Here is a 140,152-nt window from a genome sequence, read left to right as displayed (position 1 = left end):
TATCATTTCTCTTCTCTTGTTCTCTCAAAATCTTCTCTAGTTCTGCAACTCCTGGCCCTCTTTTTGGTACTCTTTGTCTCTTGGGTTTCTTTGAATATATACTATCAACACCATTATCACCACCAACACCTCCGCCGCTGCTACTATGGCTTGAATTGCTGCACATTCTTGAAGTTAAGTTTTATATTTTCTTTTCTTTCTTTCTTTTTGGGTCCGATTCTTTGCTTTCCTGTGACAATCATTAAAAAGCTCAAAAATCTAAATTTAAATAGCAAGAGATCATGTGAAGCAAAAGTTTTCATTAGAGAGAATTCAGAGAAAGTTTAACAAGAATCCGCATATTTACAAGATGGATCCACAAATCTAAAACAAGTAACGAAAAAACAATTCAAAAAACCGAGATATAAGGTAAGGAAATCTCAAAGGATGTGGAGTTGAAAGCGGCTACCTATACGTTGATCATCAAGTGGAAACCAAAGAAAGTCTACCCATGTTTTAAGCACAAAAAGATCTTACTCTCCCAAAGAAAAGAGAAATAAAAGAAGGAAAGTGTGAGTTTGTGTAAATATTGTGTTTGTCGGACAGGAAAATCACAAAATAGGATGTTTTCAAAGCACGGAAATCCAAGCATTCATCAAAATCTTCTCATTTACTCGATTTTCTCGCTCCATACTTTCTCACTTCCTTTTTCTTTTCTTTTGAATCCTCTCTCGTACAGATTTATGGCCACTTCCTTTTATTATATACAACCTATTTCTGAACTGTATTTCCATGACTTATCTCATACATCATGTAATGTGTCTCAGGATCTCTGAAAATCCTTGCCATATTCATAACAAGCTTTTTTGTACTTTTCCTATGCCAATTTGCAAGCCCAGTCTACCTCACTGCATGGAAACTTAATGTGGACCCTAGTATATGGAAAGATATTGGTATTTTTTGCTAAATTTGAATTCAATACTGTCCAATTTATTATGATTATTTATTTTCTTCCTTTTGTTGGGTCACGTTGTGCTGTAAAAAGAATAAATTAATGAATTGTCAGGAAAATCATACAATTTTAAATTGATTATTAGAAAGCAAAGCCCAAAATTGTTATTAGAAATATTTCAAAAGAATTTGGTATGTTTAATCTATTGACAAATTTAAAGAAACACATCTAAGATTGAGTCATTAAAAAATAAATTTTTTATCAGATTCTCTCTTTTGTTAAGCCTTAATCACATTTTGTTTCATTTTCTTTTCTTTTATGTAAGACCTGCTAATTGTTCAGCATTATGTGGATACTGGTTGGCACTTAATTACCACATAAGAATCATATTTAGTAACTTTAAGCACTGTATCTAACTTAATATTCTGTACACCTTAAAAATACTACATTAGTTGGTACAAATTAATGTATTAGGTTATTATCGGAGGGAATAGTCTTAGTACACTGATAAGCAGCAACTTAAAAGGTTTACTACTGGCCCATTTGATAAAATCAAATATACTCTCCAGGCTGGCAAACCTTAATAATATGCATCTTTTTCTAATAATCTCTGCTATACACAGTACATTTAGGTAAATAATCCATAAATTCCAATCTAATTGATATGGAAATACGCTGAGAGATTTCAAATAAATTTGAAGTTTATATTATTACCGGTTCAGAATGAATATTTGCATTACATTTTTAGTATAAGATTTATGGGATTTACCTTTCTTTTTTTTCAGGGGTAGTAATACTAATCGAGTAACTAAGGTAAGTTAGTAGGCCAAATATCACATGGGTTTTTAGAAGATTACGATTTTGTCTCCGTCATCATGAACAGGATCCTAACACCATCATGAAGCCCTTTAATTGTTCTTAGCTGCAGACAGACCGAATTATCAGTTAAGGATTAGAATACCTAAAAATAGTTCATAAATGATGTTACCTTTTTAATAGAAAATGGCGCACTGTGTTGTTGGGTCTATGAACGTCATGATCAAGTTTCTTCTAGTAGCTAAAATTATGAAAAGGGGTCACTTTCATGTTCTAAGAATATATGAGAACTTGTTTATTTTCTTCAGATCAATCCTCAAATTGATTAAAATCATAAATTTGAATTCCAGCTAATTCAAATTGATTAATGTCGGACAAGATATACGCAGGACCACTGATTTTTCAGCTTCTTTGTTTCCTTTGCTTAAATCAAGATAAAAATAGGCCTAAGATACTGCAGCAAAATCAACAGTTATCTGATATTATTTAATGCGTTAATCTTAGTAGTAAGGTGAGACTATTTTCAAAGTGAAGCTGGAGATTAGTTTTACTTCTAAGTTCTTATATAATTTCACCCCTAAATTTCTTTTCATGTTTAAATTTTCATACCCTCTAATTTCATACACAATTTTTGGTATCATTTATTTTCTGCCATATAATCAACTTTAGCTTCATTTTCTCTATTTATATTATAAAATTGAAGAAGACAAAGTCTCACACCATATAACAAAGAATTTAGTAATGGGTTTTCAAGATTTGGTGACAGTATAATTAATTAATTTTGTTCGTATATATAATCCAACTGTCACATTTAATGTTAAATTCATAAACTGTGCAAGTTAATTCGAAATAGATTGAATGCATAAATATTCCATACAGATCATTAATTAATTAGTAACTATATATATGTAACTCTCTGTCCCTCTAAATCCGTAAACATTTCTATAGTCATGTATTTAATTTAATTTAATTTGGATCCTCTCCTCTATATAATCTCCCCCCAATCCACTAATAATTGTAGAAATTTTTTTATAAAGAGACGCCACTAGTTCAACACATATTCCTAGACTCCGCCAGTGCCTGACTGGCCCAAAGCCCAGTCCATGGTTTTCTTAAAAGATGTATCTATGAATTGGTTCAATTATAGACGGTCCAAATTATAATCAAGGATTGAAAGGATTCAAGCCAGTTTATGGTTCTAGTTTATTATAAATATATAGACGGTTATGTCAAATTAAACTTTAATTTAAAAACTAAAAGAAGAGATATTTAAATCTATTTCACCCTTTAATTTATTCAGTTTATAATTCTATTATAACAACTTTTTCTCAATGAAGGTGAAAATTCAACGCACACGCACATATATATAAATATATATATATAATATATATATATATATATAATGAATGGTTTAAGGTTGAAGTGGTCTAAACATTGTTTCATAAATCGAAATCGTCATCGGAGATTGGCTATAAATTTGACTGGGCCCATTTTATTTTAGCTTACTAAGCAAACCTGATTTTGGTGGGAAGTACCCGTACATGTTAGGCATTTTAATTGAAAAATTAAAAAGAAAAATAGACAACCTCATATGTAATACAAACTTTGTGCTCAGACCAGCCTGGTAACTGCAGCCTCTTTGTTGTTGGGGGTCAAAAAGGAAGGCAAGAAACATAGGAAGAATAAACTTGTTTCAGAAAACCAACACCTGCATCTGCTACTCCATTATACAACAATATTGAACTGAATTATGTATAGATTGTGAAGTGTAATTAAACAATGACCCACCTTATAATAACTTTATTACATTATATAACGAAAAATCATTTTAAAATTAAAATTATGTGTACTAATTATGATACAGGCTAATTGTTCTTTAACAAACTCATAATCCAATACAAGGAAAAAAAATCAAGTTCTCATAGCAATCTCAGTTACAATAAAAAAAAAAGTATATATTTATCAAGAAGATTCATTTGTCAATGACTCACTGCCTTTCCAAATCTTGTACAGAAATTTCCTCACCACAACTTCGAGCCCTTGACGATCTATCTCTACTAACCATCCATCGAAACGAGCCAAATCGCGAGCCTGATGATGCACTGCCCTTCTCCATCTCAGGAACACTAGGTAACGTATTTCCCTCCTGTAGGGGCGGAGCCGATGGTTGGATCATAGGTTCAGCCACGGCGCGACATATAGGACAAGTAGTATGTGACCCTAGCCACATATCAATACACTCTACATGGAACATGTGCTTACAGTTCGGTAATAGTCTAACCATAGCATCTTCTACTACCGTACTCAAACAAACCGAGCACTCCAAAGCTTCATCATGACCAAGCTGGTCGGTTTGATTATATTTGAATGCTGGAATTGAGGCTATGACAATAGAGTCAAGGCCTACCTTAGGTTGTTCGACGGAGAAATTAGCTATTTCTGGTGCTATCTGCCTTCTCAATCGATGAATTGCTGCACGGCGTCTTCTTTCTTGGAGTCTTTGGAGATATCTAGAGTAAAGATGTAGAAGAATTATAAGCATCACCACTGCAAATAATGAGAAGATGGCGGCGACCATTATCTTTCGGCTAACGCCGAATTCTTTATCATCTTCATCCGATTCTCCCATGGTGGTTTAATTTGTACGTGTGTGTGTTAATACAAATATATATATATGTATGTCAAGAAGGTGTGTTCTTGATCATTTATCAAATGTTGAAATGATAGTAGTTGGCATTTCTGATAAAGTTATGAGTTTGTTTTAGTACAATATAATGTGAATTTGTGGAAATTGTGTGTATGATGCGGCTTTGAAATTTTTGGCTGGAGTAGGAATTTCTTGCACCTACATATCTTTTTCAGCTTTGACTTTTATAAAATAGTTGCGTACTTGCCTTCCTGGTTATTTCCATGGGCTCGGTATTATTAATATATCTTGAATAGTGTTAGATTTCAAGCATTTTATAGTAAGATCCTATTGTCATTATTTAATTTTATATGTCACCACCAATGTCCATGACTTGACTTTAGTTTGTCCCTTTTAATTATATTTTTTAAATAATGACCTCCTCATGATAATATACATGGTCTCAATCTTCTGATTTATATTGGTTTTTTAAAAGGTTTTAATTCAGCTTCAATGAGATTTAAAACCAATTTAAAATGTTATTTCTTTTTTGAGGTGCCATTTAATTAATTTGATGTCTATATAGTTCAGCGAATAACAATATTTTTGGAAAAGATGGATGCATGTCTGATTGTTGGAGGAATCAAGCAGTAGCGCTTGCTTTGTAGCAGCATGCAATTGTTAGTGAAGCAATAACAATTCATTGTGGCAATGTACAAGGATGAATATGAGACGTTCTGGAAGGAAGGCAAAAGCAAATAATTACAGGGAACGGAAAATGACAAGAGGGTGATGGTAACTTTTGCAAGGCTAAACCATTGGTTAATATGGTCCATGATTTTGGTCTAGAATATTCAAAACTGCCACCACTTTCACGTAATTAATTTCTTGCCATATATTTATAGATAGAGATTTATGCCTTTACTATAATTTCCAATTGCCAATAGCTATCGAGTCTATTTAATTAATTAGAGTCATTAGTCAACAAAATGAACCATATTTCCATATGGAGGACCGCGATATTGCATTTGGCGAAGACTAGATTATATATTTACTTTTCCACCATGTTGAACTTTTTGATTTACATTTAACTATAGATACACATATTAAAAGATCCCTCTCCAGATTTCATTACTATTACTGCTTTCATTAAATATTTTCAACCTAAGACAACCAAGGTCCCGTAGCTCAGTTGGTTAGAGCGTTGGTCTTATGAGCCGAAGGTCGCGGGTTCGAGCCCCGCCGGGACCATTTGTTACTTCTTTTTCTTTTTCCGTCATGTAATTTATTTTTCAATTTCTAACTAATCAACGGCTCATAGTCGGTAATCCATATCATAATAATCCACCTAATCGGCGGCCCGCATGCATGACCCACCGCAACCTACATGAATTTAAAACAGTAGGGGTTAAGAACCAACTCCGCCAGAGTCCAAAAGAATAATCATATCAATAATTTTTATTTGTTTATTTATTTATTCATCATCTTCTTGTTCCATTTCATCACTACAGGTTACAGCCAACAACTCCTTTCGATATCGATCAAAGACCAAAAGAAAATAAAATATGCCAATTTAAGTATTTTATTTTCCCTGTTACTTTAAGGATTATGCCGACGTAAGTTGGTTCACATTTTTTTTCCTTTTTTGACAATAAGTTGATATGCATATGCTCTTAATTAATATTTTAGCTTTCTGAATTACAAGGTATTAAAAAGAAAACCGTTCTGAATTATAAACTGAATATATATACATATATTTCTTAAGAAAAAATCTTGAAAATGGAAGAGGAAAAATAAGAGAGGGAAAAGAAAAGAAAACAACCACCCGTATCTATCAACCCTTGTCATGGCTTATCTGTTTGTTCTCCTGTCACTATTATTGAGCATGCTATTTGAATATTTCAAACCCAAAAGAGAAAGATAAAAATAAATATATTAATAAAACAACACACACCAGCTACGAGCTAACTCTGCACTGCAGCTCACACATGTCTCGATCACTTTACCAGTTGTTAGAGCCCTTGATTGAAGGACAATTATTATTATTATTATTATTATTATTATTATTATTATTATATAATTCATTTCATATAAAATATGCATATCCGAATTTTAATTTCTGTGATATTTGTTCTTGAGACGGTATATTTTCGATGGGCCATGACAATCCATATCTCCACACCCACCTTTTATTCTTTTTCATTTTGTTTATGTTATTTGTCATTTCAGGCTTTTCTTCTTGTTCACTACAACTACTGGTGTCGCCACCTTTTCTTGCTCTGCACCACTTTTTATTACTCTCTCTCTATCTGCTACGTCTTACTTACCCTGCTTTTCTTTTTCCTATAACTAATGTAAGACTTTGATTGGGTTTTACTTCAATTCTTGTTCACTTCACCTCTTTATTGGCCAATGTGATTTTGAGTCGGAGGGATGGGAAAGATCTGAAAGTTTTCAAAGTTAGTCATTTTAGTTTCAATCAATCAGATTTCTGGTCTGCATTCTTGTTCTTTTCTGCTTATTGAATCAAGAATTGAGATGTAATTTCTTGTTTGATATGCTAAGTTTTGACTTGTGGTTATTGCAGTTCACTTCTTTATTTTTCATTTTGGATAAAGCAAGTTGCTTGGGATTATTATCTATTTATTGACTGAGGGAGAGAGCTGGCTTCTTAAGATTGTATTTTAAAGAATGAGATGAAGAAAGATTGAATTTCTCAGATAGTTGCAGTTAGTTCTCATTGTGAATTCTTTAATGGGTAATTACATGAAATTATTAATCACTTTAGGATTCTCAGCTTCCAATTCGTTTAAGTTCTCTATCTTAATTACTTCTAATTGAACTTTACCTCTGCTTCTATCATCATTGTTTTTTGTCAATTATTTATAATCATGTAATATGCTATTCTCAATTTGGTAAAAGAATGATTATTCATGATCATTGTTGCTGAAAAATTAAAAGAAAATTACTAAGTGCTACAATTCATGAGCATTTCTGCTTGTAGAAAAGGATTTAACTTTTAGAAGATGTGCAGAATGCTGATATTGCTTGTATTAAATTTAATCTGCTGTCAGGTTTATGTTAAGTCGGGTAACAGCACCTGAAGTCAGAAATGGGTTCTGGTGATTGGTTTAAAACAATAATTAGCTTGAAGAAGGTGAAAGATGATAGTTCTAAACGAGTGAAGGTATTAAATTATCCAAATTTTATACTTTGTATTAGCTATTCCTTTTTTTTTTTTTTTTGTTGTTGCTGCGTCTATCCCATTTTCTAATGACGAGCTTGTAATGATTTCACCAATGGCCATAAATTTTATTTAAGAATAACTTCTCAGTCATGATCTGCTTGAAGTTATTGGTATTTATTGTTGTTCTCATGTTAATGGCTATGGAAATTCTGATCTAGTTGACATCAGCTCATCATATACTCCTACAAATTGGGACAGGATTCTTCTGCTGCTGCAAAATCAAATGGCTTCAAGTGGAAGAATCAGCCACGCAAAAAGTCTGCTACCAGTTGCAATCCAAGAGTTCTTGACATGCCAGTTGAGGACTTTGCCGCCACCAGGATTCAAACTGCCTTCAGGGCCTATATGGTATGCCTAGCACTCAAGCTCCGTTACATGGCCTTCTTTTGTGACAATAATTGAGTTTCATTTCATCAGGTGTAATTCAGTTACATGGTTATTACATCTATCTACTTTATATAATTATGAATTGACTTGCATCTTCAAATTGGAGTTGATGCAGAACCTATTTACGCACAAACATGCATCTATGTATAGAATGCTAAATTTTGGATCTCATTATGCAAAAGGACGCATTTAAGTTAAAAATATAACCTAGACATGAGAGCTGAGATTTTTATGTCTCATGCTAAATATAGATTCATCTAATTTTCATGCTATTCAGACAGGCATAAATTGGTTAATTAGTTATGAATCTTTAACACTTGGAGATTGAGCGAATCTGACTTCTTTTGTGAGATGTCAACCAAGTAATTTAACATCTTATATGTGGACAAGCATAAAGTGAATAGTAGAGGACAAGATTCCCTAGAATAGATTCTTGGTTTTGCTTGATTACCTTTTAATGTTTAGAGCTCTGAGCTGTATATGTGGCCAAAACTTTCAATGCGGCTTCTCGCTACAGAACCTTAACTTATTAGGTTCAGTAAGAAGCCACCACATTGGAGGTGTATAAGTGAAGCTTGCTTGTTGAACAGGATCCAGATGATTACCTGATTAACTTCTCCACATCTATGTGCAGTATTCTTTCTAGTGGAGGAAGATAGTTATTTGGCGACAATTGATGTCCCGAACCAGGATCTGGCTTGTTTCAAACTAGTCTGATTCCACTATTTTATAAATTAGAAATGAAATTGATTCTGTGGTTCCAATGACATTTTTTTAATTTTTCTTGGAGGCATACTAACTCACAGTCCATACACATAAATACATGTGTGCATAGTAATGCTAAAATGTCTCCTAATGATAACAGGCTAGGAAAAGTTTACACCGTCTGAAGGGAGCTGTGAGATTACAGAATCTGACCCAGAATTACTCCATTAAAAAACAAGCTGCAACTACATTGAACCATCTTCATTCATGGAGCAAAATACAGGGACAAATTAGAGATCGTCGACATTGTATGGTAAGAGAAGGCCGGTTAAGACAGAAGCGATTAGAGAATCAACTAAAACTTGAGGCAGAGCTGCATCATTTAGAGGTTAGATTAAGTCTTATGTTGGAACATCCCATTAAATGGAATATATCTGTTTAAAGCCTCAATAAATCTTGGTCAACAAGGTCCCAGATTTTTTTGGTGTCTGTTGTCCAGTAGCTCTAGATTACATCCAGAAAACTTTTGGTTTTCTTGGAACTTCCTTTCTCTAGCATAGCAGTCATCCTATTGTTTGTTTGTTCAACACCTTACTTGCAAGTTATATATTTTACATGAAGAGGGAGAAAAATAATAATGATAACAATAATAAAACGAAGCTATTTACTCATCTCCCTTGCATTAGAAATTGGATGATCAGGAATCAATTTGATGTCCTTAAGTTATTCCAATTTCCAATCACCAAAGGAGCCTTTGTTCCATCTAATCAGCTCCTCTGACTAAATTTTTTTCAACTGGACGACAGGTAGAATGGTCTGATGGCTCCGAAACAATGGAAGAAACTCTTGCAAGGATACATCAGAGGGAAGAAGCAGCTGTTAAGCGAGAGCGAGCAATGGCATATGCCTTTTCTCATCAGGTAGGTACCTTTTACTTTCCTCATTAGATTACTCTGTAGCTGTAGTTTTCATGACCTTGATTCACTTGAATTCAGAGAAAACAAAAGAAAATGACCATAGAAATCCCCTGAATTACAGTGGAGAGCAAACTCTAGTCAGTACCTTGGGCTGGTCAACTATGAACTTGGCAAAGCAAATTGGGGTTGGAGCTGGACAGAACGCTGGATTGCTGCTCGTCCATGGGAAAGCAGAGTCCCTGCTCACTCCATTAGTCCAAAGAAAGTGCAGAACAAGCAGGCAAACAAAGGTGGTAAAAACACAAAGTCACCAACTATTACTAAAACACCACTTTCATCTAAACAATCTTTGTCTAGCTTGAGAGAAAGTACAAAGGCCCGAAGATTGTCATATCCAGCTGCTGAAAAGAGACCTATTCTTGAAGGGAGCATTAAAACTAAAGAAGCAAATCCCAAAGGGGAACAGATATTAGTGTCTCAGCCTTAGCCGATACATAGAGTGGAAAGCCTAATTTTCAATCGAATGCGTTCAAAGATAAGAAAGTTATTTTATACATATGCTCGTTTTGTTTTATTGTGTACGAGGGGAGTGGTCTTGTCTTGTGATGATATACTTAGCATGCAGTTGAGGACAATAGAACAGGCCCCTGAATTTGCTTTCTTCTTTCCCCTAAAAGGTTTTCCCGTTTTGTAATTTTCGTTTTGAAAAATCATTTGTATTTATAAACAAATAATTTGTATTTATACTGTAAATAGACAGGATTTTAATTGGAGTGAAGTCATGGCATTTTCTGGATGGGTGTGTAACTCCTTGAAGTAATTGCTCTTTTGCAAGCTTCACTATGGCAACTCTGGTTTCATTTGATATAACACTCATTATCCTGATATACATACAAGGACCATCATTAGCAAGAAGTAGTTTTAATTGCAATTTTTTTCTCGAATTTTGAGTGAAAAAGTTGATGGAAACTTCTTTGTACTTTGATTTCAAAGGGTGGTTTTAAAGCCACAGACAGCATTTATAATTTACACACCAAACAATATAAGTAAATTCTTATTTTGAAATAGAAAAGAAAAAGAGGGGCATGTCTTAGGATCAGGGCCACTAACTTGTACGTGTCGTAATCCTAAATTGGTTCCTACATCACTATTAGCCGTTTGTAATTATGATTCTGTTCGGAGAAGAAGAAAGTACAGTTGTTCAAGTCAATTAAATTGTAATCAGTGATCACACCTAAGTTTGAGTTAGAAAGATAGAAGTGCCTAGTAAATGATGGTTAAAACCCAACTGTTCAAGGTTGGAGTCCTGGATGGACCCTCGATTGCTGTGACTTTGTGATTAGTGATTAGAGGCGCACGTTTGTTCTGTTGTCCACAAGCAAAATGAGAAGTTAAGATGAGATTAATTGTTCTGTTCTCTTTGTATTTTGTTTTCTCCTCTAATGTTCATCAATTATCCTGCCAAAACATAATGAGAATATATAGCCTCTATATTAACGAAAATACTTTAATCAACAGTCTGTAAACAAGAACAAAATTTCAAAGAAAAAAGAAAAAAGCTTCTCCATATACTGTAATTTACTAATGATTTTGCTTAAAGACTTCCATTTTTTATCTATCTGATGGGTTGTGCATAGGATAGTTGGCAGTAGAAGTAAGGATAATCAAAATGATCTATCAGTATCCAAATATGAAATTGAAAAGTGAATTCAATCATTATTTAACGAGCAAAAAGCAAATCTAAATTAAATTATTACTAATTCTTTAAAAAGTACATATAATATTACTTAAAAAATAAAAAGTAAAATAAAAATTATTACCAATAATAGTAGTAATTAATAATGGAAAACTGGCAGAGAATATCCAAAGCATTAAATTAAGCAAAACTGCAAAAGAACTCTTAAGCCCTCCCTCCTATATAAAATCAGTCTCATCGTCCCTGCCAAAAATCATCACCTAATGCTCTCCTTTTTAAGAACAAATCTACCGTTATCACTGTCACCGCTCTATCAAAAAGCATCATTTTTTTCACTCATGGAATGTTCTGGATCAAACAGATTGATGGCTTTAGCCCATCAGCTTCGCTTCTACAAGCCACCCTCTGCATCTCCAGATGAAATTGAAGAGCAAACTATTGAAGTGGGTTTTCAAGAATCTGTAACCCCAATTCCTAAAGATCCTCAAAGGTTTAGACCCAAAAGAGCTGCTGTCTTGGTCTGTATCTTTGCTGGTGATGATGGTGATTTTCGTGTCATTTTGACTAAGAGGTCTTCTAGGTTATCTACTCACTCAGGTTAGTGGTGTTCTAAATACCTTTGTTTGTTCTCCTACCAATGGAGGTATAATATCAGTTCACTTCCAACATAATTTTGGATCGCTTTTGTTTAAAATTTGAAAGTTTGAGTCTTTTGAGTTGTATATTGGCCTTTTCCCCCCTAATTGCAATAACAAATTGTTTAAGATTAATTAGTCTGGTTTACTATATGCTTGCACAAAGGCTTGATTATGTAGATATATTTGTTTGATACTGAGCAAGGTTTCGAAAATTAAACTATTTGGTCGTTTTTTTGTATTATTGGAGGAATCAAATACGAAAGGTTGACCTATTTGATGCCATAACTCAAAACGTTTCAGAAAACTAAGATTTCAGGAAACTAAATGAGGAAATAAAAGTAGGAGACTTTGGTCTATAAGCGAAAAGGATGATTTCATTGAATAGGGAGGCTTTCAATTAGTAATAGGTTCAATTAAGTGCAGTTCAATGATATAAAATATTAAACATTTTATTTTCTCTGTTTGTTGCTAACCAAGTAGAATGTATATGATCACGGTAGAATTTAGGTGAGGGAGGTTGTTAGAGTCAGATTGTTATTGAACTAAGTGGGTGGTCCTGGTTGCAGGTGAAGTTTCATTGCCTGGTGGGAAAGCAGAGGAGGGTGACAAGGATGATGGTGAGACAGCCACAAGAGAGGCAAAAGAGGAGATTGGGTTGGATCCTACACTTGTCCATGTGGTTACCGTTCTTGAACCATTTTTGTCTAAGGTATGAAAGTCTGTTAGCTTTTAGTTATATGTTAATGGGGAACTTTGAGATCAGTTGATAGAGACTGAGTAATGCCTGCTTAGGAGAAGGGCTATAATCTTTAAATCTACACTCTTCATTTCATTTTCTGTTAGAGTTTGGAATAACTCGTCTCTGTCTGATGGTGCAAGTTTGTCTAACTGAATTTATGCTATGTTTGGTTGAAATACATTAAAGGAATATTTTATTTGAGAAAAATATATGAGAGTAAGTAAAATGGAAATGATAAAGTTGACAAAAATATTGTGGTGCTATGGAATACATTGACAAACTATTGTTAAATTCATTTGAAATTCTACCTATTTCGTTAGAATTTAGTTTAGTTATAACCAATTCTACACAAATTTGAATATGTAGAATTCTAAATTAATTTTCACTTTATTCAAAGCCCATAAACTTTGGATTTGCAAATGAATTCCATAAATTTCATGAATTTCAACTAAACACAATGTCAGTTTCAATTTAATTTCTTTTGCTTAATGGAAAATGATTTACATATATGAGACTTTTCTGGTTTCCCTTATAGGGAATCTTCCAAAAATCTTTAGCTAAACAATTCTCACAATTTATGTTCCTTATCAGTACTATCTCAACAAGAGTGTAAGCATGAGATGTAAATTGCTTAGATTTAGGTTAGATAGTTATATAGGACCATTTTTCACATGAAGTATTTGACTGATATGTTTGTTAGACATAGTAAAAACTTAGGAAGTATCTATTTTACTTTTGGATTTTTAGCAATTGTTGCTTTTCTTTGCAGCACCTCCTGAGAGTAATTCCAGTTATAGGCATACTGCGTGACAAGAAAGCATTCAAGGCCATGCCAAATCCTGCTGAAGTTGAAGCAGTGTTTGATGCTCCGTTGGAAATGTTCATTAAGGTTTGCCCTTTTTTCACTTGAACTAAAATATTGGTTTTCTTCACAAAGAATTATGTACAAACTGTTTGGTTCAGGATGAAAATCGAAGAGTAGAGGAGAGAGAATGGATGGGAGAGAAGTATCTGGTCCATTTCTTTGATTATGAAACGGAAAAGAAGAAATACTTGATATGGGGTTTAACTGCTGGAATTTTGATTAGAGCTGCATCAGTAGTCTTTCAGCGGCCACCAGCTTTTGTGGAGCAGAATCCTAAGTTCAGATTTCCGAAGGTAGTAAACAGTGATACTGTGATGCATTGAAGAATTAGGGGGAGAATTATATTGGGGTGCACTCGAAATAAACAACCTGGCGTAATAAAATCCACAACCTGGACCTGTTGAACTAGTGTGATTAGTTTAAAATAACCGTTCATGGATACTGAAACAGAATGGTCAGACAGTTGGTACGTAGACAGAGTATGTCCAAACTTGTGAGTACTGTAAGCTGAGGGAAAAAATTAATTTCAGATACAGAGGGGTAACTCAAATCTGGTGTCATCAACTTCTTGATGGGGTATGTTGGTGATGGAGCCGTCTGCTTCAACGGGTCAGGATGCTTTCCCATCTTTTATCTAGATTTAACTCTCAATTGGTTTGCTGTTGAAAAGAATTAATCAGCAGCACTGATAAGAACAGCTATACTCGCAAGAATTTTCCTTGTGAAGTATGAGAATGAAGACTACCTAATGCCTTCTTTCATCTCTAAGCTGCTCTTTTGCCATGGAATTAAATAGTTTTTATGCATATTGCAAGAATCGGAAACTACTTACCTATTCAAGTAAGAATTGGTTTCTAAGGGAGCTAGTTCGGTAAAATGTTTGATGTCCCTTGTAATTCCTCATCAGGGAAATTCATCTTTAATTTAGTGATTATTTATTGTTGTATTAGATTTATGATTATTTATGCTAATTGTATAAAGAGATGTTTCTAATCCATGAATCACCACTTGTTATACCAGTCTTGCTTATAATGGAATAATTATATAAATAGTGTCGTAACTTTTCAATTTTTGTAATTTTAATTTTTGATATTTCTTTTTATTCAATTTGATATGTAAATCTTAAAAGTAGAACACATTTTTGCCTGATTTAGGCTCATCAAAAAGTGCTAATTAAGCACACTCAGGTTCATTAGCTGAATAAGTTAATCTCATCATGATGGGAAAACAAAAATAATCTCACATTTATCTCTTTTTTCTCTTACTTTCTTCTTTTTCTCCATATCCATATCCATAATTTATAAGAAACTTTTAAGAAATCTTTTAAAATTAATAAAATTTTTTTTTTTATTGTATAATTTTTTTTTTAAATCCTGTTTTTTTAGTTTTCTTTTAAAAATATGATATGGTTATTTTTAGTTGCCTTTCAATTTTTCTTTGATAATTTTTTGTTGTTTTATCAAAGAATAATCATAAAAAATTTAAAAGGAAATATTATAAAATTAATAAAAAATATTATTTTTATTGTATATTTTTTTTTAAAATACTGTTTTTTTATGGTTATTTTTTTATTGTTTTGTAAAGAAAAAAAAATGAATAGCATATTTTAATATTTTTACACAGTAAAAAAAAAAGTTACATTGTATTTTTAATTAAGAAAAACATAGATAGTTTGTTATTTTCCTTTATCTATATTCCATATAAGTAATCTATTTTCAAATTTAAAATTAATTGAAATAGAAAAAAAAATTTATGCCAGTGTCTTTTTGATGAGTCAACATTAGTGTTGAAGGATTAATACTATTGAAATAAATTTGTAAGTTATTTGATTTGGAGATGGATTGCATTTGTGGAGATGAGGAAAAACAAAAGAAAAAAGAAAACAACGATGATGAGATTAATTTTATTTTGTTTTATACTTTTCAGTTTCATATGATATAATTAATTTAGTATGGTGTACCTAAATTTTGTTCAATCACTCTTTTAAGTCTAAATTAGCTGAAAACACTTAAATACATTACATTTTTAAAGTTGAGAGATTTAATTAAACAAAAATTCAGATGTTGAAATAAAAGGTAAAAATTGAGACATCATTTATTTAATTATTCCTTATAATCATTTGTTGCGCATAAAGACTCGACGTAAAAAAATAAAAAGAGTGAGAAAATATTAATGGGAAAAAGATCATTTTTATTAATTATATTGGGTGCTATACATACAAGCATCTGTATATTCAATATAGGAAGAAAACTAAGCTTGCTCCTAAAAAATAGGAAGCAAATAGGAAGCAAGAAAGATAGGAAATAAAACTAAAACAAGCAACATTTAAAATAGGAACATCTATGGTACAGGAAAATCTCTACAAAGGGTTTCTACTTTGATCTGAAAAATGAGATTTTAGCTGCCATATTCCAATTCTCAGGTCCATTATGGAGCAAATGTGCGTGCGTGGATGGATCAGAAGAGCACATTGTCCTGTCTGCAAGTACTGTAGCTTCTTCCATTTCCTCGGATTTGGTCAGAGAAAGAGATATCAGATCGTGGAAGTTGCATTAAGAAAGACTTCAACTTCTTTTAACATCATTAAATTGCATACTGAAGCAGACAGAGCGAAGGGCAGCCAGCCCAAATTGGTTGGGATCTAACCCTTCCATTTCCTAACCATTTTTGTAAACATTTATGAACACATAGGGAGAGGCCTACGGATTCAAGTGGGGGTAAATTCTAGGTCTCACCATTGCTAAAAGGAATCAAGAAATCTGCCAATCACGCTAGGTTTGGTTACTCTTGTTGTACCCTTTAATTATTGTTGAATACTTACTGAAATTCAATTAAATTAAATTAGACCCGTTATGAAAATACACATGAAACACGCTTGCACCAATTTAGAATCAACAATTATGTTATATTGACTTTACAGTTTGCAACTTAAAGGAGATTTAGTTTAGTTTGGCATACTGGAGAAGAAGCTAAGCATCAACATGGGGGAGAAATCGCAGAATCTCATCTCCTTGGCCCAACAGCTACGCCTCTATAACCATTCTCTTCCTCTAAATAACTCAATAGAGCAGCATCAAAAAGAAGTCTCTGATAATGCAAGAACTTCAGTTACTCAAGAATCGGATTCTGCCAGACCTAACAGCAGAGCTGCAGTTTTAATTTGCATATTTGAAGGAGATGATGGCGATCTGCGTGTAATCCTCACAAAACGCTCCTCAACCCTGTCCTCTCATTCTGGTAATACAAAAATTGTTATCTTGATAAAGATTTTAATTGTATAGATGTTTTGCGAAATAATGGTGTTAGAAAGACCAAATGGGATTTGTTCGAATGTAGGTGAGGTTGCTTTGCCTGGTGGGAAAAGAGAGGATGCTGATGCTGATGACGTAGAGACTGCCTTGAGGGAGGCTGAGGAGGAGATTGGCTTAGACCCTTCTCTTGTTGATGTTGTTACTGTTCTTGAACCTTTTGTGACGTTGGTATGTTTTGCAAATCCCATTTGTAACTTTCTGCCTTTTTAGCAAATTTGTGGTATGTAGGTGACACAGAGATGGATCGCTTAATATCTGATTTTGTCATTAAATTTATAAGAAGCCTGACCGTTTCTTGTTGATGTTTACAGTGGTGTATGAACCTGGCAGATATGTTTTATTATACATTATCTGGTTAAAGCTGTAACCACAGCTTTTTGTTGTTCACTTCAATATCGTCAGATTATCAGATCAAGTTACAAGCTGAAAGTAGATATGGGTTCTGTTTGTAGCGTGGCATCGCAGTAGTTCCTGTGGTTGGTATACTATTGAACAAGGAGGGTTTCAATCCATCTCCAAACTCCAGTGAAGTAGAATCAATGTTTGACGTTCCACTAGAAATGTTTCTTAAGGTTCTGTTCTAGTCATAGTTATCAATTATTACATTCCAGATATTAATCTTAAAAACTTTTCTTACTGACTCATAGTTTGGATGGTGAAATACAGGATGAGAACCGCAGAGCAGAAGAGAAACAACGGATGGGACACAAGTATCTACTCCATTTCTTTGACTACCAGTCAGGGAGCGAAACCTATGTGATTTGGGCTTTGACTGCTGGAATCATGATCAGGGTTGCATCAATTGTCTACCAAAGACCGCCTGCATTCTCAGAGCAGAGGCCCCCATTTTGGGGGGCAATTTCGCAAAGCAATAACCCTAACCTATAGATTTACTTGGCACTTCTCACGTGTCTTATGTAAAGAATTCCTTCCTCGTAAGTTTAAACATTGAACCTCCTTGACCAGATAGTGTAACAAATTAGACATGTTCCCTATCAAACATTATCGAATAATTAATAAAGATGTGTAGTGAATTTGAATAGAATTTATCTTTTCCAAGTTCTCCCCACTCTGTCTATTGAAATTTGAGCCAACTCTTCGAAACTTTTTTCCTGCTTCTTTCCTCTCTTTTTTTCTTTTTTAATGTATAGGTTCTTTTCTTTTCCCCTAATCAATTAGTAAAGGTGTCAAGCGTGGTTATGGCTTTTGGCTGGATCAGCCCGAAGAAAACTTGCTGAAGTGATGGAGCCCTTTTTGTTTGTTTTTTATGGACCATTTCTTTTCCTTAATCTGTTACTCTCCAGTTAGATGAAGGGAGATATTTGTATAAAAGGATTTTCAAATCCATGGAAGTATGAAAAGTTGTCGTTTCACTTTGCAGTAAAATGTGCGTATATTGAATAGCAGGAAGATGCAAAAATGAACAAACTTTGATAAAAATAGAAGAGGGAACTCAACATTCATGTTCTTCAATATACTACAATTTACTTAACAAAAACAGGAATAACCTGTCTATATTCGCAGAATGTAAGAGAGATAACGAAAAAGGAAAATATAAAGAAAACAGTTGAAAGACAATTATGATTTAACAAAAATGTAGTAAGGCACATCTTCAGCTAAAAACTTCGTAAAATTTCTCAATGACAAGCAAACCCGAGTCAACAGATTCCAATGGATCCTTCCGCAGCCGGTGTCTTAAACAGTTGGGAATTACAGTAGCAATATCCTCTGCACTTACTTTATCTCTACCCTTTAAAGCAGCAAGAGCTTTTGCAGCTCTGTTAGTCACAATGTCTCCTCTCAATCCATCAACATTCAGCTCTGCACAAACCTTGGAAATCTTTACCTTCAGATCACGATCTATCTGCACTTGAGAAAGAGCAGTCCTAGCTGATGAAATTTGTTGTTGCAGCTTCTCTTGCTCTGCCTTGTAAGAATCACGGAATTCCTTGGGATTTTTGTCAAACCGAGATCTTTCTTCCACTATCTTCACTCTGAGCTCAGCATCCTTTACAGTTCCCACCTGTGCATGCATCCCAAATCTATCAAGCAGCTGGGGCCGGAGCTCCCCTTCTTCAGGATTACCAGAGCCAATCAAAATAAAGCGTGCAGGATGTGAAATTGAAATACCCTCTCTCTCCACTGTGTTCCATCCTGAGGCAGCAGAATCTAAAAGAACATCCACTAAGTGGTCATCCAAAAGGTTAACTTCATCCACATAAAGAATCCCTCTGTTAGCTTTAGCAAGAAGGCCAGGCTCAAATGCCTTGACACCCTCAGTGAGAGCCTTTTCAATATCAATTGTTCCGCAGACCCTATCCTCAGTAGCTCCTAATGGCAAATCAACCATATTAATTTTGGTCAGCACAACCGAAAGCTCCTCCCCTTTCATGATGCTTTCTCTAACTTCAACACCCATGGATTCTGGATCCTCTGGATCTGAGTTATACGGGTCACCGAAAACTACGCTAATTTCTGGAAGTAAATCCACCAGGGACCTAACAGTAGTAGACTTCCCTGTCCCTCTATCACCCATAATCATGACCCCTCCAATCTTGGGATCAATCACATTTAACAAAAGGCACAATTTCATCTCATCCTGTCCTACTATAGCAGCAAATGGAAAAACTGGCCTCTGGCTTTCTTTAGCAGCAACATTCTGAGCCTATAAAATCAAAGTTCACGCATTTTATTCTCATTATTGGACAACTTTTTCATTAATTTCTTTTGCCATGCACATCTTGGTTATACTAATTCAAATTTCAAACTGGTCTTTCAACAAAAACCAAGAATGGACCCAATATTGTCCAAAATTGTTCAAACGCGAATGTAATACTAGAGCAATTAAACGAAAATAAATGAAATCCGAAAAATATACATCAGCATAAGCATATTAGAAGGATCATAAAGTAAAGATAAAGCTGTTACCTGCTCAACCGAGCTAACATCAGTTGCAACATTGGTAACAGTAAGATGGAACTGAGACCTTCCCTTCTTGCTCTGAATTCCAATTCCTCTACAATACTTCCTTCCAATAGTCAGCCCTGCAAATAAACATAAAAGCAATATCATCACTAACACTCCACTGAAAAACTTCAAAGCCCACTTCTTAATTAATAAAAAGCACGCAGAAAACAATAAAATGAGAACTGGGTCTATTTCAAGTGCACTCAAAATTGGGTTTTGGAAAGAAAAAGTAAAGTGAGTATTAGCTTAATGAGTGGAGAAATGCACCTGGAGGGGTATTAGATTATTGAGTGGAGAAATGTACCTGGAGTTAAGGAGAGAGAAGGAAAGGAAGGTTTGGTTACGGAAGAGGAGGAGAAAGGCCTAGATGATAAAAATGCAGTAGAAGAAGAAGTTCCCAGTAAAGACGCCATATGTAATTCTTTGATGCGATTATTGTTTCTTCTTGTCTTCACATTTGGTTCTTGTACTGGGCTCTGTTAGGTTGAGGATAAGAGGATAGATTTCAGTGGTATCTTCTATGCTAAGCTGGAGGCTGCCTCTGCTTTTGCCCTGCTTTTTAAATCTCAAGTCTTTGGGGGAAAATGTAAAAATTAAAATAAAAGGATTAATCTCATTTTCGTACTTTAATTTTCAATTATATACAGTTTCGCCTCCTATGTAATCACCAGTGAACCGATGACTCCCCTTTCATTCAATTCTAAATCTCACATTTTTTCAGTTTCTTTAAATTAATAAGCCTTCAGTTCTCTTTGAATCTTGGAACCAACTATTACTAAATGAAATATTCAATGAGCCTTGTAAGTAATTCTCACCGACTCTTTTGAGAAAGGATAAATCCTGGTAAACTTTCTAATTGAATTAGAACAAAACATTTAACTTTACATATTTCGATCTTCATTCCTAATAAAGTTTAATAGTTACTAAAAATATTTCAAATAAATTCTAACATATTAAATTAAATAATTCTAATTATATTAAGTTATTAAGATCTAATAGTGAACAATTAAGCCATCAATTGAATCACTGACCCATTATTTTAGTATTGGATAGACTGAAAAAATGCAAAGTCTACTTTTTATATAATTTTAAAAGTTGAAATAATTTCAAATGAATAAGATGACCTTCTCATTTTTTTTTTCATATTGAAAAAGTACCTTTTTTCTTTTTAATTTCAATAAAAAGAAACAAAAAGAAAAAATCTGCGATAATATTCCTATTTGATAATATTTCTATTTGAAGAGGGAATAGAAATATTGTTGATATTTGTTATAAAAAAGTAAGAAACTCTAGAATTTAAATTAATTTTAAAATAGAAATTAGAAATTTTTGAAAATTAACATTATACATTATAATATACCTCGGCGATTCCTGCTTGTTAATACATAGAGCCCAATAAGCATATCTTGAGTTGGTACGGAAATGGGATCTCCAATAGTTGGAGATAAGAGATTCATATGAGAAAACATAAGTAAACGAGCCTCCGCTTGAGCCTCCACTTCAATCGTATTATATGAACTCGATTAAAAAAAAGATATAAAAACCCTTTCTTCTATGTAAATTTTTTTGAACTAAACAATGAAAGGTTGACAAAGGAGTTCAAGTTAGCCAATCCCGCTACAGGATCTGCTTACCCGCTTTCTGTTGAGCTAGTTGCTTCGTCTTCTACTCGGCTTAGCCCCGAAATAGGCAAGGTTGTAAGCGGAACCAGACCCGCTACTCCCTGCCAACCTAGTCTCGGCGCACAAAGAAAGGAGCTCATCGTCCTCTCCCGTTGGTCGAGCATCTTCAAATCCCTCGGCCAAAGAAAGTAGGCCAGAACCAATTCCCTACCCTCTTTCAGCAACTGAGTAACCTATTGTTAATAACCTCCAAGGATTAAAACCACAAACCCTAATAATTATGAACCTGTGAATTACTATCTTAGAAACCCAAGAACAAATTGATTTTCAAAACCCAAGAACCGCTTAAATCAGATTGCAAGGTATGGTTGATCAAGATCAGAACCTAAAGAAAACTAAGTTCTTTAAACCCTAACCCTTAACACGCCACAAGGATAGATCAATTCTTTGATAAGTGGTTTATGTATTCAACAAGAATTCAAGAATTCAAGCAAATATGCAAAGGAAACAACTACTATAATTTAATCAAAATTCGAATCGCCTAAAACACACCTTAAGGGGCGTTTTTATAGCCACCTAACATAAGAAACCCTAGTAAAACTATTAAACCTAGCCGCCATATAAGAAAAATAGGAAATAACATTGTTTTGAACTTAAATAAGAGATTTCAGCCCAAATATTAGCCCACATTAGTCTTCATGTACTTGGACTTGCAAAACATTAAATAAAGCCAATTCAGTTGTGTCTTTACTTGGGCCTATCCTAGCATGACCAATTGAGCTTCCTTGACTAGCCTAATCTTGCATATAGCCAATTAAGGCTTCTTGTAGCTTCTTGGACCTTGACCTTGTAATTGGACCTTGTAGCATGCTCAATGGATCCTTAGCTTTATCTTTAGTTTTCTTGTTGTCTTCTCCATCAAGTCCATCTTTAAGCTTGGCCATGTCTATATCATTCCCTCATTCTTTAGGATGATTCGTCCTCAAATCAAGTTTATCATCTATATCAAAAGGACTCAAATCAGCAACATTAAATGTACCACTCACATTATACTCACCTTTCAAATCAATCTTGTAGGCATTGTCATTGATCCTCTCAAGGACTTGAAATGGACCATCACCCCTCGGACTTATTTTAGACTTTCTTTGATTTGGGAACCTTTCCTTGCGAAAATGCACCCAAACCCAATCTCCAGGTTGGAATACCATTGGAATTCGTCCTTTATTAACCTTTTCGGCCACTTTTGCATTTTGCTTCTCAATTCTCTCTTTAACTTGTTTGTGTAGCTTTTTAACCAAATCTGCCTTAGAAGAACCTTCAACACTAACAAGCTTGTTAAGAGGCAAAGGAATCAAATCAATAGGAGTTAAAGGATTAAAGCCATATACAATTTTAAATGGTGAAGTGTGTGTAGTGCTATGAACAACTCTATTATATGCAAATTCAACATATGGCAACAAATCCTCCCAAGATTTTAAATTCCTAGAAATCAAAGCACGAAGCAATTGAACCAAGGTCCTATTCACAACTTTAGTTTGTCCATCTGTTTGTGGATGGCAAGTAGTAGAAAAAAGCAATTTAGTTCCTAACTTACCCCATAGCACATGCCAAAAGTGACTTAGAAATTTAACATCTCTATCACTAACAATGGTCCTAGGTACTCCATGCAAATGCACAACTTCCCTAAGAAACAAATCAGCAATATGGACAGCATCATCACTTTTATGGCAAGGGATAAAGTGAACCATTTTACTAAACCTATCCACAACAACAAATATACTATCTCTACCTTTCCTAGATCTCGGCAAACCAAGTACAAAGTCCATAGACAAATCTGTTCAAGGAACATCAGGAATAGGTAAAGGTGTATATAACCCATGGGGTTGCAATTTGGACTTAGCTTTCAAACACACAATGCATTGACCACAAATTTTATGCACATCACATTTCATGCATGGCCAATAAAAATGCTCAATCAGAATATCATAAGTCTTTTGCACCCCAAAATGACCCATTAAACCGCCCCCATGTGCTTCCCTGACCAATACAGCCCGCAAAGAACAATTAGAAATAGAAAGGCGATTTTTCTTTAAGGAAAACCCCTTAAACACATAAAAATCAGCAAAAACAGCCCCATTAGCACAAGTTGTAAACATGCCGCTGAAATCATTATCACTCACATACAACTCTTTTATGAACTCAAAGCCCAACAATTTAGAATCAAGAGTAGTAAGTAAAGCATACCTGCGAGATAGTGCATCAGCAACCACATTCTCCTTACCTTTCTTGTATTTGATCACATATGGGAATGTCTCAATGAACTCCATCCACTTAGCATGTCTTCGGTTCAGTTTGTCTTGCCCCTTGAGATGCTTCAAACTCTCATGATCTATGTGGATGACAAATTCTTTGGGCCATAAATAGTGTTGCCATGTTTGCAAGGCCCGAACCAAAGCATAGAGTTCTTTGTTATAGGTTGGGTACCAAAAGGCTGCTCCATTTAGTTTTTCACTAAAATAGCATATAGGTCTGCCCTCTTGCATCAAAACAGCCCCAATCCCAATGCCACTAGCATCACACTCAATCTCAAAGGTTTTGTCAAAGTTAGGTAAAACCAACAAAGGAGCAGCACACAACTTATCTTTAAGCATATTAAAAGCATGTTCTTGTGCATCACCCCAAGTAAACCCAACATTTTTCTTGACAATTTCATTCAAAGGTGCAGCTATACTACTAAAGTCCTTAATAAACCTCCTATAGAAACTAGCCAAGTTGTGAAAACTCCTAACTTGGCTAATGTTTTTAGGTGTTGGCCACTCCCTAATTGCTTCCACTTTCTCCACATCAACCTCGAGCCCCTTTGAACTAACAACAAAACCAAGGAAATTAACTTTATCCATGCAAAAAGCACACTTTTTCAAATTGGCATACAATTTTTCTACCCTAAGAATGTCTAGAACCCTACGCACATGCATGACATGATCATCAATGGACTTGGAATAAACTAAAATATCATCAAAATACACAACCACAAATTTACCAAGACACTCACGCAAGACATGGTTCATCAACCTCATAAAAGTACTAGGTGCATTTGTAAGCCCAAACGGTATAACTGACCACTCATAAGACCATACTTAGTCTTAAAAGCCATTTTCCACTCATCACCAGTTTTCATGCGAATTTGATAATAACCAGAACGCAAATCAATCTTAGTAAACAAACATGCACCATGCAACTCATCAAGCATATCATCTAACTTAGGAATGAGATGACGATACTTTACCGTTATTTTATTGATTGCACGGCAGTCCACACACATTATCAATGTGCCATCCTTCTTTGGAACCAAAATCACTGGAACCGCACAAGGACTTAAGCTCTCATGCACATACCCCTTTGACATCAGTTCTTCCACTTGCCTTTGAAGCTCCTTTGTCTCCTCTGGATTACTTCTATAGGCTGGTCTATTTGGTATGGAAGCCCCGGGTATAAAGTCTATTTGATGTTTTATCCCTCTTTGAGGAAGTAATCCACTTGGCATTTCCTCGGGAAAGACATCAGCAAATTTCTGCAAAAGAGTAGCAAACACACTCGGCAAGGAAAGATCAAGTTCAGTAGTGTTCAAATATACATCTTTATAAGTAACAAGAAATAACATCCGACTTGAATGAAATGTATGCCTAACTTCACTTTCCCTAGCCAAAAAACTACCATTTGCGTTTGTTTTCTCTTTAGGCTGAATCTCACCCTTTGGGTTTTCATGCTCATTTTTGTTATTTTCAGCCTCACGCCTCTCTCTTTCCAACTTACATTGGTCATCATACACTTCCTTAGGAGAAAGAGGTGTCAAAGTAACTTTTCTCCCATCCTTCACAAATGAGTACCTATTTAGAAAGCCATCATGGAAAGCTCTTTGTATCAAATTTCCATGGCCTACCTAACAAGATATGGCCAGCATGCATTGGCACTACATCACATAGCGCCTCATCTGAATATCTACCAATTGTGAAAGGTACAACAACTTGCTTATTCACTTTGATCTCACCACAATTATTTAACCATAATAATTTATAAGGTTTAGGATGTGGAATTAGATTTAAACCTAATTTTTCAACCATTAAAGTGCTAGCAACATTTGTACAACTACCACTATCAATAATAACAAGACAAGTCTTACCTTGTACATGGCATCTTGTGTGGAAAATGTTGTCTCTTTGTTGCTCCAAGGTATCATCTTCCTTCATTTGAACGCTTAGTGTGCGCCTAGCCACCAAGAGCTCACCTCTCATAGGATCCTCAATGCAATCATCGCTGCCGCCTTCCAATTATGGTATCTCATCATCATTATCACTCTCTTCACTTGCTGTTTCAATCTCCCCATGGTCTCTAGCCACCATTGCCCGCTTGTTTGGACATTGTGAAGTAATATGGCCATGCCCCAAGCATTTGAAACACTTGATGTCTCTATTCTTTTCTTTGTTAATTTCTGGTTTAGATGTGTCTTTGTTGCCTGAAATGCTTTTCCCTTTGTTGTCATTGGGAATAACCTTATCATCACCTTTCTTACCTCCTTTCCAAGAATTAGACCAATGTGGCCTCCCACTCGAAGTGCCCTTATATTCAAATCTTTTTGTCCCTCTAGGTTTTAGTTGCTTTTCTACCTTAATTGCAAGGTGAACTAACTCCTCAAGCTCCACATAATATTGCAACTCTATCCTATCAGCAATCTCCTTATTAAGCCCACTAATGAATCGTGCCATGGTAGCTTCTCTATCCTCATCCAAATCAGCCCTAGTCATGAGCATTTTCATCTCCTTATAATAATCTTCAACACTCTTTGTACCTTGCCTCAAAGATTGGAGTCTTTGATGTAACTCTCTATGGTAATGTTTAGGTACAAAACGCCTTCTCATGATAGTTTTGAGTGCAATCCAACTACCAATAGGCTCTTCTATGTTCCTCCTTCTACTAACCACTAACTGATCCCACCAAACTATAGCATAGTCACTAAATTAGGTAACCACCAATTTCACCTTTTTCTCCTCTGAAAAGTTATGGCAATTAAAGATAAGGTCAACTCGCTTTTCCCACTCCAAATATGCCTCCGGATCAGTTTTCTCCAAGAAGGTAGGAATCCTAAGTTTGATACTACCCAAGTTCCTATCAACATCATCATAGTTCCCATAACCACCAAACTCACCACCAAAGTATCCTCTACCTCTACCAAGATTTTGGTATCTCCTAGCTCCTCTACCCATGCCTCTACCAACCCCACCATAGGATGCATTATCATACTCCTCAAAACCCTCATCAAAGTCATCCTCATTCACCCCAATTGGCTGCCCATGATTACCTTGCACATTCCCCCCTTCATTAAGCCTATTTCCCAAACCTCGGGCAAGTGCATTATATTGGTTCATAATGGCTTGTTGATTGGTTACCATTTCCCTTCGTTGGGCTACCATGTCAAGTTGTAACCTCTCCATTTGCTCATTCATATTTCTTATGCTTCGTTGCACCCTCTCATTTTCATGTATTTGTGCCGCGGGTATGCCGGTAGTTGGTACATTATTACCTCCACTAGAACCACTTGACATGCTGCAATAAGAGTTAGTATGCAATAAAAATAATAATAAATAAATCGAAGGAAATTAAGGACCTCACCAACACTCCCTCACGTGTTTACTCTCAATTAATGGGGATGGTCACTCGTGTTTCGCACAATCAAGAATGATCACACAAGGCTGAAAACTCACACCACTCAGCTTGTTTTCAAGGATTCTTATGTGAATCAATAACCACACATCAAGTTATTTCACTATGCTTGCAATGCACCAAGAATTATGATCTAAAAAGCTTAGTTGAGGCAAAACGCAAAAGTCAAGAAAATTAAACAAATAGTCACGCTTTCAATAAAATTAGAACTACAAATAAGCAAAAACTTCAAACGGATGCAAATCACATATAAAGAAACAATCTAGATGTAAGAAACAAGAAAGATGCAATTCAGCTTGAAATAGGAAAAAAAGGAACAGTAACAAAAACAAGTGTTTAATGAATCAAGAACAATGAAAAACTCAAAAAGAAGCAATGGGAATGTAAAAGGAACAAAAATAAGGTGAAAGAAACAAGAAATTAAGTTCAAGAACCAAGCAATCAAGTTTCAACCCGAATGGAAATTTCTAACCAAACAACATTGGAAACAAGATTTTAAAGCTCAAGAATGAATTAAAACTTCAATTTGATGTATAAAACATGTAAGGAACAGATTTAGGAAGCAAAAATCACAAGGAAGGTTGATCAAGAAAGAAGGTTACCTCTTTATGCTTTAAATATGTCAAATCTGCCCAAACTCAAAAGACACATAAAGAAGAGAATAAATGAAGGACAAAAACGAATTTAGAGCTGAATTAATTCAAATAAGATAGTATGTATAGGGCTCAGGTTATTGGAATTTAATGTCCCTTTGAATCTTCCCAAACAACCACCTAATCCTTATTTGTGTAGGATTATGAAAATCTCTCTAATTTCCTCTTAATTTTAGGAAAATTTTAAGACCAGCTGTAATAGGAATCTTTTAACAACCCTAATATCTATATAAACACACCAAGAATAATAATTTCAACACCAAACACGTTTTTCCACTAACGAAGACAATCAAACCAATCAGACCTTTTTTTTTGAATCAGAATCAAAATTACAAGAATCAAGAACTAAACAATGTAGATTTCAAGAATACCAAGAATACTTCAAGAACAATATCAAGAATTCAAGGAAAACAAACAATAACTTAAAGAAAAAGGGATAAATAACCTAATTTAAGAGCCAAAGCTCTGATACCAAATGTTAAGAACCTCCAAGGATTAGAACCACGAACCCTAATGATTATGAACCCGTGAATTACTATCTTAGAAACCCAAGAACAAATTGAGTTTCAAAACCCAAGAACCGCTTAAATCAGATTACAATGTATGGTTGATCAAGATTAGAACCTAAAGAAAACTAAGTTCTTTAAACCCTAACCCTTAACACGCCACAAGGATAGATCAATTCCTTGATAAGTGGTTTATGTATTCAACATGAATTCAAGAATTCAAGCAAATATGCAAAGGAAACAACTACTATAATTTAATCAAGATTTGAATCGCCTAAAACACACCTTAAGGGGCGTTTTTATAGCCACCTAACATAAGAAACCCTAGTAAAACTATTAAACCTAGCCGCCACATAAGAAAAATAGGAAATAACATTGTTCTGAACTTAAATAAGAGATTTCAGCCCAAATATTAGCCCACATTAGTTTTCATGTACTTGGACTTGCAAAACATTAAATAAAGCCCATTCAGTCATGTCTTTACTTGGGCCTATCCTAGCATGACCAATTGAGCTTCCTTGACTAGCCCAATCTTGCATATAGCCAATTAAGGCTTCTTGTAGCTTCTTGGACCTTGACCTTGTAATTGGACCTTGTAGCATGCTCAATGGATCCTTATCTTTATCTTTGGTTTTCTTGTTGTCCTCTTCATCAAGTCCATCTTTAAGCTTGGCCATGTCCATATCACCTACCCTAAAAACTAGCTCAGAAAGAGCTTTAACAGCACTAAGAACCAACCCAACTCTGAAGATTCTTTTTGTACCCCGACCTGCTACGAAACAAAGATTGAGTTCTTTTTATCGGGCGAGGAATCTAAATAGAATTCCTAACTTCCTAACCTCGCTGCTAAGTCGAGTACTGGATTAGCCTACCTTCCCTCAACAAGGAAAGTAGCACGGATGAATCTGTTTCGGCTTCAACTCCTTAGTCAGAGTAGGAACCAAACCTGCGCTCTAGCAAAGAAAACTACAGGGCGATTGGTTGATGGTTGGCTCTTTATTCAGGTGCTCTTCTGTCTTCAGGTGGCTACTGCTTAGTTAGTTCTGTAGTTCTGTCTTGCTTGAGTTGCCTACCCCATCTATGCCTATACAACAGAGAAGAGAACAGTAACTACTGTATTGTGGCCCTGCTGCAACGGCACTGGATCGCGAGGAGAAGAACTTATAAGTCTAAGACTATAATTATGGCTGGAAAGAGAACGACAACTCTTTATCCTATTCCATTTCGTGCTTTCATCCCTATTTGTAGCAGCTAACAAATCAGCTGGGAGCCCTCTAACAAAGATGATGGACTATACACCAGGATCTCTTTTGACTTAGAATTTCAACCAGATAGCGCCTACTAGAAGATTTCGTCAAAGCCATTAAGAATCTCTAGTCGTGTTAGGTTAAGAGGAAAAATCTTCGCCGGAATTTTCTTTGGCAGGTGGACACGCCTAAAGACTGTTCTTGGGGGTATATTATCCGAGTCAGAGAGAGGTTCTCTCCTCCAATGTGGGGTAGGTTCCATAGTCCCAAGACTTCAATAGTGTTCAGGTCCATTATTGACGAATCCAATTTTCTAGGGAAGGTTTTGTGTGAAATAGCGATGCATGCTCATCTCCTTTGTTTATACTCTGCTGAACTGTGTATACCTTGTATAGTGAGACACCCTTAAGGTAAGGAGGAACGGGAGGGCAGCTTTTATAGATTCCTTCTCACATTTGATAGGGAAGAGCGATTCTCCTCATTTATCAGGGAAGGCTGGAAGTGAAAACTAAGGCTTGCATGTCTGAAAGAAGGAATTAGGGTCTCTAAAAACCTCAAATGCATGTGTTAAGCATATAACTAGCGAGCGAACCATACTTCGGATATCGCTCGGAGCAAGGCCAGTCGCTGGATTAAGACTAACAAACCGACCATTCCTTATCAAACAAAGGCCCAAAGTAAGAGAGGTCACTACGTGCACTTCGGCCTCGGGATGAACTCCGGGCACGAAGACTGAAAATTCAACCCAACCTAAGCTAATAACAAAGTAGATTTTCAACCTACTAAAAGGAATAATAACAAAAAAAGATGTTTTAAAATGAAATAATAAGACAAAGGAGAACAGAATGCCAGACGAGTAGAAAAGCCAGAGAAAGCCTAAGCCAAAATGTGGAATAGTAAGAGACGATACGATTACGGTTACCTTTCCTTTGCATTTTTTAATTAGAATTTAAAATTATGTTACATTAGTTTTACTCTAATTTAATAAAAATTAATTTTTATATAACTTTTAGTATGAGATTTAAAAATAAAATTAATATTTTTTTTATGAATTAAATATTTTAATTGGGATGAATTGATATTTTTTACAAGTTGCCCAGAAAAGTTAAGAATTTGATCTATTACACATCATCTTCAATATTAAAGAGTAAATGATCCTTAGAAGATGAAAAATGAAAGAAAATTTGTTAAATAATTTTAATTTTATGTTTGGTTAAAATTTATAGAAAATCTTATTTTATTTAAAAAAAAACATGAGAAGAAAAATAAAATAACAATGAGAGAATTAAAAGAGATATTTTATGTTATGAAATATATTGACTTACTAATGTAAAATTTATTTAAGAATTCTACATACTTTGTTAAAATTTAGTTTAGTTATTATAAATTTCATACAAATTTAATAATTTAGAATACTAAATTAACTTAAGTATATAAATTTTAGATTCATAAATAAATTTTATAAATTAAATTATAAATTATCCACTATTTGCTTATTTTTATCTCATTCTTTATTTAGATGCCCATCATTTTGTCTAATTCCACGCAAAAGTCAAAACCCAATAAAAAAGAAATCAATTCAATCTTCTTATGGCAAGAAAAAAAAATCACCATGGAGCCTTTCATAAATGTCGGTCCAAATTTAATTTTTACAGTTTCAACGACATCAGGAACTCAGATGGTAAAGCAGAGGCCCGCTAGTGCTATTTAGTCCTCAGCCCACTTTCTCTTTATTTTTGCCTGTGAATTTCACAGATTCAGCAAACCATGAGGTGGTGAAGCGGCAAGTGTTTGCTTAAATTACAAAAAGGAATAACAGTAAAGAGGCTATTTGCATGTCTATTCAAAGTCTTGGTTGTTAAACTTCTCCATCTCTTTCTTGAAAGCAGGCACAGCAAATTCTTGCAAAGTGACTAGCACCTTGAACCCATCTTTCTTGCCTGCATTTGCCGATGAGTAAGGCAAGAAAAAGCAAGGCTCCACACTTCCAACTAAATGTCTTGAAAGAGGCAAGACAGTAACTGGACCTCCCCACCCAAAATCCACAGTTGAATGGCCCAAGTGTCTCCAATCTGTGAATCCACTCACTCTATTTCCTGCTGTAATGCCATCCGCATAATGTACTGCTTGGAAGTCGATAAAAGAATGCACATAATCATCGGTGGCATTGATTTTACTCTTCTTAATCACCTCAGCTGTTTTCCAAATGGGTTGCTCTAGTAGCTCTTTGGCAAGAAGCTGTGCATACATTGGAACACAGCCATTTCCCCAGTAGCCAAGCGGCAACGGTGGTTTTACCAGTCTCCTTATGTTCATTGCATATGTGAACTTCACTATCTCATCACGAGGAACTCCTGTGGCTTTAACTCTGTTATTTCAATGAAATTTTGCAGTTAGAAGACAGCAATTTACAGATACAAAGATTTTTTCTATTTTAGCTTTTATATATCTAGTGCTTACATAAATAAAACAGCATCATCACTAATTATGCTGCAACTCCTTCTAAAAATTGTGGCATGCCCTTCATGTAGGGAGGATTATTCTCAAATGGGTATGTCTATTGGAATATTAAAATTATAGCAAGTCTTGAATTCTATTACTTTATCCAGGTAATACCAATTAATCCTCAATCAAAAACAAATTTAGTTATCAAAAGAAAATAAAATAAAGTAACTTACTTCGCTCGCCATAGGAATGCACCCAAAGCCTCAAACGTGGTAAAATTATAGCCACTCTTTTGAAGCAGCAAATTCTTGAATCCATCCAGCCACTCATCCTTCACATTAAAACATTCCCTAACTACCTTACCAACCGTCTGGCCATACGGCTCATACCCTTTCTCCAAACCCAGAAACTCACTCACCGGTCCATCAAACCGGGGCGGGTCTCTCGGACTCAACAAATTCACCCTATCCCAGACCGGCTCAACCGAAATCCGATCCGCGCCGCGAGCCAACTCTGCCATAGCATTGAAAAACTGCGTAGCCCCAAGCCCGTCACACACCACATGACGAATTGCAGCACCTAAAGTAAACCCACCACACTCGAACAGCGTAACTTGAAGCACACATGGATTAATCATCCCTTCATCCAAACTCGGGTCGGGTACCAACCGCTCCACGAAATCATAATCCGGGTCATCAAAGTAGTTGAGTGTTTCTAACGTGCAGTTAACCGTTGCATTAATAAGAGGCACACCTTGGTCTCTGGAGCAAAACACCTCAAGACGGTTATCTTTATCGCTACGGCGGAGAGTGCCGGCGAGAGGGTAGTAGTGGACTAGAGCGGAGGAAAGGGCGGTGGCGATGACATTGAAAGGGTGGGTAGTGTTGGTGGCAGTGCTGTTATTGTTCACATAAACGCGAAGGTAACGGAAAGTAACATTCATGTTACGATCGGTATCGAGGTGAGAGAGAGGGAGAGTATGGTCTTCAGAGAAGGGGGTAGCAGAAGGATGGATTATAGTAGTTTCTCTGATGTTAACTGCCATTGTAGTTCTTGACAGGTTTTCTTGATCTATCTTGTTGATGACTGGGGTTAGTGGTCGATGGATATGTAATCTGTATATATGGATTTTGGAAATGGAGTTGTTCTTGCCCACCAACCCTGGGTTACCTTTGAGCTACCAACCCTCGAGCCTGTCTTTGTTAAGAGAGAGCATCTTGTTGAAATTAATAATTGGTGGATCAGTCAAAGGTGGCAACCGCGAAGGTGTGGAACATTTGAGAATATAATACTATTTTTTTTCTTATTGTATAGGAGAGGTTATATAATTCAGTGGCGTTCACCTACCAACTAAACCTTTTTTTGTTTTTGTCGGACATCTAAACCTAAAGTTTCGTGCGCCAGTTGGAAAAAGAAAAAAAGAAAATACTCGGCCAAAATAATAGTTTTCTGGGTCGTTTTAAATCATAATTTATTTTTAACTATTAATTTATAACTATTAAAATATTTTTAGTAATTAATATATTTATTATTATTAATTAATACTGACATTAATTGTAATTTTAACATTTAATGAAATTAATAATTTAAAATAATAACATAAATTAATTTTATAAATGATATTGATAAGATATTTAGTATTTAAAATATTTATGTAACATTAATTTAAATAATTACAAATTTCTTTCTTGAATCTCTTAATATTCTAAAAATATATTAGTTTAAAAAAAAAAATTAATATTGCAATAATATAAAAATTGTTTTAGAAATATATATCAATTGGTTTTTATATTACATAAAATAAAATAGTACTATAAATATAAATATATGCATTTTTAGAATTAAAACAATCGTAAAATTGTATAATTAATTTTTTAAGCTAATAGAAATATAAAAATATAGCTTAAAATATAAAATTAAATTATTAATTAAAAATATAATTAAAATATAATTTTTATAATTAGAGTATGACTTAATTAGAAATATAAATTATTAATTATAAATAATAAATTTACACATAAATTTAAATTTTATGCATTAAAATATCAAAATATAATAATACATATTTAAGTTATTTATTTTTTAAAAATTTATATATATATATATATATATATATATATATATATATAATTAGCTAAATTTACTGATATAAGTAAACTCTGATAATAAAATATTAAAATGATTGAGTTAATCTATTATTAAAAATTGTTATTTAAGTATATAAAGTTAATATGCAGTTTTTTAAAATTTTATTAATTTTATGTATTTAAATGATAATTTTAATAATGTGATTGCTGAATTAATTCTTTTTTTACTATTAAAGTTCATATTATATCAGTAAATTTGACTGATAATTTTATCAAATATTTAAAATTATAATTATAATTCAAATATAATATTAAAATTAAGGATTAAAAAAATATGAGTTAGATTTGATAAATTAAATATCTAAAATTAAATATTACTATTAAAATATAATGTCAAAATTAAAAATTTTAAAAAGAATAAGTTAGATTTGATAAATTGAATATGTTAACTAAAATTAGTATTAAAGTATAATGTTAAAAGAAAAGCTAGCTTTGAAATATAAAGTATAATATTTTTAATAATTAAAACATTATAAATTAATATTTATAAAATTACAAACGCTATTGCAAGTAATTTTATATTGCATTAATGATTAAAATATTCTCTTGATTTGAACTTTCAAATGCCATAGAAAAACTAAAAGAAATAGTTAAACTTTTTTTCTTTATTTATTCATATTGAAATAAAGTTTTAAGTTAATTTATTTCCCTTGAAATGTAATTTTAAAAAATAACTTTTGATTTTTTTTTTTATTTGGAGTTTGGATAAGAGTAGAGTTTTATTTAATACATAATTTAAAAAAAAAACAAAAATAATTTTCATGTCCCTGAATGTCTTAAAAAAATATGTTTACACTCCACCCCAAAAAAAATAATATTTTCAGGGTTCATACTCGTACCTGAATGAGCTGCCTTAGCAATCCAAAGCTATAAATATAGAGGACATTCAAAAAGGAACCCTCCACTTCCTGCATACTGCATTTCCCTTCTCGATCTCAAGAGCCTGCTCATTTTTCTCTCAGTCCAAACATCCGCCGAGTGCATCCATTTCAAAGGCAAATCTCTCTGTTTCTCTCTTTCAAACTCAGAAATGTATAATTTAGCGTAATAGAGACAGAAAATAAGTTTTGGAAACCATGTGGTTTTGCTTTCAACCGTGTATAACTTTTTTCTTTTTGTAAGCAATCTCGAAATAGTTATGTTCAATCAATTCAAAATTAGGTTTTGCGGGAGTTTTGATTACATATTATATCTTTCCAGTAGTCTTTGTGCGCTTGCGTCAGTAAATCAAGTGTACTTTTTGTTTCATATTTTTGTTTGTAAATCTGTTCTCTCCGGTGAAATTAGATCACGCAATCATTTACAGTAGCTTTGGCTTGAAAAGATTGTATGAAATTGAGCTCAACTTTTTGTCTAGTTTCGCTTTTGGTTGACTTATTTGTTTTACCACAATCACTACCTCCTTTTTCAATTTTAGGGTCAATTCGACTAGTTAGGTCATGCTTCTACCGTATGATGCCTCCATAACTAATTTTTTGGCAATATAATCAGTGTTTTTCTTTTCCGATTTTTTTAAATGTTTTTTTTTTTTTCTGGTTTTTGAAAGGATTTAAAACCTGATATATTGGTGCAGGAGGTTTATTAATTGACCTTATTACAGCTTTGCCTTATTTCTTGTCGTTCTGTAAGAGCTCTTTTCAATGCAGCTTTAGTTTATGCTGTTTTCTTTTTAAAATATGTGAATAAAAGCTAAAATCAGCCTACTCGACTTATGTTGATATTATGTCACCACAGACGAGGATGCTTAAACTCCACCATGGTTAGATAATGTAATTTAATTTTTGTCATACTTAATTTTAATTGAGAGTTGTCTTCTGGTTGTTTGCAGGGCTTAACCACAACTAGGCAGATGGCAGAATCACAGAAGGGAAATTCTGCATGTACTGATCCCCAAAAGAAAAAGTCACCTTTAGGTATTGTCTAAGTTGCTTTTTATCCACAACATGAAATGAAGGAAGTCAAGCCATTGAGTTTTTTAACCGTACAATATGGAGAAAGTAGTAGTAGAGAATGGAAAGGATGGGCATTATGCAGTTCCTAGTTTGTGGTGATCGCTTAGTTCTGTAGTTCTCATATTTTAGCATAACAAAACTCTCTAATTGGCTGCATTATTAGCACAGAAATGTAAAGGGAGAGTGGAGAGAAATATATGATATTCACTATTAGGACTTGAACTATTAAAGTTTCTAATATCAACCATGCATGCGCACTCTTAAATTCATTTTATAATCAGTATTCCTCTAACATCTGCCTTGGGTGGCTTCACAATCCAACCTCTTAAGACAGAGGCTTTGCCTAGAAATTCTTCATCTTTGTTGCCTGAAGTTTTTAGCATTCACCTTTTCTCTACTTGTGTTCTTATCATGCATGAACTATGTTTTAAAGTCTTAAATTACCTTGAATGCAGATGAGGAAATTGGAAATGAATTCCTTAACTCCTGGAAAACACTTTCAACAGTAGGAGATGAGCCAATGGATTTTAATTTTGATACAGTTTCTAGTGGCAAGAAAAAGACATTCAACTTTGATAATTTGTAAGTTCGGCAAAACCATAGGTTCCTAACATCTGCTTTCTTATTGAATATGCTATATTTCTGTGAACCTTGGTATTTTTATATTCCTGATAATTTGTCATGTCATAATTCTTTCTTATTAAATATGTTATGTTACTGTGATGCTGTTCATCTTAGACACTTCCTGTGTTCCCAGTTCATCATGTCCTTCCTCATTTACATTTTCTAAATAAATTGCTTGTCATGAGGGTGATAGCTTGGACTTGGGCATGCTCATTTACTAGTCTAATTGATATATCTGGTAATATGCATTTTCTAAGTTAATACTAACTTAATATCTGTCTCAGGGATATGGATTTTAATCTAGATGGTGATTTTGACAAGTTAGCATCCTTCAAGGTGGACATGCCTGAACTTGATTTCTCCTCTCCATGTAAAAATACTGCAAAATCCAAGGAAAGTTCTAAAGGAGATTCATCAAGTGGAAATCATCGAGGAAAACGAGACTGCTTTAATTTCTCTTTTGAATTTAATGAGTAAGTAGACAAAGGACCTCATTATGTAAGAATATACTGCAAGTTGAAATCAATTAAATTCTAACATTGCTTACTTGTTACAATTTCTTTTTCAAAATAGCTTGGATAACTTCAATTTTGGTCCAACCTTAACTGAAGGAGAGAAAACTCCTGCAAAGAACCTAGACAGCAAAGGGCCTGATTCAGATCGTATTGAACATCAGGGTGCTGAAGTCGACCCCGCTAAGGTTGATGAGGAAATACATCAGGGCTCGAAAGCTAACCGAGCTGGTGTTGATGATGGCAAGAATCAAGGTTTAAAAGTTAACCCAGCTGGTGGTGCTGATGGTGGAAAATATCAGCGTATAAAAGTTAACCCGGCTGATGTTGATGATGGCCAAACTGACAAGCTTCTTGCATCAGACAATACAACTACTTCAGTTGTTGAGACTACTGTAAATGGTGAAGGGACTGGAATTTCTTCAAGTGACAAATTTCCTTCAAGATATAGAAATATTGAAGACCTGGTTGTAACACATGGATCAAAATCTTTGCCAGAGAAAACAATTTCTGCTAGTTCAGAAGAAGCAGATCAACAGAGTCAGTCCCTGGAGAAGACGATGCCAACAGTGCCATATGCTCAAAAGGCCAGACACATATTACCTGTCCAAGCTGTTGATGGGAATGATTTTACTCAGGATGCCGAATCAAGTATTCAAGCCGGTGTCTTCGCTACAAAAGAAAATTCAGAGTGCAATTTAGAACATAATGTTTCTGACAGAGTGATTGTTGGTGGGTCTAATCACGAAAACTCACAGTTGAAGAATTCGGCTGCATCATGGACTAGTGGATCAGAGAGCATCCGAGGAGAAATTGAAAAGTCCTATAGTGAAAGACCGGCTGGAAATGTAACAGAAACTGGGCCAATGCCAGATGAGTTGGATCTTGAAGCTACCTGTGCTGCAAGTCATTTACAGGAAAGACTGCATGAGTGCAAGGCCGATAAAGATATCCAGAAATCAACTTTAAAAGTTTTGGTTCCACTGAAGAGGTTGGACAACTTGCGAATTTCTTCTGTAGTTTCCAATTCTTTTCTAATTATTATAGTCAAGTCAGATATGATGGGGAATGAGAACTCGATAACATTTACTATTTTGTGAATATTCAGCAAATATCTTTAGTAATGTGTATTGTGGAAGAAGAAGATATGAAGGAAAGTAATTTTTCATCTCTATCTACAGCTGCAGAGATACGGGAAAACTCTCTGAATTACTAGTTCATGTGAATTTTCATGGTCTTACTAGTGCTTTGTGCATGTATTTTGTTACTAAATAAAGAGCTTAATCAGCAAGATTTTTTGAACGCTGTATGTCTGATGCAGGGGACAACAGGTTCTCTTTGGCATTACTTATGTTTCTTCTTTTGTTTTTGGTTAGTTCATGTAGTGCACCTATAGTTGATAAAGCGATACCAACAAAGGAAAAAGATTCAGGAGTTGTCCGTTCAAAGTTTCTTAAAAGTTCTAAGGAAATTGAACCTCAACTATGTCAGCCACCATCAGCTGGTCTGAAGGTTTCCTCATTTTCGAGCAAAGGAATTTCTTCCCTCTGTCCTGCAAATGGAAAAAGGTGAAATATGCCTTTTGTGACAAGTGCAGTTTGTACTAATAATAAAGTCTTTTTCCTTCAGCTTTAACAGGGAGGGCTTCAATGTTCATGGTGCACAAAGCCAGAGAAAACTGACTGGCACAAACTCACTTTCCATGGAGTTGAAAAAAGAAGAGACTGCTTTGCCAGGAAGTGAAAAGAATGTTAAAAATCTATGTAATATCAGGTGAGATCTCTATACCTGAAATTATGAATGCACCATGGTGTAGGCATGCCCATTTATAGATTTCACTAGCTGTAACTCTCAGACAGGATTCTCACTGAATGAAGAAACTAATTTAACTCATTTTCAATATTTGTATTTGAAAATTTACCATTTCTGGATTTCTGGAATTACCTCTTTGTTTACTTCACTCTACCTGGCACTGGTGATGTGTAAAATTGTTCTCAAACTATGCTGCCATGTCCATATGTCATATATAATACTAACATTTTCTCCAAAGAGTTTCTGCGACCACCATGTTTTGATATTAATTCGGCATCATTTATTGTTATTGTGGACTTACAGTTTCCTGGTTCATCTTCTGCATTTGATATGACAAATTGTTATGCGTTCTGCACACACATTATGTATTATGTCAATTGTGATAAACATTGTACTATCAGTATAAGCTTTATGAAGTTGATGATCATGCAGTAGCAATGTCAATCCTGCAAGCTCAACTGATAGGGCAACTAAGTCTAATACCCCAGCAAGTGCAGCTGTGGTTTCAAGTATTGGATCAACTTGGAACTCAAAGTTGATTTCCCTTGAAGGTCTTAAAGCTGGGAAGGGAATGCCTGATCTTTCTAGCTTGAAGATTTCAAGGTCTGATGAGAATATGGAACTTCATATTCCCTAATACCTTCTGATTTTTTTGTGATATAACTTTTTGATGACTGCATATCTTAACATAGAACTTTGGGAGTGAACAAAGATCAGTCAAATTCTGTACTTAAAAGGGAAATCAGTTCTTTGAGAAACTCAGAGAAAAACATGGAAGTACAAGGATTTACAGCGTCCAAGATTGTCCATCCTATTGTTAGTGCTGAGAGAGAAACTCTGCCGGTTCCATCATTGAAGCGAAAAACATCTGAGGTTTTGTTATTTTTTCTTTCAAAATATAGCTTATTATGTTGAAGTTAAAAATCTTCTCCACATATATAGTGCCATTGTTCTGATCTATAACTAATGTTATAAGATGCAACTTTGCAGGCATCAAATGAAAATCTGCAACAATTGAATCCTCGAAAACGTCTTTCTCAGTCACCTAGTGAAAGCAGGTTTTCATTCATTTGTTTGCATATTTGTTGCAACAATTATTATTGGCTGCTTTTTGGATAAATATGCTTCTCCCACATTCTTGCAGAAATTTGAAGGAAACTTCGGAAAGCACTGTTGAAGAAGAGGTTCGTGCAGCAACAGTAACAACTAGGATTTACATAGACATATATAGCCAGACTAGCTAATTTCTAACTTATCATAAAATTCTTTTTTTCTGGTGTTTTAATTGTGATAATCAGCCAGAAAGTGACCCCATAAATGTTCTCCGCAACCATCCCCATTCTGGACTTGAACTGCCTCAACAGTTGAGTATGGAAGAGCAAAACATCTCTTTGGCTATGGAAAATGATGGAAATGTTGCAAAGGCCGAAGCTTATGCAAAAGAGCTTGAGGATGTAAGTGAACAATTGATTGCATATGTTACTATCCAGTGATTTATATATACTCCGCTGCATATGTCTTTCAATCTCTTTTGATGGAGTCAAAATTCAGTCAAGTGGCTTGGAAATACCAGATTGTCAATGACGTAAAGCAAGATGACATGACAAATTTCAGAGATGTGCCATTGCTAAGTTTCATCAGTAGTATCACTGCATGTGCATGGCATCAATTTCTTTCTAATGACATGACCACATAGGCAAATTAGCATTAGCTGAGAAACATTTGAATTCTCAATACTTTGTTTTCCTCCTGTGTGTCCGTAACATCTTCATGACATAGACTTCTTGATGATATTTGTTGCAGATTTGCAGCATGCTGAAGAAGAAACACGAGGAAGCCAAAGAAATACTGGTTCGAGCTATTGTGAATAATAACAGTTTATTGATGCTTAACCATCCTATGTTTGATGAGAAGATATCCTTCACTGCTATTATTTGTTCTACTTCTTGGCTTTTATTATAAATTTAATTTGAAGTGCTGTATTCCTTCACAATTGAAAACATTCGTTTGGTTCAGAAACTCGCTGCACAGTTGATTAATAATTAGCTCCAGATTCAAACAAGAAAAGGTATTTCTCTTTATTTCTTCTCTTTTATACGTGCACTGATAACTGTTTCAAATCATTGTTCAACTTGCCATGCAAATGTCAGGAGTCAGTAACAGGAGATAAGGACTCTTTTCGCCTGCTGTTTAGACTACGGGAATCAGTTCTATTACTTTTAATGAGCAGTTGAGCTATGCAACTTAGTTAAAATATCAAAATTGATGATTCGCAGATTTTCTTTTAACTGCTGGATAACCTTTTAGCGTAATGTAGAAGGGTAATGTCTGAGCTATATCTTACTCTGATGAGATAGTCTTGGAGTGATTAAAATCTTAAATCACTGAACCAAGCCGAACTATGCTGGTACCCTGTACGGATGATATGGTCAACATACTTCCGTGGTTAGATTAGCAATGAAGTATCCGAGGACTTGTTATGCGAAAGTTATGCGTTTCAGATGATAAATTCCATGTTTGTCCCAATCATTTTCATAGATCACAAGATGATTCTCCTAAGTCCCAAAAGGGAAAGCTTGGTGATTCCAATCTCATTTTCATTCGAATCAGCGCTCGGTGTGCTTTAAAATCGAGATCTGTAGGGCATTCAGGAATTGGATATTTAAAAGAATAATGATTGTCGAAAGTGGGCACACGCTCTAAGCATCGATACCCTTTCAAGAATTAGATCCAGTTGGTTCTGAAACTTATTATTAAATAATGCCTAGTTTCACATGCCCAGATGCTCCTCTAGCTTTGCTACATAAGAATGTTCCCTATTTGCTATGAACTTTTCCGTCCACATAAGATGTTTGATATCCATGTGTCCTAATCAAAATTAAATTACAGAAATTATTTTACCTGTCGGCATTTGAATTGGGCACGGCTCCTTCACTCAATTTTTTTTTTCTCTTCTCACTCTTTGCTTCGTGATTCACGAAAGAGATTTATTTCGTTAATAAATTAGTATTAAACAATGCTAATACTATTTATTATTTCTAAAGTAATTTCATATTTTTTACAGTTTCATACTTTATAGTTTCTTTTGTAATAATTTTATGCTATATATTTTATTTTATTTAACTCTTACCGATAAACTTATAAAATTAGCATATTTATAATTTGATAATAGTATAACATCAACTATTAACAGTAAATATTTTTATAATTATATTTCATAGTTATATACTTCAAAATTTATAAATTTATTTAAATTTATTTTTGATTTAAATATAAATTATAAATTATAAAATAATTAATTAGTTTTCAGATTATCTTAAAACAATTATTATATTAAAATTGAATTTAAGAAAATAATGATGGTATTAAAATTGAATTTAATTTAAAAATATTTTATAATATTAATTTAATATTAGTATTATATATTAAAAATAAAAAATAAAAAAATCATAAAAAATTATAAAAATATAAAACTACATTAAAATTAATAAACAGTGGTAAGTATATATCAACTATATGTAAAATACATATGAATGAAAGTAGTTGAGGAAAATAAACCTTGCCAGTTGGGCACGTGGGACGAAAAGCTTGACGAGCCATTAGTTGACTAAAATTCGCTTTATGAGAATCGAATCCAAAGAAAGAACATCTAAAAATTTGAACCTCCCTCTCTCTCTCTCTCTCTCTCTCTCTGCCCAATTTTACAGCAAAAGAATAGCGCGCCCTTTTCCGCTCATTGGACAACTTTCCCAATGTCCGGATTTCAAACTTCAACCTCCAAAAATTAAAGAAAAATGGAATCCTCCCTCCTCCATCTTCTCCCTCCATGAAAACAAAAAACAAAAACATCTACCATCATCAAAACTTCAAAATTTAATTTCTCATCTTCCCCTCCAAAATGCCACCTTTACATATGCTCCTTTCTTGCCCTCCAATTTCACCACTCCTTCTCTTCTCTATCTCTCTCTTTCAATGGCTGTCCTTCCTCTAATTGAAAATGCCAACAAGGAGAACATCCCTCCTCTCTGTTCAGTGCAGCCAGTCACACTAGTCTCAAAACCTCCACAATCCTGCATTAAAAGAAGACTCAGGAAGCCTCTTGAGGACATTACCAACCTCTTGAATCATAAGCCAATCCGTTCAATTCAAGTTCCACAGAACAGGATACCTGTTTATATTTCATCATCTTTAACTTGTAAAGGCAAATGTGGAAAGAGGAGAGCTGGAAGCTATATTGATTCAAAGTCCAAGAAGACCCATGTGGTTTTTACAAGCAAGAATTTTAGATAGTTCAAGAACCAGTAAGATCATATGTTTACTCGTCAATCTGGTTAAGCAATAGTGCATTCAATCTTTCTTTTTTGACATTTTATTTTTCTGGTGTATGTAAATCCAGGATTAGTAGGCTAATTTTCACAATCAATATAAGCATTACTCTCATAGACAATTAAGTATAAGAGTTTACGTTGTTCTGTTTCTTTTAAATTCCTCTTATTCTAATAATGAATTTTGTATAAATTTCTTGTTTGAATCGTGGTTAAATTCTCTCATATACTTGAGTGAACAAGTTTGGCTGACTAAAAGACTGCGTTGTAATTTATGCACTGATTTAGTGTTATCATAGGGGAAGAAAAGATAGAACATATGAACCAGACTTGGGATTTGGGAATGGGATTACTCATTAGACGATCATACTAAATACTTAGGCTGGAGGCCGCAGTCCTGTGTGGCTCGGTCCAGCTCTACCTTATTGAGTTCCTCACTGAGTTGAGTTCAGAACAGAATTATTTGGTATTTGTTAGGCTGTTTTGACAAGATATGATATGCGAGGATGTAAGGCATTTGATGACCAATAGCTCTTCGCTTGGATAAACTTCAATTTTCACATGACTGGGAATCATTAAGAATTAGTAACTCAGGAAGATGATATGTCGGCCGGCTGTGTTGCTCGTAAGTGGTCTATTCTAAATTCGCGATAAGAGTTTTTTTTTTCTTAACATAACATTAATGCAAATGGTGGAAGTAGTGCGGAAGCTATAAAGAAGTAATACAGACAACTGGGCTATGGAAGTTTGTTAGATCACAAAATATTTATTTATCAACATGGGATAGCAGAAAATGCATTGGATAGAAAGGAAAAAACAAAACCCAACTAAACTAGAATTATCTGCTACACCGCCGTGTTCTTTCTTTACATATATAACAGGATAATCACGTGTTAGCAGAAGCATCAGAGCAGAGTATTGCAAATGATATGGACGAGCAAAAAGAAGGGCGAATGAAGGGTTTTAATTGGAGATTAAGGATCATAGGATCTCTCTTGCAATTGCAGACAAAATACTCACCTAAATGAATCCGAACTGGTCGGTATTTGTTTTATTGTCAGCAAAAGGTAGGTAGTCATTAGAGTATAATTGGATTATACATTACAAACAGACTGAGCAAATGGATGCTGCTTTTTTCAACCACTTCGAATTTTATAAGAAAAAGAAACACCCCGAGATTGTCTATATATACATCCTCCTTGTTTGATTCTCTACACTACAAGCATCGCATTTCAGCTACAGAGAATGGCTAACTTGAGATTTTATGGCTGCCTGTTCCTCATATTTCTGGCATTTTCAATTTCTGAGTCTCGCCCCCTTGATCCTTCTCTGATGAGGAGGAACCTGATAAGGTCGATTCGGGCAATGGGCGAGACTGAAGTTTACAGTGTCAGACAAGGAAAAGAAAGAATAAGCAAAGGCCAGCTTGGTTCCAAACGAGCAAGTCCTGGAGGTCCTGATCCACATCACCACTCCATAAATCAGTAGTCAAATATATGCTTTTAATGTGATAAGTAGACTAACAGAACTGGTTTGTGGCCGGTTTGTAGGGAATTTAAAATGTCTTACTTTCTTTACTATGTGATATGATTTTGCTAAGGGATTCAATTTGCTCAAGTTCTTCTTCACCTGTCTCTTGCTATGGTAGTTGGGCGACTCTGTATTCTTTCTTTTAGAGTTGCATTCAAATAAGAGATATTGGGCTGAATCAATCCACTCTATTAATAATAAGAATTAGTTTCCATATTAAATTAATAAATAATAAACAGATTGAATTTACATTATATATTAAAATCGAAGCTAGATCACCGACCGGATTACGGTGTTTTCTTTTAAAATGGAAATATTAATATATGAACAATTTAAAGAGTATACTAAACTAAAGCTAAATAATAAAAATGATAAAAATATTGACTTTATTAATTTCAGCTCTCTTATTCAAATAACTGACTTAATAATTATAATAGGTCACTAAAGCATGTCTCAAGACCATTCTTCATCCAATTCGGATAACAATTTAATACATCACAAATAAATCGAAAAAGATAATAGTAGCACCATATAGATCACACCGAAATGCTCTTTCTCCTAGAATGATGAGAATTGAAATAGAAGCAGGTAGTTTTGTGGTCTAGAGTGATCAAACTTTGAAGCTTAATGGTCACACAATTATATTGTTACTTTAAGGGATAATGGAAAGGGAAAGAGCACATTAACATTAATATAGAACCTCAATCACATAATATAAGGTCGCATTGATGCGTAGAATAAGAGATATAATACCCCAAAGAAAGCACTTAGTTCTTGCATGATATTTGATTAAAGCTGTAGAGCACTTCACCAAATATAAGAGAAATAAAAGCACTTTTCAAAATGAATTATATGAGGATTGAGGAAGGAGGCCACCATATTCTAAATTAATATACTCTTGCACTTTATTTCTTTAAAATAGTAATAAAAAAAGAAGAAGAAAAAACTAGTTATCAGATTAAACAGGAGTTTAGCACTCAGAGTTGCCATGGAGCTTGCGGAAAATGACGGGAGGAGGAGGGTATTGGTTTTTGTTTTGCTTGTCGCTTTCTATAAAATCGTTTTGTCTTTCTTCTATAGTATATGCAGTGGCTATATAATTTCAATAATCAAATCCTTTGCTATCGCCCCGTCTCAAATGTTTAAATGACTTTTAACATCTATTCGGTCGGACCGAAATTTGAAAGGGAAAGGTCAAATAACTGAATTTTATTTTTATTATTAGCCTCCGTTTGTTTCCCGATAATACTATCATAAACAGAAAAATATTCTTCATATATTTTTATAATCCAAAAAAACTCTAAATTATTTTTTAAAAAAATAAATTCTTATTAAAAAACGAGCAAGTCAAAAAGTTATTTTTCAAATTTTTATAAGATTTTAATAAATATTTTAAATTTGTAAGTATAATGTCTGTAAATAATTAAATTACAGAAATTTCTAAAATCTAACCAAAAAGTTGATTAATTTTACTTATTTAACCATGCTATTTTGTATGGTTAAGTCAGTATAAATATAACCATACCACGAAGTGCAGGAAAGTAACTGTTATGCTAAAAATGTGGCCAATTAATATCGACAAATTAACATCTCGGTGCAGGGAGAATGAAACCAATTTGCTCGGGGGAGCAGCATTTAACCACACATACAGCAACGCTTCTGCTTGCTTTACCAGAGCTATTTAGTAATCTCCCTATTGTAGTGTGTATATATATAACTTACATGATGTATAAGGTAAAATGGTTCTTATTTTCTAATGTCTGCTATCTTTACACGTTTACTGTTGTTATTTCTTGAACCTCACATAAACATGGAAGTAGACACGCTGCAATTGTAGCAAAGACTGTGTCTGTCCTCTTTGTAGGTACTCTTGCCGGAGTCTAGAGCCAAAAGTCATACAAATTACCAAGTCCTTTTTTTCTTTAATCTAATTTAACCATCATACTATTAACTTACAAATAAAACAGTCTTCTAAAATTATCTTCTCTAATGAGATGATAGATTTGTACATTTTTCAGTAATTTCCGATTATCATAATTTAAAACTATGTGAAAAGACTGGGAAAGTGAATAATATTATATGTTAAGGATAAAGTCACAATTTTATGTTTTTAAAATCTAAAAAAAAAAAAGTATTTACATTATCACGTTAATACTATTTTAGCTTAATTAAGATTTCGAATTCTAGTATTGCATATGTAACTGTGTTAAAATTTTTAAAATATACTTTAAATTAATATTAAATATAAGTACATCAAAAAGATAAATTTTCTTATAAAATCGAATTGATAAAATGTATTTGACCCTTTATTGAAGGTGGCTTTGTACTGTAGTGTCGTTCCACGGATATATATGATCGGAGTTGCTATCAAATATGTCATAGCACACGCATGGAATACAAGGATATGACAATCTAGTCCGATATGGCTTCAAACTGTTATTGGCTGTGATTAAAAGCATCTAATTCATCCCCGGAGGCTGTCATTGAACCTTGGGTTTCGATCAACTGAACATCAGCATACCATATAGCTGCAGACCACTAAAAGGAAAAAACAAAAAAAAAAGATTGCATATGTTTGGAAACTATTAAGGAAAGTAGATAAAAGAGACAAATTCTAAAAAGCTTACTTTGGAGTGTAGCATATATACAAGACGAAAAGGTGAATCACTTTCATGGCACTAGAAAAGAAAAATGAAAATATGCATTGCCAGCTCCAAATTATTGCGAAGGCCTTTTTAACATGCGTATATAATAGCTACACCTGACTAGGCATACTCACCTTGCATATATATATATGGACTTTCAATCGGCGTACGATTGGAGAAAGCAAAGAGATCCAAAGTGATCCATCCACTGCTTAACTGGAGTTATTTGGTTAGCCTAATGGACACCTCAAAGAGGGACTTGTTTAAGACTACTATGATACAATAGCCGCACAACATAATAAGACAACATGAAGGTGCCCATTCAGCTTTTTACTTTCCCAAATGCTTGCTTATGTGTGTTATTTATGATGTACAAGTGATCCTATAGCAATGTTGATTAATTAATCCCCCGTCAAATACCAATTTAGCCGCACAATTCCTAATAAGACGAAGTTTGAAACTGTGCCCATTTTACTTCATTTTCTAAAGTAATTCAGGAAAACTCTCTTAAATATTTTCTTTCTTCTGATAATAGGATAATAATTAAGGGGGAAAAACCACCAAGAACATGAAGCTGAAGATGATGAAAGAGCTCCACCTAGAAACTAATACAAACAAGCAAGGGCAAGAACAAGAATCTGCCTCAAGCTACACAACCGAGAGAGAAAAAAAAAAAAAAAACAGCAGAGGAATTGTAAAGCACCAAAATAACAGCAATAGAATTAAATTAAATTAAATTAAATCTAAAAAAATTACTAATTTTGGTTTTTTCGATGAAACACAAAAAAACTAATATATAAAATTTTTTAAAAAATAAATTTTATTTTGAATATTAAAAATTTATATTTGTTTAGATTTTGTTTTATTTAACTAATTTAAATAATAAGTGTGAGATATTTATAATTTTTTTGGCTCATAAATGAAAATTATATCTATTTATTAAAATGATTGAAATTAAATTTATTTGATGATGACCTCCAACTACGAAAGTATTTGACTCTTTATCAATAAAATTAATGATCCCACTCATGGCTTTCCCAGCATCTGTTCATATATGCACGGCCAGTGGGATGAGATGAGCAAGGGTGATCATAGTTTGGAAGAATTTATAAATTTATAAATTTTTAGAATTGTATTAAATGTTAGAAACTTTAAAATTGAATTTCCAGAACTGTATTGTAACACAAAAGTCAATGTTCGTAACCGTACTAATATTTTAAGACGGCATGGTACGAAGATTCGAGACTAATGCGACGGTTCATTATGTGACGAGACAGTATGAAACAGAATTTTTTTTATTTTTAAATAATTAAAATTATCTTTTTAGTTTAAGTCAATTGAACTGGAGTTAATTTTAAATATACACAACCAAAAGTAAAAATCACTATAATTACATTATATTTGTATTTAACAATTACATAATAAGAAATTTAATTTCAATTTATCAAGCTAATAAAAAAATTATTTATTAAATAAATATATGTATTTAATAATTTCAATCCACCAAATTGAATATTTACGATATATCATTATAGAACTGATAAATACATCTCATCTTATCCATTTTAATGTATCATATTGTTATTTTATTTAAAGACGCAATATTAATTAGAATTATTTTATAAATATCTGATAATATTATATTAACACTACATTATCAAAAGTTAATGGTATCAAAATAATTCATTCATTATCAAGATTTTAAAGGAAATAGTTTCTATATTTTTCAATTAAATAAATAATAACAATAATAATAATATAAACTTAAAATTTTAATAAGAAAATGGAGATAATATTAGAAAATAATTAATATTTAAAATTTAGTACTTCTATTTAATTTAGCACTAAGCAAAACCGAAATTGCTCTAACGATAGAAGATAATTAAGCTTTAGTTGTCGGTTTGGTTTCAACTGTATTCCTCTGTAGAATTAAAGATATATCTTCGGACCCACAGGCAAATCAAACTAAGAGAAATCATTTGTCACGTTATTTACAGATAAAATTAATTATATAATGATATATGATATCATTTATTAGTTGTTGTATTTGTATTGGTTAGTTATTAATTATGGCGGTTAATAATAATAAATTAATTCATTAATAAAAATGTAATGTTTAATAAATAATATTATATATTAATATTTAATTTAATTTATCTATTGACACAGTAAATTGAATCGATCCCAATTCCAATAATTAGACATAGTTGCAAGAAGCAGTAGTCTACTTAATTAGCGGCAAATCATTGACGATGGATGAAGAGTATAGTGACAGAGTTCGATGTCTCTATCAGATATCCTATAAAATAATGTGTCATTGTAATTTTTTTATTGCTATGGCTGACTATTAATATAAGCCAATAATCTAAATATTAATTACAGCATGCACTTCGTTTCATAATGGGACAGGATAACATAAATTATCAGCAAAACCGGTCTATCATGTTACAAGTGTTGCCGGACAATACACCCAAGTTTGCTATGTTACATCCTTCTCACTCGGTTAATACAATTGACTTCTGCTTAAAGCACTAATAGATAGATTAAATCATCAGTGCACTAATAAATTATCAATTAACCCTTAAATTAATACCGGACGATGGATCTTTAATCAGAGTCAACATTTTTATGGGCATTAACTAAATTTATTTCTATGAGCTTTAGTGCCATTAAGCCATAAATAAAAGGCAGCACCAACTTAAGCTGTTGCACTTGTACGCCAACGAATTAGCTTTCGGTTGACATTTTGATCGAACACATAGGAGTAAGGTTCAGCCACACAATAGGAAGGTCCATTAGGGGCAACTTGAGTGTACATGTCTGTCATTTAAGCTAAATAAATTTTATTTTATTGGTTTATATAGAGAAGTGGTGTTTGCAGTGATGGATTACCTTGACGGGTTGGCAAGGCATTAAGAAATGGATTCAGTTATCCAAACTGAGCGGCAATAGTTGTAAAGCTTAGCAGCGACGTTGTGCTTATCTTACACCCTTTGATTATTTAATTAACACAAGGCAATTAAAGCTCCATACTTCTTTCCCTTAAAAATACAAAAGCTCTGAACTTTTTTAACAGACTAATAGAGTTTTCTTCTTTCTTATGGATGGCTTATCCTCAATGAGGTCATCTGCATCCTCATATATAGTGGAATCAGTATTTGTATAAATCAAGGTGCGCTAGTTGCTGTCTTTTCATTTTCAATTGTACCTCAGCATCTATATGCTCTTTATAGATTTTGTGTCATCAGTTATATTATATCAACTTTCTTTTCGTAGCGGTTCTTGACATATCCTCTTTAACAGCGACATTTTCCGATCTATCCATGTAAAAAATTCATTAACACATAGTAAGGATATGGATTAATGGGTACATTAAGTTTTGATTTGTTCTGTTTATCATTCAGCTTTAACTTTGTTATCCAGTCACTATTAATAATTTGGTCATCAATCCAATCACTAGAACCGGGGGTGCAACATAATAAGTTGTTACATAGCTATTGAATAGTCAGCAATTAATGAATTAAAAAGAATCACCATGCAATTAAAGTTAAAAGAAAGAAAGAGAACTTACCCTGGATTAATGCTGAAGAATACTTTAATTAAAGTAAAGCCAACAGATGTAACTACTAATTAGCCATCGAGTATCTGATTGTTAAAGATTTAGTAAGAGATAGATATAAATACTTGATCAAAATAGTTTCAAGAGAAAGTAGCTTTACAGTGGACGAATTATATATATATAGCAGTAGATATAAGCAGAGGGCATGCAATTAAAGAGCTCGAGAGCCTTGACGGGAAAAACCATTTTCTTCCACGTAAGCTGACAAATCAAGATCGTGCTGATTGAGTTATAACGCTCTGTCCACTAATAAGTATGTCTTTGTGATTAAGTGAAACTTAGTGTGAGATCACAGAGGCCTATAAATACAGGCTGCTCTAGTCTCCAAATCAAACCAGAAATATAGAGCCCAGCTAGCTATTTCACTAAAGCAATTAACTAAGTTCATTGATCAATGGCTAACTCAATGTTGGTTTGCCTAATATTGATCCTGGTCTTCTTCTTGTTTGTAATGGCAGAGGGTCGTCCTCTTATTTCCATGGTTAAGAGAAGGAACGTAAGAAAAATGTACGAGGCCTTGAACCTGTTAGCAAGTGAAGCAAACAAAAGTGGAAATGGCTATCCTGATAGGGTCAGCCCTGGAGGACCTGATCCACACCATCACTCTAGAAATAATTAATCCAGTTCCTTACTTCTTCAATTTTGTGATTCTAACAATTACAGTTTGTGTCTTTGTCTTCGTGTTTTTTTCTTTTTTCATTTCCTTGGCTGGTTTGGTTGGAAATTTGTTACACAGACCGAGAGACTATCACTCATGTCAATGGAATCTCACTTGATCTATGTAATAATTTCTTTATTTAGGAAGGGAGAAGGGGTAATCAGTCGTCCATGTAAGCTTTATCTCTTGCTATATATTTAATGTATTGTGTCATGTGTTTTTATATTGTCCTCGTTCACCAATTTGACTTTATTTATTTAATGGTTTTCATAGAACTGTAGCGAGGCAAATGCAAACAAGCTAGTTGAACTTTAATATCTTGCAACTCAAGGCACGCTCGAGAACTCAATTACTGACCTAACTTTCCCACATCTTTTTAGACTATAGATAATTTGGATCCGAAATTTGAATTGTTATAACCATTCTACATTTCATGTAATTGTTAACATCTTGCCCATTCATTTTGACAGAGTATATGATGCAAAAGCTTTCAATTCTGAGCTATTTCAATTTTAACTTACCAGCATAATGAATTTTGAGGATAATTAACAAGCAATCAAAGTTCATTATCATATCTTATTACAATTTACAAGATACATTTATGATATGAAATCTAACAAAAATATCCAATTAAGGTGAAATTTGAGCTTACTGTTGGCTTCTTTTAACATTACCTCGAAAAAATGAAATCTTATACAGGAATTATACGTTTTAGTTCTAAAGATACATATTAGAACTATATTGTAAGATTATTATTATTATAATCTTATATTAATGACCCATAATTAAATATATGGTCTATTATTAAATGAACTAATATAATGGTTATTAATTAATTATGAATTGGATCATTGGGATAATGCCATTATCTCTACCTTCATTAAATTATACAATAAAGTTTATTACACTATCCATATAATAATATAATTGTAGGATTATTATTGGTAAGTGGAGTGGTTACTTAATTAAATATAGAAGAGGTTAAAGAGAGGTTATTTCTTTGTATCAAGTAACTGCCCTCCTTTTTTTTTTTTTTTGGCTCAACACATTTTTTTCTTTTGAGAATTTCTTTAAAAAAGAAGAAAGAAAATCACCATTAAAAAAAGCTAAGCTTTGCACCATTGAAAGAGGCTTATTTAAAGCAAAAAGGTTAGAGAGAAGAACAATTACGCTTAAGGAATTAACATCAAGCAAGCTATGGATCAAGGTATGTTTCATATATCATGTTTGTATTACTGATTTAGAACCCTAATAGAATTGTGTTGATTTAATTCGTAATTGTAATATTGTGGCTAATTATAGATGTTTCTTGTAATTTTAGAAACATGTTAAGGATTAGATTAAGTGTATAAGTGTATAATTTAATCTAACAATTGGTATCAGAGCCTAATCAATTACAATTAAATTACATTAAAATTAGGGTGCATAAAAGAAAATTAAAATTATTTTAAAGTATTTTGAATGAAATTAAAATATTCAAATTTATGCATAATTGTTTAAATTTTATTCAAATTCAATTTAATTAAAGTTTAATTGAATTATAGAAATTTTGATAATTTATATATTTTTGGGTTTAATTGTCATTAAAAAAAATTTATTGTTTAATCAAGTATAAATGACCGATTTGATTAATTTAAGATAAGTTATAGTCACTAAAGTGATTAAACTTATAAAGATTCTTAAAATATGACATTGTGTTTAAGTAATAGTTATAGTCACCAAAGTGACTTAATTTTTAAAGGCTACTTAAATAATTTAAATATATTTCAATTATTTATAATCAAATAATGACATAAAAGTTTATGATTGAAATTATTAATTATAAATCTAGGAGGTTATCCAAAGATGAACCATTGATTATAATAAATAAAAAATGAAAGGAATTTATTAACATATTTGGTAAATGTGGGTGTATATCCAAAGATAACATACATGCTTATTTGAATATGCTTGATCATTTGTTAAAGTTATTCGTACTTAAATTATTATAGTTTAATGTTATATATTTAAGAATCACCCAAAGGTGAACTTAAATATGTAGATTATTGTTATATGTTTGAATCCGACGTAAAGAACTCAAAACATTAAATAAGTGAGAATGTATTATTGTTTGCAGCTATGACCAACATGTTTGCCTTAGGGAATGGATTGATCAAGTTCAATGGATTGAATTTTGCCGACTGGAACGAGCAGATTTAGTTCCAACTAGGCGTAATGGATTTAGACCTAGCTCTGGTTACTGATGAAAAGCCTGCTGAAATTACCGAGGCTAGTTTTGAAAGCGAAAAGTCTCTTTATGGGGCTTGGGAAAGATCAAACAGGTTGGCATTGAACTTGATGAGAATGACGATGGCAGAAAATGTTAAACCGTCGATTCCTAAGACAGACTGTGCTAAGGATTTTATAAAGAAAATCAAGGAGTATTCACAATCAGACATTGCTGATAAGTCTATTGTGGGAACTCTGATGAGTGAGCTGACAACAAAGAAATTTGATTGGTCGAAACCAATTCATGATCATGTAACCTCAATGACCAACTTAGCCGCCAAGCTTAAGGGAATGGAAATGGATGTGAGCGAGTCCTTCCTCGTTCAATTCATCATCAACTCTCTTCCTCCTGAATCTGGACAATTCTAAGTAAACTACAACACACTTAAAGAAAAGTGGAACTTACAAGAAATCAAGGATATGCTAATTCAGGAAGAAGGAAGATTAAGGAAGTTGAAGGATCACACCATCCATCTTTCTATTCATAATGAGGCTAGCAACAGCAAAGGGAAGCCAAGAAAGAAATAGAAAGGCAAGGGTAAGACTCCTCTAAAGGTGAATGAGGGTTAAATCCAGAAGGAGAAGATTTGTTTCTTTTGCAAGAAACTTGGACACTTCAAAAAGGATTGCCATAAACGAAAGGCATGGTTTGAAAAGAAAGGTAATTATTTTGTTTCTGTATACTTTGAATTAAATTTAATTGAAGTGCCCAATAATACTTGGTGGTTAGATTCTAGTGCCACTACTCTTGTGTCACATATAATGCAGGGATTCCTTCCAATCCAGACTTTAAAAGGAATTGAAAAGTTCCTTTATATGGGCAACAGAATGAAGGCGCAAATAGAAGGAATAAGGACGTATAGATTGATTCTAGACACCGGTTGTTATCTAGATCTTGAAAAGTGTCTCTATGTTCCTAGATGTGCCAGAAATCTGATTTCCGTTTCAAAGTTGGATGATTGTAATTTTTATTTTAAGATTGGTAATGGTTGTTTTTCGATGTATAAACATCAGTACTATTATGGTTGTGGTACATTAATGGATAGTTTATATTGTGTCAATCTTGATGTTAATTTTACTGAATCTTTGTTTTATATTGATCATAATATTAGTAGTAAACATAGTGCACATAATGAATATTTGGCTTTCTTATGGCATCAAAGATTAGGTCACATATCTAGAGAAAGGTTAACGAGGTTAATGAAAAGTGAAATTTTACCTCAACTAGATTTTAGTGATTGGGATGTGTGTGTGGATTGTATCAAAGGTAAACAAACCAAACACATATTAAAGAATCCAGCCACAAGAAGTACTAAATTACTAGAGTTAATACACATTGACATTTGTGGTCCATTTCATATTCCGTTTTAAGGCGGTGAAAAGTATTTTATTACTTTTATTGACAATTATTCACGTTATTGTTATCTCTATTTATTACACGAAAAGTCTCAATCATTAGACATGTTAAAAGTGTTTACTGATGAGGTTGAAAGATAATTAGATAGAAAAGTGAAAGTTGCAAGGTCGATATGGGTGGTGAATATTATGGAAAATATGATGAAAGTGGATAATGTCCTAGTCCATTTGCAAAATTTCTTAAAAATCGGGGTATTTATGCACAGTATACAATGCCCAGTAAACCACAACAAAATGGTGTAAGTGAAAGGCGGAACCGTACTCTTATGGATATGGTTAGGAGCATGATGAGTTATAGTATTGTACCTTTATCTTTATAGATGCATGCATTAAAGACGACAGTATATCTGCTTAATAGGGTTCTTAGTAAGGCAGTTCCCGTAACACCTTATAAAATATGGACAGGAAGGAACCCTTACTTAAGGCATTTGCATGTATGGGGTTTTGAAGCAGAAGTGAGGATTTACAATCCTCATGAAAAGAAACTTGACGAAAGAACCATTAGTGGTTGTTTCATAGGATACCCATGAAAGTTTAAAGGCTACATATTTTATTGTCCTAACCATACAACAAAAATAGTTGAATCTGGTAATGCAAGGTTCATTGAGAATGGGGAGAATAGTGGGAGTGAGAAACCACGAAAGGTGAATATTCAAGAGATTCAAATAGAAAAGAATCCAACACTTGATATCTCTTCTAGAATTTTCGTTCCTTATGTTGTATCACAGTCACACAATATACGAACAACAAGTGAATATTCCAAACTCACCAGTAAAGAATGTTCTCAATAAACCAATAGAAAATGTTGAAGTCGTAAATGAGGAGAATATACCATAAGAACGGGTATTGCGTAGGTCTGCAAGGGATAAAAGACCGGCAATTTCGGATGACTATGTGGTATATTCACTTGAACATGAATGTGACTTAAGCATTGATGAAGATCTAGTTTCATTTAAAGAAGCCATAGAATGTGAAAATTTGAAAAGTGGTTAAGTGGTATGAAAGAAGAGTAAAAATCGATGGATGACAATAAAGTCTAGGATTTGATTCAGTTGCCTAAGGATCCAAGCAAGTTGGATGTAAATGGGTCTTTAAGACCAAAAGGGATTCTAAAGGCAACATTGAAAGATATAAAGCCAGACTTGTCGTCAAAGGTTATACTCAGAAAAATGGCATTGACTATAAAGAAATTTTCTCTCTGGTATCGAAGAAAGACTCTTTAAGAATTGTTATGGCGTTGGTGGCTCATTATAACCTAGTGCTTCATCAAATGGATGTGAAAACCGCATTTCTTAATGGTGACTTAGAAGAAGAAATGTATATGGATTAACCTGAGGGTTTTATCTCTTCGGGTAGTAAAGGTATGATGTGTAAGTTAAAGAAGTCAATATATGGTTTGAAACAAGCTTCTAGACAATGGTACATTAAGTTTAATGATACCATTATGTCATACGGTTTTGTAGAGAACACTGTTGATCGGTGTATCTATATCAAAGTTAGTGGGAGCAAGTTCATGATGTTAGTACTATACGTTAACGATATACTCTTAGCAGCAAATGACTTGGGTATGTTACATGATGTAAAAAAAATATCTCTCTAGTAATTTTGAAATAAAAGATATGGGTTAGGCATCCTATGTGATTGGAATAGAAATATTATGTGATAGATCACAAAGATTATTGGGATTGTCTCAGAAAAGATACATAATGAAAATTTTAGAGAGATTCAGAATGAAAAGTTGCTCATCAAGTAAGGTTCCAATTCAAAAGGGGGACAAATTTAGCGAAATGCAATGTCCAAAGAATGATTTGGAAAGAAAAGAAATGGATAAGATTTCTTATGCTTCAGTGGTCGGTAGTCTTATGTATGCTCAGACATGCACTGGACCAGACATTAATTTTGCGATTGGAATGTTAGGCCATTATCAAAGTAATCATGGTTTGGATCATTGGAAAGCTGCAAAGAAAGTACTTAGATATTTATAAGGCACTAAGGATCACATGCTCACATTTAGGCGATCAAATCACTTAAAAATGATTGGATATTCAAATTCAGATTATGCTGGTTATGTAGACATTAGAAAGTCTACATTTGGGTATTTGTTCCAACTAGTAAGAGGAACAATTTCATGGAGAAGTGGGAAGTAGTTTGTCATTGCTACTTCCACTATGGAGGCAAAATTTGCGGCATGTTTTGAGGCCACGGTTCAAGCATTGTGGTTGTGGAACTTTATCTCAGGGTTAGGTATTGTCGATAATACAGAAAGACCACTAAGATTGTTTTGTGATAATTCTGCAGCTGTCTTCTTTGCAAGGAACGATAGATATTCTAAGGGTGCTAAGCACATGGATTTGAAATATCTACCGATTAAAGAAGAGGTGCGAAAACATAGAGTGTCATTTGAGCATATAGGTACTGACCTAATGATAGTGGATCCGTTAACTAAGGGATTGGCGCCCATAGCTTTTACAGGCCCTGTTGAAAGGATGGACATTATAGACAAGTCCTTGTTAGCTTGATTTCAATTAACATGTACATGTGAATGTTTGCTTGAATATTTTATTTGACACTTATGAATTCAATTAATGTTGTTTTTGCAAATAATTTTATAATATCATTAATATTGTTATGTACATGAAAAGTTTAAAGTATGACATATAAAAGTTAAAGATTATGAAATTCTTCAAATAATGTTAATAAAAGTTATATGGATTGAACAATTTGTGATATATGGAAGGAATCTTGTCGATCAAATGACTTGTGACCACCATGATTCAATTGTTTGGATTCATTTAAAGTTGGTGATTTTGATAATTTTAACGAAAGGAGCGTGTTTACAGTTATGGTTAAAATGCCAAAATCATCTCATGGGTCAAGTGGGAGAATGTAAGATTATTATTATTATAATCTTATATTAATGACCTATAATTAAATATATGGTCTAGTATTAAATGAACTAATATAATGGTTATTAGTTAATTATGAATTGGACCATTGGGATAATGCCCTTGTCTCTACCTTCATTAAATCATGCAATAAAATTTATTACACTATCTATATAATAATATAATTGTAGAATTATTATTGGTAAGTGGGGGTTACTTAATTAAATATAAAAGAGGTTAGAGAGAGGTTATTTTTTTATATCAGGTAACTGCCTCCTATTTTATTTATTTTTGGCTCATCACATTTTCTTCTTTTGAGAATTGCTTAAAACAAAAATCACCATAAAAAAAAAAAAAAACTAAGCTTTGCACCATTGAAAGAGGCTTATTTAAAGCAAGAAGATTAGAGAGAAGAACAATTACCTTAAGGAATTAACATTAAGCAAGCCATGGATCAAGGTATGTTTCATATATTATGTTTGTATTACTGAATTTAGAACCCTAATAGAATTGTGTTGATTTATTTCGTAATTGTGATATTGTAGCTAATTATAGATATTTCTTGTAATTTTAGAAACATTTTAAGGATTAGATTAAGTATATATATTATTTGAGTTTTTTATTTTATTTTTCTCAAAGATCTGGAACATATATATATATATATATATATATATATATATATAAGGTATATTATTAGTACAACTTTTGTCACAACCCCATCCGATGGCCCATGACCGGCACTAGAGAATGGGTAGGCTTAAGGCCACCGAATTCTGTAGTAAGCCTGACACTCACTAACTCAATCAAATCTCATCTCAAAATTAATATTATTAAAGCCATAAATTATCTTGATAGTTACATTCTACAAAAATACTTCGGTCTGCCAGAAAAATTAGGCGAGACCCGAAACTCATAAAATTTACAACTGATACATCTATTATTACTACTGCAGAGAATCTAAGATATACCAATTTACATACCAAATCAAATACATCACCCGATGATGAAGGAGTCGAGTTACTGAATAAGAGTCGCGGGAAGACTAACAGTCACGCATCTGAAAAAAAGAAAAAAAAGTAAATTGAGACTGTCAGTCTCGAGAGTGAGTTAAAATCAAATAATCTAGAGACTATTGTAGTCTTCACAGACAATATTAATTATTTGAATCAGTATATCAAACCATGCACGTATATACAAATCATATTATAATCATACCATAATAAATAAATAAATAAATAAAATATATTTTTACTTTTACGGGACGAGTGGCTCAGTAGAACCCTAACCCCAAATTCTAGTAGCCTTTCGGCTCTCTTAATCCAACAGTCCGGTGCTCGGAGAGCAAGCTCGATCGTGGTCCTTACCTCCGACTGAACACTTGAATTCCAAATAAGCCGGCCAGAGAGCGTTGCTTGATCGGGGACCTTAACTCCCAAGAATCAATCAACTCACCAGAGAGCAATGCTCGATCGGGGCAAACAAATCCATAATAATCTTATATCCATGATCATTAAGACGCCGTCCCGATGTAACCCACCAGGTGGCATGTTCTACGAAAGCCACATTTCCCAAAACGCAATCATCACATTTAATAAATATCATTGTCTAATGAAATTATTCAACACATATCGAAATAAAGATTAAAAATTTAGGATAAGACAACGTGCAATTCGTGTCAAAAAAAAATAATATCTGTATTATTATAACGTTACTAATAATAATATTTATATTATTTTCAATAATTAATAATCAAGTGAAATTATTTATTTTGCGATACTAATAATCATATTAAGTACAAATTCTAAAATAGCATATTAAAATCAGACTTAGCGATAGTGCAATAATTAAATGACTTTAACTCGCAGGTTTTGGGCGACCTCCTAGCTCTGCTCCGGTGCCTCGGTTGGAGCGAGCCGAACAAACAGGCAATCTAGTCACGGAAAATAATTTATCAAAACGCTGAAACAATCGATCATTAATCCTAGGTTTAGACTCCTAGGACTGGCTGTCTAAGAATCTCGACTTAGGAGAATTCTACCGAAAATTCGGCAGAACCTTCCCTACAACACGGACATTACCCCTCGTAAAAACGGGTTCAGGACCTGCCAGAAAAACACTACAAATATTCAACAATCCAGACAGCGGGAGTCGGGTCCCCAGACTTTACTATTTCTCAACTCCGCCACACAGCACAAAATACGAGGCAGGCAAACTGACAGACAATTATTTTTGACTCACAAAAATCATCAAATACTCAATATAAACCAGTAGACACAATTCTAAATCAAAGGATTTCCAAGATCAACGACCAGAGAAAATTACCGAGACGCTCGATCACTCGCCTCCGGCCACCGGAGTCCGATCGACGATCCGAACACACCATCGGACTCACAACGACGCGCTGATGACGATCCCTGCTTCCGATTTTCCGATCTGACATCCGATCATCCGAAAAGATTTTCAGACGATCTCGGCCGTCGATTCACAAACGGAGCCCGATCGCCACGAAACCAGTGCCATTGCGAAGCTTGAGCTGAGGAGAGTCGGGATACGTCCTCCGATCGTCCATAGCTCACCGAAGCTCGCCGGAAAAACCCAAAAATGCTGGCTGCCTCCATTTTCTCTCTCCACCGGATCTTCCGTTTCCGGCCACCAAAACTGACGCCGCCACCGCCAAAAAGAAGCTCTCTTCGAGATGAGCCGATCGCCACCAAGATCGCCCGGAAAGGCCGCCAAAACGACGCCCGTGGCCGCCACACGCCGCGCGATTCCGCTTGCCGCTGCTGGCCAGCCGGAGCCAAGCGCCACCGGTCCCGCCCGCTCTCTCTCTCTCTCTCTCTTCCTCTCTTCTTCCCCGATTCATTTCCTTTCAATATCGACATTTGACCCCTGAACGTTTTCTTATTACAATTGGGTCCCTCAACTTTCTTAATTACTTACAATCTCATCCTGCAGAATTTCAATTTAACCCCTAAACGTTTTTTTAGCCTTTCAATTAAGCCCCTAAATAATTAATTTGGGCCAAATTAGAATTATGGAAAATACACAATTACAAAAATACCCCTGACTGACATATTTATTTACAAAAATACCAAACTCAGAAATTTCTATTAAACCCCATATTAATGAAATTATACTTTTAATCCTTATCCAAAAATAATTCTCCAATTTAGTCCTAACACAAAATTAATTTAAATAATAAATTTCCAACTTAAAATTTAATACTACTAATCAATTATAATAATTTTCCCCAAAATTCTTTTATAAATATCCCTCACAATTTCTATCATAATTTTTTCAATATATAATTTTATTTATACATATACATATACATTGGGGAAAAATTAGAATAACCAAAAATATATTCTACCCTTCAAATAATTTACTTAATTAATTCTTAAAATTTCAACTAATTGGGTATAGAAAAATAATTCATTTAATTGACTAATATTAAAATTTCCATTAAATCATTTCAAATTAAACCAAATAAAAATAAGAATAAAAATAAAATAAAATAAATTAAATAAATAAATACTCATTATTAAATATATAAAAATTCCGGGTATTACAACTTTAATCGAGATTTCTATTTATCATTCGTTATTCTAGGATTTAAGAAAGGAGGTGCCTAAAATATTTTACAAAAATGTAAACCATCGAAATAATGGGAGTACTATAAAGTTTGAATAGATATGGATCTTGATAGTCAAAGGGCTCAAGCTACTAGCAAATTTTTGCATGACCAACTGCAAAGAGTTTGTCCTAAGAGTGTTAACGTTAACCCAATTTATAATCAGTGTAGGTCTCTTAATAGCTGATTTTTCTTATTTATGCTTGTATTATTTTGATCGATAAACAATTAGTTCTTAATCTATCTGGTTATAAATATTTCATAGGTAAAAGAATAGCTATGAATATATTGCAATGCTGCTTTTAATGAATATACTTTATTATCGATTAAAATGAGAAAAAAATTCTAGATCGTATTTAAAAAGATAGAATTATTTACTTAATTTTATTGTAACAATGAGAATACCAATATTTTTTCTTATATAGATTTAATCTACTATATTCTTCGTAGATAAATTGAATTGAACGTTAACATGTGATATTATACATGAAGTGTTGCATTTGCATTGGTCGATTTTTTTTATTATCATTAACCACCTATCATTAAAAATCAACCAATACAAACAAATAGTAGATAATATTACATATTATTATACAATTAGTTTTATTTATAGATAATATAGTAGACTGAATTTATTTAAAAAATATTTCATCTCAGCACCGTTTTTAAAGCTAATTTTTAGTCTAATAATTCAAAAATTAAATATTTTATCTCATAAAGTAAGAGATTACATATTTGAATATTAATAGTTATTTTCCTTTGAAAAAGAATGTTTTTAAAAAGTACCAAAGGATAATCTTTAATGTCTTAATCTCTCTGTAATTGATCCAGAATCAGATGAGGGAAAAATGAGTTTTAGACCAAAACTATAAAAAACGAATAAGGAAGAAAATGAAGGGGAAAGAAGAAGAAGAAGACTGGCAGGGTGAGAACGAATGATAAACTTTTGGGATTTAAGATTTTGTCGTTTAATTTGTGAATAGGATAGTGGGTTCGAGAATTTGAATCATTAACTGTGAATAAGCCAAAAGTTGAATACGCATAAGGAGCTACCATATTCATAAATCAAAATCTCAATTCTTATTTATTTATTATTCTTACCAAAGGTTCTTATGTAAGATGCAATTTTGGATTTTGGCCCTCCATGCAAAATTTTAAATTTTAGAATTTTATCCCTCGGCTCCGTCTTGACCAGAACCAATTCTTTTATAAAAAAAAAGAAAAGAAAAAAGAAAAAAGAAAAACCTTAATCCTTAACTATTCCTAGAGTTAATTGAAGATATGAATTTAATTTGTTTGTTATAGTAACGTGCCAAGTACAAAGTAAAAAACAAGTATTAAAACAATCATCTTAAGGTCACGATGATGCATAACACATTAATTTTGAGAAGGAAAAACTTCGGATACAATTTTGGTTAAAAAATCCAATAGGCATCAGCATTTTATTCAGCTATTCAACAATCGGCTGAAATAAGTGAAATAAAATGACTTGAATTAACTTCTCAGAACAAACAACTGCAAAATTATCCCCAAAATACAATCATCAAATGAAAAAGCTAGAGAAGCAAATAATCAGCCCCTCTTCCTCTCACTATTTCTTGGAAGTCCTTTGCCAAAATTCTGTCAAAAGAAATAATGTTTACATTAGATGTATATATATTATAATAAATAAAATAGTTATACGTATGTATATTGATAATTTAATTTTTAAAATTAATAAATATATATCACTGTTCTGCATTTTATACCTTACACTGAAACAACAAGTTGGTCCGTCCTAGCATAGGAGATTAATAGTTGATATCCTACTCACAATCTCCTCCCTTTTTCAATTCATCAAGTAGAAAATTTCCTTTGACATTCATTGTAATAATGGCTGTTAACAATAAGAATAAGTGGGATCAACAGTATCTGACTTTTGGCATGAATTATAGGACCATTTCTCAAAATCAAAAGGTGATAATCGTTGACTGTCTTGTAGCTTAAAAGTTTGCAATCTTTAACTGAAAAAAGAAACTTATAAACAAAAGCTCCCATCCTCCTCTTAATTAATTTATTAATCTACACCTTTATCCAACTTTAAATGTTTGTCTTTCCTGTACTATGTCCTGTACAAATCACTTTTAATATTTTTAAAGATATCCCTAGCATTGTGCAGGAGCCAAAACATTAAAATAACCCTAAATTACCAAAGCAAAAGGACATAAAACAACAAACATCAATTTTTGATTACCAAATAAGGAATCAATGGAGGCTGTTTTTTATTAGTAAACCATGTGGAAAGAGACATTATGCAATATGAAAAGCAGCAATTGCATTTCTCTATGGCGATTCACTTGTGCCTTAATAAATTAACCATGTCAAATGAAAGAAAAGAAAGATTTGGGTTCCATATCTTCTTGCACATATCTTGATTGTTTGGCCCTGTTGCTAATAAATGATTAAGAACCACTTCCACCACTAATTTATGAGTAAGAACTGTCCAAAACTTTGGAAATAAAGAACAGTATTGATGAGTAGACAGACAAGTTATAGTTGGTATGATGATAGATAAATTAGATAGCCATGCCTGAATCTATATACATATGTGCTCGAGTGGGGACATATATATATTTCGTGTATTTCAATGTAATGGAATTGCCTGTTAATAAAGCTGAAAGCTTCTCCCCATGGCGTAGAGAAAAGACAATAGTACACGATGGATTTGTCCTCTCATAGACACCATGACCATTATTGTTTAATATATACTTTGAAATTTCAGATATTTCTCACAACATTTGCATTATAAATTCATGCCCTCTATTACTCTGTAACACACTGGACTAACCATATATGGTGTAGCTACACAACTAAGCAAATTAGTCTTCTTCTATAATTACTTAATACATGGCTAAGTCAAGTACCATTCTGAGCGTTTCGTTGTTGATCTTTATGATTTTATCAGCGAATGTGATTAATTCGCATGCATTGAGTTTTCGTGGTGTCAGGAGTTTGCATAAGAGGATTAATAGCAAGGTTCTTTTGCAACAATTAGGATATGATTTGTCTAAAATGAGGCATGTTATAAAGAAGGGAGTGACCGATGCGGGGACTTCAAGAATCACACCTGGAGGGCCTGATCCTGAACATCACTCTCAACCAACAGCAGCACTGCCTTAAAAAATTATATATTATTATGCGATTTTTGTGAGCTTTTATTGGAATCAGATTTCCTATATTGTTGGAATCCGATATATAGGAAATCTGATTTCAAGAACTCATTTTGTCTTTTCTTTGGAGATGTACTCGACGCGGTGAATGGAGCTTTCGGCAACCTAAATAATGCATGCACTTCACCAGTTGCCATGCCCATTTTCTTCTTGTATATCTCAGCCAGCTTCATAATATTCTGTCTTTTTTGTTTGGATAGACAGCATATTCTATCTTTTCCTTTACTAGTCAAAGTGTGTACTTAGTTGTTACCTAGTATATATACCAATGTGTAATGTGTTAAGGGTGATTTAGAATAGTTTTTGAGCAAGTGTTGCAGTCCTTTCAGATTGTTGAGGGTCCTGACGGCACCAACTTTTAAGTAAGTGTTTGGTTGAACGGTTTGAATCGGTTTAATCAAATAATTATTGAACTAATTATTAATAAATCAGTTGTTGATACAATTAGTTCCTTTTAGGATCTTTTAGTCAACTGACGATGATAATATTTCTTTCATAAGATATGTTCCACTAAATTTTCGGTTCTTGAGACAAGACTTCTGTAATTTCGTATATAATATAATATCGTTTTTCAACTATTACAATTGTTTTCAGAAATGCAGAGAAGACGGGTGTCAAACTTGAGACCCATTTCAAGGTGTGAAAGCCTTTGACCACCAAAATACTGCCTGATATCAATTCACATTTTACAATACTCAGCATCCAACGATGAATTTCAATCTTTCTAGCTCTTCTTATTTATTTTTTTTCAAATAAATACTTTTCTTTTCTTAATTTTTATTCAGTGAGCCAGATACGTGCAATAATTTTAATTGAGCAATATAATGTCGTTTATAATCATAAGGTTAAATATTTATAAATTTTTGAAGGAAAAAATAGCCATTTATTAAACTTTTTACCTCATATTTATATTGTATGGTATTATTTTTTTAATAAATAAATATGTTGCAAGTAAAGTTTTTTTTTCATTTTATATGTTTTTAAACAAAAATAAATCTTATCATTTTACATATACCAAAAACAACAATGTAAAATTTATAAAACTAAAATAATATATAGTACTATTCACTACCATTTGCATTAAAATTTTACTTATTTTTATATTTTATGTATATTGTATGGATACATAATTTCTTTTAAAATATAAGTTATATCCATACTGGTCATTTAAAATTCAAACAACAACAATTCTAAATATTTAGTACCAAATGAGAACAACTTTAAATATTTAGTACAAAATAACAGGTCTGTCGATGATTTGTGAATTGGTAGTTCTAGTTCAGAAATTGTCAGTTCACAATTTCTTGTCATATAAGATTATCTAGTTCTAGTTCTAATAGTATATATATATATATATATATATATAAAAGTAAGTGATGGCAATATGATATTTATCAAAATATTTAGATGTAATTGCAATTGCATTGGATATTTGATAAATGCTGAAGGTACTTATTATTGAGTTTTATTTTATATTAATTTTACTTTCAATTGAGTTTAATTTATTTATTTAGGTTACACCCTAATCAATTATCCATCAAATGACATGTTATACCCATATATGATAATATAAAATATTGCCAATTATCAATCAAAATATCACGAACAAATTAAAAAATGCTCACTTAAATTTATAAATATTCTATGCAATTCTTTTTTTTATTTGTATAAATTGATAAAAAAATGTTTTTAATGTATTTCTAGGCGCATGGCTTGCACCAGAATTTAAAGTATTTTGACAATAATTAATAAATCTTATTTTATTCTATCAAAACTAAAAGACAGATTTTCATACCAATCATTTTTGTTAATTCTATTTTATTTATTTCCTTTAAATATTTAAATAATTCAGAAAGAATGTGTACTAAAAAATTTGTATTTATGTCCTTTTAATTCCAATTTGACTAGGATAGTTTTTCTCCAAATGGCTCTAAATGTCTCATAATTACCTCCAATTTTAAAATTATATTTTACCTAAAAATTGCAAAAATCATTTCCTACAAACTATCTAACTTTAAATTTTTCTTTTCCAATTGCACTTGATATACTTCTTATTAAGATTGGATTTTGATATGCAACCTTTATGAATAAACTTCAACTCAATACATTAATATAAAAACTCCAAAAACTAATTTGTTTCAATCCCTAAGAAATATTAGAATACGGATTCCTTAGAAAGATGATTAAGAATTAGAATTTACAAAACTTGTTCCTTAATTCCAATTTCAAAACACTCCATAAGAAGATGATCAATCTGCTTGAATATTTCTAAGCATATGCATTCTATACAAGAACACAAAGACAAAAGCAAAACAGCTTTTAAGATTTAATAACCAATTATTATTCAAATTCAACTTGATTACATCAAATTTGTATTAGCTTTATATGTCTTAGAATACCCTAAATCTTAACCAATAAGGATTTACATCTCATTTAGGATAAAGATAATCTCCATAACTAATAAAGATAACTTAAACAAAGTCCTAATTAAGGTAAAACACATGCATGTCCACCTATAAGCCTTAAAATCTTAATTTACATAATTCATATAAATGGACCTCATAACATAGACCAAGTTAGGTCTAAAGTCTTCATATACTTTAATTCAGCTTATTTAGTCTTTTTAAGCTCAATTAGATTCATTCAAGCTCGATAAACTGAATTAGATTAATGAGCTTTGAATTTAAATCCAGTTCTTCAAGCCTTAATGTGTCCTTAGCTGAAATATCTCGGATATGCTCATTGAATTGTAATTTGAATCGGATTAAGACTTCTAGTTGAATTAGGATTCCTTTCGTTACTTGAACTCCTAATACCATTAAGACTCCTTGTTGGATTAGGATTCCCAATTGAATCTGAAATCCTTATTGGATTAGGATTCCTTGAGCTAGAAGGATTTGCATCGTCAAAATTTTTTGTTGCAGTAGGATTTGTAGTGCTAGTATGGTTTGTATCAGATTTTTTTCTCCTCATCCTTTTTCTTACTCTTGTTTAATTTTGTTCTTTCTTCTTTATTATCCATCAATTCTTTCAAATTTTAGTTTCAGTTTCTTGAGTTGGATAATTATCTCCAAAATATTAATAATTAGTTTGTTCAAAAAGTTTGAATGAGAAAACTTTGAGTGATAATGTAGAAATTAAATTATAGAAAAGAATATTAATAAAACTAATGAGATAATATTAAAAAAATTGTGTCGAAACTTTTTATAAATAATAAATAATTTGGATTTATATACTAATTCTAGAAAGAGAGTGGCTATTATAATGTATATGGACTTTGGAGAGAGAGAGAGAGAGAGAGAATGAGAATTTATTGTGTGAAAAAAAATTAAACCACAATATTATTTATAGACAATCAAAAAAATAAAAATTATCAAGAATATCCTTATAAATTGTTAGTGACTGTTATAAAGGGCAAATTGGTAACTTTTTTTTATAAACTAAATATTTAATTATAAAAAAGGAGAAAAAAGCCATTGCATCGGTCATTATGCTGCGGTCATTTAATTATTTTTGCATTCATATTCCAATGGTAATATTTTTTGAAGAAAAAAAGATTTATTATTCTTTTTATAGCTGAAATTGAAACCGTTGATTGTGATTCTGATTAAAAGATAATTAACTTGGAATTAGTCTTTACAGCTCTGTATTGATTTAAAAATGATTTTAGATAATGACGGATTCCGATTCGATTTTGATCGATATGATTTTGAATCCAAACCTTCTTATTATTAGGCCTATCAAATAATAAATTTATACGAGTCACCGTCACCGATTAGTTGTATTGGACCAGTGCAACAAAATCCTAAATACTCAAACAAGTACTTTAAATATAATGAGAGATTGCGAATACTAAGAAAGAACAAAACCAAGCTCATATGAGTAGCAATAGTCACATAGTTAATTAATCTCAAAATTGAGTAAGGCGTATGTTAATTAATGTCGTTTGCATTATTGAAATTAAATCACAAGTTCCATTTAAAAAATAAATCTAAAATGACAACTTCAAAGTGTCATTTGGCAAATATGATTAACTATATAAGTTATCCATAGATCGTGGTTTTGATCATAGCAGAGATGCCTTGAAAATAAAAGCTTCACGATGAGATGAAAATGAAATGTGCAGAACTTGAACAAACTCTTAACAAGACAAAAAAAAAAGAAAGAAAGAAATTGCAACATGATCATTGTCCCTTTTTGCGGTTTTTAGTCGTCGTTTTTGCTTTCTGTTTCTTTGCCGAAAACGACAGGTAAATTTTTTGGCCTAATTGCCATTTGACATTCGATGAGCCAAAACCAACATGCCTTTTGGTTGATAGTAATAATACGTACAATTTTGTATTCAACTAGGAACACATATGACCATGAGCTTCTGCCTCCCAAAATACCTTTGAGCTTGTTCTATTAATTTTGCCCCAAATTTGATATGCAATTTGATTTTTAAGGTTCAGACAAGTCCTCAACTATTATAACATGTATCAACCTGGATTGAGAGGCCATCTGCTTCTTGATTTCTTATCTCCTATCACATCATTACTAATTAACAAAAAAAATATTGTTATTTCACAGGCTAATACCCTTAATTTATCAACACCTCAGCACCTAAGCCGGATGCACTAAAAGAGAGGGTGACTGAGTATGTCTTAACTTTACCAAATTATTCTTTTGAACAGCTAAAGCTAATTCAACAGTTAACCAAGATCAATCCCTTAGCTGCTCATAACATAGATCTACTGCCATATGCTAACCCTGTTATACAATAGAAGAAGACCCTATCGATGATATTGCATTATGCAAAGTGTTTTTAGTTCTCAAACACCTTAAGCGGATCATTAGGGTCAATATCCGATATAAGTGGTAGATCAACCGGCATCGTCTCTGGACTCAAGCCATGTTCCTTCAGCTTCTCAATCACTTCGTTGAACACAACCTTGTTCCCGCTTTGTGTTAGATGCAAACCATCTCTGCATTTCCAAGTAGGAGATGATTATCAGGAAAAAGTATTAGGCAAGAATTAATGGACTTAGAAATATGAAAATATAGTAAATATTTTTGCTGATCTAGATATTAATAAAGAGCAATATAATTGAATACCTCAGTCCATAATGTTTCTTTAATGCTATGGATCCTAAACTGACATCGGCAATTTGAAATCATGTAAGAATGCGATTTCCAATTACTAACTATGAAACATATAATCCTATAATGTAGAAATCTTGAAAATAGCAACATTCATACTTTTAATAAAATCTAAAGACTGTTCATGAAAACATTCTTTGAAAACTTATGTTGTTCAAACAAGCATGATAACTTCCAAAATACCTTAGGTAAGCCTTTTTCCAGTCAGGAAACTGCTGCATCTTAGTCCATATATCTATCACTGGGCATCCACATTTTTCTGCAGCAGCAACGCATGCCTTTGCATAAGCACCGGCAGCTTCGTTAGTCCTCTCAGGCAGACCCATGAGATTCTCAACATAAGGATACCTGCATATTTTCAACAATTTCTTTTCACCAAATTTACATTCTATTGCCAATTGGCAAATGCTAGATGCTTCAACAATTTGTTTGGTATTAAGGAACACCAGACAACATGGAACATACAAGAACTTAGGGGTTACTTCCATGATGGTGACCAAGCTTTCCATTTTATTTCTTTTTTGGTACCAAACTTTTATTTGTGTCATTTTGGTACCTAAATATAGATTATAGTATCACTCTCAAACAATTTATTCTACATTGCAGCTACTTAATTTTAACTCATTTTATATCATGAATCCTACTAATTCTAGCATTTCCTATCCAAAATTTTATTTCTAATCCCAACTCTAAAAATTACATTTCATGCATAGGGGTAAATACAATTTCTAGAATTATAGTTAAAAGGTAAAATTCCGAGTGAGAAATGACTAGAATTAGTGAGGTGTGATTTAAAATGAATTGAATATCAAATGGTTGTCACATAGTTATAATTCGTCTAAATTCATCTATGAGTGATACAATAATTGAAATTTGAATACTATGAAAACAAACAAAAATATAATGACCATCCAAACAATTAACCCCAAGAACTTATTAGCAAACAAAGGGTGCATATAATGAAACCATACAGGAGGCGTGCAGCTTCATCAATGGGAGGAGGAGTGATGAGCAGAACAATGGTATTTGGCCAGCGCGTCTGAGACAGAAACAAAAAGGTGTAAAGTTCCAATCTCAAAGAACCTATAATCAAATGGTATAGCTCGTGGGAGATAGCTCCGAACTACTAGATGTGAACTGTAAGATTATAATAAAAGTATCATGTTTGTGCATGGACCATAATTAACCCTTTTAACTAAAAGTTTTAAAAGAATTCCCACAATATTAACAACCCTAGAAAACAACAACAAAACCAGCAAAATAAACGCACTCCATCAGTGGTCATGATGGAATACCAAATAGGGTCCCATATATATATATATATATACAAGGATTGTGACACGCTCACACGCTCGAATCTTGGACCATCAACTAAACTTAATATCAATCATCAATTAGCTAGACGTGAAATGATGAGTTCTATAGAAATGGCTGCGTTATGCAAAAGGACAACTCATTGAGAAAGACATTAGCTTTTTTTCTTCTTTTGTTTTTTCACAATATACTTATATAAGCAATAATAACAGCAAAAATGGCCAACATTAACAACGACAACTGGGCCTCAACCACCACACGTTTTGTTTGGCGTCACTTCTCTCTTTACTTTAAACCTAATCATACCCCATTATTCATCTATCAATCACCTAGATTAAACTTTTGTCAACCCAATGTACTATCTTGATCAAACCACAGAACTAATGTAAAATTCTACGATTGACAATTAAGAAATAGGCTCTGGCTCAGGATTACTGAAGTGCTGCGCAATGCAACATTATGAATCCCAATTATATATCGGAATTAACTATATATGCATCATATGATTTCCAAGAGGAATGGGCAATAACTGGACCAGCAACTCGGACTGAAAGCCACTAGCTCACTAATAGAATTAGAATATATGCGTGTGTAAGAAGAATGATTGATCTAGTCAGTACAGAGATTCAGGTGCAACTTGTGAAGGGGCCATATGGTAAGGATATCATATTTATGGTGTATGAATCTGAATCTTAAACAAACCAATTTGTATGTTCACACGTGTAGATAAGGATACAAAGAGGTATATACCTTGAAGAATGTAAAAATGGCGTGAAGGTTTTGCTCGTATTCTTGTAAAGGCACGTGTTGGAAACCAGAGCATCTATCAGGCAGGCAAGCATCGTTAGCACCAAAAAACACAGTTACAGCTAATGGCAGTTCACAACCACCATCTCCTCCGACTCCTTCAACTGCCGGAAACACCCTTTCTGCCACCTTCAAAGCCCATCTTGTATTGTACCCACTATACCCTCTCAACATCACATCTACCTGAAAAATGAAACAGGAAGAGTAACTAAAGAAGTAAAGATTCATGTTTGTGTCAAAATCAAGGAAGAAAAAAATAACTTAATACCGTGCGAGCAAAATGGTTAGCAAGAGCAGCCCCCCAGCCACCTTCATCAAAGGACTCTTCAGTAATTGAGTCACCAAAAAGATAAATCTTAGGCCTCATTTTTTTTTTTTTTGACAAATCTCAAATGGGTATTAGTAAGAAAAGTGATCACTTGACTCAAATTTCTTTCTCTTCCTTTCTTTCTCTTATAGAGAACGCAAAGACTGAAACTATCTTGATACCATTTACATGACACATGCAATATGTGAAACCTGTTTAGAAGAACCCAGAAAGCACACTGAAAGTCTGGTATTTATTGCTCTGCTTAAATAAAAAGCCGAACTTTCCTTTAAATGCTCATCTAACCCAAAGAAAGATGTGTTATAAATCTTACACAAAGAGAACAGATAGAAAAAAGTTAAATATTTTTCTTTTTTAGGATTTCTTGGTTGCTTGGACTACCAGTTTGCTGCGTAGCTTATTATATATTACTACTACTACAGTATAGTTGAGAGATTCATTCATTGCCAACTACTTCGTGGAACCAAAAGGTGATGTCAAGGACCAAAGTAGACACGATAGCTAACTATATTACAGAATTGCCACTGCCAAAGTAACTACTTTCTAGTTGGGGATCCTTGTAATCTAACGGTTGAAAACAATTGGTTGTGCCCTCGTAGTTTCACCAACTAGAGAAGAATTTATAGTGTGTTATTGTCACGGAACTGCCATTGCTACTACTCCTACCGGACACTGAATTGCTGACATAACTGATCATTGAGCATAGACTTTACATTAAATTTTAGGTAAGGGGATGGTCTCTTTCTCTTTCTCTTGTGGGCTGGCCTATTGGCTATGGGTCTTCTTTGCAGCTCTATACTGCATTTTAGAGGCATGGTTTTGCCTTGGGTGAGTTGGATTTATTGTCTAACAGAATCTTCTGTTGAGCTCCTGACTCCTATTTTTTATATTGCTAAAAAACCGCCCCATCTAAAAATTAAAAAACATAATGGTATAAAATTGCAGCAGAATGTAATTATGATAGATTTACAATAAGTTTGAGGTATTTTGACTTTGTAATAAATGAGCACACGTGATGTTTATACATAATATCAACAAATGTTCGATCCAATCATGTAAAGGGGATATGTAATTTTTGGTTTTGGAACTCTAAAGTCTAAAATGAAATGACGGAAGAAGAAGATGCATTTGACCAAAGAAAAGAACATCTCTGTGAATGAAGTGGTGCATTCGGTGGCGTCGCGGCTATCATTCCATGAATCAGCTTATAGTTATTGTTGATTTTCTTTAAATCTATTGTACATATATTCAGACACGTAATTTTTATATTTTTTGAAATATTTATTACTATGTTGATTCTTAATTGGATATTAGTTTTATAATTTTAAAAATTTATTAATAAATTACTTTTCTAATTATATGATAATTCTTATTTTTAATTTAATATTTATTCATATAAATATATTTAATAAATTAATTAATAAAATTAACAGATTTTCCTCGTTTGATATATTATCAGTTATATTTTTATTTAATAATTATTATACAATATATATATTATTTGTTGTTAGTTAACTTAAATTATATATATGTGAATTTTTTAAAAAATTAATTCAAATTTTATGAATTATAAGTGTTTATAATAAAATTAATATCAAGAGTAGGCGATTTGGTGTCATAAAAGTAGAATTTTTTAATTTAATTTCACCAATTTCTTATATTTAAAATAAATGGCATAATTTATTTTAAACCTAAAAACTTCGAAGGAATTTAACAAGTTAGGAAATTGCTTAAAATTTAGTAACTTTTTGTATAATTAGGTCTACTGTTAAAAAGAATCAAAGTCGAAGAGAATATGATAATGAAATTATTATTATTTTTTTAACACAAGGCCATGAATGGATAATGAAATTATTTAAGCATGGATGATTGCAATAACACATAGTACTTTTTTTTATGATCAAAAGCCCTTTAACTATATCAACTATAATTCACAACTCTGATGCTCTTTAGACCTGCACAGTCCAATGAATTCGCTTTTAAACTAATTTTTTGACAAGACACTGAGAGATAATAATAATAATAAAGTAGAGAAAAATAATATTATTATATTCTTGACATGGACAAAAGATTATGACTACGGTTCCCTGGAAATTTGCATAACTTTCTTAAGGATTTTTGTAGAAGACAATTGGGTTTTTGTTTTTATGAGAAAGAATGACAATTAGATTTGATCTTTGTTGAACAGTATAAAATTTTAATTTGAGTTTTGAAAAATTATATTTTAAAAACATTTCATTGAGAGTGTCTAGAGCTTGTTTTATTTAGTCTTGAAATTAATATTTGTAATAATGAATTCAGCTCTAATCTAAATTATTTATGAATTTAAAAATATTTTACAGTAGAAAAAGACTAGTATAATCATGATTACTGAGAATCACTACCGCTAATTCTTTTTTTTTTTTTTTTGCCTTTTCTTAAGTTATAAGAATTTATAAGAAAATTAAAAAGAAAAGAACTCGTACGAATTTTGCATGTGTGATTTCTTATATACTTCTTATTTTCCTTGCAGAATTTCCTTCGTTTCTGCAGGATTCTAGCTCTTATTCCCATACTTTTCTAAGCAACCAAACAAAAAGATAGTGATGATTAAGATGTGGGCGTCTAAGGGGTCGAATATTATTTGCGTCTGCACGCCAAGAAAGATACTTTAATTGCCATGCACAATTGTGTTTCATAATTTTATTTTAAGCAATTGATACTGACGTTCCTTTTTTAATTATTTTGAAATAAGATAAATAATTATTACTTTGTGAGATTTCTTTAAATATAAGTGTGTAATCAATGTTAATCATAAATGACTTAGTTAGTAGTTTGATGATAAAAGAAGTTTCAAGTTTTGATTATCTCTATCACTCATCTACTAATAATTCAATATTATATACTTAAGATGAGGAGCAGAGAGACTGAGTTGAGAAAATATTTTGTAATTAAATTTTACTTATATGAGCCCTCAATTTTTTAAATATTTTTGTTTCAGCCTCTAAATTATTAATTAATTTTTATTTATTTGTCTTAATTATCATACATTCTGTAAGTCTTAATTTTATTTGCTGTACTTTTAATATTTTCCATTTATAAATATATAAAAGTTACTCCTTATTAGACCTGAAATGGAAAAGAAGAAGGAATTATGTGAAAGAAATTATGAAAGGAGAGGCCATTTGGTCCACTAGGCATAAAAAGAAATTAAGAAATGAGAAGTGAAGAGATTGATGCAACCTCTTAAGCTCAACTTGCAAATGCATAATCATTGCGTTAATCAATGATTAACTTGGTTAATAGTAACCAATTAAAAGAACAAACAGAAGGTGCGTGAAGGATGTAGAATCAAAATAGACACTGTTTTATGATTGCCCACAATATTAAAAAAAGGTTTCTCATGCGTCATTTGCTTTATTATTAAAGATTATCGTTGCAGGTGGGGATCCACACAGTACCTCTTACAGAATTGTAACTCACCCCAAAACACTTTTTATCTTCAGAACCAGCAAAGTACTGATAAGCTGATCCTCCCAAAGCTTTCTCATGTACATACATTCAATAGATAATTTACAATCTTACACATTTTTTTCATATAATTCATACATAGATATTTTAAAAGCATATTCTTTTATATAAAATAAAACTTTGAAATTAGCAGGGGAGATAATGCAGGAAACCCCTTGTTAGCTCTCTGAAAACAGTTATTCAAGCTAAACACACATGTGCATTGGAGCACCATGAATTTACCAATTACTCAGTTGTATAACAAATTGGCTTTAGAGACAGTTGACCTGCCAAAAGGGTTAAGTATCAATTTAGCCCCCCTAACTTATAAGCTAGGTCCAGTTAGTCCTAAATTAAATCACGGCCCCATTAACCCATATATTTCATAAAATATCCAGTTTACTCCAATTTTAAGCAAGTGCATCTCACACACATCAATGCCAAAGTGACCTGAATTAAGAAAAATATAAAATATAAAATTTATTTTTTTTTCATTTTCCTTTTCATTTTTTAATGAAAATTCCTTTTTTATGCAATTTCATGAAAAGTGTTTTCAATTGAAAGTCTTAACAGAATGAATTAAATAACAAATCATGATAAACTAAAAAAATTCATCACAAAATTAGATCACAAATTCATCACAAAAAGAAAAGTTGATGGGCACATATGGGTATGGGGTTAAGGGGAGATAGCGATGGTTGTTGCATAAGATGGCAAAGATGGGTATGGCAAGGGGACCACTATTGTGCTTCTGCGATACGACGGCGATACTTTTGCGCAATAGCGATAAAAGTGTTCATTGATCTCTATGATGTTTGAAATTTTAAAGAGTTTTGGAGAAGAAAAGAAACAAATTAGAAAAATATTGATTTATTTTAATTTTTTTTACTTTTATAAAATTACTTATTTAATTTTTTAAAATTAATAAATGCGTATTTTACACACATATTGCTATGGTCAGAGTAAGGGCTGAATCGCTAAAATTATCAAATATGTTGGATAATTTGGTCATAATTTTTAATTTGGAGTTAATTAGACTGACTTGCAAGTTTAGGAGGCAATTACTACTTGAACTCCTGCCAAACTAGATAGGATAATCTTAGTTTTTGTGTTTTTAGTTTTCCGTAGGTAATTAAGATGGTAGATGGTGGCCATTCTTTCTCGGTAATTGATATGGTATTATAGATATTTTGAGTTAATTTAAGATGAAAGATTTATTAATAAAATAATAAATTATTCTTTTTTACCAATTATAACTAATATAGACAAAAAAATTCAGCAATACTTGCATTTTATTTCATCGATTGTATAAATTTTTAAGAAAAAATTCAATTTTACCTTTTATTAAAAGTACAATCTTTATGACACTTTCTCAGGTAATAGTTGCTTCTTCCATAGTGGTTTTCATGTCTTTTCTAGCTACCATGTGACCATATCTTTCAATATTGTAATATAGCATTAGCATAAATAACATAGTGCACACACAATAAACATCATAAATATTTATCCTCCACCTGTTTCTTTAAGATCAAACCCAAGACATGTCCAGAGAATGTTAAATCTTCACATATGGAGTATGACAAGGCTCGGAACGAATATCTTCTATTAATTCCAAGAGAAGTTACTGATTTCATATTGATCCTTGTCAAGTTCAGTTCCTTCAGAAGGGCTCAAGTGTTTGGACTCAGAGCTGTCTTTACTTATGCTTTCAGCTGCAAGCCCTCTAGCCGCAGAGAAATTAACCAGTCCAAAATTAACAGCTCCTATCGCACTTTCCACCGCTGCTTTAATTGACCCAAGAAGGTTCTTCCCCGCTCTGTCTGGACTAGTTAAAGACCATGAAAGTGAAAGAAAAATCAGGCATAGAGAAGCTCTAAACCTTGCCATTTTCAGGAAATTGAATGTTTGTTGTTTCTTGTGTTGCAGAGTTTCGAACAAACGAGAGGTATGCATTTTATATATATATATATATATATATATATATATATATATATACCGCTAAATTCCAACCAAATCTCTTCTAAGTCAAGAGTAGACAAAACATAGAACTCAAAAGCAAATGATATGGATGCATGGTGTCGTCAAAAGCAAAGGCAAAGAGTGTCAAAGCCTACTTAGCCCCTAATTCCTGATATCAGCCTGGTCTGATGATATGGCTCAACCATCAACCAGGTATGATTAAGTCAGCAATGAGAGAGAATTTCTTTCCCTGATCACCAAATGCAGCATCTTCGTGAAAAATTGGTGCATGATAAATTCTTAGATAGATTCAAATTGCAACGTTATTTTATAAATAAATATTGAACTTATCTTAATATTTCTTCACTCTCTGCTTTCTATCTTCATCTTTGTTCAACATTTAGTAGAATAACTCGGCAAATCCATATGGCTGAAGGTCATACCATCTTTGCTCTTAGAAATGCAGTCCTTTAGGAGCGTGATATAGATTGGCAGAAGGTGATCTTCGAAGGAGATACAAAAGGAGTCATCCAGTGTGCAGAAAACTCAGTTCCATGTCCTAGTACTGCTGTTAATATTTCCTTAGATAGCTCCTCTATTAGTTTTATCCTTTACAGTGTCAGCCTAGAATTTTTAATGGTTTGGCTCATAATGTGGCCAAATCTGTTTTCTCTTTCTTTCTTTATGTAATTCTCTTTTTTTATCTATGGAAAAAAGAAAAGAAGTTCATATTCCTCTCTCAATGAGAAAAAGAACGCATGAGGATGCTCTTAGCAACTTGTTATATCCTACTCCACTATATTTGTCAGGTGGATCGTATTCCTAAGTCAATTCACATTGTTCGAGAATGTTTTTGCAATTTGGTTGCCTCCTTTAACAAGAAATTGTATACCCTTATTATGGGAACTTTTGCACTCGCTCGACATACACACTTTACACTTTACACTTGACAAGTATTTTTACAGTTTTAGTGTTTTAAGGTGAAAATACTTTTATTTATTTATAATTTAATACAACGATTTATCATAATCACATCAAAATCATCACCATATATACCAACAGGCGCAGTTTATATATACTATGCGGTTATCTATTTCCATTAGATGAGTAATAACCGATGAACTTTTAACTCATTTTCAGAATTGGTAAATTTCAAGGCATCAAACGACGCGCTGCACACCAATTGTAACAGTCTTTGTTGGGGAGGGATAAATAAAGTGATGGGAGGCCGCCACCTGAAACTGAAGAAAGCAAGAGTTAGTTAAATAGGAAAATGAAAAATGCAAAATTTTGCTATGTAACACCTTGTATGCTCTCATCCACTAAAACCTACACCTCTCATGCTCATTCAAATCCAATCTTACCTCCAAATGAAGAATACCTCTTCCGCTCTACTGCCGCCGCTCTATCTTCAGCTCTTCAAGACCACATTAACTCAAACACTCCTTTTCACGGCCAGAAGATTCATGCCCATATTGTAAAAACTGGTTTTATACCCAATACCAATGTCTCCATTAAACTTCTCATTCTTTATTTGAAATGCGGCTGTTTGAAATATGCACGCCAAATGTTTGATGAATTGCCTCAACGAACTCTTTCCGCTTATAATTACTTAATTGGTGGGTATTTAAAACTAGGGTTAGTTCAAGACTCGATGAATTTAGTACGTAGGTTAGTTCTCGAGGGTCAAAGGCCTGATGGATTCACATATTCGATGATTTTAAAGGCTTCAACTAGTGGTGACAATGTGACTTTGAGTTGTAATTTAGGGAGTGTAGTTCATGGTCAAATATTGAAATCTGAAGTTGAGCCTGATGATGTTCTTTATACGGCACTTGTTGACTCGTATGTTAAGAGCGGAAGGGTTGGCTATGCAAGGAAAGTTTTTGATATGATGATGGAAAAGAACGTGATATGTTCGACTTCTATGATTTCAGGGTATATGAACCGAGGTTCTGTAGAAGATGCTGAAGAGATATTCGAGAGGACGGTAGAAAAAGATGTGGTGGTTTTCAATGCGATGATCGAAGGTTATAGTAAATCAGTTCAAACAGCCGAGAAAGCTCTTGAGGTTTATGTTGAGATGCAACGATATGGGTTCAGGCCAAATTTGTCAACTTTTGCAAGCGTCATCGGGGCTTGTTCTGTATTGGCAGGATTTGAGATTGGCCAGCAAGTCCAGGGTCAGCTTTTGAAGAGTGAGTTTTTCACAAATGTAAAAACAGGAAGTGCTCTTATTGATATGTATTCAAAATGTGGAAGAATTGAGGATGCTAGAAGAGCTTTTGAACAGATGCCAGAGAAAAATGTGTTTTCGTGGTCGTCCATGATTGATGGATATGGGAAGAATGGAAGACCCGATGAAGCACTTCAGCTTTTTCATAAAATGCAAGATTGTTGTATTGAGCCTAATTATGTTACTTTCCTTGGTGCTCTCTCAGCTTGTGGACATGCTGGCTTAGTTTCTAAAGGCCGTGAGATTTTTGAGAGCATGGAGAGAGAGTACTCACTGAAACCAGGGATGGAGCATTACGCATGCATGGTTGACCTGTTGGGACGTGCAGGAAGTTTAAACCTAGCATGGGAATTTGTCATGGGAATGCCTGAGAAGGCCAGTTCTGATGTTTGGGCAGCTTTGCTTAGTGCATGTAATCTGCATGGCAATGTAGAGATGGCAAGTGTAGCTGCTAATGAACTTTTTAAGCTAAATGCTGAAGGTCGGTCTGGTGCATATGTTGCACTATCTAATACCTTGGCAGCTGCTGGAAAATGGGATGGGGTAACTGAGGTGAGGGAGATAATGAAATCAAGAGGTATATTGAAAGACACTGGTAGCAGCTGGGTTGGGACCGAAAGTGTCTTATAAGCTTCAGGTAGGGTAGGCTAGCATATTGAGTCAGAAGAGATGGCCTCTTTGAATTTCTTGGTAAGACATGTTTAAATTTAATTGTTTATTGAAGGTCATTGTGTTAAAAGATTTTCACTGTTTATCATGCTCCTCAGAACAATGCTCCACTATAATTGAAGCTTCAAAGACTATGTCAATCAACTTGCTGTGGGATTGTAATTTAGCTGAGATGGAGGCAGCAATAAATATGGTGGAAACAGACAGATGAGTAAATTTCAGAAGTTAGGGTTTAGTACAGAAGAATTTGGGATGAGGACCAAAGAGATCTTATCAATTGCTTACCTGTTTTGTTAACCTTGTCCAGGATTTGGGTCCTGGTGCGCAAAGGCTCTAGCTATTATTATGTTGGGTGGATAAACAACTGATTCTGCAGGAGAGTTTATCAATATTAATTGGTGTGCTGTACAGGTCCTAAACTGAGTAAATAAAACCTGTGACAGAACAAGTTTTTTGTCTGCTTGATGGTTACAGTATTAGCCATATACTAATCTTGAACTTTGACTGCGGTAAATTAAGTAAATTTTAGTGAGTTTACACGTTACTTCAATGCCTGAAAATTCTCGTGGGGTAAAAGAAGAAAAATGCCCGAAGGTGCATGCTTGTACAACATTTAGTCGCAGCAAACAATTACTTCTTGTAGTACAATTTGAATTTTGATTGCAGTGGTGGAACTGGCAAGGAGAAGTCTGCAAGGAGGCCAGGTTAGACTCTAGTATGCATTCTTGAGTTGAATAGTCAGTATCAAGGTTCTAATTTAGATTCATCATTCATTAATTCTTCGGTTCGATAGAAAGTGTAATCTGTAGAAGGACGGTGTATCCTGTAGAAGGATGACTGCAAAGATTCATAATCACTAAAGATAATTGTGGGCTATGGAGGTAGCAATGCATTGTTTAGAAAGAAAAGCAAAAAGTTTAGGAGAGGATGTATTGTATTCTGTTTATTAGGTAACTATACGTGATTCAGGGAGGAGAAACATGTGATTTTGGAGAAGATGGATTCAGGGAGTGTTCGGGAGAAGATTGGATGTATACAGAGAATCTTCTTTTTTAAAAAAAATTGTGTACTCTCTTTGCAGGCTACTTGAAAGTAAAGCCAGAAACACAATATGCAACAGGCTTCTAATGTAATAACTTATCTGGAGTGGATGGGATGATGTTGTGAGAGATTGTGGTATTGATTATTTTCATTGATTTTGTTACTCGATGTTTTGATCTAATCGGTTGGCTTACAATCTCTAGAAGTTCAAACTTTCTTGCCTAATTATGTTTCTCATGGACTTGGCGGATTGAGATGTGCAGCCAGTGTTTGGTTATCTATGTTTAAAGACTAAAAAGTTAATGAAAAGAAATTGGTCTTTTCGTGGAGGGTTGCTATCAGTTCTCTTTATGACCAGTTTTGCGATGCAGCTATATTTTGGAATTTTAGCTCTTAATAAAATAGGAAGTAAAATTTAGATTTTCAGTACAAACTCTGCAATATGTTCTTTCCTAAAACAGAAAATGTTGTGTTCTCATTAGCTACCAATGTATATTCTGAGTTTACAAGGGAAACTCCTAGTTTTAATCTCTATCTAAAAATGCAATTTTCCAGATTCTATGATCATCGTGGATTTAAGAAATTGTATGTAAATAACAAGGAGAACTGGGGCGTCTTTGTTACTACTCTTTACTTGTAAAATTGTAATTTCATCTATCAGTTGACAATAATTTAGTATTTCTTTTTAAGGATATAATGCTCATGCAAAATGAGATCTTAGAAATCTTTTCGTCAGGCATAAAGCAAGAATTTGAAACTTGTTTACCATGGATGACTGAACATTAGCTGTATAACCATCAATCTTCATAACTTGCAATTTCGTAATGCTGCATGCTGTATCCATCTTGCAACTTCTTAATTTCATTTTAATGCTTCTCTTGAGAAGTTGAAACACTTTCGGAGGCAGACATCAAGTGATCAAATGCATTAGCATGGATTTGATTTTTCTCCAGATAATGGTGTTCTGCTGTTTTTAATAGACTGGTACCCTGTCCGTGAACCATACAAAACCAAATGATGTTCATTGGGCAATAAGCAAAGACTATTATTCTTCACCGCCTTCAACTAATACTTGCTGATATCTTGGTAATTTGCTTGGTATTGGAAAATTAGTGGTAAGTTAAACTTGACATGTATTGAGGTTTCTTTTTGATATTTTAAGCTTTATTTGTATTGAGATTTCTGTCTGATCTCTTAAGCTATATTATTATTCTTCTATCTTTAATGTCTATTTTTGTAACGTTGTCAGATTGACAAATTTATCTGAAGAGTTTATTAGGGCAGGTTCAGCCGCTATTCTGTCCACAATTTTCATTCTTTCTGGTCCTGTTCTTGGAAAAAGTTGCAAATTTAGGTTGGTAAGGATTTATATAAACCTACTTATTGCACTGTCCCAACATTCTAATTGCAATGTTCATTAAAGACGCCGGGTGCAGGTTCTACAATATGTTTTTGTGCTTAAAGCTTGTGTGTTATAGTTGGCAGATTATCGTTTTAAGAAGTCGGAGAACCAAAAGGGTGGACGGATAATCCACCACTTGCTTTGTGTTGCTCCCGAAAGAGTTTGGCAATGACTATAATAACATTGGATGAAACATAGAATTTGGAACATTTTAATCAATATTAAAGAGAAGCATAATAAGAAACTATCCATATATTAATCAATTGAAGGAAGTAGGTTGAGCTTCTTTAGAAGTAGTCTATAAATCATTAAATAAGCAATAAATTATATAATACAGAGCCGCAAATAAGTTGATCAAACGCGTTTATGCCATTCCAGCAGTGAACTCCTCAACCGAAATAGCATTATTTTTCAAAGACAATCTTCCTTTTTAAAGGTTACTGTAGGTAGAAATAGAGTAGTTGTTGAAGAAGCCCCAATACCTGTTGAAGACACACCAAAACCACCAGACCATGGCAACAATGTTCAACAGTCAAAAACTGTTAAAGACCAACAGTCTTTGACTGTTGGATATGGCCTCAGAACTTCTGATCATCACAGGCCTATTAGGGAAAAGGAGCAACACTCTCTCCTAAGGGAAAAAGGCTGCTTCTACCTTCCCCTAAGCTAGAATTGAACGTTGGAGTGCAACAAGCAGCAAGAAATAACAATAAGACCGTTGCATTCAAAAACTAGTATATAACAGGATACTCCTTTCTCATGTAATCTCAGAATACTAACAATTACTGTATATTCATCATTGATAATAGAAGCTTAAATTCATCAGTAGTCAAGTACTTTTAAGGAACACAGATTTTATAAATTTAAGGGGAATAGCAACGTAAGTACTCAAGTATACTTGAAACATCCAGCCGGTGCCAAATTGTGCACCGGAAAACCTCAATTTGATGTGATAATGGTGACTTTAATTCAAAGGTAGGTTCTAAATCTTGTGATGCCAAATTTTCAAGATTAAAGGTACCATCGATTCCAGTTTCAGACTTTCAGTTGCCCTACCATTTGGAAGCTTGAGACTGTTCTGTATTAATAAGATCAAAACTCAAAAGAGGTAATAAAATGTCATTTGCTCAGCTGATTTAAAGGGGGTAGGAGGAATTTTTATAAAACAAACCAGGAGGTGGATTTTTATGAATATATTGCATGAAATTATTTCAATTGGAAAATTGAAGTTGGAAGATGGACAAACATTGAAATCGAAAGGAACCAGAAGAGAAGCTCCTTGGAGTGGTGTTGTATAAAATATTAAAATCCCGTTTTGTATGCTTTAATTGGTTGATTTAGTTAGGGTTTTGCCTGCAAATGTTGAATGCTTTTTTTTTTTTCATTTAATTACTTAGTTTGGCTTTCTGGTTCGCGCCTTTTTTTAAGGCCAAGAAAATGAAATTGAGGTTGGAAAGAAGGAAGGAGGAGTTGCATTATTTTAGAAGAATAGAAAGGCGGGGGCCTGAAACGTAAACAACGCGGTGGGTATGGTATCTTAAGGTTTTCTTTTCCAATCTCCTTTGTTTTTTGTGATCCTGAAAGATTAGTTCGATTGCAATTGCATTTTGTTTTTTCCTAATAAGTGATTGAAGAGCCAGAAAAGGAAACAGAGGGAAGATAGATGAATACTCCTTGGATGGTTAGTGTTTTTTTTTGGTGTGCGTGTGTTTAACTCCTTTTTCTTATTCTTCTTTTTTTCGTTATCTTTTCTTTTCTACGATGCTGAGTTTGAACTTGTCAAGTTTGAGGGAAAATGTTGCGACTTCGTGTTTTTGTGATGATGTTGAACCAGAAAAATGGTTCATATGAGTTCCAAAAATTTTGACTCTGCTGAAGTGCGCACACACCTGATGGAAACAATATCGTGCCAATGATCCTGGTGATGTTCATAAAATCCTTGTCTACAATTTAGTTCTCGTTCATTTGTTGGTCAATTATTGCTTCTTAAATTGTATGAATTGCCAAGAGTCTTAGTTTATCCTCCTTATTGAGAAAGGATTCACAATCTTCTGTTTTTTATGCTTCCTCTGCTTCTTCATGACCACACATTGCAAATCAGGCCCTTTTTCTTATTTCTTTTCCTTGGAACCTAGTATATGGCCTTATGGTGGGTGCCCTGAGCTATAATAATAGTAGGAAATGACAATTATCTATGCTATGTGTTATAACAAGCTTGTTTAACTTATCACTCACAATTCTAAGATATCTCCAGTACAGGGTAGTTTGATGCTGGTAATCATTTTTCATTTCTTGTGATGCATGTCATATTTGATCATTTCAATTAATTCAAGAAACCATCACCATCCAGTCTTGGTCAAATTGAATCCTGTCACCTTATTAGGTCCATTGAAGCCTTAAAACAATTATTGAGGGGGCAGCTCAACCTATATGCCATATGATTCTTCCCACATGGCCCATGTGAGAGGTCGGAGGCTACATAATAATTGTTTAATCGGAATTTTCTTTGATTTCTTCCATAGAATAATCAAAAGAGGAGCTGGACAATTTTATTAAACCCTGTCGATTGATTGAGATATCAATTGGAAACGTCATGATTGACTCTTAACATCCACCGCTAAAACCTTAGGTCAATGTCTTGCCTTAAAAATGTTCCCACCTTATTCATGTTTTTCTTATGAACAGCCTTTATGCTAACACATTGTTCGACTCCTAAAACAATAAGAAAACAAAAGCAAAAACAGAATTTTCTGTTTGTTTCAGCCCTGTATTGTTTCTATCTTCATCTCTTTTGGTCACAAGAATTTATTTAATCATTTAAAAATAAAATTAAAATATGATTCTTATTATTTATTTTTAATTGAACCAACATATCCGCAGGGAGATTGTAGTTTGTGATTAGTCTGGTGCAGATAAAAGCAAATCCAAATTGGAAAATGATAATAGAAACAGGAAATCCAAATCCAAGTTGGAAATAAAACAATAGCCCTAAAAGAAGAAGGAAGGGTGTGGATTACATGAGGAGTTGGTATTGGTTGGCAATCCATCCTTGGGATATATCTTAGAGTAAACGGCATCCTTTATAAATATTAGACAAGAGTAGACAGACACGGTTTTTGTTTCATTGATATTCTTTTGCCGCTGCCTCTGTCAACGTTCCAATAGTCTTCCTTCTCTGTTGCCAAAACCAAGAACAAGAAAGCCTCACCGTCATTACAAGAAAAAGAGAAGAGCAAGAGCAAGAGCAAGAGCAAGAAACCATGTGCTGCTGTTCCGATGACTGTGAATGCAGGCCTTTAGGGTTTCTGTTAGGCCTTCCGTTTGCCTTTCTCTCCCTCCTCATCTCTCTGGTCGGAGTTGTTGTATGGATTGTTGGGTTAGTAAAGAGTAGCATGATATTTCTTCTCTAATGATTTATACAAAAACTAACAATGAATTTGCTTGTGTTCGTGTTACAGGTTGGTGTTGAGTTGCATATGCCCATGTTGCTTTTGCGTGACGGTGTTAGTTGAGTTCGCACTTGGATTAATCAAGGCTCCCATCCTGATCATGAAGTGGTTTACTTCCAAGATTCCTTGCTAATGTTTGATATCGATCATTAGTTTAAACTCAATTATGGATAAGTAATTATACCATGTAATTGCCTACATACGCCACTGTTATTCTGGGATGGACTAGTTTGACTTACTTCTTTCTTTTTTCCTTTTTTCTCTTTTTCTTGGGCGATATTATCCATCTTGGTTCCGCTGTTTTCTGTCTTATTTGTTGTTCCTTGTCATTATTTGAGGTATCGTTTTAGCAATGAGACAAAGGAAACAACTCTAATAATCATCAATTATTGCACATATTTTGTCAAGTAGCTTTCTTTATAATAATACTGTTCTCATTGGTCATTGGTTGTAGTTAATTGACCATTTCACTTTCACTTTTTGAGAGTTCACAGCAATCTATGACCATGGTTCGGTTTAATTCTATTATTTGAAAATAAAGAAACTGAAATAAATGATATTATTATTTGTTAAATAGAAGGAACCAATTTGTATCATAGCACCTGACTGAATCGATTTTATTTTTTTATTTTTATCTAGTACACGTTACTCTTTCAATAGGTCATTTGATTCCAACATATTTATATTAAATACTCTTTTTTGACAATCAATTATAATCTGCAAACTTAAAAACATATATATAGTAATCAAATATAACACTGTGCTTTAGACATAATTAATCATTCAATCAAAATCATATAACCGTGATTCATCGCCATTAGTAAAATCAAACATCTAAATGATTTAATACGTGCACTTTATAAGATTAAATTAAAAATTAACTTTAAAATGCAACACAAATGTTAAATTATTTTTATCTTAGTTTAAACAACTAGAACAGTACTATAATATATTGCTCTGTTTTCATTCGATTCAATTGAGTTGTAAAAATTTATTAATTTTTTTTAAACTTTTATATCAGACCTCAGCTTATGTCATAGTTAGATATAGGTGTATATCAGTAGTTTTTTCTTTTAGTTTTGTTTTTGATTCTTTTTCAGGTTCAGGTGGCTCCCGTGTAGAGGTCTCTCGTAAGCAAGAAACACAGGCAAGGCTTAATGGGCCTGAAGGAAGAAACAACAGTTTCCAACCCAATTGCTTGGAAGACTAATCTTCAAGTTTCAGTGCTCGCACTCATTTAACTTTGATATATAGTCATTGGTCCTGAACTGAAAGTAGAAGTTTCGTGATTAGTGATGATTTTAGGTTAGAGCTATTATTATTATTATTGTTTTTGTGAATGCTTCCACACGTGCATTAATTATTGATTGAAATAAATTAGGATCCACACATTGATTTTTTAAAAAATAATAACAAAATTAATGTACAATTATATTTACAAAATCAGTTAAACTCAAATCAAACTCACAAGCAAAAAGATAAGAAAGTGCAGAGTTATCTATGGGCAACATATGTATTTCAGGATTTTTGAGAGCAATTCTTGGGAGGATGCATTTCCTTCTCGATCTCTCTTTCACCACTTGTGTGGAGCGGGGATACAGAAACAAAAAGTCTAGACATCCTCTTTTTAAGAATTTTTATTAATAATAATGGAAACAAAGAAAACGAAAAATCAACCTTAGGGAACAATCAAGATGCGCTATTGCAGCGGCTTCTAGTAGCTTTGACATTGTAAAAAATATATCTAATAAATAATAAAGCATCAAATCTAAGAATCTAGAGTAATTTCGATTTAACTATTATTTTTAAACTCTGTTAAATTAATATAATACTCTTATTCAAAATTAACATCAATTATAAACAAAATTTTGATAAATTTTAATTGCATTAATTAATTTAATATTTTTAAAGCTGATGTTAAAATAATTAATTAATAAAACAATCTATTTTTGTAGTTTAGTAAAATTTTAAACTACTCCTTTATAAAAAAAATAAATCTGATACTTCAATGACTGATGAATGAAAAATTATAGATTAATTATTAAAAATGGTTTTAGGACACCAGTTTGAGAACCTTAACTAATTGTGCAGTACTGATAGCATGTATGTAACCTTTTCGAGAGAAAGCATATTCAGGCAGCTTTTATCAAATCTAAAGTTTTATTTCAAGACGATCATATAAATTAATAATTTTTTTACAATTATATTAAATTAAAATTTATAAAATTTAAAAATTATTATTATTTACTTTCTATATTTTTTCATATTATACCAATTATTTTAATATTTAAAGTATATATATTTTTCATCATTCTATTTTATAGTTTTATACTATAAACTTTTTTTGTTGAAATTTCTATTGCGAAATCTTTAATTAGATTTGGTTTTATATTATTTACTTCTTGATTTTTTTATATAATATATAAATTACTTTCTATATTTTATTTATCGGACTAAAATCTCTTTGCGTTTTGAAAGTCAATATAAATAAAGATTTAAATTAATAAAAGAAATGTAATTTAATTTTCAATTTTTTTATCAAAATTACAATTCTATTGTAATAAAATTAATGATAATAATATTATCTATTTTAATTTAACAGTTTAAAATTAAATTATATAATTTTTTAATATTTTAATTAATATAAGTACTGTTAAGATATTTAAATTTTATTAGAACTTGATTAGGTTAAAAACTAAAATAATTAAAAAATATTAATTAATTATTTTGGTAGAAATACTAGAATTGATTTTTATATAAAAATTAAACAAAAAAATTTTAGTATAATAAATAAACTATAAAAAGTAATTTATATATTACATCAAAGATCAAGAGACAAATAGTATAAAATCAAACCTAATTATTTAATGGAAATTCTAATGGAATGAATTTTTAGTATAAAATTACAAAATTAAAGGATGAAAAGATATATTTCTTAAATGTCAAGGGGTAACTAGTATAATATGAATAAATATATGTGTAAATAATAATTACTTCTAAAATTTATTTAAAATTTTAAAATTTACGTGCTTTGAATGAAAATTAATTTAAAATTGTATATTATTTAAATTTATGTATAATTAATTATAATAAATTAAATTCTAACAAAACATATAAAACTTTTATATGAATTTTATATTTGTTTGTAAATATAATTTATAATATTAAAATATTTTTTTAATTTTATTATTTGTATATATATTTTTTATTTTTTTAAATAAAATGAATTTTGTATTAAATCTTAATTAAATATATTAAGATAAATTTGAATAGGAGGAGGAAAAATCCAATATTCCCGAGGGCCACAAATTCCGAACAAACTCTGAGGATTGAAGTGAAAATTAAAAGCCAATCTTACCATGACATTCTTTTTTTAATCGGCGAGAGAGATGCCAATACAGAAAAAGCACGTCCTGGTGGTGGACGATCTACGCGTCGCCAGAGTGTGGCAAAAATAAAACAAACCAGATTAATAACAATAGTATAATCCCGCCATATAATAATAAACAAGTGAGAAAGATTGTACCTTTTGCACCACTTGACTAAAACCAGACAAGACACAGTGGGAGGCCATCTCTGGTTTTATCAAAGCTGTATTGTATGCAAATACGTCCTTTAGTAATGAAATCAATTGTTAACGACAATTACTAATCAAGCTACTAAACCAACAGCAAAACCATTTAACAGGACTTTTCAAGATTCCGCTTCCCACGCAACCAATGACTCTTCTTGCTTACTACTACTTCTACTAGCACCGCAACCATTTTCAATGTCCCTTTTCATCTTCCCTTTACCAATTTGCCCATAGTTTTTATTATTCAAACCCCCTTTACTCTTCTCTTCATCATCAGTTCTTTACTCCAGAAAACCCATCTTTAAAAACCCTATATTCTGCACCTCAACAGCCATTCAAAACCCCAAAAGAAAAAAAGAAATTTACTCTTTTAGTTAATATCTCCATCCCCATTTACTAAACTTTCTTATCTTTTTTGACATTCACATTGGTTTTTCATGGATGCTGCTAATCAAGTAGGCTCAATTTCACATCCCAGCTCAATATCACCTCCTGTTAGAGGCAATGCTTGCAGTGGCACTTTGGGTGGCCATTTAGCTCGAAGGCTAGTGGAAATAGGCGTGAAGGATGTTTTCTCAGTGCCCGGAGACTTCAACTTGACTCTTTTGGATCATTTAATAGCAGAGCCAGAATTGAACCTGATTGGCTGCTGTAACGAGCTGAATGCTGGATATGCTGCTGATGGGTATGCGCGATCCAGGGGTGTCGGGGCTTGTGTGGTGACTTTCACTGTTGGTGGTTTAAGTGTTATTAATGCTATTGCTGGTGCTTACAGTGAGAACTTACCTGTGATTTGTATTGTTGGTGGGCCTAATTCTAATGATTATGGAACTAACCGGATTTTGCATCATACTATTGGGTTGCCTGACTTTAGCCAGGAGCTTAGGTGCTTCCAGCCAGTCACTTGTATTCAAGTAAGTTCTGATCTATAAATGTTTCTGTGAAGATAGAATTTCTATGTTTATATGTGTTAATATAGCAGTATCTAGTGTTTATACTTAAGTGTTATATACGCTGTGGTAAATCACGATTCTGGTAATGTGGTAGGCTGTTGTGAACAACTTGAATGATGCACATGAGCAGATTGACACTGCAATTTCTACTGCTTTGAAGGAAAACAAACCTGCTTATATTAGCATAAGTTGTAATTTGCCTGGTATTCCTCATCCAACTTTTGGTAGGGAACCTGTGCCTTTCTTTCTGGCTCCTAGGTATGCCTTCTCTCTCATTTTCTTGTTCTTGTTCCTTTTGGAATGTGGATTTGGTGCTCTTATTTTTTCTGGAGAATTCAAAAGGGTTCTTCTTTTTCATTTCAGTGTGAGCAATCAATTAGGATTAGAGGCAGCTGTTGAAGCAACTGCTGAATTTTTGAACAAAGCTGTGAAACCTGTAATTGTTGGAGGACCTAAATTAAGGGCGGTGAAGGCACAGAAGGCCTTTCTAGAGCTTGCAGACGCCAGTGGGTATCCAGTAGCAGTTATGCCCTCAGGTAAAGGGCTAGTGCCAGAGCATCATCCACACTTTATTGGTACGTACTGGGGTGCTGTCAGCACCAGCTTTTGCGGGGAGATAGTGGAATCAGCTGATGCCTACATTTTTGTTGGCCCTATCTTCAATGATTATAGTTCTGTTGGATATTCCTTGCTGATCAAGAAGGAGAAATTGATCACAGTGCAACCTAATCGCGTGACTATTGGCAATGGTCCTTCCTTCGGCTGGGTATTTATGGCTGATTTCTTAAGTGCATTGTCCAAGAAATTGAAGAGGAACAGCACAGCAATGGAAAATTACCGTCGAATATTTGTCCCTTCAGGTGTCCCGCTGAAGAGTGAGAAAGATGAACCTCTTAGGGTCAATGTACTCTTTAAGCACATTCAGGTAAGCACAAATGCCCAATGTTGAATAATCTTGCTGATTTTGTAGATTACATCAGAGTACATTGAGGGTATGATCACAGAAAAGTTACCCTCTCAATTGGTTTTCTTGGTGTGCTTGGGGCTACCTTATGCCATTTATTCATAATAGGAGTCCAAACATGTATGTTGCTGGTTGGCCCTTTTCGCTGTAGGTTGGCCGATGTTATAATGTTAAAAGTTAACCTGTAGATCTCTTGAGGTTTGGCTTAAGAGTAGAATCTGATGCTTCTAAACACCCTATCCCTATATGTAAAATTTGAAGAAATGGCATTCTCTTTTTCATAGTTGATCGTGTATGTGTTCTGTTAGTGTATTCCATTAGATTGCCTATTGTTCTAAAGTTATTTGTAACATATTAGGCGATTCTAAGTGGGGAGACTGCAGTAATTGCTGAAACTGGAGACTCATGGTTCAACTGTCAGAAACTCCACCTCCCTGAGAATTGTGGGTAAGTCAAAATCTTTAGTAGGCAGAAGAGATGTAAAAATCAAATGCACTGACATTGACAGGCTGAGAATTGTGTAACAATGATGTTGTTCAGGTATGAATTCCAGATGCAATATGGATCTATTGGCTGGTCAGTTGGGGCCACTCTTGGATATGCTCAGGCTGCCAGAAATAAGCGTGTGATCGCTTGCATTGGTGATGGGAGTTTCCAGGTGAGTGATCTGACTCTGGCATACATTTTCATTATGTATGATGATTATCACATCTTCACAATAATTTAGGCTTAATGAAATGCAACACAAAGGAGGTATAGATGAAAGGATTTGGAAAATTTTGTCATCATGATGACTAAGAAATTGAGAAATGCTTATTGCAAATCCTAAACAGTTTTTCTCTTTATTCAGGTAACAGCTCAGGATATTTCAACAATGATTCGTTCTGGACAAAGGAGTATAATTTTCCTAATCAACAATGGGGGTTATACAATTGAAGTAGAGATTCACGATGGACCCTACAATGTGATCAAGAACTGGAATTACACTGGCCTGGTCAATGCAATCCACAATGGTGAAGGCAAATGCTGGACAGCAAAGGTTAGCATAATAGGAAAAGTACTTATCTTTTTTTGTTTAGTAGATGTCACAATAATTAATAGATTTTCCTTACTAGAGTAGCTATTTTCTTTCAAATGGCCTGATGAATTCAGTTGTTAATACAGGTTCATACAGAGGAGGAACTGACAGAAGCAATTGCGACAGCAATGGGAGAACAAAAGGATTCGCTATGTTTCATTGAAGTTTTGGTACATAAGGATGATACTAGCAAAGAGCTGCTGGAATGGGGATCCAGAGTTTCTTCCGCTAACGGTCGTCCTCCAAATCCACAATAATGCTTTGATGTTTGGACATTCATAAATAAACAGATTAGAAATGCAAGTAACCTGAGCCCTGGCTCCATAATCCAAATTAGAACTCGAAATAAAGATAGGATTGCTTGTTTTGTACGAGATTCTTCCAGTGGTTGCTCTTTATGTACACTGTATAAAGCCAAGCCCCTTGAATAAGATTTTATGTTGTACAATAAGACTTTATGTGATCAGGAATAATGAGTTGTCTTCTCAAAAGGAAAATCTGTCGTGATGCCTGGCTTCTGTAATTTGAATGTCTTTTGCTATATGTGCTTTAGGAAATGTAGGAAGTTCATAAAGAGATTTTTGAAGTCTTAATGCTTGTATTGTCAAGCTGTTCCGCCTGCCTTCGTATCATGTTCATCAGCCTTTTATGTATAAACAGCTCATCTTTGTTTCTCTTAACATAAGCTTCCGTAACATAATCCAATCCAATCCAAAACTAAGCATAGAAAGGAATTATGGATGATAGCTTCAAAATAACATCCCTGAGGCTGGACGTTGAAAGGGCATTGATGGAATACATGTCTTTATCTACTGTTTAGTGAAATTTCCGACTAAAGGACAGCTGCATGCAACTGTCCCTTTTATTTCCTGAGAAGCTCCATTGAAAGGGCATTCATTTGACTTCATCATATCTACAATGTTTTCTTGTTTTCGGAGTTCAACAGTTGGAAAGTTTGTTTCTTTATGTACATGAGAAGGTTTGTTGTACCTTACCACTTGAGTCGGACATTAAGATAGCTAACTCGAGTAAGTTTGCTTGTAGTCTTTTCTAAATTGTAACTTGACTCTTAGGAACATAATTTTTTATTTTGAACAATAAAATCTGAAGAATCTGAAGGGAATCTGTTAGGAACATAAATTATTTGCCTTTTGAGGAAGATCAAGACGATGTAATACACGAATATTAATCTCTCAAATATATGGACAAATAACAAAATAATTCTTCTATAAGCTGATACTACTAACTTGCGTAATTACCCTCCTGTCAAACTGAAAAAAGTGGCAGTGATAGTGGCGGACTTCTCTAAAAACCACTCCTTTTAATAAACCTAAATTAAAGATTCCCAACTTCAACAAAACCAGTCTCTTCAACTTCCACTTCTCTCTCTAGCTCTTTGTTTGAGTGAAAGTTACAATGTTGAGATCCGCCCAAGCCACACTAAGATCATGCACATCCAGGCGTCTGAGTGCTCGATCGTACTCATCAGAGTCTCAACCTGAGAGAAAAGTTGCAATCTTGGGGGCAGCTGGAGGTATTGGTCAGCCATTGGCTTTACTTATGAAGTTGAACCCACTAGTTTCTTCTCTTTCCCTTTATGATATAGCTAACACTCCTGGTGTTGCTGCTGATGTTAGCCACATCAACTCTCGCGCCCAGGTTTGTTTATCGTTTCTCTACCTTTTCTTGTCTATGCAGCGATCATGTTATTTCAATCGAGGAATTTAGACAATCTGAAAAATGTGGCCTTGTTGGGGGTTGGGACCCATATCAATGGATGGTACTGATTTAGCTGTTTATGGGTGTTTGCATGTAAGGAAGGAGCGAAAGAACATAGATTCGCATATTTTGTGATAGTTGTTTTTGAGCAATTCTTGGCCTTGATGAGGTTGCTGGGGTTTGTTTCTGTAATTAGATTTGATATTTTGAGATTGTTGAAGTTGCATTTCTTCTGTTTATTTCGAGGTTTGTTTGATTGTTTAGTGAAAAAATTGAAGAAATATAAAGTTTTTTGTTGGAGAATTCATCACTTTGTTGAGTCTAACGGCCTAATAGAATTACTTGCTTTGATTGATGTTTTCTTTTTTTCCCAATCAGAACAAAAGATTTTCCACTTTTCTGCATTGCTTACTTGTATAATTTCCTTTTTACTTGTATTCATTATCTTCTTGTTTTCTGGGATCATCTGTTGTCAGGTTTCAGGGTATGCAGGTGAAGAACAGCTAGGACAAGCATTGGAGGGATCTGACATTGTGATTATTCCAGCAGGTGTTCCAAGAAAACCTGGAATGACTCGTGATGATCTATTCAACATCAATGCGGGGATTGTTAAATCTTTATGCACAGCCATAGCCAAATACTGCCCCAATGCGAGTCCACTTTGCTTTTTCTCTTTTCTCTTCTTGTATACCATAAATAGTACTTCTTGTAAATTAGGATCCTGTATAATATTTAGCTTCTTTGTATATTTTGATGATTTTCAATGATTTTTATGGTTTTAGGCACTGGTTAATATGATAAGTAACCCAGTGAATTCAACAGTGCCGATAGCTGCAGAAGTTTTCAAGAAAGCAGGGACATATGATGAGAAGAAGCTGTTTGGTGTCACTACACTTGATGTCGTCAGAGCTAAAACTTTCTATGGTGGAAAGGCTAAAGTGGCTGTGGCTGGTATGCATATCCTCAGAACCTAGTTCTTTCCACAATGTCCATGTGTTTAAAAGTTCTGTTTGGTATCTGAAAATGTAGGAAAAGGCAATGGATGTAGTTTTAAGGAAAATATGAATCATGTTAATGGCATTAAAAATAGTTGGTTAATATTTGCATTTATTATTTAACTATTTAAAAATGCATATATCATAGCATCAAACCTACTTCTCCTTTTCCCTGGTATCTCTGGTGTCCAAATGTTAGACAAGAATGCATTTTAGGTGTAGATGTATCCTCTGAGTGTTTTGGTGTCTCTTCCTATTGCAGAGGTTGATGTGCCTGTGGTTGGTGGTCATGCTGGCATAACCATTCTCCCTCTCTTCTCTCAGGTCTCTCTCTCTCTCTCTCTCATCTAGAACCCTCTTTGATTATTTATTATATTTCAACTTCAAGAGTACTTTAGAAATTTTTCTCTTTAAACTCTGGCTGAGCCATAGTACTGTTCTCTACTGTCTAATCTAAAAAATTTCAGTATTTGCTTTGTGAATGATAAATATAGGCCACACCAAAGTCCAATGGTTTGTCAAATGAGGACATAAAGGCGCTTACTAAGAGAACACAGGATGGGGGAACAGAAGTGGTGGAAGCAAAAGCAGGAAAAGGATCTGCAACTCTTTCAATGGCGTAAGTCTTCATGTAGCTCTCCACTGCTTTTATGCAATCACCAAAGTTAGTGGTCAGTAGAATTAAGTTTCATGCGATGTTGGAAAATAAGTATTTGCATATGTTGCAGCTATGCAGGAGCTGTCTTTGCTGATGCTTGTTTAAAGGGGCTTAATGGAGTTCCAGATATTGTTGAATGCGCTTTTGTGCAATCAAGTGTCACTGAATTACCTTTCTTTGCCTCTAAGGTGATTGAGTTGAACCTCAGAGATTTTTTTCCTTGTTCTGCTCTGCTGTATGTTATTGTTTGATAAATAGCTTAAGGGTATTCACATGGCTGGTATATTGGTTTATGTATTCCCTAGTTTAGCTTTCAAAGAACGGCAGGGCCTTATGCTTTAAGTTTGCATAATATTGCATGATAGTCGCATAGTTGCCACTACGATCTTTCTAATAAAAGTTTTGCACCCATCCTTGTCTATAATGACCATATAAGCTTGTTGGTTACTTTATTGTCTAGAAAAAAGTGCTTGCTAATTAGTTCAGCTTAGGATTTTAGCTCTGTTTTCTTACTGTATGAGTTAAGTGGAAGCAGTACCTGTAAATGCTGTGGCACATGTCTGTGCCAGTTATGCATGTATTCACTTTCTTAGGATAACTAGTGGTGAATTAGTTTCAGGACATATCACTTGCGCATGCACATAGGTGGGCGTGCCATAATATTAACTCGAGTCCTTTATAATGGCATTGAGAGGCATTTATCCGAGGATAATTTAACTTGCTTTCCCTTATTTTGATTTTAGATTAGGCGTTCTATTGCATACTGACCAAAATGTGAATGCCAATCAATATTCTATAGGAAATGTATGCCAGCTTTGCACTATCAAATCTTTTATGTTACTTTTGATATAAGATGTCTGCTTGGAGCTATATATTATACACAAATTTGATAGTATTTACTGGATAATTTCTTGAGCTGGCTGCTTCTGCAATTTTACAGGTAAGGCTGGGAAAGAATGGTGTGGAAGAAGTGCTCGACTTGGGTCCTCTTTCTGACTACGAAAAACAAGGTCTTGAAAGCCTCATACCGGAGCTCAAAGCTTCTATAGAGAAGGGAGTAAAGTTTGCCAACCAAAGTTAGCCACTGATAAATTCTGTAAAACTATGAGTGATGCTTGGGATTTTTGTATTCCAAGAGAGTTTATGTACTCTGCGAAAATTTGTATTGGTGGGCCAATAGCATGAATGTAAGCTAAAGCATTAATGACTAAGAAAGGCAATAAATAAGCTTCTTTAATCTGCTGTTGAAGCTGTCCTTGTGATGAGCTAACTGCTTCTTCAAGTTTACAGGCCATTTGTATTTTTTCATGGGTCAGTTATCTTAACATTGGACTTCATTTCATAGCATATCACTTGTTAAAACATGCAAATTGTGAGGGATTATTAGGCCCTGCTGAGGTATGATGTCCGTATTATTTTGAAAGAGAAACTGAAACTGGAAAAATCAGTCAGTGCGCAGATGCAAATTGTTGAAAGTGTTACTATCCGCGCATTAACAAACTAGTGACTTTTCTTAGTTATGCCGCATGTTCAACTGCTACCGCTGTCGTTGGTACACAAATTTGGTATTTGGAATATAAAGGCCTTTCACTTTCGTTCCACTAATTATGGCTCAACTAACTTAACTAAATATCAATTGTTCTTATGTGCAAAAGTGCCAGCTTAGGCAGCTATAGGTACCTATTTATTTATTTATGAGATGGGTCGGCAGGCCACTTAAAGGGGAAAAAAAAAAAGAGTTCGAAACAATTGGGATTTTTTTGGAGATTGGATGTGGTTACTAATTCATGATCTGGCATGTACAGAATGAAAACTTCATTCTCGATTCTACGAGAATTTTTATGAAAGCCTTTCATTTGCTTCTCTTCGATGGAAGTTTTATTTTCCCATAATGTATCCTAATTTGGCCTAATTCTTCTTCTGATGATCGATTTAATCTTTGATAAAAAAGATATACCCTCGTACAAAAGAAATAAAAATAACTGGATATATTATGTGATTTGTCGGTATCTAAAATATATAATTTAAATTGAAAATATATAATTTTAGCGGGCAAGTCAAAAAAAAAAAGATGGTTGAGTCAAAATAATTCCTTTTAAAATTTTCTTTTTTTTCAGAGGGCAATATAAATGTTCATGTTCTATCATGTTCCATCAACACACTAAAAGGGTTATATGATAAATCCGGTGTAGAAAAGAAAAACCAACATTTCCAGCGTGGGGTGAATTTTGCTGTCTCTGGAGCAACTGCGCTTGATTCTAAGTTCTTTTATGACCAAAAGATCGGCCAAGTTTTGTGGACGAATGACCCATCAAGTGTTCAGCTTGGTTGGTTCAAGAATCTCAAGTCCTCACTGTGTAATACTAAACAAGGTGACAGTGACATCAAATTATATATTCACTCTCATTAACATTATATTAATTAAGTTCACGTACATGTTTCTTTTCTTTTAGAAAATATCGATCATGCTTTTTCTCTTATTTCGCCAGAATGTGATAACTACTTCAAGAAGTCACTATTTCTTATGGGAGAAATTGGAGGCAATGACTATAGTTATGCATTTTTTGTCGGTGGAAGCCTTAACCAACTACCAGCTTCTGTACCGCTCGTCATTAGTGAAAGCCATTAGTGTAAGTTATGAGTATTACACGTTACAATCAAGACCAGTTACCAATATATCCTCCTGTCATGTTCTTTACTTGAATACCAATTAATAGTTCTTCAGGAAATTTCAAATTTCTTTTAATCATTGAATTGTCCTGCTGAGGACACAATTTTCATTTCTTAAATGACTTGTGCTGATGGGAAATAAGAGATTGTAATAGTGCTTATTAGATGTGTAAGTTCTCACAAAAACATTCTCCTAATTTTAAGAATACAACTTTGCTAACGCGACATGCATAATTCCCCATCTATGCAATCTTACTTTCAATTTTTGCGGGATATTATTGGGTTAGACGTTGATAGAAGAAGGTGCAGCAGAAGTGATGGTGCCAGGGAACTTGCCAATCGGATGCTCTGCTGTGTACCTGACCTTGTTTAGAAGCCCTAACAAAACAGATTGATCAAAATGAGTGGTTGAAAACTTACAACGCTTTCTCCAAGTATCATAACAAACAGCTCAAAGAAGCCCTGGGGACACTGAGACTGAAGTACCTACATGCAAGAATAATTTATGCTGATTACTATGGTGCAGCCAAGCGTTTCTATCACTCACCACAAGATTATGGTAATTTTTTCTAGTTGCTAATCTAGCATTCATTGCTTCAAGGAAAGTGTTTGATAGTGTTATCATTTTATGATAAAATCATCAAAAGGTAACTATAGGTAACGAAAGACAAAATGTTTAATAACATGGGTATTTCCATCTTATCATTCTTCTCAATCCAATAAGTCTTATGTTTAGAAAAATAACAAAAAGTTTGTCATGAGATTGAACTATTGAGTAGATAAAAATCATATTATTTAATGTCAGAAACCTACTCAATATTAAAATAATGCATAATAACATATCATTATATATCTCTCTCGTTAGAAAGAGTGTAAGAAGATAAAATTCTTTATCTTATTTTTACTGTCTTTATGTAAAGTATTTAACCCTTATCTATTTATGCATGTGTAAGAAGATAAGATTCATTATCTTATCTTTACTGTCTTTATGTAAATTGTGTAACCCTTATTTTGTTTATACATGTGTAAGAGAATAAGATTTCTATCTTATCCTTACTATCTTTATGTAAGGCTCCTCTATAAAAGGAGAAGTCCCGAGTAGTGTATGGGCAAGTTGCCTTCTCTCATTAATAAAAAATTAAAGGTTTTCTTTATGGCTTTCTAACTCTCGATCTCTTTCCTCTTGATCTTTTGGCTATGAGTCTTTAGTTTGCAGTATCTGTTCTTCTATAATTCAAAAGGACTAGCTCTGCTTTCATTGGAGGATCCAATAGAGCACATAGACCATTCATGGCTGAGTTGCCTTCTGTTGGTCTTAGCTTGAAGATTTATCCTGTCTTGAGCTTACAGTATGAGAATTATTAGAATGAACAGCTCTCAGTTTTCATTGGTATCAGAGCCATTAGTGAAAGAGAAAAGAAATTAACCAATATGGTTGCAAGTTCTGAATTCACTACTCAAACTGCTACTCTTTAACTTTCTCCATCTTGTAGAAAAACCTTAGCCAATAAAATAGATAACCTTGTAGAAATATTCCACATTCCTGAAACTGTCTAAATTGATAAAACCATTGTCCCTATAATCAACTCGTACAACATTTTCAAAAAACAAACCTTGGTGAGAAGAACCTTTAACCAATTACTACACAAACCTCCTCTCATGGTCAATGAATACATCCAGTCTTCTGCATTATCCCAATGTTCTTTAACTGCTACTACCCAAGAACAATATGTCACTTTAGAAATCCCTGAGTCTTTTATCCAGCAATGGAAGAGACAAGGATATACTCATCTTCACCTTGGAGCCATTAGTTTGGTGTTGTCCTACCATGGCAGAATGGGTTTACCTGTCACTGCCCGGATGTCACTCTTAGACACCAGATATCTTAAATATGAGCATGTTGTTATTGGAACAATTGTCACAACTCTCAATACATGAAGTGTAGTACTCACTTTCTTTCCTAATTTTAATATGTCACTCAATGACCCGTATCTCTCTATGGCATTGAAGATACAGATCCAGATCACTGGAGCTGACCAGGTGGTTGATTCCCTTGCAGCAACACTGCATCACCAATTAGTATATCGGCTGCAGGATCATGCGATAAACCTACAACTACCAAGTCTTCAATCTTCATCAGATGCCCTGTTCATCATGGCTAATGTAGGTCAAGTTCCCACAATTGTGCAGGCACCACGACAATTGGAAAAAGGAGATCTAAAAAAGTTTATCCCTCTTAAATTGGTAAAAAACTATGAAAAACTTTACCAGTCTCAGGATAAGCAGATCCAAGCTACAGATCTCCTTTTTATCAAAGAAAAATATGGCACTGTAAAGACCATCTTCAGAAAAATTGAAGAATCTTCATCTTCTTCTCCATCCATCTTCCAAGCATCAATGATACAACCAGTTTCATTTCTAAAACCTAAAAAAGTCCTTCCAGTACATGCATTTTTGCCTTCAGGATGCTATGTCTATCAAGCCAAAATCAATGGCCACTTTATTGGGGATATAGATCCTTCAAAATGTGACCCAGGATGCAACTGTGCAGAAGAAATAGGAGAACCATATTTTCAGAGACCCAAACCTAAAAAGCCTAGATTGATTCCAAAGGTATTCTACAGTTCTCCATGTTCACACAGAAAACCCAAACGAGATGATCAGGACCCGGAAGGTGCATCAAAAGTAAGGACTCCTTTGCCTATCTATGAAGAGGCTCTAGAGATCATACAAAAAGAGAGACCACTTTCCAATAAAGTCTCTCATTCATCCTATCGCGCGAGAGTACAACCTCCTGTGTTCACAGCCTTACCTGTCCAAAGTTGTTTTATGCTTCAGGACCATGATTTTCCTCCTTTAGGAAAGTCAGAAAATATGAGATCAGAGGTCACCCCATCAAAAGTGGCTCCTTCTGGGCAAATTGAAAAGCTAACTCAGGCAGAAGAAGTTCTAAACACGCAAACTTCCAATGCTCTAGCCTAGAACACGTATCTAAAAAAGATCGATGGTAAGTTAAACCAGACCTTACATTTCTCCCAGAAGCTAGATCAAAAGTTGGATACCTTCTCTCAAAGAGTACTCCAGTTGTATTCCTCCTTAACCTCCAAATACCAAGCCCTGGATAAAGAGCTTTGAATACCCTAACCAATTACACCAGCGTTCACCCAAAAGGAAAGGAAATTACAAGACTTAAAAAGCAGATAGATCAAATTGAATATGACCTCAGAAAATATCAGTCTTCTATGGTCCCTTCATTCATATTTGCAGCCTCCACATCTTCTGCGATAGCCCCCTCATATTACTCTGTATTTCCTTTCCTTCCATAGCCAGAACAAGAAGAAGCTCTTTACCCCACCTTTTGGTACTTTTTCACACCTCTATCCAAAAAACTCCACACCCCAAAAAAAGAAGGCTTTGCATTCTACAGTCTTGAAATGCAATAAATTTCCAGACCAATCTCTAATCAGCCCCTATGATTCTGATTCTGATTCTTCTTCTAATACCTCTAGAATGGCTGATATAACAGAAATACTCATGAATACCTCTATTACTGAAACTTCTCCAGAAGTAGTAGAGCCTGAAGATGGCACAGATGATGCACAGTCATATTTTGTTCCTATTGGAACCCCACACCCAAGGTCAAAATCCACAGCTGGAACATGACCTTGGTTCACTTTTGATGATCTGCCTTCGTCAAAATGGAGAGATAAACTTTCTAAATTTTTAGTATGGATTGATCTCCAGATGATCTTTGAAGGCGCCACACTCAAAAAAGTTCTTGTTGAATTTGTGACAAGATTCACAGGCAGTTTAAGGGATTGGCTTCAGTCGCAGGCTGAATACAACAAAAACAAGAATATTTTGATCGAAAATATTGTTCGTTAAAAATCAAGGATATTGAAAGACATTACTCTGCAATGTCCAAATTGTATTATGTCATTGGTGGACACGATGGTGATGATACGCTAAAATATACTTTCTTCACTTTATTACCAGACGAGATCCAACCAGAAGTCAATAATATGATCGCCGCAACAAAAAAGCCGGTCACCTCAATTACAGTTGGAGAAATTTGGCAGTTTACACTCTCCTCTATCAAGAGACTGTGTGACCAGCAAGAATTATTCAGAAGACTGTCTCAATGAGATTTGATTGTTCAAAAGGCTTGCAACAAGAGTCATCTAAAAATTAAATGCAAGTCCTCCAACTGTGTTTGCTCGAGTCACAAGAAAAAGAACGAGACATCATTTTAAAAGATATCCTCATAATAGAAGCAAGGAGTTCAGAAAGAAAAGGCCATATACTAAGAAGTTTAGATATTTCTAAAAAAATAAAAATCGGGGAAACAAATCAGACAGATGCTACATCTGCCGAAAAAAGGGGCATTATGCAAAAGATTATCTTCAAAATCCGGAAAAGACAGCAAGAATAATCCAACAAGTTAGTATGTCCATGTCTCTACCAAATTCATTTGAGGAAGACATAGAGTCTCTATTATCAAAACAAGATGATCTCACTCTAGAAAGTCTCTTTGGGATAGAGGAAGAGCATTCAGATTCTACCGATTCCTCAGAAAAATCCTCTTTAGACTATGATGCTGATATGATTCCAATCTTAATGATCAGTCTCCCTACAAAAGGTGAAAAGGACATACTAGCAAATGTGATGCAATTTCCTTTCTCTCCATTACCAATTCCCCAATTGTCTCAACTTGCTACTAAGGTACTTCCAGTACCTTATGTTCCTGTATAAGTATTACCTTCAAAGTATTCAAAGCCTATCTCAGTCATAGCCTTCTTTGACACTGGAGCTCAAAGAAGCATGATGAATCCTGATGTTCTCCCATCTGAGCACTGGAAAGCTCACATCTAATTTTTCAGAGCAACAAATGGCCAGACTTTCAAAACTACCTTGGTCATGAAACAAAAAATCGGGATACAGTTCTTTCCTAACTGTGTGGTATGGACACACATCATTGGCTTAAACCTCCCAAATAAAGACCCCTTGATAGGTTTTGATGTTTATCCCCAAGCTCAAAGGCTTCAAATTCTTCCTAGAAGAATAAAGTTCAAAAGACAATTCCGTCCATACACAGATACTTCTAATCTGTTCACCATAGCAGACACAGAACCGCCATTTCTGCAATACAATGAGAAATTCCTCTCTTTCTGTCCGAAATCCCATTCACATTTCCAACATCCACTATCTTTGAGGAAAAATCCTCAGTTTTATATCAAGCTCCCTTTCAAGCTTAACAAGGATGTCAATCCTACTAAGGCCACTCATCTAGGAATATCTCCTACAAACCTGGCTCTTGCTAGATCCGAGTGCCTGACTCTTCTACAACAAGGTCTTATTGAGCCCACAATATTATAATGGGCCTGTCAAGCCTTTTATGTAGAAAAAAGATCTAAAAAACTAAGAGGAAAAAAGAGACTTGTTATTGATTACAAGCCTCTGAATCACTTCCTGCAAGACAATAAGTTCCCTCTTCCTCGCATCTCAAACCTAAAAGTCCACATCCATAAGGTCCAATACTATTCAAAATTTGATCTTAAAGCTGGATTTTGGCAATTAGGTATCCATCCTTCAGAAAGGTACAAAATAACCTTTTGTATCCCAAACGCCCAATACTAATGGACGGTCATGCCTTTTAGACTGAAAACGGCCCCTTCCCAGTTCCAAAAGACAATGATAGAAATCTTTGAACTCATCCTCGATTCTTCCCTAATCTACATTGATGATATTCTCTTATTTTCAGAAACAGCTAAAGATCATCATTAGCTTCTGAAACAATTCCTTACTATTATCCAAAAGTACAGAATAATGCTTTCAGAAAAGAAGAGTATTATTGGCCAGCAAGAAATAGAATTTCTTGGAATGCATTTTAAGAACGGCCAATATACGTATGGTCCACACTTGATAAAAGAGCTTGATAGTTTTCCAGATGAGAATCTCTCTATAAAACAAATCCAGCAATTTCTTGGAATACTCAACTGTGTCAGGGATGTCATACCACATCTATCCAATCACACATGTCATCTTTCTAAAATGCTCAAAAAGAACTCCCCCTCCCCCTCCTTGGGGAACAGAATAAACAACAGCTGTCAAGAAATTGAAAGAATTAGCCCAGAATCCTCCACCACTTACTATCCCGTCTACAGGACATCTTATCCTACAGACAAATGCATCAAATCACGCATGGGGGGCAATTCTTCTTGAAAATGTTAATAACAAGGAAAAACTGTGTGAGCATGCATTATGACAAGTTTCTCCAGCAGAAAAGCATTACCATTCAACATACAAAGAAATTTTGCCAGTCAAATATGGAATAAAAAGGTTTGAATTCTTTCTGATCAGTCAACACTTCTTAGTATGAATGGATAACTCTTCATTTTCAAAAATTCTTGAATCCAAACCAGAAAACTTTACCAGAACCACAATTATTGAGGTTAAAGCCATGGTTCAGCAAATATAATTTTGAAGTCCAGCATATAAAAGGAACAAAAAACCTCATCCCATATTTCTTATCCAGATTATCAAAGCCAAAACCAAAACCCCGATCTATTGTCCTCCTCACCTCAACAACCAAACTTTCGATAATCTCCATGGCCTCTACATCCTTAAAAAAGCCTCTACAACCTCCCTCTCCACCAGACCTTCTTACAAATTTCATAACAAAACAGGTCAACAGTTTTGCCAAAAATATAATGTTCCATTATCTGGCAATCATCCATCAGACTTTCTCACTACCTATCCAACCCAATTTCTTTTATCCAGATTACCCTTGGTGCTTAATCTACCATCTTTCTCCTACCCATCCACAAATCGAAAGTGAACTATGGTTTCTATGGTATCTTTTCACAGTTTGTTATCATGCTATAGAAGTTCCAGTCATAGACCTTCTATACTTCTTCAATATTGATAGAAATGCAGGGAAATATCCATGGAAATATCTCACTTAGTTCAAAACCCCATATCAATGGAAAAAAGATCTCCTCAAAATCATTCATGAAAATAAATTGTTCACAGACAATGACTTCAAGGCTCCAAGATATCATGCCATCTATATTCTTCACATGCCTTACTTTAAGCTCTCAGAAGATACATATGCCACCTATAACATCTGTCAGTACTGGAAGACAATCGAAATGCCCTTACATCTTGCTTCTCCACTAGTAATAAGAGAATTAAAGCTTACTCTGCAATTAAGAAATGATCTAGGAAAGACCAATGTTTCTACACCACTTGTCTGCACTTATAATGGACCTGATAATCAATGGACTGAACACTTCACTTTACCTTTGCTGCCATCACCTCTGGATGATCCAAGTCTGACCACAGAACAACAAGATGCCATTATGCAAGATTCCCAGCCACTAGACAATGACAATGGTCCATGGTATCCAACCTTTTTCGATGGCAATCCAAGCAATGAAGACAATACAACACTCAATCTCTCTCCTTCATATTTCATGAAATAATTGAAGGAGTGTAAGAAGATAAGATTCCTTATCTTATCTTTACTGTCTTTATATAAAGTATGTAATCCTTATCTGTTTATGCATGTATAAGAAGATAAGATTCCTTATCTTATCTTTATTGTCTTTATATAAAGTGTATAACCCTTATCTTGTTTATACATGTATAAGAGGATAAGATTCATATCTTATTCTTACTATCTTTATGTAAGGCTCCTCTATAAAAGGAGAAGTCCCGAGTAGTGTATGGCAAGTTGCCTTCTCTTATTAATAAAAAATAAAATGTTTTCTTTATGGCTTTCTAACTCTCGATCTCTTTCCTCTTGATCTTTTGGCTATGAGTCTTTAGTTTGCACGATCTGTTCTTCTATAATTCAAAAGGACTAGCTCGGTTTTCATTGGAGGATCCAATAGAGCACATAGACCATTCATGGCTGAGTTGCCTTCTGTTGGTCTTAGCTTGAGGATTTATCCTGTCTTGAGCTTACAGTATGAGAATTATTAGAATGAACAGCTCTCGGCTTTCATTGGTATCACACATTCTTTTAACTCAATTTTATCGTAATTCGACTTAAATCTGAAAACAGAAGATGACAATATGCATAATTGCAGGATTTCCCAATAGAGTTCTAACTGCCTGTTGTGGAGGGGGTGGACCATACAATTTCAACAAATCTGCAAGCTGTGGCTACACAGGTTCAAAAGCATGCAGCAATCCCTCTACTTACTCAAATTGGGATGGAATTCACTTGACAGAAGCTGCATATCGGATTATTGCCATGGGTTTGATCAATGGCCCGTATTTGACACCACCCCTTTCTACATTTTCCCTGTATCTCAGTCAATATCATTTATAATTAAAAGTAAATAAGTGTATCTCGACTCATTATACGGCACTATGGGCGTAAGATATTTTATAAATTTATAACAACCGGTATTATTTTAATTTTAAGAATTTATTGATACAATTAAATATTTGATTAGCTATTTATATAGTGTTAATAAAATATATTATTTTTATTTGTTAAAAGCTTCTAGATATTTTTAAAATTTAATTAGTTGTATTTGATAAATATGATATCCATCTATATAATTCTGATTTATAAAAATAATTAAAGATTAAATATAAATCTATTAAAAATTTGAATTAATAGGAGGACATATAAAATTAATAAAATAATTAAAATTGTGATGCTAGAACTCTAATAGAAGGACTCTAAAGAGAGAGTTCCTTGTTGTATATTGTTAGTTTGTCTTGTACCGTTCTACACTTTTACTGATATGTCCAATTCTTTCTTTGACCAATAAATTTTCCCACCCCACTCAAAGCAGATGAGGTTAATTCAGGCCATTTTCAGTATATAAAACTTTTGGGCTTCAAGCATCTTCAATAATATGTGTTGGTCCTTTTCTTACATTATCTCATGGTAGAGAGAAGGATAACTCAAGAGTAAATAGCTTACCAGAATTTTGATACACTTCACTTCACACTAATTATCTAATTGGCACTAATTAAAGAATCAATATTACATTGGCTAGTCATTTTAATATAAGATTTACGAGCAAAGACTAACGATATTTTTCCGATTAAATTTTATTTTTTAGTTTTTATGCGCAAGGAATAATATTTTTGGTAAAATAATTCCAAAAGAATGAGTAGGGTATAATTTGAAAAGTCAAAACATGAGAAATGGTTAGCATATGGTTTAGTCTAAAGTATTTTCCTATATTTGGTATGCGCCCACTTACGGACTAAACCGATAGAATCTCTCAAAGTCTTTTCTCATATTGGAGGACCTGGAATTAGTCTTTTTCTCATATTGGAGGACCTGGAATTCTTGTAAGCCGTTCACTGGAAGAAAGGAGCATCAATCTTTAAGTGACGCACCATATCCTGGCCAAAGTGAGTTACCCTGTTATATGGCAGATCAATTCCTAAAAACATATTATTAAAAGGAAATGCGACCACCTCTAAACAAATAATGATTACGCTGGGCACTATCTCATTTTCATTTTCATTTTCATTTTCAAGTTTCATAATAGAATGAAGAAGGTGGCCACTATCCACTTCGTCTGAACTCTCTCTCCTCGTATGCGTATGCATATGCGGATGATTTGTAAAAGTCTTCTAATACTTCTGCTATTTTGTTTTAATTTCTCTATTTATTTTATCATAAAAAAACGGAAAGTGGGTGTTCGAACCAAGCTTTCACAGACCTCTTTCACTGCTCGCTCGAAGACCTCCTGCTCTTTTGTGTTATTATTTCAAAACAGTAACTCACACATCCGCAGGATGTAATTGACTTCAAAGCAAGCAAGTCATTCACATTTTAACATCCAGAACTCTCCCGAAAGATTAATATAATTTTCTCATACCTACTATAATTATCATGCTAGTGCTCGTCATTTCGAGTGAAAGAATAATCATCATCTTGCAACAGGATTATGATAACTTTGTTGGTTTGTATTGTCTAATATCAGAATTCAACGGATGAAGTCTTCCAAAATGGCAGGCAATAACAGTAAAAGGATGAATCGTGTGGATTTCCATAGCTAATGCTGGATTTGGACTTGGAAATGCCATTCTTTAGGTGAATAGCATCATTATCCATTGGAGATGTTCACTGTAGAAACACTTACCTTTTCTACTGCCGAAAAAAAAAACTATCGTTCCATCGTTCTAGCATACTGTGCTGTCAATCTGGCTAGTACTCCCATTACTCACAGTATCTTAATCATTTATTCAATTGATTTTTTTTCTTTTTGGGCTGTTGATCTTCCTCATACTAATAATTTACTCTGACTAAGTGCTAAAAGACAGGCGCATCTCTATTCCTGATCTTTCTAAGTTTTTCTCTATTTAAGACTACCTTCCATGAGCCAAAGGTAAGAAAAAACTGAGATAATCTTTTACTAGGATTGAATTTTCTAGTGATGGAAAGGATGCCAGAGAGAGCAGTGGGCAAGAGCACGAGCTGCCGCGGAGTGGCCTTTGAGAGAACCAGCGGCGAACTTGGGCTGCTCCCAAAAGCACCACCAGCCCTGCCTCAGGACGGGCAAAGTGGGAGGTGGGTCTGGATCCCAAGGAGCCAGAAAGTCTTCTTCCAAGATTTTCTACTAGACAATTTAGTTCTTGAAAGGACAGTGAGTCGATCAAGCAGCCATTTCTGTGATTTGGATTTCACTGATGAAGGCGCAGTCAAGGACCACTTCCAAGAATTGATGGAGAAAGGAGAAATATGCCACGATGATCACTTAGAGAATCAAAACATAGCTGATATTGAAAAGCAGATGGGTCAAGCACCTAAGCCAGCCGCAAAGCCAAGAAAACCATCAAGATTGTCTATTATACTTTTAGACCAAGGGTTGTTCACTGTCTACAAGCGCCTTTTTATGGTATGCTTGATATTGAATATAATTGCATTGGTTCTTGCAGCCATGGGACATTTCCCATATGCCAAGTACAATGCAGCCCTCTTTGCCATTGGAAATATTCTTGCTTTGAGCCTGTGTCGCAGTGAAGCCTTTTTAAGGGTTGTTTTCTTGCTGGTAGTCAAACTATTTGGCAGGAAATGGGTTCCTCTTCATTTCAAAACTGCAGTCACTTCCTTCCTTCAGAGTCTTGGAGGAATTCATAGTAGCTGTGGTGTTTCTTCCATAGCTTGGCTCGTGTATGCACTTGTATTGTCGATTAAAGACAAGCAAAACACTCCTCCAGAGATAATAGCTGTTGCCTCCACTATCCTTTCCTTGATTTGCATCTCTTCTTTAGCAGCATTTCCTCTTGTCCGCCATTTGCATCACAACGTCTTTGAAAGAACTCATCGTTTCACGGGATGGACTGCTCTAGCACTCCTTTGGGTCTTTGTAGTTCTTACAATCAGCTACAATCCCAATACCAAAACTTATAACAACTTCTTTCGTTCAAATTTTTATAACAAACAAGAATTCTGGTTTACATTGTCGATTACCATAACAATAATTATACCTTGGCTAACAGTGAGTAGGGTTCCTGTCAAGGTTTCCTCTACTTCAAACCATGCTTCCATTATAAAATTTGAAGGTGGTGTTAAAGCAGGTTTGTTAGGTAGAATTAGCCCATCTCCTCTTTCCGAATGGCATGCATTTGGAATTATATCAAGTGGAGAAAAAGACCATATGATGCTAGCTGGTGCAGTTGGTGATTTTACCAAGTCATTAGTCTCAAATCCTCCGACTTATCTTTGGGTTCGGAAATTACACTTTGCTGGCCTGCCTTATCTCATAAACTTGTACAAAAAAGTAATGGTTGTTGCAACAGGGTCGGGCATTTGTGTGTTCTTATCATTCCTGTTGCAGCCATGTTCAGCTGAAGTTTGTCTAGTATGGGTAGCCAAAGGGATAGACGAGAATTTTGGGAAGGAAATTATGGATATAGTAAGTGGGTATCCAAAGGATAAAGTGATTATGCATGATACAGCTATATTAGGCCGTCCAAATGTAGCAAAAATGAGCGTGGAAGCTGCTAAGAATTGGGGAGCTGAGGTAGTCATTGTCACCAGCAATCCAGAAGGAAGTCGAGATGTTGTTAATGCATGTAAGGCTTCTGGAATTCCAGCTTTTGGCCCTATATGGGATTCCTAGAGGTCTCAACAGTATCATATTTATAGTGAGCAAAGTAGCTTAAGAGTTTCTCACCATTACCAAAATAAGCTATCAGCATAGTCTCTTGTTCCGTTTCTTTGTTTACAATTGCTCTGACTTGCTCTGTAATCTGAGATAGCTGGAGTTTTTCACATGAATTGTGTTGCTTAAGATTCAATATCTTTCGGGTGTTGTAGGATAGCCTATCGGCTTGGGTAGTTTCGCAACATACATCCATGTTTTTCCCCTTCTCAGAAATTAATAATAAATAAGCTTTTTTATTAAAAAAAAAAACAAAGCAAAATTTTGTAATTTTTACCGGTCAAACATGGGCCTATCTCTACAATTAATTAAAGTTCTTAAAAAATCATAAATTTTATCAAAATTAATGGATTATTTAGTTATATAAAATTATGTATACTTTCTTATATGGTATAGACATTAAGTTAATAAATTTGAAGCATGTTTGTAAAATAAAGAAAAATTGAAATATCTCTCATCTAATAAAAAGAGAAATTTCATAAATGCTCACCTCTCATGTATATTTTCAGAATTTCTCATTTTAAAAATGTTGAGAATATAAAATTCGTAGAATTTGAGTAATTCATTTCTTTAATCAAACAATACATTTTCGATAAAATTCTTAAATTTTGCATGATTTTCAATAAAAATCATCAATGCATACACTGCATACACGTCTTTATATAAGTGTTAATTATATGTATTTAATATTATATTTCTAATTAAATAAAAAAAAACTCTTTATATAATAATTAATAAATAAATATCATATATTATAATGCAATTAATTTTATTTATAAATAATTTAATAGAGCGAGCTATCTTAAGAATTTCTCAAACTAATTAAACATGAAGACAACCTCTCCTTACTCACCATCATGTCCAATTGCAGAACACCTACTCTGTACTAGCTATCAGTCTATAACATTTGTTTGCTTTGGTCTTAAATTTCAACTGGAGTAGTTTTTGCTCAAAGCCTCCTTTCGTTTTATTGATAAAAATAAGTTATACGTTTTGTTTTAAAAAAAAATTAAGATTACGCAATAGTTATAAAAATGGATATGAAACAAAGGGTTCCTAAAACTAATTGAGACTAAAGACAGTAAAATGACAAGGAAAATTAATGCCATCAATTTCGATATTAGGTCAAAAAGTATACTTTATTAATTTTCAATAGCAACATGAGACATTATCTTAATGCATACATGTGCCGGGATTAATTTATGATCATAAATTAGAGTTTAATCTTTCGTTGATTGATTTGGACATGAGACGGATAAAAAAGAAACAAATAGTAAATAGAAGATAACATAGAATTAGATATCATATAATACTGCACTGAGTTCAAGAATCCCAGATAGGACCGAACGCTGAAATTCGTGCGGCTTTGCAAGCATTTACAACATCTCGGCTTCCTTCAGGATTGCTCGTGACAATGACAACTTCAGCTCCCCAGCTTTTAGCAGTATCAACACTCGTTTGGGAAACATTAGGCCGACCTAATATAGCAGTATCATGCACAATTACCTTGTCTTTAGGATGCCCGCTCATCATCTCCTTAATCTCTTTACCAAAGTTTTGTTCTATCCCTTTAGCCACCCAAAGCAAGCATACGCTAGCTCTACATGGCTGCAAAAGGAATGACAAGAAAACGCAAATTCCTGAACCGGTAGCCACCAAAAGAACCCTGTCATACATGTTTACTAGATAAGGCAAGCCTGCAAAGTGCACTTGTCTAACCCATAAGTGGCTCGGTGGGTTTGCGACTAAAGATTTTGTAAAGTCACCGACTGCACCAGCTAGCATCATGTGTTCTGTTTTCCCATCGGAAATAATACCAAAAGCATGCCATTCTGATAATGGGGATGGGCTAATCCTTCCTAGAATTCCAGCTTTTACTCCTCCCTGGAATTTTATGATTGAGGCATGGCCAGAAGGAGAAGATATTTTGACAGGTACTCTTCTTACTGTAATCCATGGGATGATAATAAGAACCGTAATGGCTATTGTAAACCAGAATTCTTGCCGTCTGAACAATTCGGAGCCTAGTTCGTTACTGTAGGATCTGGTTTTCGGGTCATAAGAGATAGTGAGCATGACAAATGCCCATAGCAGAGCTAGAGCTGTCCATCCAGCGAATCGGTGAGTTCTTTCGAATACATTGTGATGGAGATGGCGAATAAGAGGGAATGCAGCCAAGGCAGAGAGGCAAAGAAATGAAAGAATGGTGGAGGCCACACCTATGATTGCTGAGGAAGTGTTTTCTCTATCCTTAAGAGTGAGAACTAAAGCATATATGAGCCAGGCAATTGAAGAAACACCACACCCACTATGGATTCCACCAAGACTTTGAAGAAGAGAGGTCGTTGCAGTCTTGATTGGAAGAGGCATCCAAGATCTCCCAAACACCTTGACTGCAAGCCAGAAAACTACTCGCAAGAAGGCTTCGCTCCTGCATAGTGTCAGAGCAAGAATGTTGGCTATGGCAAAGAGTGCAGCCTTGTTTCTTGCATACGGAAAGTTTCCAGTAGCTGCAAGGATTAAACCTAGCATGTTCAAGGTCAAGGAAATGATAAAAAGCCGCTTGTACACGGTGAACAAGCCTTGATCAAGCAATATTACCGACAACCTTGATTCTTGCTTTCGAGCAGCCTTTGCTGGTTGCTCACTCTTACTAGCAGAAGGACGCGGTGTCTCCTTCTGCACTAGCTCGTCCATTTTCCCTTCTTCCAATCTTTCGAAACTGATATCATCCTCTTCTTTATCGTCATCTTCAGGGTCAAGGTCACAGAAATGGCTACTGCCTCGACTTACAGATCTTTGAACAGAAGAAGGGAACACTTTAGAGGAGCTACCAGCTTGAAACCAAGAAAGCCAAAATCGGTTGCTGCCTTTTGGGTCATCATTTTTGCTGGGGGCTGAAATGGCAAATGGATCAGGATGAGGTTTGATTTCAAAAGCCACTCCTCGGCAGCTTGAAAATCTTACTGGGCTTTGCATGCTGTTTCTCTCGGGAAAAGACACCAGAATGATTTGCAGGCGAAGAAGAGATGATTCTGCAGTTGCGAAAGTTTGCTATTTATAGGGCTTGGATAGGACTTCTTCTTCTCGTGTTCTTGCATGAATTAATTCCTCATTCATTCTTTGCGGAGCAAAAAAAAAGTCAAATTTTTCTTTTTTTTTTGCAAGTTTTTTGTTTCAAGTCAAGAGAGTTGAGACAACTAGAAACTGCAATAATTGCATATCAGCATATGCAGTAATCTCGTAAGTGCTTAATTTTCAAAGTAAAGCTCTAAATTTTAAATGGGTTCTTTTACAAATACGAATCTAATAATTTAGACTATCACAAATATCAACTGATATATAGTTTAAGGTTCGGTATCCATCATAGCTGAAAACTGTTTCTGAAATTTCTTTTAATCCTTTTTTTGTTTCACAGATTTAGAGGAATAGCTGCAAGAAATTAAGAAAGTAAGAGGTTCAGATTGTAACACTTTTTTAAAGAATGCGGTTTAGGTGTAATAATGGCAGAAGGAAGAAGAATAAGGAGGTGAAAGACTCCTTGGTAATTAAGGATCCAAAGAAAATGAACAATCTCAGAAATTATTCAATTGAAATAAAAATGGAATGAGGAAGGTTTGGTTGTCCTTTCTTTAATTGCTAAGTAGGAAACACGGTATTACTACTCTAAATGCCACAAAGAGCTATTCCATATGACCGCCGCATCGATGCTTATTATGGTGTTAACTGTTAAGAGGCTTGGCAACAGGGCAGAGCGGGAATCAGGATTCCTTTTCCATTCATGCCGGAATTTTCTTAAATCTCACAACAAATTCTTAGATTTACTTTTCTTTTTAGGAAAAAGGGATAATATTATTAATGAGACATATCAAAAATCAAAACATCTTCTAATTTAAATATTTAATATTACAAAGTATTAAAATAAAAATAACTGTTACCGAGGTGTTTTTTAGTTTCTTTTTTCTTTAACCAATCAGACTAGTTAAGTTGACTAATTGAAGAAGGTTCTCGGACTCTATTGGGAGCTTTGCTTGTGACCTATTTATGCCACCTCACCTTTAAATGTGAGACTTGCCATTTGAATCCTATAACCAAGGAAACAAGCTGTTAAGTGTTGCTCCTTTTAGGAGATATATTTATAAATTAAAATTTTAAAAAATTCTTTAATTTATCTTTTTTTAAATGATTTAAAAATCATATTCTTATATTTTAAATTTTAAAAGAGAAAAAATGCTCTTAAATATTTTTATTTTTTATTTTATTATTAGAATGTTTTTATTTTAAGAGTTGATTTAAAGAGAAAAAAAAGTGTCCAAAATGAAAGAGAGTTGATAGAAGAATACAAATCATTTAGTACTTTAATCTTTATTAATTATACACTCTGTTTTCTTTCTTCTGATATTATCTTGTACTTTATTTTATAAGAGAGTAGTAATTTAAACTTTAGAGGAGCCTTATATATTTTATCAAAAAAAACTTTGTAGGCTAGGGGGCAAGCATCCCTACTTACCCCCCTAATTCCTACTTGTTGCCAATGGACCACATATATATAGATGCCATTGGCTACCATGGTCCGGATGAAGATTTTGGGCGCAATTATTACAGTAAATTGGGGTCAGGGTCTAATTAAATAAGAGTCAATGAAATGGTAACAAACAACAATATGTGCAGTTTACCACCTCCATCGCTTCAACTGGGTATATCATAATATCGATATTGCCCAAAGGGGCTTTTCTTAATGAAGTTCATATTCATCTCCAAACTAATAATTAAAGTTCTAAATGGTGTTTAGTAATTTTTTTTTCTTCTTCCATCTGACTTATTTATCTTCTATATAAATACTGTGTTATTCATTTTTAACACGTTTTATAGTTTAACATCTTTTATCTAAGAGTTGAATCCTTACACCACCTTTTGTAATTATTAAACTAAACATTAGCGAGGTACAAAATATGATCTCCATGACTCTTAGAGAGTCTCCTATATAGGAAGGGAAAAAGAAATAAAAAAAGATAGATCGAGGCAAGATTATAGATAATTATTAGGTCTGCAAACCTCTTGACGATTTAACTAAATCTCATATTTGTCAATCCTCCTGAAAGCAGTTTTGTGTTGTGAAGCCCACACAGTTAAATTAGTGCTACTATATAAATAAAACAATAATAATAATAATAATAATAATAACAATTTCATATAGAATTAATTTAATATTAATATTGTAATATATTGCATGTTCGATTATTATTATTTTTTTCTCGTCTGGAAAGTACTGAGATAATACAATTAAGTTTAAGAAAATTCATAAGAAAAATGACTACTTTCTGAATCAATTATTTTGGCTTCTAAGACATTTTTTCCCTTCAGAGTAAAGAAAGATACACAATATATGGAACTATGGCTGTTGGTTTGAACACATTATATATTTTTTTTTTCACCATTATATATTAAAAAAAACCCTTAAAAAATTCGACCTGCAATAATGTTTTATGAATCACTTTATGACCAAGTCATCAAGTCTGATTCAAAACTCTATATTGGATGTACGTATCTTTTGATGATGGAAAACCAAGAGATTAGAAAGGAAACTTAGGTGCTCCATTTGAAGTGATTTGGCAGAGGGCTTACCTTACCAGCACAGAAAGCAAGTCTACCCTCTAATTTCTTGGGTCAATTGAAAAATTTTATACTCCATTGACTTTCATTGCTAACTCAGTCTCTCCTTCCACTACAACTTGCTGAAGAATCTCCAGCACATAATTGTATTACGTAATATTCTTCCTTTCACATTGAGAATGCATGCTAACATTGCTTATGAACTTTACTGGTTAGGTTTAGGGGTAAAGAAAAACTTATTCTTATCATATTCTCAATTGTTTTTCGTTATAAAATTTGGGTTTGAATTCTTAATCAAATTTTATTTTTTGCTAAATGACAAATTTTATTAATTATAAGGACCAAGACACTGTTAATCAAAATTATGTATATGTGTGTACCAGGAATGATGGCATAGTTTAACTTCTAATTAACTCCCGTTATGAGAATTGAATTATAGGCAGATAAGAAACATAGAGATAATCTACAAATTAATTTTCTCAATGTGCAAGCTGTGATGATGTGTTGTCTTGCTCAAGTTGATGCATTCTCCATACACGAAGTTACCCAGAGTTGCATTGCAGTCCACAATTGAAGCTAATTAAGAATCAACGATTCCCAAATTGCCAATTATACGTAGTTGGTTACCTTCTTCAGTTCCAGAATTTCAGCCTATAACATTGACTTGGTTCTTTCCTGGAAGCTTCAACCCTAGTAGCTAGCGTCTGTAGGTTTATTTCAATGCTTTTATACATTGAACGGGAGGCTAAAGAGAGGTTGACTTTGCCCAAGTCTATTTGGTATCAAAGACAGCTCCACTCGGGTTCGGTAGGATCATTGAATTTTGGGCGCTGATAACTATGGATTTTGCTAATTTCGGATTTGGATCAGGCTAGGTCGTGCTCATTTTGGTACTCCTTTTTTTTTTTTGTTCTTTTTAGTCCGGAGCGAGTCGGTTCAAATAAAATTTAGTTCGGAAAACTTTGAATTTCATATTCTTCTGATTAAAATTTCAAATTAATTTTCTTAATATACTTTTTAATATCATAAATTTTATCTAATATATAAATTTAACATTTTTGAGATCAAATGCAAAGTTTTCAATTTTTTTTAAATAATTAGAATATAAATTAAACTAAATCAAGATAACAAATGTGAAGATTTTTTAACTTAAATTATTTTGTTTGAGTACTTATTAATATTCTAATTTCCTGATATGTTGTATATATGATTTCAAGCTAATTATTGTAATTTATGATAAACAAATTTTAAATTAACTAGTTGTTTAGTGGTGCATTGCCTGACCGTTCTAATTATTTTAATTATAAAAAATAACATAAATATATATTTATAGACCAAATTTAATAGAATTTTTAATTTTTTAAATTATTTATAATATTTTGAAAGTAATAATAAATTAAATGCTTTTAAATGTTTTTATTAAATGATTTTATTAGTGTAATAATAAAAGATATTTTAAAAATATTTCTTAATTAATTTTTAGTTCTATATAATTAATACTACAAATTTTATTAATATAATTATTTTTTATGATTAGAAATTATTGTATAAATTAGAAATTTAACTTATTAGTTAATAAGAATATTAAAAATATAACTAAAAATGTTATTCTTTAGAATTCGAGTCATTGTCTAATTAAAAAACTAATATTTTAGTTAATATAATTAAAAATATAATTAAAACACTATTTTCTAGGATTATAGTTATTATTTAATTAGAAATATAACTTATTAAGTAATAAATTTAAAAAAAAAAATTGATAAAATTTCACATAAGCCTACGTACACATGTCAAAAACAAATATTCTATATGTCAAAATATAGTCATACATATCAAAAGATTTTTAATGTCCCAAATTATATATATATATATATATATATATATTAAAATATTATAAATTTGATGAAATTATAAGGGATATTTCTTAAAATTTTAATTAAAAATAAAATATATTAAGAAAATCAGTATGAATTCTTGCTCCTATATCTATGATAATTACATATGTCATAAAATATATGTTTATTTTTTAGAAGAAGTTAAATTAATTTCGAATCATTTTAGATTTTGAATTAAATTATTTTGAGTTTTTAATCGTGTCAGTTTCGAATTCAGATAATTTCATGTTCAAGTTATTTTCAATTTTTTTACTGTCTTGAATCACTCGATCTAATCACTCGATCTCATATTAATTTGCTTTCATATCGATCCAAGTCGAAGTAATTTTAAATTCATTGATTTCGTCTCAAATTATTTTAAATTTGAATTGTTTTTATTAATTTTTGAGTTTGGATAGACATACATTTAAGCAAGTCGAATCGAATTTTCTAATACATTTGATTTGATGGAATCAAATAAGCCCCTTATAGGTAGAGCAAGCAAAGGTTAACTCATCTATTATTAAAAACATCACATATCATAGATAAGCACGAACGAGCAAAAGCAACACATGCCCTAGCTAACCTTCCCTCTCATATATACAGTGCAAAGGTCTTAATGGCTGCCACACTTTCCTTGACTATCCATTCGCTCTCACATGAGGTGGATCCACCGTCCATATGGAATAGTGTATATACAATCCAGTGTAGGCAATATCTTTCGCACTTCATTGCGAATGTAATAATTACTGATCAGGGCAACTGTCAGAAACATCAACCTTTGGAGGATCTGGCATATAGTCAAGCAGCTTCCATCCATCACTCATCTGAATCATACCTTTATTCATCATATTACTCCACCATTTTGGTGGCACGTTATGATCGTCCTTTAATAGATCGTTATATTTATTCACAAGTGCAAGATCAAGACTGATGACCAAGTGGAAAGCTTCACCCTTCTCTTTATAACCTGCAATTCCATGAAGATAAAGATTGAAATCATGATATTTTACGCGACCCGTCCAAACATTTATCGCTTTTATATATGGTGAAACCTTGGTGTCAAACTTAAACAACACACCAACATCTTCATAGAAATGGATAAAAACTAATTTCTCAGGAGGAAGATGGAGCAAAGGATCCATAGCATTATTTATACGTAGCAGATGAAGATTTCTTAATCGCGAGAATACATCAAGAAAGCCTTTGTTTCCTACACGGAGACCGGCATAAACGAAGGCAGTGACTGGATATTCGATATTTAATCCAGTTGGCTTGTTATATCCATTAGCAACTATGTCCATTGCATTCAAGGTTGCAAGAGATCCGCCCAATCTGTGGCCGATTACAGTGATGCTCACAGCCTCATTTGGATCAGCTGTATAGTACTTGTCTACGACTCTCCTAACCGCAGCTAGAACCTGGATATATATATATATATATATTCAACAAAAACAAACATTATATATATACTGGATTCAAGATTGGTATAACTAATTATAAATCGTTGGGAACATTATAGATGTGTTACCTGCTCTCTGGCACTGGACTTGGAGTATACGGAGTTGGGATCTTTTGATGTGTAGATATTGTGGAAACCATTTAGCATCGGAATTAGGAAAAATGTCTGATGCGGACAATTGATCCCAGGTAATATGTTCAAACCGTTCAATGAGCAAGGCTGTTCCTCTCCAGCCAACCAGAATATCTCTTCTTCCTAAAAAACGATTCCCTTCATCAGTACTCACAGCAACAAACCCAATAAAAGTGACATATCCTAAGATTTGAACATCTGATCTCGCATAAATGTAGTCAGTCACTTGGTATTCGAATGGATTGGCAATTTGTAGGCCAACTTTGGCGAGTATTTCTCTGGTGGATATCGGCATAGTGCGTATGCATTGGATTCCCTCACATCATTGAAAGAATCTGTAAGAGCTCTAGTCAGTTCACCATAGCGAATAAGATAGCGGCGGAGATTATCGTCGATTGGGTCCAGAAGACCTCTCCAGTTGTTCTCGCCGCTGAGAGCTTTCCAGTTTGCAGCAATCACTGACATCTTTTCTTCTGCTCTCTTATGTATCCTTTTACTGTGTGATTGGCAATGCACGGCTTCATCAATTGCTTCCTTTATATACAGTGCTGTGCTTTAAAACTAGACAAGAAAACACGCACCATTATAGAAAAAGTTAATTGAAACTGAGACGGCCACGAGTGTAATCGAAATGGAGCGCTTCATTTTATTGTAGAATCAGCATTAGTCAAGTAGAGACAATAAATAGACTAAAAAGACTCAAAATCTTGTAGAATCCGGCCTTGCCATGGCAAATGGGGCTAATGTTATTTTGTTTTCTTAGAGCCTACACGTGACTCAACAGTACATGCAAACTCGGGCTTCGTCCTGCTCTGCTCTCGTCACACCACATTTCATATTTCCTGCTCTTTGCACATAACAATACAACAAGTAGCTCGAGTCTTGTACCATTTTTCAATTAGTGTTTTGTCACGTGTCCTCTCTCATTTTTTAATATGTCCTCGGCACCGTCCAAATATATACATGAACTCGGTTTGATTGGTGGGCTAGCAAGGAAGAAGCCTTTTGCAACTAAACCCAATTTCGGAATAGCTTAGATACAGCCGCGGATATAAAAATTTATTTGAGGAGCAAATAAAATAGCATAAAAATGTATATATTTGAAGAAAAATCTGATATTTTTACTGGAGTTAAAATAAAAAATAAAAAAATATATATAAGGGAGTAAAAGGAGTTTTAAAAATCTAGAAGGGGCTATGGCCACCTCTAGTCCTCCTGATTTCGACATTATTAGACAGAATATTATAATACCTTTTTATTTAATTCTAAGAGAAAAAAGAAAAAATACTCTTTTATTTAGAGAAGATTGATAAAAATACGTCACATGTTAACAAATTCAATTTATAATTTTATTAGAAATTAAAATTGAAATTAATATTAAAATATCATGTTGAAGTTAAGAATATAAATTGCAAGTGCAAAGTATAAATTCTTTTAGTAATTAAAGCCTATTTTAAAAGTAATGGACTATATTTGAATAAAGATGTTTAAAAGATAATATCATATGAATTAATTTAACTTTTTAAAAAATATATACAAATTTAGGCAAAAAAGTTATTTTGAAAACAATTCTTGTTTTATATTTAAAATTTATTTGAAAATAATATAAACAATATATGATATTATTTTTAGTAATTATATTTTGTAGATTATATTTATTTATGTCTATCTATAGATTTTTAACCATCAATTGATTAATATTTAACTTATCTAGTACTATAATAATTGTAACGTATCTTTTTTTAAATTATCACTTCGTCTCTGTATTTGTCATTGACATATGAAGAGTAATGGCTAATAATAAATCTACCATATACTTAACTAAATTAACTATCAATTATAAATTATTAGCTACTAAAAAACATTTATCAGTTAATCAATAATTTAGCCAAATAGGGAGTAGGAACAACAAAAAGCAGACACAAGCCCAAGTCCTAGCCAAGCCGCTCACTGCAATCAGGACTTATTAGTTATACCACACTCATTAATTTGTTCATTGCCAAGGTTGCCATACCACCCAAATATAATAGGGACACGACCATATTACTTAATGCCATTCTCAGAAATATCATCGCTTGGAGGATCAGGCACATAGTCATGCAGCTTCCAAGATCCATCATCCATTTGAGCCATACCTTTATTCATCACATTACTCCACCATTTAGGAGGAACCTTGTAATCTTCCAATAGCAGATCATTATATTTATTCACAAGTGCAAGATCAAAATCGACAGCCAATTTAAATTTTCTGTCCTTCCCTTGATAACCTGAAATCCCATGACAGTAAAGATTCAAATCATGGGGTTCCATGAAAGTCGCCTTCTTTATGTATGGTGAAAGGCTGGTATCGATGTCAAGCTCCGCACCGACATCTGCATAAGAATAGCCTAATATCTTCTTTGGAGGAAGCTCAGGAATAAAATCCTGAGCATTTCGTATGCGTAAGAGATGAAGATTCTTCAATCCTGAGAACACATCAAGAAAACCTTTGTCTCCAACACGAGGGCTGCCAAAAACAAAGGAAGCAACCGGAAGTTCAACGGTTGATCCAGTGGGCCTGTTATATTCATTGGCTACTATGTCCACTGCGTTCAATGTTGCAAGAGCTGCACCCAAGCTATGGCCAATTACAGTTATGCTCACAACCTCATTTGGATCAGCTTTATAGTGTTTGTCTACAAGTCTTCTAACCGCAGCTAGAACCTGGATACATATAGGTATAAAACAAAAACAAGATTATGTGCCTTTTTGCTTTTTCTTTTTCTTTCTTCTCTTACATTTTATCCCTCGTTCTAATTGATCATATTATGGAGATGACTCCAATGCCCAACTAGTTACCTAAATGGCAACAACAAATTGCACAACACGCATGGCATGATCAATTAAATACTTTATATATATGAATTTAGTTATGTATCAACAATCAAATAAAATACCTATATGCATTAACAACCCCAGGTTCAGCAGGGTAAATGCAAGTCTTAGCGGATTGTACCGCTATAATTGGTGGTGAACTCGCCTTTGGCAAAACTGTATTAGTGGCTTATATGCCGTGTGAAGGTTACAATTTTCAGGATTTACCTGCTCTCTAACGCTCATCTTATTGTACGTTGAGGTTGAATCCTTAGCAGTGTACATATTATAGAAACCATTATGCACCAAAGCTTCCGAATCTGGAAATATGTCAGTAGCTGGGACTTGATCACAAAGAATATCTTGAAACCATTCAATGGGTAAGGTTGTTCCTCTCCAGCAAACTATGATATCTCTTCTCCCTAGAACAAGCTTCCCTTCATCAGTACTGACGGCAACAAAACCAACAAAAGTAGATGTTGCAGGAAGGTATTCCCTGAAAGCATCAGCTTCTGATCTTGCATAAAAATAGTCAGTTACTAGGTATTTGAACGGGTTGCCACTTTGTAGGCCAACCCGAGTGAATAGAACCTCAGGTGGATATCGGCATAACGCAAATCCATCAGATACCTTCACATCATTGAAAGAATCAGCAGGAGCTCTTGTAAATGCACCATAGTTGATAAGATAGCGGCGGAGATTATCATCGATAGGGTCTAAGAGACCTTTCCAATTGTTCTCCCCGCTAAGAACTTTCCAATTCTTTGCGATATCTGCCATCTTTCTTTATGTTTCTTTTCCCTCCTCTCAAGTTACTTGCGTCTCGGAGTGTCTGGCGATAATGCATGGCTTGCATGCTTTATATAGATCAATTCTCCTTCTCTCCCTTTCCCTTCAATAATTTTTAACCTAAATGCCATGTGCAATTTGTGGATTCCTTTGAGATAAAGCACATACGTGATATTACTTTTGCCCCCACACTTTCCATGGCCATGTAATTGTCAGGTATAGTGTCATGACCTCACAAAACTATCCAGTAGCCAGTTTTAAGGTCTTTGTTAATTAAATGCCGAACAGCGTAAGATTGATAAATGTAAGATCTTACCTCTTGATGAATTTATAAATTGTATTTGATTAAAAATCAAATCACAATGCCAATCACTATTGATCCCCGACCTAAATATTTTGTATATTTATTATTTATCACAAATCACAGAGAAATTCTTTTACAGTTAAAGAGAGTAGAAATTGATGTAATGAAAAAATAATTCTTTTCATCTAATCCACTTTTACATAGATGTAATTGGTTACTTAGTTATCAATTATTGGATAACTACCTTTTTATTTTATTTTATTTATATAAATATAAATATTAATGAATTTGAATTAACCCGTTATAGACCATCCGGCCCAGACTTTAACAGTATTCCTCAAGCCAAGGCCCAGGGTCCCACAGCTGACTTGCTACAATAATTTAAGATATCAATTAACTTTGTGGAGCATCGAAAGAGGAAATTGAATGTGCCCCATGCAGACATATTTGGCTTATTAAATTAACCAGTTTAATCCATTTTTTAATTTTGCTATTACGACAAATTAAAATAGAAGTTAAAATAAGTGAAGAGTAGCGTACTCATTAATAAAATTAAAAGTTGGTCTAACTATATTAAAATAATTAAAATTAGTTGATCAGATGAATTATAGATTAAAGTAAGAATTAAGTGAATATACCACATTTATCTTTAGTATTTATAAATTATTTATATTTTTTATTTTTTATAGTGGCTATTATGACTGACAGCATCTAATTTATTTCTGAAAGTCGCTGGAATCTCCTATGATTAAGCTGTGGAGCAGCAGTCCTTGAAGTTCTTTGGGCAACAGATAGAGGTAAATATTGTTTAATATTTTTAAATTAATAAAATTATTGAATTAACAAATTTATTTAATATTTTTTAAATGATACACAAACGAAAAAAAAAGTATTCACTTTCGTAAAGTATGTAAAGGGAAAGGGGAGCACCTTCACTTTCACATCCAAAATGTGGATAATATGTTAAATGTTGCAAATTGTTGTGGTTGTTTTAGTCCCTTCTTTCAGACTATACAATAATACTCAATATATTTGATTATCCACTGCTGCAATTAACTCAGAAGTAGCATAAATACTCGACTAATTATTTCTGATATATCGCATGATTTTTCTATCACTAATTATCGTCTCATTTTTATATATGGGACAATATATATATACAAATGAAAATGAAGAAAAGAAGTCCGAGCTTAATTTTTCGTTAAATAAAAATGTATTTACCATCAAAATCGAGTCTATGGATGCCCATTACCTCTCATAGAAAATCAAATCAATTGTGCAGCATCAAATTCTATAACTCGATCCTCGACACTGAATTAGAAAATGCTTAATTGTGAAAAGAATTATATGTTTTGCAATTGTTATCAGATTTAGCATGTATTATTTATATTTTTAATTTTAATATTAAACTTTAATTTTAATATTCTATAAAAATATTAACATAGTGTGAACTCCGACAACAATAGTAAATATGAGGAACTAAGTCAACATCTTCACTATTAATTATCGTTTAAACACATAAGATTAATGAAACTTCAAAGCTAAAAGAAAAAAATAATTTATGAACTTTAGTAGTAGAATAAATCAACAATTCTAATATTGATTCAATTCTTTTCTGTTATTGTCAGAAATCACACTAAAATAGCATATTTGACAGCTAATTTTATCAAATATTAAAATTAAAATCAATGTTAAAAGTATAATGCTAAAAATTTAAAAATTACATGCTAATTCCAATAATAATTGTAAGTTGCAGGATTTTTCTGACAATTAAATCATTAGAAAATTAAAGCATAATAACAACCAATCACACTGCGCCTTCAAGATGATTTTTATCTAATGGTTGTGGTCAATTATTTATTGATTTGGGATGGAGATGCAGCCTTTATAACTGAAAGTGCTCCCTCATAATGTGGACACCATAGAAATTTGAGGAGTCGGTGCATGCCCCACTTCCTCAATGCTCAACAAATGCATTTCCAAAGCTGACATTTAATTGGTGCATATAATAAAATATTTTTAAGAATATGTTACTGCAAAAAGTGAAAATCTTTTACTTAAATGTGTTATAATTTTTATATTTTATTTTTTTTATATTAATAATTTTTAGTTTTTTTTTTCTTTTTAACTTTTACTAATATAAAAAATATCTTAAAAATGATTGATTAACTTAACATATTAAAAATTTACAATATATTTATTAAAAATAAAATAGAAAGGTAGAAATTTTTTTATTTAAATTTAGTTTATATCTCCACCTATACACCAAATTATACATGATTGATACATATTTATTAGTTTTAAATGATAATATATGTGTCAATAATTCAATACAAATATATAAAAAAACACTAATATATATACGTATCATTTTTCTATTAGCTATAATGTTTGCACCAAATTTATATAAGAATCTCCTATAAATATAAATCAACTCATAATTTTACATTCAGAAAATAAAAAAATATATTAGAGTCTTATTTTATAAGTTAACTGGTTAAAATAAAAAATTTGATATACTAAAATAACTCTTATTTTATTTGATGATTAAAAATTTGATATTAAGATGACTCTTATTTCATAGGATAATCTTCATTATAAACCAAGGGATAATTTCAAGCTGTATCAGGATCATCCTCTTCAGGACCCATCAACTTCGTAGAACCATCAGGTTGTTGCAGCATGCCCTTGTTCTCCTCAACGATCTAAAGATTCGGTGAACAAGAGCAATATCACGATTGACCTCTAAGTTAACCCTACTTGAGGCCCTTGATTTCCCACTGCATGCACATTATAACCCTCCAAATTATGCCAGCTTGACACGTTTCTAACGTAGATAGCATCAATTTTTCTCCTACGTCTGGATACCCCATCAATAGCATAAATAGGAACAACATAAATAAATATATTCAATGAATAATAAAATTTATTAATAAAATAATTTAATAAAAATAAATATAATATTTCAATATAACAAATATTATAATTAATTTAAATAATCTGATTATAATTTAATTTATTTTTTAAATTATATTATTTACTATATTATTATTATTAAATTATTATTATTCTTAATTTAATTAATCTTATTACATTATTATTATTATTAGAATATAATCTTAAAAATTAAAATAGAGATTACATTGTTAGTCTCTAACTCAAAGACCACACAATTAGTCTCTATGTGGTAGTTAAAAACTCATACTATTGATTGGCGTCCAGCTAGCAACCACAGTCATAGTCTCTAACTTAAAGAGTATAATAGTGGTCTCTAAAATGGTCGTTGTTTTCTCCATTAGAAATCATATTCTGTGGTTTCTAGTTTAGAGACCACGCATGTAGTGTCTAAAGCAGTCACTATTATTCCCGCCATGTTTTGATAGAAAGTTAGCGACCACTTACAAACCATATCTGGTGGTCGCTAGTAGTGTGGCTATATGGTTGCAATGTGGGTGTAAATTTAAAAAAAAAAAATTAGTTTTGGAGTGAAAGTAAAATAGTCGCTACGTGGTAGTTAAAAAACGACAATTTTGATGTGGTAGCTAAAGATGTTCTCTAAATTGCAGATGTTTTTTAATGAATTTGTGTGGCTATGTTACAATTATAATAGAATTACAATCAAGTAGACTAGGAAAACGAGCTTACAAACACAGTCTGCAATACAGTTACATAGAGATTGCTCCAAATACAGTCTTAGAAAAAATAGAAAGCAAGACACAAGAACAAACTGAGCCGTTCACAGCAAGTGTAGGACTTTATTTATTATACCACGCTTATTAATTTGTTCATTGCCAAGATATTGTCACACCACACAAGTATAATATCGACGCGACCTTGTTACTTGGTGCCATTTTCAGAAACATCGTCGCTTGGAGGATCAGGCACATAGTCATGCAGCTTCCAAGATCCATCATCCATTTGAGCCATACCTTTATTCATCACATTACTCCACCATTTAGGAGGAACCTTGCAATTGTCCAATAGCAGATCATTATATTTATTCACAAGTGCAAGATCAAAATCGACAGCCAATTTGAATTTTCTGTCCTTCCCTTGATAACCTGAAATCCCATGACAGTAAAGATTCAAATCATGGGGTTCCATGAAAGTCGCCTTCTTTATGTATGGTGAAAGGCTGGTATCGATGTCAAGCTCCGCACCGACATCTGCATAAGAATAGCCTAATATCTCTTTTGGAGGAAGGTCGGGAATAAAATCCTGAGCATTTCTTATGCGCAAGAGATGAAGATTCTTCAGCCCTGAGAATACATCAAGAAAGCCTTTGTCTCCAACACGAGGGCTGGCGAAAACAAAGGAAGCAACTGAATATTCAGTGGTTGATCCAGTGGGCTTGTTGTATCCATTGGCAACTATATCCACTGCGTTCAAGGTTGCAAGAGCTGCACCCAAGCTATGGCCAATTACTGTTATGCTCACAACCTCATTTGGATCAGCTTTATAGTACTTGTCTACAAGTCTTCTAACCGCAGCTAGAACCTGGATATACAACAAAGACAAGATTATATGCCTTCTTTGAACAAAGTAATTCTATATGACTCCACTGTTAATTTAAATGGCAGCCAACAAATTGCACGAAAACACATGACATAATTAATTAAATATGTATACATGTGTATCAGGATTTACCTGCTCTCTAACGCTCATCTTATTGTATGTTGTGGTCGAATCCTTAGCGGTGTACATATTATAGAAACCATAATGCACCAGAGCTTTCGAATCTGGAAATATGTCAGTAGCTGGGACTTGATCACAAAGAATATCCTGAAACCATTCAATGGGTAAGGTTGTTCCTCTCCAGCAAACTATGATATCTCTTCTCCCTAAAACAAGCTTCCCTTGATCACTGCTGACGGCAACAAACCCAATATAAGTAGAGATGGCAGGAAGGTATTCTTGGAAATCAACATTTGATCTTGCATAAAGGTAATCAGTCACTTGGTACTTAAATGAGTTGCCATTTGTAGGCCAACCCGAGTGAATAAAACCTCAGGTGGATATCGGCATAGCGCATATCCGTCAGACACCTTCACATCATTGAAAGAATCAGCAGGAGCTCTTGTGAATGCACCATAGTTGATAAGATAGCGGCGGAGATTATCATCGATAGGGTCTAAAAGACCTTCCCAGTTGTTCTCCCCACTAAGAATCTTCCAATTCTTTGCAATATCAGCCATCTTTCTTTATGTTTATTTTTTCTCCCTCTCTCAAGTTATTCGCGTTTTGAGTGTGTGTAAGAATGCATGGCTTGCATGCTTTATATAGATCAGTTCTCCTTCTCTCAGTCCCCTTTCAATAATTTTTAACCTAAATGCCATGTGCAACTTGTGGATTCCTTTTAGATAAAGTTCATACGTGAAATTTCCACAACCATGTTACTTTTGCCCCCACCCTTTAGAAATTAGAAATATGGACGCAAGCTGTCATGTGCCAGTGTCACAATCGGACAAAACTATTAGTTGGAAATCAGTTCTTCTATTCGTTGCAATATATACATTTGATATACGTAAAAATTAGCCAGTATAAAAATTTAAAGTTCAAGATAAGAATAAAGAAGTAAAGAAGAAGAAGGAAAAAGATTGATTGAAGAGAAAATAGATCTTTTAAATTGATAACATTATACTTAGTACATCACATTTTGTGTTTTATACAAATCGCCCTTTTGCTGTAATCCTATTGATCCTTCTTCCAAAGCATAGATATTCATATTTAAGTAATCTTCAGCTTACTTGGCACATTCTTCTGATCCACTGCTGCTACTGCTTCTTCATTTTCAGCTCTTGCTTGTCAATCCTTCAGCATCATCCCTCTCGTCATCGCCTTGCCTCTTTTGCCTCTAATAGATGAGTTCATGGAGTAGCTTCTCACTAGCAGCACTCAGTTTCATTCTTCACATTACTGTGTTGGTTCTTTCCATTGCATGCTTAGATTGACATAAAAATAAAGTCATTCAAAAGCAAGAAACGGAGACCTAAGAATTATTTATATTTTTATTAATAGGTTTTAATTTGTTATTAAAGCTGTGAGATAGTCTTCTTATTTTCATGCCAGCCATGGGACAAATACTAGTTCTCAGAGCTGAGGCCGGTTTGTGTATAAAGCTATTGATACTGCCAACTTGTGGTTGCTTTCAAAATGATAACAATTTCCCAATGTCCTAAGCTAATAATGAATTGATTATATGCATAAGATATATTTTGTTGTGATAATATTATGTTTTAGTTAAAAGAGAATAAAACTCTTTATATTAAGAAAAAGTTGTACGGGCACACATCATGTTAAATAAACTTGTTTTTGTGTAAATACATGTTTGTGTTGTGCTCATGTACGGTGGAAAGAGTGTGGAACGGAAAGAGAAATGTAAAGGAAATGTGAAAAAGTAATATGTAAGGAAATAAATGTGATGAAGAAAAAGGAAAAAAGAAATTGTTGTTTGTATTCATATTCTTTGATGTTTTTGTCTTTTTCTTCCGAAATTCAACAGTAATAAATTGGAAGGGTAGGATATTCGATTTTGTTTTAGTTAGACCTGAAATCTGTTCTAATACATGAGTTAGTTCTTATATATTTTTATTAATATTAAAATCTTTTTAAATTTAAGATAAATTTAATTATTACTTTTTTTGTCAGTTGAAGGATTAAATTAATAATTTAATATTATAATTTAATTTTTAAATTTATTATCAAACATCAAATTCACGGAATTGATAACTTAGAATAAAATTAATTTTAATATCTAATTAAAATAATAAATTTAATATTTTTATTTATTTATTTTCTAATTTTTAGGATAATTTAATTCTAAAAATTTAAACATGTTGAAAACACTTATTTTTGTTTACCATATATAGTTTAATTTTAATTTTTTAAATAAAATAAATAATTAGAGGTTATTATTTTTATTAGACAGTAAAACCAAATTATATTGAGAATCAAAATTTTGCTCGTATTAGACTTATTTGACTAGTTAATAAGAAATTTTATTTTTAATACAAGATTATCATAATTTTCTTCTTTCATAATGCTAAATTGGTGTCTAAATAGATTAAAGTATGATTATTTTAATTATAATATATAGTAAAAATAATAATAAATTAATATTTTTTAACTAGAGATTTTTATTTTATATAATAATTTAATATAAATAATTTTAAAATATTTATATTTACTTGAATTAAATTGTATTAAAAATAAAAATTAAAGTAAAAAAATATTAAATTTATTGTTTTAATTAAACACTAAAATTGACTTGTATTAAAAATAACATTCTATTTTAATTTGATAATAAAATTAATTTTAAACGACTATAATACTTAACAATAAATTTAATCATTCAATTAACATTAAAAAGAGTAATATAATAAAAATATATAATCAGCTCATATATTAAAATAAATTTCAGACATAAATTATATTTAAACCTTAATTTGTATAGGTAGTTGATGCTTTTTTTTATAATAATATGGATAGCAAAATATAAATGGAGGGAAAAAGAAAGAAAGAAGATAAAGAGATTCATTGTTTATGAAGCTGGACAGCTGTGCAAATTAAAGAGATAACAATACATGAGTGCCAAATTTAACGGTGGTCCATCGCCACTCATGGAGGTTTTGAAGAAGATTCCTCTCTTGTAAAAATAATACACAAAACCGAAAAGAAGTCTTCTTTTTCCCCATAATTGAAAGAAAAGGCTTCTAATGACATGTGGATATATATAAGCATATGGAAGTGGATTCTTATCTTGTTCATCTTGTACGTGATTATCACCTCTCCAATAAAGATTTCCCATTGTTAGGTCTCTATTATTAATCTCTCATTACTTCTTTAATCTAGATCTCTTATCATCGACTTTTCATTATAGATCCTCCATCATCAACTATTAACAATAATTCTTATCAACTGTTAATAAGTTTTGATAAAGATAATAATGTTTAAATAAATAAAATAATCAAATCGCTTATTAACTAATAAAAAAATTTTCTAAAATAGAGCATATATAATTAATAGTTGATTGAGACTAAATCAGCTATACAGCTTCTATTTCTTAACTCTTTATCAAACGCTTTAATATAATTGTTCAGTGAAAAATAACTATCAGTTGCATCAAATTTCCGAACCAAACACTTACTACATGCACATTGAATTTTGTCAGTGTGCCATGAGATAGTCATGCTTTTATATACCACTTTCATTCTAAACTAACAGTCTCTTTTTCAAATTAAATTTTTTTTTAATTATTTATCACTTTTATATATCTAATACAATATTAATTTTTTTATTTTATCCTTATCTTGAAATAGATGTAATAAAGAAATTTATAATATTTATAGAAAGATAATTTAATTTAATTTAATTATTTTTTTTATTTTAATTAAATTTATTCAATATTTTTTTAATCTAAATAAACTATTAAAAAAATGAAAGTTAATATGAATTGAAGAACTATTAAAACAATATCTTAATAATTATAGAGTCATTAAAAAATACATAAAGTCAGAAAGATTGATAAGAAGCAATGGAGTAGAAGTGGTATAAATAAGTTAGAACTGTATTATTTTAATTTGTCAAATATCTAACTGAAATTATTATTTTGTCACTATTGCTAACCTATTTAATGAGGTTGGTTTCTTGCTAGTAAGCTTTAAACATTTCAGTTTGGTTTCTACGTGCTAACTCATTGATTAAAAAAGAAAAAAAAGTCACTGTTCTGCAAGCTTTTGATCTCAAAATGGGGACAAAATTACAAAATAAGAACCACTGTGACAATTATAAATGAGTAGTAAAAGGAAAATAAGATTCGCCTGTGGATTCTTCTTGATTAGATAGCAGATCACTAAACAATTGCAACTTTAGGTATATGAAAAAAGTGAGGCATGCTAAAGAGAAAAGGTAGAGCTGTAAAGAGAGGCGTGATTTTCTTAGTTTAGGGTTTTAAATATAAAAAAGGATCCTGTTATCCTAATGGAAGAGTGCCCAGCTTCATTCATGCTTATTTAACAATAGACATTTCCGTTGCTTAATGCAAGTCCTTTTCCATTGAAAAAGAAAAAGAAAACCAAATGAATTATTCTGCATCAAACTAATTACACGAGTTGACTCTGAATTAGAAAATAGATATTAGAAAAATTAGATTATTCTAAACATGGAATATTATTATTCTAAATTAGAAGAAGCATCACAATCAACCAATCACCTATCCTTCCAAACTGATTTTTTACCTAATACTCCTATAGTGGGAGAGGGACGGACATTAGAGCAATGTGAGGAGTTGGTGCATGCCCCACTCCATATCAATAATCTGACTCTAGGTTGCTTAATTATTTCTCACTCAATTATATCAGCTTGGCTTAGTCTGACTCATGTGACAATTTTACACACAACAACAGACGGATTAAATTGCACTGCTTTTAACAATCTGAAACAATTGTAAGAATAGATTGAATAACCCGAGTGATGATTTCAAGCCGTATCAGGAGCATCCTCTTCATGATCCATCAACTTCCAGGAACCATCAGCTTGTTGTATCATGCCCTTGTTCTTCTGAATCCGCCATGAAGTTGGTACAAGATACTCATCTTTCAAACCGTCTAAAGATTTGTTAACAAGAGCGATATCTCGATTAACCTCTAATTTAAACCCTCCAGTCGACCCTTGAGTTCCTGCCACTCCATGTAGATAACCCTCCAAATTATGCCAGCTTGACACGTTTCCAGGACTCTTCAAGTACTTTGATTTTGTAGTATCAATTGTCAATTCTTCTCCTACATCTGCATACCCTATCAGTGGATAATTAGGAACAACATCTAGCAGATTATGAACGCGTAATACTCGAAGATCTTTATACCCAGAAAAGACCTTCTTGAAGTCTGAGTCGCCGACTCGAGGACTAGCAAAAACAATGGCTGTTACAGGACAGGGTTTGTTTGGCCAGGATTTGGACTTGTTAAATCCATTTGCAACTATATCAGCTGCATTCAATGTTGCAACTGCAGCTCCTAAGCTATGTCCACATACTGTTATGCTGATTTCTTCATCCTTGTATTGTTCCACAAGTCTCCTTACTTCATTAAGAACCTAAACGAACAGAAATTATGGCAATCAGAATCATTAATTAAGCAAGGATGAGCCGACAGAACCTTTCCAACTTAAATAATTAATTCCTTGACATCTTTATCATCAAACGGATGGAGACAAGAGTATAAAGGTGCATATGGAGACAGGTAATTCCTAATTATAAAATTGCTGTTAGAAACTATAAAACATTTATATGTTTTCCTCGAGATCCAAACAAATTTAAATGAGATCATTAAATTTTTAATTTTTTTAATTTTAATTTCTTCTTTTTTTATTTATTTTATATTTTGGTCACAAAGATCATTAGTTTTCCTTAATACAGAAAATACCCAGAAATCATCGATACCAAATATAATCTTTCAATCCGATTTTTATATATATTTTTCTCCTTATTATCTGCACTCTTTTCAATTTCTTTTATCTATCTAATAATATGAATCTTATATCTAAACTGAAATCAGAAGAGAGAAAAGAAAATGATATCATAAGCAATTTGTACATACTTGATAAATTATAGATAGCATATCATAAAATCATTCATACATGATAATTGTTAATTGAACTTATATATTTACCTGATCTCTAGCACTGCTCTTGTTGTAAGGTGATCTTGGATCATCAGAAGTGTAGACGGAGTACCAACCTTGATGCACCTTACGATCATTGGACTCGCCAAATATCTTTGGAGCTGGGACTAAAGTAAACTGAAAATCGTTAACCCATTCTAGTGTCTGCACTGTACCTCTCCAAGCAATCACAATATCCCTCCGCCCCAACACGGCCTTCCCTTCATCGGTAGCCACCGCGACATACCCCATCCAATTAGATTCCTTACTCCAAGCCTCCCTTGATAGAGACTTGATAATAAATGCCTCAGGAAGCTGAATTTGTGATGTTGCATAAAGAAATTTGGTAACTTGATACTTGTAAGGATTTCCATTCTCCAATCCAACCTTAGAGAAAAAAGCTTCCTTTGTATAAAGGCTACTTCCTGCGTTCTTTGATGCTTTTTGGGTATTGAAAGCATCGTATGCTGCTTGAGCCATTTCGCCATAGTGAATGATGTAATGCCGGAGATCAATGTCTAGAGGATCCAATAGATCCTTCCAATGATGTTCACCACTTAGATGTTTCCATCTTTTGGCTATGCTATTGTTGTTGTTGCTATCCGCCATCTTCTTCTTCTTCTTCTTGCCACACCACATTGTAACGATGGCTTGTCTCTGCATGGATGTATTATATATTAGATATGTAATTGTGGTCGAGACATGTCAAGGACTACTAGGAATTTATAGATATAAAAAGTTATCAATAGTTCAACTGACTTTGCCTTCTACTTCTATATATGTATAAACTTTCTTCTCTCACACTTAGTTTTCTACACGAATGTATAACATAAACTAACTCAAAAAGCTCCAACAGCTTGACAGGTGTATTGTTTTGATCCATTCTGCTCGAGATTTCTCAAATCCTAATCATTATGTTAGCCAAAAAGAGTTACAAAATGAGTACCCCAGTCAGCTCGAAAGACTAGAAAAAGAAATTTACTTAATTTTTTTTTTCTTGTATTATTAATTAACAAAGACAACCCTCATATGAAGTTCACAAAAACATTACTAATTAATAAATAATTATCACCAAGGCTGTCTTACTGAGAAATAATTAGTTAATTCTTTGTACCAACAAGTAATTGATTAACAGATTTATCAACATAAAACTTACAGTTAGTCGTTTGGTGAATGAACACATACAGCTAAAGATCAATGAAGTATATGCTTTCACGTATGTTCTTCTTTTACTATAAGCAGGAGCAGTTCATTCAGAATTTTTCCTTTCTTTCTTTTTATCCCGTGATAAGGTCATTTAGATAATATTTTGTGGCAACTTTGAAGTTTTAATTTGTTTTATTATAGATATTTATTTTTGTTATTTCATCGTTACAAGCAATAAATGTATATATATATATATTGGTGATATCTTCAAGCTTGAAGCACATGCGTGCATAATTTGCCTTTGTTTGGTGATGAGATTGCGAATATGACATATATAGTTGAAATGGCCTTCAAGTCAAGTGAATAGGTGCTATGGATCTTTCATCTGCTGCCTGCCTTTGTTATTCTTGGCTTAGAAGATGTTTCCACTATTGGGTCTTAAGTAAAAAAAATGATAATCAATGACGATAATTGAAATTAATATTTAAATTTTTCAGATCAGTTTATTTTTAAAATTACAATATATTAAAAAATTTTGAAACCAAAATAATTAAATATCTAAAATTTATTTATCTTGATTTTTAGAGCGTTATAGCTACATACATGCATCTCAACTTCAGTTTTGGACTGGAAAACACCTTCCCAAGAAAACAAAGATTGCGTTCAAGAATCTTTAACACATAAAACAAATGCAGAGAAGCCTTTGCCTTAAAGTTAACTAAAAGAGAACACAGATATATATGGAGAAGTGGTTGAAGTTGCTTTCAAATTCAAGAAGGCAAGTATTGCAATTTGATACTTTGCTGATGCTTTCAATTTCAATCATGTTCTTGGAAAAACTAGCTTAATATGTCGTGTAACCATATATATTCTTTTCTTCTTGTTCTTAAATTCTTACGGTAACATTTGAAACCCCATCCTCTCTTTCTTTCCAAATAGGACCAAATGTCAATTAAAGTGGAAAGCCTGTTAGAACTAGATTATGTCTTTAACCCATTTAGCTTGGGCCTAAATATACCTTGCACAATTTCACTCTTTCCAATCCATAATAGTTGGAGAGTCCTTTTTTATGGTATTCCACTTTCGGAAAGATGACATTAAGTGGAAACAGAAATGTTGATAGGAGAATGACCCCAAGTTTGAATTACCAGGCCGAAGGCCCAGTTTCTGTTGAGGGAAATGTTATGAGCAGTGGAGCATAAGAACAATCCAATTTGCACAAAAACATACATAATGCAAATGAATCTACACTTTTTTTTATTATTTTATAACCCAATTCAGATCTAGTTGAGCAGGCCTATCAATGGACACTCCTGATGAAAGGTCCCCTTTGGGTGGCAGCGGCATTGCCCATTACTCATATTATCAGTGAGGTAGAAAGTGTCGAATGGAGCTCATTGAAATTGTCTCCCCAATTTTACTTGTATATTTGTGTGGACCATCAACGACTGAACTGTCCATGCAAGGCAAGACAAAATGGCTAACATATCATTGTCTTGTAACTCAAAATTTATTTCGAGACAGAAAGTTAGAAAGCAACCTTATGGACCCATTTCTTTTTGTTTCCAAGTCAAGCCCAATGCTTCCCTGTCATTTCCATTTGCATGCGCTCACCTAGCTAGCCTAGAAGCTCACAGGAATTTAAATTTTTTTTCCTATACCACAATTAAGATTTTATTTGAAGGTGTTACTTCAGAAAAGGAATGAGTAATTTTTTTTTAAAAAACCATTAAACGTCGGTAGCAAGGGTAACTGAGATATGGTTCAATTCCATCGTTGCAGCGCTAACTTCGAAATTAGACAGAAAAACTTAAATATTCTTGAAAGAATATCTTAAAAAGATATTTTAAAAATTTAAATTTTTAAACAATTTTAGAAAGTCCGTCCAATCACGTAACTACAATGTAGGTGGCAATGGAAAAATAATTTTATTTTCTTACATTGTGGAATATTTATAAAATAAAATTGTCAAATTGAGCATTAATTAAGACCTAGTTAATAAGTACCATGAGGCAATATGATCACCGTGGCGTCAAGGCAGAAATTGTTGGTCATGGATGGGTCTCAAACAATGATAAAACAGAAGAGATTGCCTAAAAGCACCGCCACCATTTCTCCCCAAATGACGCAACTGGCACCACCCCAACTCTATCTATATATCTCTGTCTATCAGAATACTATAACCCCACATTGCACATTTATGAGATTATATCTTCCTTCTTTAATTTCACTTCTCTGCAATTGCATTTTCCGGTTTTAGGGTCTTAAGGATTCGGCATTTTTATGGTCAAATTGGTTGTCCAATTATGCAGCGAACTCATCCATTTTTAATTTGCTCAAATTAATCATATCATTAATCTCTTGTTTAGAAAAGAAAATTAAAAATAGATATGTTGTGAATAAAATAAGAAGAGGAAATATCATTGTTTGGAAAGTAGGGGAAAATAGAAGCAAAAGGAGATGTCTTTATGTTAATTGAAATATATTAAATTTTTTATTTTCCACCCATTTTTCCTTTAAAAGTTGAAGAAAACATATTTCATCATTTATTTATTTTTTAACCTAATTTTAATTCTTTCCATTTCCTTCTCTTCCATACAAGAGAAAAATAGAATATTCATTCTTCTAATTTTTCCAATCTTAATTCATAACAATGGATAAGGGGGACAAAAAAAATTCATACTCAGAAGCATAATCTTTATGAACAAAAATTGTTTTAAATAACTGTCACATTATGCATGCTAATTTAAATAATAAAAGAATATTGAGAACTCTTTAGAAATATTCTAAAATATTATTTTTATTGTATAAATCTTTAAAAAAGTAATATTATTTTTTAAAATTTTTTAAATTTATCTATAGTTGTTTTACAATTGTTTTTTAGTTGTTTTAAGTTATTTAACAACAATTAAAAAAATAAAACCGTCATATAGAAAAGTTAAAAAACTATAACTTTATACTTTAACATAGTAAAAATAAAAAAATAAAAAAATATGGATATTTTTATTATTTTTTCAAAAATATTGCGAGTCCATTATTTTAAACAATTTCATATGTAAAGAAGATTATCGTGGCCTTAGTAATTTAGATTGTGAAAATGGACTCACTCTTTCTAATCCAACTAAACTTGAAAGTATAGAAAAATGCTAATGCATACCCCTCTTTGAAATTAGATTATAGATATAAAACGTCCGTTTGTTGGGCTGATGTGGTAATTAAGGTGGATTCCATTCTTCACATAACATCCTTTCTTCGGCTTAAATATATATTTGAGCCGTTAGTTTTTTCAATTTTTTTTGCCATTGAGCCTTTAAATTTCATATTAATTTAATTGGATCTTCTAACTTTTTATTTTGATATATCAGTCAATTAGTGTTAAATATTACATTATTACTAAAAAAATATAAATAAAATATAAAAGTCTATACAGTTTAATTAAAATTTTGAATACGAGTAGAATTT

At 33.2% G+C, this 140,152-nt stretch overlaps 21 protein-coding genes and 1 non-coding gene across 38 annotated transcripts in view; 12 read left to right on the top strand and 10 right to left on the bottom strand.

Annotated features, from left to right (window-relative positions):
* Nucleotides 1-786, bottom strand: part of LOC8259190 (cell wall protein RBR3) — a 2,915-nt gene extending 2,129 nt beyond the window's left edge. Inside the window, exons 1-2 of the mRNA XM_015721423.3 lie at nt 449-786; nt 1-229 (exon numbers count right to left, since the gene is read on the bottom strand). The exon at nt 1-229 is cut by the window's left edge and continues 398 nt beyond it. Of these exons, the coding sequence (XP_015576909.2) occupies nt 1-166 (166 nt within the window). The 5' untranslated portion in view covers nt 167-229; nt 449-786. The remainder of the gene's footprint in view (nt 230-448) is intronic.
* A 2,774-nt stretch (nt 787-3,560) lies between these two features.
* On the bottom strand, nt 3,561-4,603 carry LOC8259191 (E3 ubiquitin-protein ligase ATL41). Its single transcript, XM_002522485.4, has one exon. It carries the CDS (start codon nt 4,374-4,376, stop codon nt 3,735-3,737), a length of 642 nt encoding a protein of 213 aa, XP_002522531.2. The 5' UTR covers nt 4,377-4,603; the 3' UTR covers nt 3,561-3,734.
* A 947-nt stretch (nt 4,604-5,550) lies between these two features.
* On the top strand, nt 5,551-5,624 carry TRNAI-UAU. The gene has a single exon. It is a non-coding gene; the product is annotated as a tRNA-Ile (tRNA).
* Nucleotides 5,625-5,974: 350 nt separating this feature from the next.
* Nucleotides 5,975-10,425, top strand: LOC8266800 (protein IQ-DOMAIN 9). 11 transcript variants are annotated; one of them, XM_048374256.1, is made up of 7 exons: nt 5,975-5,989; nt 6,603-6,684; nt 7,447-7,560; nt 7,789-7,968; nt 8,873-9,100; nt 9,519-9,632; nt 9,751-10,425. In XM_048374256.1, exons 3-7 carry the CDS (start codon nt 7,486-7,488, stop codon nt 10,114-10,116), a joined length of 963 nt encoding a protein of 320 aa, XP_048230213.1. In that variant the 5' UTR covers nt 5,975-5,989; nt 6,603-6,684; nt 7,447-7,485; the 3' UTR covers nt 10,117-10,425. The 11 variants fall into 11 exon arrangements, with proteins under 11 accessions (XP_048230213.1, XP_048230212.1, XP_048230214.1 ...); XM_048374258.1 differs by lacking the exons at nt 5,975-5,989; nt 6,603-6,684 and adding exons at nt 6,692-6,832; nt 6,961-7,131 and having other exon boundaries at nt 7,448-7,560; nt 7,819-7,968; XM_015721378.3 differs by lacking the exons at nt 5,975-5,989; nt 6,603-6,684 and adding exons at nt 6,692-6,832; nt 6,961-7,131 and having other exon boundaries at nt 7,448-7,560.
* Nucleotides 10,426-11,447: 1,022 nt separating this feature from the next.
* Nucleotides 11,448-14,635, top strand: LOC8259193 (nudix hydrolase 15, mitochondrial). The gene is made up of 4 exons (XM_002522487.4): nt 11,448-11,922; nt 12,530-12,672; nt 13,472-13,591; nt 13,666-14,635. Exons 1-4 carry the CDS (start codon nt 11,589-11,591, stop codon nt 13,888-13,890), a joined length of 822 nt encoding a protein of 273 aa, XP_002522533.2. The 5' UTR covers nt 11,448-11,588; the 3' UTR covers nt 13,891-14,635.
* A 1,110-nt stretch (nt 14,636-15,745) lies between these two features.
* Nucleotides 15,746-17,937, top strand: LOC8285913 (nudix hydrolase 15, mitochondrial). Of its 2 annotated transcripts, none has more exons than XM_048374476.1 (5): nt 15,746-16,342; nt 16,502-16,804; nt 16,904-17,046; nt 17,331-17,450; nt 17,545-17,937. In XM_048374476.1, the coding sequence occupies exons 2-5, from the start codon at nt 16,549-16,551 to the stop codon at nt 17,764-17,766; spliced, it is 741 nt and encodes a 246-aa protein (XP_048230433.1). In that variant the 5' UTR covers nt 15,746-16,342; nt 16,502-16,548; the 3' UTR covers nt 17,767-17,937. The 2 variants fall into 2 exon arrangements, with proteins under 2 accessions (XP_048230433.1, XP_048230432.1); XM_048374475.1 differs by having other exon boundaries at nt 15,747-16,342; nt 16,488-16,804.
* Nucleotides 17,938-18,290: 353 nt separating this feature from the next.
* Nucleotides 18,291-20,389, bottom strand: LOC8259194 (magnesium-chelatase subunit ChlI, chloroplastic). The gene is made up of 3 exons (XM_048374474.1): nt 20,150-20,389; nt 19,807-19,922; nt 18,291-19,543 (listed from the first exon to the last, which is right to left on the bottom strand). The coding sequence occupies exons 1-3, from the start codon at nt 20,256-20,258 to the stop codon at nt 18,491-18,493; spliced, it is 1,278 nt and encodes a 425-aa protein (XP_048230431.1). The 5' UTR covers nt 20,259-20,389; the 3' UTR covers nt 18,291-18,490.
* Nucleotides 20,390-31,182: 10,793 nt separating this feature from the next.
* Nucleotides 31,183-33,313, bottom strand: LOC8259195 (spermidine sinapoyl-CoA acyltransferase). Its single transcript, XM_002522489.4, has 2 exons — nt 32,270-33,313; nt 31,183-31,959 (listed from the first exon to the last, which is right to left on the bottom strand). The coding sequence occupies exons 1-2, from the start codon at nt 33,079-33,081 to the stop codon at nt 31,431-31,433; spliced, it is 1,341 nt and encodes a 446-aa protein (XP_002522535.1). The 5' UTR covers nt 33,082-33,313; the 3' UTR covers nt 31,183-31,430.
* Nucleotides 33,314-34,883: 1,570 nt separating this feature from the next.
* Nucleotides 34,884-41,419, top strand: LOC8259196 (uncharacterized protein At4g18490). Of its 4 annotated transcripts, XM_048373571.1 has the most exons (15): nt 34,884-35,178; nt 36,012-36,096; nt 36,591-36,717; nt 37,044-37,232; nt 37,333-38,262; nt 38,648-38,839; nt 38,901-39,044; nt 39,516-39,686; nt 39,776-39,956; nt 40,074-40,141; nt 40,228-40,267; nt 40,382-40,537; nt 40,887-40,997; nt 41,085-41,151; nt 41,234-41,419. In XM_048373571.1, exons 2-14 carry the CDS (start codon nt 36,033-36,035, stop codon nt 41,127-41,129), a joined length of 2,418 nt encoding a protein of 805 aa, XP_048229528.1. In that variant the 5' UTR covers nt 34,884-35,178; nt 36,012-36,032; the 3' UTR covers nt 41,130-41,151; nt 41,234-41,419. The 4 variants fall into 4 exon arrangements, 3 of the variants coding, with proteins under 3 accessions (XP_048229528.1, XP_048229527.1, XP_048229529.1); XR_007215702.1 differs by having other exon boundaries at nt 40,887-41,151; XM_048373570.1 differs by having other exon boundaries at nt 40,887-41,419.
* Nucleotides 41,420-57,712: 16,293 nt separating this feature from the next.
* LOC107261512 lies at nt 57,713-58,063 on the top strand. The gene has a single exon (XM_015721399.2). It carries the CDS (start codon nt 57,713-57,715, stop codon nt 58,061-58,063), a length of 351 nt encoding a protein of 116 aa, XP_015576885.2.
* An 11,670-nt stretch (nt 58,064-69,733) lies between these two features.
* Nucleotides 69,734-73,239, bottom strand: LOC8259201 (GDSL esterase/lipase At5g45920). Its single transcript, XM_002522495.4, has 5 exons — nt 72,798-73,239; nt 72,473-72,712; nt 71,380-71,447; nt 70,592-70,756; nt 69,734-70,233 (listed from the first exon to the last, which is right to left on the bottom strand). Exons 1-5 carry the CDS (start codon nt 72,894-72,896, stop codon nt 70,074-70,076), a joined length of 732 nt encoding a protein of 243 aa, XP_002522541.1. The 5' UTR covers nt 72,897-73,239; the 3' UTR covers nt 69,734-70,073.
* A 4,515-nt stretch (nt 73,240-77,754) lies between these two features.
* Nucleotides 77,755-82,580, top strand: LOC8259203 (pentatricopeptide repeat-containing protein At1g28690, mitochondrial). 3 transcript variants are annotated; one of them, XR_001535446.3, is made up of 3 exons: nt 77,756-78,291; nt 79,446-81,231; nt 81,309-82,580. XR_001535446.3 is itself a non-coding variant. In XM_015721383.3 (2 exons), exon 2 carries the CDS (start codon nt 79,579-79,581, stop codon nt 81,169-81,171), a length of 1,593 nt encoding a protein of 530 aa, XP_015576869.2. In that variant the 5' UTR covers nt 77,755-78,291; nt 79,446-79,578; the 3' UTR covers nt 81,172-82,580. The 3 variants fall into 3 exon arrangements, 1 of the variants encoding a protein (XP_015576869.2); XR_007216112.1 differs by lacking the exon at nt 77,756-78,291 and adding an exon at nt 78,305-78,518; XM_015721383.3 differs by having other exon boundaries at nt 77,755-78,291; nt 79,446-82,580.
* Nucleotides 82,581-86,181: 3,601 nt separating this feature from the next.
* Nucleotides 86,182-87,496, top strand: LOC8259204 (signaling peptide TAXIMIN 1). The gene is made up of 2 exons (XM_025157984.2): nt 86,182-87,029; nt 87,112-87,496. The coding sequence occupies exons 1-2, from the start codon at nt 86,914-86,916 to the stop codon at nt 87,233-87,235; spliced, it is 240 nt and encodes a 79-aa protein (XP_025013752.2). The 5' UTR covers nt 86,182-86,913; the 3' UTR covers nt 87,236-87,496.
* A 3,146-nt stretch (nt 87,497-90,642) lies between these two features.
* On the top strand, nt 90,643-94,194 carry LOC8259205 (pyruvate decarboxylase 1). The gene is made up of 7 exons (XM_002522499.4): nt 90,643-91,590; nt 91,724-91,887; nt 91,993-92,554; nt 92,952-93,040; nt 93,134-93,251; nt 93,444-93,632; nt 93,758-94,194. The coding sequence occupies exons 1-7, from the start codon at nt 91,114-91,116 to the stop codon at nt 93,926-93,928; spliced, it is 1,770 nt and encodes a 589-aa protein (XP_002522545.1). The 5' UTR covers nt 90,643-91,113; the 3' UTR covers nt 93,929-94,194.
* Nucleotides 94,195-94,706: 512 nt separating this feature from the next.
* Nucleotides 94,707-98,285, top strand: LOC8259206 (malate dehydrogenase, mitochondrial). The gene is made up of 7 exons (XM_002522500.4): nt 94,707-95,330; nt 95,867-96,040; nt 96,173-96,341; nt 96,648-96,709; nt 96,880-97,004; nt 97,114-97,231; nt 97,984-98,285. Exons 1-7 carry the CDS (start codon nt 95,088-95,090, stop codon nt 98,122-98,124), a joined length of 1,032 nt encoding a protein of 343 aa, XP_002522546.2. The 5' UTR covers nt 94,707-95,087; the 3' UTR covers nt 98,125-98,285.
* An 871-nt stretch (nt 98,286-99,156) lies between these two features.
* LOC107261513 (GDSL esterase/lipase At5g45910) lies at nt 99,157-108,051 on the top strand (the record flags this gene model as incomplete). The annotated part of the gene is given in 6 exon segments (XM_015721400.2): nt 99,157-99,415; nt 99,533-99,656; nt 99,658-99,673; nt 100,001-100,104; nt 100,106-100,272; nt 107,807-108,051. Coding segments are annotated over 6 exon segments (915 nt in total), but the record flags the coding sequence as incomplete, so codon positions are not given.
* Nucleotides 108,052-110,010: 1,959 nt separating this feature from the next.
* On the top strand, nt 110,011-111,997 carry LOC8259208 (adenylate-forming reductase 06235). The gene has a single exon (XM_002522502.3). The coding sequence runs from the start codon at nt 110,129-110,131 to the stop codon at nt 111,815-111,817; it is 1,689 nt and encodes a 562-aa protein (XP_002522548.1). The 5' UTR covers nt 110,011-110,128; the 3' UTR covers nt 111,818-111,997.
* Nucleotides 111,998-112,933: 936 nt separating this feature from the next.
* On the bottom strand, nt 112,934-115,036 carry LOC8259209 (adenylate-forming reductase 03009). The gene has a single exon (XM_002522503.3). The coding sequence runs from the start codon at nt 114,836-114,838 to the stop codon at nt 113,183-113,185; it is 1,656 nt and encodes a 551-aa protein (XP_002522549.2). The 5' UTR covers nt 114,839-115,036; the 3' UTR covers nt 112,934-113,182.
* A 4,736-nt stretch (nt 115,037-119,772) lies between these two features.
* Nucleotides 119,773-121,567, bottom strand: LOC8259210 (phospholipase A1-IIgamma). Its single transcript, XM_015721424.3, is given in 4 exon segments — nt 119,773-120,767; nt 120,878-120,947; nt 120,949-121,210; nt 121,213-121,567. Coding segments are annotated over 4 exon segments (1,200 nt in total). The 5' UTR covers nt 121,406-121,567; the 3' UTR covers nt 119,773-120,092.
* A 1,132-nt stretch (nt 121,568-122,699) lies between these two features.
* LOC8259212 (phospholipase A1-II 2) lies at nt 122,700-124,723 on the bottom strand. The gene is made up of 2 exons (XM_002522506.3): nt 124,022-124,723; nt 122,700-123,643 (listed from the first exon to the last, which is right to left on the bottom strand). Exons 1-2 carry the CDS (start codon nt 124,571-124,573, stop codon nt 122,984-122,986), a joined length of 1,212 nt encoding a protein of 403 aa, XP_002522552.2. The 5' UTR covers nt 124,574-124,723; the 3' UTR covers nt 122,700-122,983.
* Nucleotides 124,724-128,437: 3,714 nt separating this feature from the next.
* LOC8259213 (phospholipase A1-IIgamma-like) lies at nt 128,438-130,110 on the bottom strand. The gene is given in 3 exon segments (XM_048373749.1): nt 128,438-129,383; nt 129,534-129,868; nt 129,871-130,110. Coding segments are annotated over 3 exon segments (1,206 nt in total). The 5' UTR covers nt 130,082-130,110; the 3' UTR covers nt 128,438-128,723.
* A 3,830-nt stretch (nt 130,111-133,940) lies between these two features.
* LOC8259214 (phospholipase A1-IIgamma) lies at nt 133,941-136,845 on the bottom strand. Its single transcript, XM_002522508.4, has 3 exons — nt 136,701-136,845; nt 135,554-136,201; nt 133,941-134,978 (listed from the first exon to the last, which is right to left on the bottom strand). The coding sequence occupies exons 1-3, from the start codon at nt 136,725-136,727 to the stop codon at nt 134,364-134,366; spliced, it is 1,290 nt and encodes a 429-aa protein (XP_002522554.2). The 5' UTR covers nt 136,728-136,845; the 3' UTR covers nt 133,941-134,363.
* Between the last annotated feature and the right edge of the window lie 3,307 nt (nt 136,846-140,152).

Source organism: Ricinus communis, chromosome 5, assembly GCF_019578655.1.
Source record: "Ricinus communis isolate WT05 ecotype wild-type chromosome 5, ASM1957865v1, whole genome shotgun sequence".
Taxonomy (NCBI): Eukaryota; Viridiplantae; Streptophyta; class Magnoliopsida; order Malpighiales; family Euphorbiaceae; genus Ricinus; species Ricinus communis.
Note: the sequence above shows the minus strand (reverse complement) of the source record. Positions and strands in the feature narration are given on the sequence as shown.

Excerpts from the sequence above, each read along its gene's own strand:
- LOC8259191 (XM_002522485.4), bottom strand. The coding sequence starts at position 4,376 with ATGGGAGAATCGGATGAAGATGATAAAGAATTCGGCGTTAGCCGAAAG.
- LOC8266800 (XM_048374256.1), top strand. The coding sequence starts at position 7,486 with ATGGGTTCTGGTGATTGGTTTAAAACAATAATTAGCTTGAAGAAGGTG. Across the intron at positions 9,101-9,518 it reads CAGAGCTGCATCATTTAGAG|GTAGAATGGTCTGATGGCTC; the intron begins GTTAGATTAAGT and ends ACTGGACGACAG. Across the intron at positions 9,633-9,750 it reads CATATGCCTTTTCTCATCAG|TGGAGAGCAAACTCTAGTCA; the intron begins GTAGGTACCTTT and ends CCTGAATTACAG.
- LOC8259193 (XM_002522487.4), top strand. The coding sequence starts at position 11,589 with ATGCTCTCCTTTTTAAGAACAAATCTACCGTTATCACTGTCACCGCTC. Across the intron at positions 11,923-12,529 it reads TAGGTTATCTACTCACTCAG|GTGAAGTTTCATTGCCTGGT; the intron begins GTTAGTGGTGTT and ends TCCTGGTTGCAG. Across the intron at positions 12,673-13,471 it reads TTGAACCATTTTTGTCTAAG|CACCTCCTGAGAGTAATTCC; the intron begins GTATGAAAGTCT and ends TTTTCTTTGCAG.
- LOC8285913 (XM_048374476.1), top strand. The coding sequence starts at position 16,549 with ATGGGGGAGAAATCGCAGAATCTCATCTCCTTGGCCCAACAGCTACGC. Across the intron at positions 17,047-17,330 it reads TTGAACCTTTTGTGACGTTG|CGTGGCATCGCAGTAGTTCC; the intron begins GTATGTTTTGCA and ends TTCTGTTTGTAG. Across the intron at positions 17,451-17,544 it reads CACTAGAAATGTTTCTTAAG|GATGAGAACCGCAGAGCAGA; the intron begins GTTCTGTTCTAG and ends GGTGAAATACAG.
- LOC8259194 (XM_048374474.1), bottom strand. The coding sequence starts at position 20,258 with ATGGCGTCTTTACTGGGAACTTCTTCTTCTACTGCATTTTTATCATCT. Across the intron at positions 19,923-20,149 it reads TTCTCTCTCCTTAACTCCAG|GGCTGACTATTGGAAGGAAG; the intron begins GTACATTTCTCC and ends GTTTATTTGCAG. Across the intron at positions 19,544-19,806 it reads ATGTTAGCTCGGTTGAGCAG|GCTCAGAATGTTGCTGCTAA; the intron begins GTAACAGCTTTA and ends TTGATTTTATAG.
- LOC8259195 (XM_002522489.4), bottom strand. The coding sequence starts at position 33,081 with ATGGCAGTTAACATCAGAGAAACTACTATAATCCATCCTTCTGCTACC. Across the intron at positions 31,960-32,269 it reads GCATTCCTATGGCGAGCGAA|AGTTAAAGCCACAGGAGTTC; the intron begins GTAAGTTACTTT and ends TTGAAATAACAG.
- LOC8259196 (XM_048373570.1), top strand. The coding sequence starts at position 36,033 with ATGGCAGAATCACAGAAGGGAAATTCTGCATGTACTGATCCCCAAAAG. Across the intron at positions 36,097-36,590 it reads AAAGAAAAAGTCACCTTTAG|ATGAGGAAATTGGAAATGAA; the intron begins GTATTGTCTAAG and ends CCTTGAATGCAG. Across the intron at positions 37,233-37,332 it reads TTCTCTTTTGAATTTAATGA|CTTGGATAACTTCAATTTTG; the intron begins GTAAGTAGACAA and ends TTTTCAAAATAG.
- LOC107261512 (XM_015721399.2), top strand. The coding sequence starts at position 57,713 with ATGGAGGCAAAATTTGCGGCATGTTTTGAGGCCACGGTTCAAGCATTG.
- LOC8259201 (XM_002522495.4), bottom strand. The coding sequence starts at position 72,896 with ATGAGGCCTAAGATTTATCTTTTTGGTGACTCAATTACTGAAGAGTCC. Across the intron at positions 71,448-72,472 it reads CCATTTTTACATTCTTCAAG|ACGCGCTGGCCAAATACCAT; the intron begins GTATATACCTCT and ends TTTCTGTCTCAG. Across the intron at positions 70,757-71,379 it reads GATGAAGCTGCACGCCTCCT|GTATCCTTATGTTGAGAATC; the intron begins GTATGGTTTCAT and ends GAAAATATGCAG.
- LOC8259203 (XM_015721383.3), top strand. The coding sequence starts at position 79,579 with ATGAAAAATGCAAAATTTTGCTATGTAACACCTTGTATGCTCTCATCC.
- LOC8259204 (XM_025157984.2), top strand. The coding sequence starts at position 86,914 with ATGTGCTGCTGTTCCGATGACTGTGAATGCAGGCCTTTAGGGTTTCTG. Across the intron at positions 87,030-87,111 it reads GTTGTTGTATGGATTGTTGG|GTTGGTGTTGAGTTGCATAT; the intron begins GTTAGTAAAGAG and ends TTCGTGTTACAG.
- LOC8259205 (XM_002522499.4), top strand. The coding sequence starts at position 91,114 with ATGGATGCTGCTAATCAAGTAGGCTCAATTTCACATCCCAGCTCAATA. Across the intron at positions 91,888-91,992 it reads CCTTTCTTTCTGGCTCCTAG|TGTGAGCAATCAATTAGGAT; the intron begins GTATGCCTTCTC and ends TTTTCATTTCAG. Across the intron at positions 93,041-93,133 it reads CACCTCCCTGAGAATTGTGG|GTATGAATTCCAGATGCAAT; the intron begins GTAAGTCAAAAT and ends GATGTTGTTCAG.
- LOC8259206 (XM_002522500.4), top strand. The coding sequence starts at position 95,088 with ATGTTGAGATCCGCCCAAGCCACACTAAGATCATGCACATCCAGGCGT. Across the intron at positions 96,710-96,879 it reads TTCTCCCTCTCTTCTCTCAG|GCCACACCAAAGTCCAATGG; the intron begins GTCTCTCTCTCT and ends TGATAAATATAG. Across the intron at positions 97,232-97,983 it reads TACCTTTCTTTGCCTCTAAG|GTAAGGCTGGGAAAGAATGG; the intron begins GTGATTGAGTTG and ends GCAATTTTACAG.
- LOC8259208 (XM_002522502.3), top strand. The coding sequence starts at position 110,129 with ATGGAAAGGATGCCAGAGAGAGCAGTGGGCAAGAGCACGAGCTGCCGC.
- LOC8259209 (XM_002522503.3), bottom strand. The coding sequence starts at position 114,838 with ATGCAAAGCCCAGTAAGATTTTCAAGCTGCCGAGGAGTGGCTTTTGAA.
- LOC8259212 (XM_002522506.3), bottom strand. The coding sequence starts at position 124,573 with ATGGCAGATATCGCAAAGAATTGGAAAGTTCTTAGCGGGGAGAACAAT. Across the intron at positions 123,644-124,021 it reads AGATGAGCGTTAGAGAGCAG|GTTCTAGCTGCGGTTAGAAG; the intron begins GTAAATCCTGAA and ends ATATGTATCCAG.
- LOC8259214 (XM_002522508.4), bottom strand. The coding sequence starts at position 136,727 with ATGTGTTCATTCACCAAACGACTAACT. Across the intron at positions 136,202-136,700 it reads CATTCACCAAACGACTAACT|AGACAAGCCATCGTTACAAT; the intron begins GTAAGTTTTATG and ends ACATCCATGCAG. Across the intron at positions 134,979-135,553 it reads AGAGCAGTGCTAGAGATCAG|GTTCTTAATGAAGTAAGGAG; the intron begins GTAAATATATAA and ends CTGTTCGTTTAG.